We start from the raw sequence: 144,179 nt of genomic DNA, 5'->3' as shown, positions 1-144,179 counted from the left end.
GCTTTTCCCTTCCTGTAGATATTCACACAAACCTATATGGGTAGTAACAAAGTCTATTTAGAGGACATGAGTCTGAGAGTGGGTGGTTCAGATGCCAAGATTAAGCCTTTGAACCAAAGGGAAGGTAGAAATGTATTAAAGACTACCTCATTACCTCTAGTTCTGGGAGGTGTGTTACTAATTGCTGCAAGTTATGCTTGGATGAAGAAAAGCACCTTGTTCATGATTCCAAACATGGCACCACCAGCTAAAAGGCAGAAATGTCAGCTCTGTAGAATCCAACAGAAAAATTCCCATAGACTTGGGAGAAGCCAGGTCTTCCTCCCGAAACATCAGTTCCATCTCTGCCTTCCTGCACTGACATTTTCCTGCTCTAGTATCACTTTTTCCTCTTTTTTACATGCCATCCTCCTACCTTAATCCTTCCCCCATTTAAGATATATTTTATGAGGTCGATTCTCAGGGCACCACTTTGCCCCATCTGCTGCAGATCTTTATCTGCTTCTCTTTTGTTTCTCTTTTCCCTTTGCATCTTCTTTGGGGCAACTGAAAAAAATTTTAACCTTTACTGTGCAGTGTCTTCCCAGCCAAAGGAGGCAGCAGAAATAAAGGCCTACCTCCTTTTTCCCATCCAAGAGAGTTTTGGTCCTACGAGAGCTGTACTAACAGATCTGAAATTTGTTCAAATGTATTTTTTCCAGACTAGTCCTACTTTAGTGTTATTGGCTGTATATGGCTTCCAGTCCTGCCTGTCTAGTCCCCAAACAGCAACTGCAACATGTTTCTGGTTGAATGTCACAGGAGCTCTCCATCTCAGACTCCAATGGGTTTTAATAAACAGGAAAATATCCCTTTTGAAACACCTCATGGCTTTCAGGCTATTGAATGGATAAATGTAAATTGAATGCTGAAGATCAGATGACTTTAAAAAAATGTAATAGATGAACCAATCTCCAACCAGATACATTTTCTAATAAGACTTATATTTCCCTTCCTGTTTCAGTACTGCCAATATAGAGCTACATCTATTAGTATGGCACACAGGATGGATGGGTCAGAAGAGTTCAGTCTTAAATTTACAGAAAAAATGATGCTGTACATATTTTCCAGTTCTTGTCTGTGTTAAACTCTCCATCTTGAGATATGCAACTTACCAACTTACACATTTGACATTTCCCATTTTGACTGAATGTCCACTCTGCTCCTGTTTTGGACTATTTCAGAATCCGTTAACAAGGGAAAATAGAACTGGCCAGGAAAATAAATTACTTTTTAAAAAATATCACAGTAGTGCAGACATGTTTCTGAGTAATTGGATAGAAAAAGGGGACAATTGCAAACCATATACTTAAAAGTACCTAGACAGATTGACTTTGTATTACAAATTGGGCTTGTGTTATTCAAAGGCCTAAATTTGTCTTGTGTTAGTAGTTAATTCAAGTAGTAGTTGATAATATTCCATAACAGTTAATAGTTAATCTAATAACAAAATTAATAAATAATAAATATTAAATAGTATATGTGAATATTATTTCTAATTATTAATATGAATGTTAAATAATTAAATTCAATAATAGTTAATGGTTAATTCAAATCACCTGTTTAAAGGATCTGTGTAAAGAGAACTTGCTTTCAAGACTACAACATCAATGAGCTATTGCAACACCATGGTATTCCCAGGAAAGAATTTGTACCAGAACTAGAAAACTGCTCTCCCGAAATTCATTACAAAGACTCAAAACCCCTTCCAGCCCCAGGTTGTATCACACTATCCATTGATACACAACCCTTTCCATTAATATCAGTGAGGGTCTCTGTTTTACCATGCTCCTGAATTGCTCACTGCTAGAAATCACAAACCCACTGCTGGTGACACTGGAAGTTCTCCCAGACCAGCGTCATGACATAAATCTGAGCCCTGCAGTCCCTGTGGTTTGATGAGCACCTCCTATTAGCCAGCCCCTAATCTACACAGATGGCTCAGGCTTGTGACACCAAGCTCTCTATTTTAGAGGAGTGTTGGCCAGGTAATGCAGTCTTGACACATGTATTAGACCATCGTGCTGTGCTTTGTCAGACCTTTGGAAGAGAGAGAGACAAGACTTTCTCAGAAAACATCCCTGCAGACAATGGACAAGCCCTGTAGGAAGCAGCTGGGGCTGCACAGCTCTGCTGATGAAAGTTTCCACAATGCCTGGAAGTGGAAGATTTTTTTAGCTGCCCAAAGGGTGATTTTAAAAAGTTAAAACTAAATTTCTAACTTTACCCTGTTATCCAGAGGCAGCCCTCTATTGCCCACTGACTAACACAGCACTAAAATGATTTTAAGGTAACACTGAGCATTCATTCCTCTTGTCATTAGTAAAGGAAATGAGCTGGCCCATGCACAGCCTTTACAGCTGTTAGTGATGAGGCTGGTAGGGTAATTCAGATCAAGTCCTCTCTCCCCAAACCTCAGAGCAGTCTGGTGTATCTGTGCTTCAGAAACCCCTGCCCTAGCCTGCACTGACATGGGGCAGAGATGTCTTGGGTGATGGGTTACCCTTCCTCACCTTCTCTCCAAATTCCTGCTGGGTAAAACCCACCTCCATAGACTCCCTCCTTGCCCCAAGCACTAATCAGGTTCCTGTCTCTTGTACACAGCTCTGCAACAAACAAACAGAGAGAGACAGAAACCGGCTCTTGCCAAAGAAAAAATTGCAAGAAGGAAGAGATTAACGTGGAACAGCTGCGCTGCGGATTTTTCGAATAATTTGCTGAAAATAAACTTTAATGGCAAATTAAGAACAGAGATTAGCTCTGCAGTTCTGTGTTTTCAGAGGGTAACTCACTTGCACGAAAGTACACGCCAGAACTTGGCACCATGAGCAGCTCAACTGGCAGCCCCTGGGAGCAAGGCAGCAATGGGCTGCCAGGGCTGTGCCCGCCAGAGCACGGGCAGGCAGCTGGCAGGGAGTTGCTCTCCCACAATCTGCTTGGCTCTGGGCAGGCTTTTGCATTTGGGAGCTCTAATTGCAGTGAGTTCACTCAGGAATAAAAAGGAGGTGACGGCCAAGTATTTCAGCTTGGCTGCTCCTCTCCCCTCTGCGTGGCTCTCAACAGGTGAGACAGGAGGTTTTGGGCAGTGGTTAAAAACTGCTGCCCATGGCAGGGAAGTCACTGCCTCTGCCTGTTTCAGTCCTTGCTCTCCTGGAAGGATCTATTTTGCCATTGCATTCAGAGGGCATCGCCAGTATAGAGGCCTGGATGAACCAACACCAGTCCCATCAGGTCTCTCCACCAATTTTGGTTCCCACCCCAGGTGCTGTGGGGAGCTTACAGCCAGCAGCCAGTGTGCACCCTGCTGGCTTATTTGAGTGCATTTTCTGAGCTCGCAAAGAGCTCAAGCTCTTCAGTTTGCATCTCGCAAATCAGACACTCTTCCCCCTGCTTTCCACTCCTACACCAGGTCTTACCTCCTTTCCCAGCAGCAGGAAGGTGAGTTCAGTGGTGTGACAGCCCCTCCCTGTAAGCAATGGACACAAGGTAAGGTGTGCTCTGCCTGGCTCATGGCACATCTACTGCCTCCAGCAATGCCTATTTGTAGGACCACACCTGGTTCAGTTTGTCCAGAAAACACCTTCCGTTGGAGCACCCAGTTTTGAATACAGATCTGTCAATGCAGAACGTGTCACCTCCCCTCCTTCTACCCCATGCCCAGGGCATGAGCATGGGGGTAGTGCCTCTGCCAGGGGTGTTGGGGCTCAGGTCCCTGGCTGGGAAGCTCTCCCTGTGGGAGGGAGATTTCCCTGCTGCACTTCTGTGATCTGTGAATTAAATACCTTGGCTCCATCATCAGTTTCTCCCATAATGGCTGAGCACTGAGAGGGAGAGGGATGAAAACACCAAGCCATTTCTTCTCCTCTGAAAGGATAAAGGCCAATAAAAGATGGATGTTGGCAGGCTGGCATGAATTACCATGCAGGCTGATGTTCTGAAAAGTCGCAGCTTTGCCAACATGCCTGACTGCTTCATGGACATTGAATAACATGACCCCAAACACGACAGAAACTACTTGTGTCTGCAGAAATTATGGCAATCCATTCTGTGGTTGATCCAGCCAGCTCTGATCACTGCTTTTGCTTCAGTTGAGAAAAGGCATTAATCTGTCTAATTTTTCTCTCTGTGATTCAGATTAGACAATCCATTTAATAAATGTGATTGATAAATGAATTAATTGCACAACATTCATTCCTGACTCTATTTCAGAACACGCAAACTGAAAATAAGTCACTATGAAACTCTCTATATAGAAGATAAATCAGGGATTTTCCTGGATATTTTAGAGTTCAATACCAGGGGTGTATTGAAAGACTGTTTAACCTTGTCCACTCCAATCCTTCCTCATCTTGCATGCTCAGAAGCCATAAGAGATCACCAGCATTGCATGGCCAGACATGAAGGTCTGTTTGGATGGATATACTGCATCTGGCAGAATAATTCCCCCTGCATTGCTTCATGATTTTCTGAATTGTGCTCTTATTCCAACAAGCACAAGAAGCCCTTTTTTTGTGTGTGTTTTTGAAACAATAATATCCAGCCAGCAAGTAAAACAAAAGCATATTCAGGACTAAACATTTGTCAGTTTATATGTTTACTTGCTTGTTGAAAGAGAAAATTTGAAGAATTACACAGTATATGACAGAAGAGATCATGCCTTGCAAGAGGCAGGGGTGGAAGGTTCCCAGTACAGCCAGCAGCAGACCCAGGCTCACAAAAAAATGACACTTTCTCCTTTACCAACCCACACAGACACATGGGGCAGGTTGCAGCTGAAATACAGACTGATTAATGGAAAATTGTTTCTTAAAACCAATAAACCACTCACTCATCAGGAAAAAAAAAAGCACATCCAGTTCCTTCCAGACATGAGGACATTTACTAGCAGTTCCAAAAGCTTTATTACAGTATCTCCTACAAGTTTTATGCATGCAATCAAAGTGTCTACATCAAGTTCTGCACAGTTTAAATACCTTCATAAAACAGCATAATGACCTTCACAAAAAGAAAGTTAATAAAGGCCAATAATAATCAGGTTTTACATCAGTGAGGAACAAATATTAAGCATATGCAAATTGTACTGATAAATCTGGCAGGAGCATGTGGCATCCAGCACTTTTGACAGTCAGTGGAGATACTGGGACCAGAGACAGCTTCAGGCAAGAATCTGGTGGCCAATCCTTCCACAGAAGACATGGGGTAGACAGGTGTCTTGAGTGGGGAAACTAAATGCAAATGTGTTCACAGTCCCCTCTTTAGAAATGAAAGGGGTAAAGCAGTAATTCAAATGTCACCTAATTTTTACTACTTCAACAGTCAAATATAAGTGCCTTCCCAGGATTGGTTCAAACCCCTCCAACAGCACACAATTAAGAAAGGCATTTAATCAATCAGCACCACACCCTGGTGACTGGCACCTCTGTGCAGGTCCTTGCAAGCTGTCCTGCTGAGAGATGGAGCCGTGAGCGGTCAGGGGACACAGAAAGGACTGTCATGGTGAGGAGAGCACAGCTGCTCTCTGCAGGGCTGCCCCTGGCTTACTGCATGTTCCCTTCTCACTGCCAGCCCACGCCATCCATCACTGGAAAGCCTAGCAAAGTGCTCCTTTTTTTTCAACCCAGAGTGATCATATAAAGAGGTACAGGTAATCCCACAGCTCCTCCACAAAAAAAAGGTTTGATATATGACTGTACTTGCTGGCTGTCTGCCACTACCCAGCAAAGGACCTGTATGCTCATGTCTTCATGCATTTAATAAACTCTGCATCTAACAGTAATATGTTGGTTGTTTTTCTTTGCAATGCACTGCAAGCTCATCAACAGAGTAACAAGATCTACTTCTTTTGTGAATATTGAGAAAGAAAACTGAAAAAAAACACTGCCCTTGCTTTATCATTCCCTTCTTTGTCCCTGCTCCTTCTCCCATGCTCTGAGGATGCAGACACCCATTGTCCCTCCTTCCTATGCAGACCAAAGGCAACCACCCAACCCAACTCACCCCACAGTGAGGCAGTTTCTACCTCCATGCCTTTGACAGTATCAGCAGGTCTATACAGTTCAATGCTGACAGCCTCCACTCAGGTCGAGGGTTGCAGAGGCAACCCAGCAGCATCAAGGCTGGGTTTTAGATAAACAATTTCCCAGCCTGCCTCGAATTCCAGCCCTTGCTCCATTTAAAGCTGAGTGCGAGGTGACACTTTGGAATCACAGACTGGAGCACAGTGCTTCCAGAGTCTACAACTGATTTTCCTTAGGGGTTATCCATGCTGCAATTCCAGCCCTATAATTACATTTCAAAAAAAGTTACTTGTCAAGATGAAGTCTGCTTTCCTGATGATGCTTATTTTTCTTCTTTTCATATTACGCAATAAAACAAACAGAATGGGAGCATCTTTTTTTTTTCCCCACAGATTTTTTTTCCATCTAGGCTGTATAATTTTAACCTCCAAACTAGGTCAACTTGGAGAAGGAGCATTTAATCTGTTACAGTGATTAACAAAGCTGTTATATTGTTAAAGATAGCATGTGAAGAATTTACTAAAATATCAACCACTTTGTGTAAATGGTTGGTAGATAGTGCCAGGAAAAAGAGGAAGACTAAAGAAAAGAGCCTGACAGAAGCCCATCAACCTGAAGCTCTGACATTTGAGGCATCTTATCACTTCCTGGGATTTGAAAATATATTACCCACTCATTAAGAAATTCAGCACATTCCCCTACACACATAATCCTAATGCACAATATCAGTGATGGTTCAAGGGTGAGGAAAGCCTTATAGACTCCAGGATTAAATACAGCTGGTCTGTTACTAACTTATATCTTCTGTTGCTAACTTATATATTTTCAAAATTAATCAGGAAATGGAGCATGTAGCTCTTCAACATAAATAAAATGAGAAGCAAAACCCTCTTCTCCCTCCATCTCTTCCTAGCACTTGAGCTAGCTGAAGATACAACCCTCAGGGTGAGCAGTTTTGGGGGTGTTTGTGAACAAGTCCTGGCATCTTTATTTTGGCTATAGAGGAATAAGCAGGTTGGAGACATTTAAGGAGGCTTGAGGTCCTGGCCAAGGCAGGAGGCTTCCCACGAGAGGAGCCCCACTCCCCATTGTAATTTTGCTTTGGCATCACTTTGTTTGGTTTGGCAGCCCTTGATCTGTGGGCTTTTGTACTTCTTTTCTTACTCAAAAAAAACATTCCCTGTCCCATCTGTGCTCCTGAAGGGTCAGGTACAGCTACAGAGGGATGTCACCTCTGCTGCAGCCCTGCTCCCCACCAGGACCCTGAGGCCCCAGGGAGGCTGCCCTGCACCAGAGCACACACTTGTTGTCTGCATCCTTGATTGAGTTCTGATGATGGAGAAGCATTTTATAACCCTTTTATTATGTTCATTAAGAGTCTCAGCAAGGGAAATGAGCATTCCTATGAAAAGCTCCGCTATTGTGCACAAGTCGGGCAAACACTTGTAACAGACACCCATCTTGCAGCCTCTGGTCAGGTGCAGTATTTGCTGCCTTGTCTCATTTGCTCTTCTGGCTCTCCTCTTTGCCTCAGCATGCCTGAAATGCTGGAACAAGTGTGCTGAGAAGAGTCTGGAGCTCAGCCTAGCTTCCTGTGAAACACACACCTCCGTCAACTTCAACAGGAAAAAGGAGCTGACCTTTAAATCTCATGTTGCAATGGGCTTGGAATAACTCAGAGCTCTTTCTGTATAATGATTTTCAAGAATATTAGTTAAATACAGAAATTCGTGGAGGTTCTGTGCTATTTCACTGCTCCCTTATTTCCCCAAACCCCAGGCAAATTATCTCTCCCACACCTGGCAGTGTCTGGAGTACGGATGCTCTTCAGGTGCTGTCCTCATTTCTTGCCAGGGAGCTGGGGATGTTTTACACCTTGCAGTCAGGGATTTCTTACCTTTGCAGATATGTTCTGCAAACGCTTCAGCTCCTTTTAAGACTAAAATTAAGCCTTCTTCATTGTGTGTTTAATTAACTTTTATTTGCTTGACATTTCATTTTTATTATTCTTAAGCAGTCTGAGGTTCTTGGCATTAAAAGCACATGTAAACTAATTCAACTGATAGACTATCTTCACAAAGGATATTTTTTTATATCATTATACCCCTAGGAATATTTTTCTGAGGAAAGAAAGTGGCTGCAAAAATTCACCTGGATTACCTCAGTACAACTGGCACTTTGCAAGGCAATAACAGGAGGGGAGAAAGTACCTGCTGAGAACACATGGACACTAAGTCAGACACTTTGTGCTTCTGGTTGAGCTCCTCCAGGTACCAGTAAGGGAAAGGAGTGGCTGCAGAATATTTATTTATTTTATTGGAAAGAAAACATGTATTTCTTCAGTGGTTTACAGCCTGATTTTAACCTGGTTGCCTAAGGATTGAAGAAGAAAAAAAATCTCTACACTCCTCCACTTGGTTACTTCCGTGTTTCTGCTCCCTTCCTTCCCATTTTAGACACATTTTGGAAAGGATCTGATATCTCTGATATGTGAAGCCTCTTTTGCCTGAATGGCCATCAGTGACTGCACAGGAGCAGGAACAGGAGCCTGTCCTCACTATGGAAAGGGAGCAGGGAGCAGCTGGGCATTCACCCATCTCACCCTGGCCTTGTGCAAGAGGAAACCCTTCACTGAAGCAACACCCTCTCCACTGGTCCCATCAGCTTCTAGCCTGAGCATGGATGACCCAAATAAAACAAAACAAAAAGGAAATTAATCAGCACGAAGAGTAAGCCCGAGGGGAGCACAAAATTCACTGCTTTTGATAATAGTTTTATATATACGTATATATAAGCACAAACATACCTAAGAAGTAGATGAAGATTTTAGGAAAAATGTTGCTTATCATGAAAAGAATTGAATTAATTAATATACTGAGCATCATCAAGACACCAGCTTGCTGAAATGCCCTCATGAGAGTCAAGGAAAAAAATACTACTTTTGCATCTACAGATCATCTCAACCCACAACGTTCCCCCCATCCATTTCAAAGCTCTCATAGTTCAGCAAAGAGAGGAAACCTGGCACTTACTGCATATGAAATATGTTTGCAGTGGCACAGTTGGTATATTGATTACATTACTTCCTTTTAAATATTTTAACACAGTCTTTGGCTAATGGAGTATTTAATTAAAGAGAAATAAACATTAGTTTTCAATTTATGGGTAAGGAATGCCCTTACCAGTATGGGCTGCAGGATATGATCCTCACTGTCTTTGCAGATTTATCACTTGTATCAGACATGGAGGATATAAATAATATCAGCCTTAGACTGGTGGCTCCCAGTAAGTCTTCAACACTTCATAATATTCTCTGAAAAATCAGTGTTCTCTGAAACCCTAGTCCTGAATCACAGGCAACATCTTCTCAGAAGAAATTAAAAATTGCTGGGAGATATGCAATGGGGCTACAGTTGTCATTATTTAGCCTCACAGACAACAAAGTCTATTTGGTTGATAACGGTCAACATGCTGTTTTCTGAGAATAGAAAATAATGTTTTCTAAACATCAGGTTTGTAAATACCCACTTTATTCCTGCTTTTTAAATGATTTTTTTTCTTCCATTTCCTACAATCTGATGGATTCAAAGTGAATCTCTCCCAAGGCACCTTAAGCTTTGGGCATGCTGTTCAGCAGCGTCACTGTAACATTTTGAGGGCTGTCACCTGTTCCATGATTCACACTATGACATTTCTACTTATGCATTTTGAGACGTGGTTTTTCACCCAGCTGCTGGCAGCGTGGCCCAGGTGTCTGAAAGTAATCTGGAGCTCTGTGCCCTCAGTTCAAACTACTCTTCTTCTTGTGCAGCACCTTGCAATTGTCACTATTGATTTTCAAAGCCTGCAGTGCAGTGTTAAACCAGGAGTTGATCTTGCTAAGGGATTACTCCTGGCTATTTTTCTTTTCTTTCCCTTTATTTTTCTCCCCTCAGACGGATCTCTGGGAGAGAGTGCCTCAGCACAGAATTACTTTGTTTGGGTGCCAAATCCTGATCGCAGCGGGGCGTAGTCAGGAGGCTTGCATCCCTCTGCCAGAAGAATTCTGCTTTTCAGTAGCTCTCAACCCCCAGCATCCCTCTGGCAGCCAAAAGCAGGAAAGTGCAACCTTATTCCCACCCCAAAGCACTTATTTTTTTCTCCTTTCTCTGCAAGCTTCGTCTCCATCAGACACAACCCAGCTCAGAGGCATCACTCTGGTCCAGGTCTCTCCCTGGTGTCTTCACACAACTGGCTTCCAATTTGCCACTCTGGATCCAAATATAGCTTTTAAAACCCAGAGGAAAGCCAAGGCATGGAGGGAGAATGAGCAACCCACACCCCTCTCAGTGTGAGCAAGCCGTGCAGCACAGCCAGTCCTTGGCACTGTACCGGGGGACACGGCTCCCCCCATCCCTGCTGGCTCACTGCCCTGCTTTAGAGCAGATTAGGTATCCAGAAAAGAGGAGACTTTTTATTTGCTACTTCTCTGGAGAGCTCTTGAGTTGGTCTCTGAGCAGCTCCTATTTAAGAGCTGGCATGGCAGCCATTCTATTTCTTTTTAAGCAATCAGTGGGGGAAGCAATTTTAGAAAAAGAATGTAATTCTTGTAAGAACAACGTCTGCCTGGGCAAACACTGCTGTCAGCAGTGGCACAAAGAAAAATGGGAAAAGAAAATTTTGCCTCCTGAGAGAGATGGGAATAGCAAAGGCTGCACCAGTGCATTGTGCCCCACGGCTTGTGGTCTCCCAGGGACCACAGCTGTGCTCGCAGGCCAAGTGAGCTGCCCTGAACACAGAGGTGGCATCTCATCCAACAAACACCACTGAATGTCCCACAGGTCCTTCCTGTCACAGAAAGCAAGTAGATTATTTGCCTTTCTTTTCAGCCTTTCTTTCTTGACGCTTCTTGGCTGATTTTCCTTCCCCGGCAAGGAAGCAAAACCTTCCATTTTTTTTTCAGTGCATCAGGTTTTACCCCTTGCACCAGGGATCATTTTCAGTTATGCTGATTGTTCAGATGCCCCGAGGAATGGCTGGGTTGCAGAGCAGCCAGTGGCTCCCTTTGAAGCACTTTTCTTGGTAACAAGAATGGCACAGGGTTATCCAGCACCATTTCTGCTCTAGTAGCACTTACTTTCATGCCTTTGAGACAAACACAATCTTCTGTGTGTTTTCTTTCACACCCCTCTCACTTTCACACCCCTCTCATTCATTTGCCATGTGCTGCTGGTAGAGAGTCCAGCACAGCAGCTTGCTGGTGGATAAGGTCTGGATGCAGCAAACAAACAGGATTTTAGATTATTAAATTGTTGGGGGATTAAAAAGGAATATATAGAGAAAGCCACCCTTTGTACTCATTCTGTCTTCCTATTTTTAATGAATAACTATACAAATGTTGAAAGACAAGAAAAAGTACAGGAAAACAATTTAAAACGGCAGGAAAAGCTGGGTGTGGTATTCATGACACAAGAAGGGATCGTGCCATGAGATGTTGAGCAAAGAAGCAACACTAACAGTAGCATGAAGTCCAGCAAGCTCCTCCACTGGGATCCCATGATTTCTGCCCCCCCCCCACCCCAAACAGCCCAACAGCCACTGCTTGCAGAGCTGGAGCAGCACTGCAGCTTTCTGAGAGGTTTGAATCAAGCTGCTGCAGCTATTTTCTTCTAGAAACAATGCAAAGATAATTTTAATCCACCCATCCACCTGGGAAGGAACAGAGCAGGAAAGAAAAATTGCCCCTGAAAAATAAATATTAATGCCCCAAGGACCAGCCAGACCTTCCTGCACTTGCCAGAGACTCACTAAGTAACCTGGAGTAATTTTTCTTTGCTTTACCTTTTTTCTGCTTTCATGATAGAAAGAACAGAAGGTGAAGGGAGTTTGGCTCTGGTAGAACCCTGATGTGCAGTAGCCCAATCCTATTCCTTCCTCAAATTCATTCCTATCCCATCATCACTTGAGAGCTTCTAGCTATTACTAATTTCAGCAGGTAAAAGAGGGCAGACCCTCCCTTCCCAGTGTGGGCTATGGTAGAAGAGAGCTATGCCAATGGCAGTGTTTCTCCTAATAAAGTTTTGTACTGATGCATTTGCAGGAAAAATATATCAAGCCCCAGGAAAGCACTAAAACTGCTTAAGTCACAGAGACTCAACACCCACATTTACAAGGTTAATAGCTCTGAGAAACAGAGCGTGCTACACCACAGAGAGGACAAAAATGCCCCATTCATAAAGCCCAACAGTGAAAACCAGTATGCAGTTTCTCTTTCCAAAGGGATTTGGAGATCATATTTTGGAGAAAAGCTGAAAAAAACCCAAAACAAACAAACAAAAAACACCACAAAAAAACCCCACCAACTTAAGACCCCTTTTTTCCCCTTGAAATACATGCTTCTGGGGAATCTGATGGCACCTGGATCCATCCAGCAACAACAGGGGTGTGAACCCAATAGAGGCACAAGCCTGGCCCTACCTCCAGTGACCACTGGGCTCTGGACACTCTTTTGGCATGTTTTGCATGTGGAGATCTGCCCCTCATCCCCAGGCCTCAGCACTTAGCAGATATACTCCTAAAACCACACTGGACAATTGGAGTTTCCATAGGTTTTTCTCTCCCAGATGCCTCTGGGAACAAGGAGTCCTTTGGCAGGCAGTTTGAGAAGGGCTTTGCCTCCGCTTAGTGCCCTCATTAAGCTTATCAGTGAGTCCAGGAAAAATCTGGTGTTTGCTTCAATCCCTCCCTCAGCATGCCAGGGGCCACGGGGGTTGGCAACTCACACCAGATTTGCACCAGGCTGTGCCAAGCTCTACTAGTGGTGGAATTTAAAAAAAAACACAAATACACTTTCTTCTCTTTGCCACATTTCTCTGCTGGCAAAATACAGGGCAGAGATGCACAGCGCCAGCACAAATTGCATTTGCCAACTGAGCTTATTTTGCTCACTGAAACAGCTCTGAAACTGTGTTTGTGTTTTGCTATAGTCGCGAAATTTCTCAGCACAGAGAAAGCTGGATTCACAGCTCCCAGCTCTGCTGGGTTGCAGGATGGGGTCTGGCTCTGCAGACCCTGGGGCAGCCTGAGAGGCTCTCCCACTCCTGCCTCTTGCATGGCTCCTCCATTCCCTGGCTTCCCTACTCATGCCAGTGAGGAGAAGTGACCTCAGATGGGTCAGTTCAAGAGAAGATTTTCAACTTTAAATATTTCTGAATCTTGCAGTTTGTAGCAGTTAAATGTTGCCTTTCTTGGCATTTTTAAAACTAAAATATTACCCAGTAAAAAACAAGCGACTCTGCTAATACAATCTAAAATACATTATCTTTTCAAGGAAGGTTCCAAAGTGAAGATATATTTTAGTTATAGCTGCAAGGACAGGTTTAATCAGTGTTGAACAGTTGAGTTTCTCCTCTAACCCTTGATTAATGAGCACAAAATACCATCTTATATCTACTCCCAAATCAACTAGATATACTACTAGATATACCTTATATCTACTCCCAAATACCCAAGTATGTTAAACAGCCTTTTAATTCTCTCCAGTTCCTTGAGTGTGTGAAGCTTCAGCTGAATCCAATTTGTACCATCAGCAACTGGAGCTATTCTGCATTTGTCATTGGCATTACATTTGGCATTACATTTCTCTCAACTGTAATGAGGTGACACTGAATTATAGAACTCTTTATCCTGTGATAATACCGTGATCATTCAGGTGTTTTGAATCTGTTAGGACAGATAAGCTATACATCTGCCCAGACAAAAAGGCAGGATTGTTTCCAAGGAATTTTAACCAGGTAAATTTAATCACAATTTAAGCCAGAAGTCGCACTCCTGCACCTTCCCTGCAAGGTGTCTTCTGAGCAACTTCCTAAGACTTCTCAAATAAATCTCATTTGTCAGTGGGAGAAAGATAGGACTAGGGAAAACAGCTTTTGTACAGAGGCACTCAGATCTAGCAAAGCCATGCACTCCGAGGGTGGTTGAAGACCCTTCCCAGCAAATTTAGGATCCAGTAGCTTGCTGAAGGTGTAGAGTGAAGCCTTGCTAAACCCCACAGATGGATGACCTGACCACAGCAGCAATTGCATCCTCCCACACACCTCCTCTTTCACCCTTTGGGCTTGTAGCAGCCTCAGGGTGCTCATCCCTGCTCTGATCTTTAACCTGTGACACCCCCTGCCCCTTACCGTGGCACACATGAAACATCAGGCATTTGGCTTGGATCACACAGCCAAAACATCCCAACTGCCAAAACAAATGCAAGATTTCTCCAGTGTAATTGCAGCCTGGGCTAACCACGGTGTGCCCACAAAAGGGCTCTTAGCAAATATCTGTCCCCTCCTGTGCTGTCCTGGTGAGGCAGCAACATGCAGTACCCCGGGGCCAGGTGAGCAAAAAAAAAAAAAAATCAAGAAGACTGTATTTTGACAGTCAAGAGATGTAGACATGTTCCAGGGTAGAGACAGAATGAAATAGTGGACAGGCACGAACATCTGCATGAACCTCTGGCCACAAGCACAGCACATGCTGCACATTGACCATGCACGTGATGAATGGGGCCATTTTTAAACCTTGTGCCGAGAAGGAAATCTGTGCTGTCTTCTTACTGAGAGGAGAGTGCAAATATTCATGATAAAGCATGAACAGAAAGAACTACTAAATATTTCAATCAACTCAGTCATCACATGAAACAGAAGTAATTTTCCCCTCCCAGGGACTCATGGACGGGTGCACATTTGCTGCCTGATGTAGCAGCGATCATTTATTTAGGCTGCTTTAGCTTAACAGCTGAAATTCAGCTCTTTGACTTCCTGTGCTTAGGAAAGAAATTGATATACATTTTTTAAACCTTGAAATAGATAGAAACTAGTAATAGCCACAAAGGGGGGCAGGGGGGAAGGGGGAAGAGCATTCAGTGCAAATTGGCCTAGGGTAATCCAGAACAGGTTTAAGAGTGTTTCCTCTCATATTGCCCATTTCCTTCTGAACATTTTTTTGTGCACCTTTCACCCTGTGGGCTTTGTTTCTCCAGCATTGCCTTGCCTACAGGATTAAACATCAACTTCTTCCACACTCCTTGTCCCACAGCAACTCAGGTAATGCTGGTCCTTACCACCCCAGATATTTTCCTCTATAAATAAAAACATTGTAGCTGCTTCCCTAGCTTTTTTACCACTCTTGCCTTGCTTTCTTTAATCTGTACATGTATTTTCCAATAGTAACTGTGTGCGCACAGTGTCAGCTCTTCTTTTAAAAGCTTTAATCTTTCTCTTAATGTAACTTGAGTTTTTTTGTTCTCATCTGCCTTTCTACTCCCCATCCATTACCAAATAAAGGAAAAGAGTGAGCAGGAATCTGCCACCCACTAAATGATCTTGACAGCAGAGAGCCTGAAAACATTCAGTCCAAAAGCAGACTACAGGACATTTCATCTTCATCATCTTTCAGGCAAACCACATTTGATTCTTAATGGCAAATCTTTAATTTTAAATCCATGAAAGCAGTTAAGCAATAAATGAGTGAGGGAAAGCAGAGGCAACCGGGAAAAAAAATGTAATTTCAGGTGGGATTAAAAAAAGGACATAAAATATCCCATAAGTTCGGGCTGCTTTCAGAGGTACTGTGTACAGTGAAGCCATCTCAGCCCAGTTACTGCCCTGCTGCCCCTCCTAACTCTGGTGACACTCCATAACATTGCAGAAATAGTTGGCATCACTTTTCCCCAGTGCAGGGCACTGAATTGCATGTGTAACTGGCTGTTCGCCACCGGAAACGCCAACATGGAAAATGAGCTGCTTATCTAAGGAGAGGGTTTCCCTTTCATCTTAAAGACACATATCAGACTTCATATTTCACTTGGATGGCAAAAAATACCTCTGCAGAATCACAGCTGCCGACAGCTTGAGATGAGCTTAGACAGCCACGGGCAGTGAGCAATCATACATTCATTACCAGATTCATGACTTGTCATGTGACCTTTCATTAAAAATATTCTCTCTTTATTAGTGAATTCAAGTACAAATGAAAAATTGCAATTAAAAAAAATCCCACACCACAAATCAAAAAAGGCAAAACAAAACAAGAAAAAAAACCCACAAAAAAACCCCACCATCAGAAAATAAACCAAACACTGCAGGCTGCATTCAGAATAACCAGAAACTGGACTTTTAGACCTCCATATAGACAAGTACTCTGCACAAATATTTGTCTACAGAAAGTGCACACAAACTTCCATCATCTCACTTTGCTGAGAATAGGAAGAATGAGGATGTCATGGGATATGTTCCAATTACATTCACCCAGAACTCATGTATGTCAAATTTGTAGTATTATGATACATATTGTAACAATAACTTAGGTTGGAAGTTATTTCTGGAGTTCTCTAATCCAGCCCCTGCTCAAAGGAGGGCCAAAGTCAGAGCTGGACAAGGTTCCTGGGGTTGCGTGCTCAGACAGAACATTTCCATTGGAAACACTTTTGGAGCTGTATTCAGACAACCATTTACAAGTTTCATTTCTGGCAGATGCATTACCTGTCCAAACAGATTTTCCACCTCACTACTATGTTCTTAGCAAATTTCCATACAGGTTGAATAATAAAGCAGGGACAACAACATGACTGTCACCAACCGAGACTCTTTCTGCAGAGATGAGAAAAAAATGCACCTGAAAAGGGTCTTGCCTCAGAGACTGTGGAAACCAGTCCAAAGCAGACTGAGATACCAGCAGGGGCCAGACTTAATGCCCATCTCCATAAAGATAAGTGAACCTGAAGGTATAGGTAATTAACTTCCATGCAAATGAGGCATAGCAGCAGCAAATTTTGGCTCAGCCTGCCTACTCCTGAAAACAGTCAGTGTTTTGCCATTGGCTTCATTGGCAGCAGGACCTAGTTGTCAGCTCATGTGAAGCTTGTTTTAATTCCCCAAAGCCACTGTGCCACAGGCTGGGATCCCCGTAACAGCCCCACACACCTAGGGCAGGCTGAGGACAGTGCCACATGTAAACCCACATCACAGACCACTGTCCCTTTTTCCTGGTGCTCAACATCACCTGGACCAGATCAACCCCCTCTCATGGGGTCTCCTGGTTGACTTTCTGAGCCTTGGATGGAAACCACAGACTTCCTGCAACCCCCTGCCTGGGAACGCATAATTTTTGGTACCTGCATGGCAAATCCCCAAATGCACAAATAAAACCAAACCAAAGCAAAGCCCTTCATTCTTCAGATGGAAAAAACCCAAAATGCATCGTTTTTCCCTTATTTGTTTCCCATTTCCTTTGTACAAGTCTTCTTTGCCAATGTCTCCAAAGTCAGCTTTCCATCTGAGATTGTGCAGCATTCCCAGCGTCCGCCAGCAGCAACCAGACTGGCAGTCCATGAGGGACGTGGGACGCATCAAACAGAGCAAAAAGCACATTTAGGGCTGTGTCTAAAACTGGATGTTTCCCCGGCAACATGGAGAACTTGGAACATCTCATGACTTGCTGCATGCACAGATTTCCTCACTGCAGCACAAGCCCAGGGATCTGCAGGGAACTGGCTAGAAACTGTAATGCCTCCAGCTGCCAAGAGCATCCAAGCACCTCCAGCCCAGCAGAGGTCAAGGCTCACTGCCTTGACCTTGTTCCCCACTGAACAACATTTGGGAGGACATAGCCCCCAGCGATGGCTTGTGTCCTGCACAAGGGCAACACAAAAGCCATTATACTTGTAATGCTCTTTGTCTCAGCACACAGCAATGCCATAAAGCAAAGAAAACATAGCCCAAAGCACTACTTAAATTCATTTCCACGTGAAAAAAATTGTATATAGTTTTATTTCAAGGACTTTGAAACCACCAAGCAACTTGGCTTTTAGTAGAGCAAAGCCTGTGAGAAACAGAGTCCAAATCTTAAAACGATATAAATGAAAAACTCAGGCATATCCTCACTAGGAAATTTGTCCCAATTCCCATAGCACAGCTGGAAGTGTAACAAGAGCTCCTGATCCAAATTACAGAGACCACGACCTTTGCAATAAATCCTGGCTTCCCAAGCTATAGTGTCAGAGGCAGTGGTGGTAAATGTGTATTTGGAGTCAGTGTTTGGAGGGGAAAATGCATGAAGGACAACCAAATTAATCAAAAACATTAGAATTGACATGATGATACACAAGAAAGTAACAAGAAGGAATCCAAATTTATCTCCTTTGCTGCTTCTCACTGAAGATGTTTTAGCATATTGTTCTTCAATACAATTCAAATTATCAGCTGGTAGAACAATTACCTAACTAAAAGATTTAACCATGATTAAAGTCTAAACAAGCTGCTGAACAAACACCTACTCAGCCTTGCTTAAACTGAATTTCAATTCCCTGCACGTTGAGTGCTTTACCTACAGATTTTTCCACTGATCAGTCTGGCAGGGTTCTAGGCAGCATCTCCTACCCACTCACACACCATTTATAGTCCAACCCTCCTGCCAAGGGAGGGTGACCTAGAGCAGGTTACACAGGAACATGCCCTGTGTGGGTTTGGAATGTCTCCAGAGAGGGAGACTCCACAACCTCACTGGGCAGCCTGTTCCAGTGCTCTGCCACCCTCAGTGTAAAGCAGTTCTTCCTCATGTTGAGTAAACTTCTTGTGTTTTAGTTTATGGCCATTGCTCCTCGTCCTGTAGCTGGGCCACCAAAAAGAGTCTGGCACCATCCTCTTGGAACCCACCTTTGAGATATTTATATGCATTAATGAGATCTCCTTTCAGTCTCCTCTTCTCTAGACAAAGTCCTGTGTTAAGGGGCCGTCAGGATGGGGAGGTACTTTCCAGCAGCCCCACAAAAATCTGGAAAACTTCTTGAAGCTCCCATTATAAATGGGATATAAATTATAAATGGGATCTGAGATAGATCTAGATAGTCACTGGGCTCCCATAGAGCCCACATGCAGGTGTCCAGGTGTGCCACTATCAGTCCAGCATGAGGTATCAGACCTTAGAAATCATATTCCTATTATCAATTTAAAATCTTTCAAATGGTTAAGCTGAGCAGGACAACAGGACAGGTGAGTGCAGAGACATTTGGGCATCTATTTGGGCAAGTTGCAACTGGGAAGAGATCTTATACTCAGGTGAGTGCAGCATGGGAGTTTAAGCCAAGACTGGCTGTGCTACAAGTGTTTCTTCAAATGTCTTTTCACAGAGTCACCAGGAGTAATTTAAATGGAGACTTACTCAGAGAACAGCAGAACTTGAATCTGGCAATGCCAAAACAGCCACAAACCCCAGCAAAGCCATGGTGCCAGGAGCCACTCAGCACTGCCAGTGCCAGGCAGGGCACTCAGCTTGGTCATCACAGCTGAAATGATGCAAGGGTGTCACCTGCAGCCAAGGTGACATTTTTCTTCCCATGCAACATCCCCTCTGTCCCAGTTAATGCCCCCTCATGGCAACGGCTGCATTCCAGCACTCTGTTCTGGAGGTCAAGCAGAGCCCTGTGGATCCTTTTGGAAAGGACAGATGCCTTTTACAGATGATTTCTGCAGAAAGGGTCAGCCTGCCCAGCCGAGGCCCGAAGCAGAAGATAATGTTATAACCTTGTGTAATAAACAGCATCCTAATGAGTGATGGCAGAAGGAGGTGAGAGCCAGTGCTCTCCTCACCACATGTCAGACGTGCTGGACCGACCTTTCCGTGGACAACAGGCAATGGACCATCAATTTGTCTTCCATAAATGATAGAATGCATTAAACGAGGAGTTTTACAGCAGTGAAATGTCAATATGCCAATAGGCACTGGTGGTTTTCCATATCACTAAACAACACATTCACATCCAGAAAATGTCACTGTCTCCTGGCAGGAGCCAACAGATATTCAAAAGATGTTTATTTAGGGACCCTTCCAGCCACACATCGCCACACCCATCATTACCTGCCACCACATGGCTCGGCCTAGAAAGGCACCAGCGAAGAGCAGGGATCATCCACTCCTGAGGGCAATAAGAAATACAAACATAGCCTGGGCTTACTACAGCTGGGCTGACTTTGAAACATTTCAGAAAATGCTTAAGTGCTCATATCAACACAATATTATGCCATGGGTGCATCAGCTGAAAACAGAGAAGATTAAACTGACAGTCTGTATCCTGATTTATGGCACAAAAAATGGCAGGATCTTTACTCACTGGGCTTGAAAAATAGTTCTGCTGCTTGACTTTTTAATTAAATTGTGAAGACAATTTATTATATGACCATAAATCGTTTGTATAAATACTTATGGTTTTGAGGGATCTGAGAGCAAAGGCCAAATAAAATAAAAACTAATAAAAATATTTTTTTTTACCATAAAATCAATAGTAATTTAAATATGCCAGGGGTCATATTTCTACTTGAGATAGATTGATCATCTCACAGGAAGAATTTTTAAGCATTTGGCTGGTTCATTGCATTTTCCTAGAATCACCTTCTTTTGGAAAACTAACAGCAAAATGTTAAAACCTGTTGATTTTAAAATGCTGGGCTTTTGAAAATCATCCACATTTGTGTATATCAGGCAAGAGATGAGAAACAGGTATCTAAACAAAACTGCCTGCAAGCTTGCTAAGAAAAGTGAAACACACCACAATGACATACTACATGCTTCTGTGGCAATAAAAGTAATCTGTAATACCTATTTCCCCATATATGAATTCAATGACAGGTATTAAAAATTAATACATCATAGAAGAGGATCTACAGGCACGCTTTGTACCACTGTTATAAAAAAATCTGTTAACCTACAGTAATGTTAAGACATCTTCATGCCATTTGGATGACAGAAAACTGCAAGGAAAAACTACAGCTGAAGGAAGCTAATTATGGAAAATCCTATACAACATATTGCTGAACACAGAAGTGACTATAGCTTCCACTCTTTTCTGCATTGCAGATGTACAGATTTGTTTAGGTAGATGTCTCAGAACAGTAAAGAGAAATTTCAGTATAAAAATATTAAATTTTTGTAAAGAAAATAAGAAGCAGCAAGCTAACACTGGTTGGGAATGCTTCCCTTTCCTTTGGTGCATCTTCACACACATGCAGGGATCTTCCCCACAAGGACCAAGTCTTGACAGATACAACAGGTTCAATATAATTTCTTATTTATGTGCACAAGTAAATAGAAAGAGCTGGGGAAAACTTCACATCTTACAAAATATTAGATATGCAAGTCTAGGGAGTGAAGCTTACAGGGTCTCAGCTCATTTAGTCTCTGACAGGAACATTGGAATCATTACCCCACCTAATGCCCGGAAGCTGTTATTTATGGGCACTGTGTTTGAAAGCAAACCAGCTCAGAGCACTCACCTTTCCCTGGAACCCACTTCTGGAGTTTGTCTAATACTTTCTATTAGAAATTATGCCTGCCACCTATTCTTGAGAAGGTCTCACACCCCTGCCACTTGCTGTCAGACACTGAGATGCAGAGGGGAGAAAAGCCCTCAGCCAAACAAGCTCTTTTTCTTCAGTTCATTCTGTTTGCAGCTGCTCATGTTCCTTCTGCTTCTGGTGCCAACAGCAATATTTTTTTGTAGCCTGTCAAAACAGTGATTAAATCCAAGACTGCAATCTAAAGGCAGTCCTCAGCACCCCCAGAGAGCCCCAGCAGACGCAGACGGATCCTGCCTATGCCAAAGGTTTCAGCAGGCACCTTGCACAGGGAGGGATGGGAAGGATGTGAGGACGGAGCCCCGCAGCACATCCCGCCCCCTCGGTCGGACGATCGTGCTGCAGTAACAAACCCACTTGAAGGTTTCGCTTCTCCACGGGCATTGAAACAGCAACACTTTGCACCTCTGCCTCACCTCTGCTGCACTGCTTTTTATGGATTCCTGTCTGATCTATACTGCAACAGAGGAGTCCCAGCCGTGCACAAGCAGATTTCCCAGCTCACCCTCTGCGGGAAGATGTCTGAGATGTGAAGGGGGTGGCAGCAAAGGCAGCATCCCCTTAGGGGATGAGGGAAGGAATACATTTACCAGATAAACCTTTTTCAGATATGGAGAGGATGCTGCTGGTAGCTTGGGGAGGCCTGCACAGCAAGGCAGATGCCAGGCTAAAACTACTCAGAAGTATGTTGATATATCAGCAGGGAGAGGCAAAACCTGCTACTACAGAAGCAATGATTACCTCTGCATGAACAGGAGGGTCTGGAGCTTGTAAATGTCTAGAACACACCTCAGCAGCCTCTCAGGACATGCCATCCATGGCAAATTATTTGCCAAGAGTCCTGGTGAATGTTGCAGCCCTGCCCTGACTGGTGAGCACCCCCTGACCCCTTTGGGATTCTGCATCAGCTCTGCACCGCTGCTCTTGGGCACAGATATACACAAAAGCAAATCCACCTGGATCAGACACCCCTCCCAGGTCACAACACTCAAAAACCAAGACCTACTCACTATTTCTCCAAGATGTTATAGCATTAACAAAATATTGATTTGCTTTTGCAGAAAGTGAACAGTACCATATTGCAACACCAGAGTTCATGGACTTTTGCAGAGATGAAAGTGATTCTGTGGCTTCCTGAGCTTCTCTACTGTTTGTGATTCCTCTTGCAGAACCTGGTGAGAAAGGAAAGATTTTGCATTATGCAGGTCGTATTTTTCCACTAATACATCTCATTCAGAGGCAAATTGATGTACTTCTAAATATTTTGAAGCTATCTCTATGTCCACACTTGTATTATTGTGTATTTTTCTCCTCCTTACAAACTTAATGGTACCAATTAAATTTAAAAAGCTATGCAAGCTGGATTGGTGAGGCTTACAAATGTTTTAGCTGATTAGGCTTGGAAAGATGCCTTGCTTTGAAAATATTTTCCTTGTCCCTGTGCACAGAGCCAAAGGTGACTCCACTTTGCAGCATACTCCAGCTGAGCTCTGGAGAAGTAAGTGGGCTGATAGTACAACAGGAGCTTCTGGAGAAGATGCACATTCAGCTACCCCCTATCTTCCTTCTCTTCCAGCTCCCACTTTGCACTCCTTACACATGTTTGTGTATGCACAAAGTCCCACAGAGGGACTTTTCAGCATTGAGTTTTTAGAATTTGCCCTTCACCACCTCCTACAGATATCTAAAAGGATACATGCAAGCCAGGATTCCAAGGAAAGTGGGTGTAGAAACCCAGGACTCTCAGCATGACAACTGTCAAAGAAATAAGGAAGAACCATACATCTTGGCTAAAGTTCTGTGAAACATTTCATTTTCAATGAATCGGCATTTTCAAAGGAGAAAATGCATCATCAGAATATTTCTCTTCAGCTCCAATACGAAGATACACCACAATAGTTTAATTTGCAACAAATCCCTCTATAAAAAGTGCTGAGCTAGCAGGGCTGTCTGCCTGAGAGGTTATATGAAAGTAATCAAAGATGAAATGACATGTTAACTTCTGGATTATAACTAATCCCTCTGGAAATAATCATTTATTCAATCAACAAAATAAGATCAGTTACATTAACCTTGAAAGATCTACTAACAGCTACTCTCCATGTTTCAAAAACACGGATGATGAGGTTTAGCATTGACAGTTTCCAGTAGCTGATTTCTCACTCTATTTTCACCATAAAACAGTGAAAAATATCCTCAGGCCTTCTTGCTGTTTTTGCTTATAAGGAACGAAATAATATGGAAGCTAATTTTCTTCTCACATGCCCAGGTTTATCTCAGGCTTGATGTCAGCAAAGTTGCTGTACTTCATGCAAACACAACTGGGAAAGAACACAGATGTCATTTCTCTGTACAGGACTATGGAATGCTAGAAAACTTAAGTCAAAGTGGGCACTGGAGTTCGGCCCTGGGCTGAGATATATGTACAATATTTTCAGCTATTCAGGAGACCTTCCCAAACTTGAACACCACCAGGTATTTACAATCAGACAACCAACACAGATTTTTAACTCCTTAGGTCCCCCAAAACACCATGGATAAAGGACTCACAGTGTTTTCAGCATGTGCTGCTGAGCACCAGAGCAGACAGTCTGAAGGCTGGGAGAGGGACTTTTAAAATATTATTTTATTTTATTTTCTTCTCTCTATCATGCACAACTTAATGGCACCATCCAGCGTGGTGTATTTTTGTCTTGAGAATGTTTCTGACTGGAGACAGGTTCCTATGGAAAATGTCACACTGAGGTGTCCTTTGATCCCTGTTGTGCAGGCGATGCTGTGCTCCTGTGCAGGCAATGCTGTGCCTTCCCACACTGCACCAAGCACCTGCAAATGAGAGGCTTTTCAGCAATCCCAAGCTCAGCATGGCCATTTCTGGAGTGTAGCCATTCCTGGCACTGAAGCACTCCATGAGCCCTAAATGGATGAGCACTGAGATTTGGATATAACCCATCTTCATGCGAGCAGCACACACCACTCAGTGAGCCAGCCCTCAGCCATCTCCTGTTTCCAGGTCCTTGATTTTTACTCAGAAGGGAAATTCAAAACAAATGAAACAGAAGAGGTGATTCAGATCCCCTGGCAGGTAAAAACTACAGGAACATCAGAGCTTTTCGCAAAATCAGGTCTTTACACAGCTAGAGCTTCACGAGCCCTCCAGAGGAATAGACCGACAACAGAAGTTGCCAAAAAAGGATGGTTCTGGAAGAGTCAAGAACCAGCTGGAAGGCAGCACAGACCTGTGGTGTACTGCAGTCAGCCTTCAGCCACACTCTCAAAACTGCAGGAAGTCAGCTTTGCTCAGCATTCCTGTAAAGCAATGGCATTTAGCTATGGGCTATTAGGAGGCCCCAGGATGGCAATGTTTCCCAGGGAGCTGGAATTACCTGGGAAATGGCCACCAAAGTCCAGGTCCATAGAAGAGTTGGAGTACTGGACCACAATATAAGCATGTTACTGGGGGAGAGCAGGTTGCCACAGGATGGTTTCTGCAATGGCTTGTGATTACACACAGGAGCTGCCTGCAAGGATGTGGAAGAAAAGCAGACATCTCCTGTTGGCCACAGCATTCACATGTCCAGGTGCAAACTGTAAATATTGAAAAATGTTGTATCTCCAGCTTGGAAGTGTCCCTGGAGACAGGGAGCAGGTGAGCAGAGGGCTCGATGTCAGCACTGAAGTCCAAGGCCAAAGGCACAGCTCCTGGATCCACTCTGACTCAAGCCAAAAGAAAAGCCCACTCCAACACACTAAGAAGCAAACTTTACTGGTGTTTATATTTATAAATATATAAATAATATTTCTGAAAGATTCATTCTTGGAGCCCTGGAGAACAGCAACATCAGAAGAAAGCAGACATGAAAAGAGAAAGGAGAGGTTGAGTCAATAACAGAGCATTTTTATCATCCATATATTTAACAATTGCAGCTTTCTGTGCTGTTTTTAAAAGTCACCTGCATTTGCTATCTGTGCACTTGTGAAACACCTTTACTCTGCAATCCTGCAGGAAAATAATTACACTTAATAGAATCCACCCACGTTCTAAAGCTGAGAGGGAAAGTACTTATATTTAATAGAAACTACAGTTTCTAAGTGGTTATGGTATTTAATTTGCATTCTCTTTGCTATTTTAACTGCTGCACTGTTTATCTTTTACCACCATTGTCATGATAAGAAAAACATGGTAAGCAGATGAAAAACAGGGAAAATATAAAAAGACAGAGCATGAGCAGAGTAGGCTGAAAATGTGTGTTTCGGGAAAAAATATCTCAGATCTCTGCAAAGCACAAATCCCCATTCACCCTCCCTGCGAGCTTCCAGGAAGAGAAAAGAAGATGTAGGATGTTGCTGGCTCATTTCCATACCAATTAAACATCCTTTTGCTTTGGCAGAGAGTGGCAGACAGTCAGCAGGTGAAAACTTAGCCCTCCATCGAGCTGTGCCCATTGGCACTGGTGGAGGAGGCTGCTCACAGCCTGCCTGTTTCCTCCATCCTTAGATGGTGGGACCAGAAATTCCCTTTCCTTTTGCTGCTCTCTCCCTCTTAGGACCCACTAAGTTTTGTGGGTTGGACCTGGTGCCAGATGTCTGAGTTTCTCCAATTCAAATCCCTAACCAGAAGATGAGGCACGTCTGCACCAAGAGGATCGTCTCACATTTCTGTTAATGAAATCATCACAAAGATCAAAAGACAAGGTTGCAACGCTGGGCCCAGAGCACCCACAGAATTTGGCAGAGGTGAATCATGAATAGATGAGAAGGGAGGCAGCAGATGGGGTGGGTGAGCCAGGACCAGGTGGGTGCCCAGAGCCCCCTCACCCTCCTAAACCCACAGACCTGCTCCAGCCCCACCAGGCTCAGCCACAGGGGCTTTTAGGAGTCAGAGGATAAACTGCAGAGAGGGAAAGGTGAGCAGAAATGGCAAATTGATCACAGACCCCAGTAATCACTTTCTAAGCTGGAACCAAAAGGGTAGTCACCCCTGAGGAGGTAAATAATCATACAGGTGAAAATGAAGCTTTGAAACTGAGCTGCAGTCTCAGCATCTACGTGCCCCTTTGTTACCAGTTCAGAACCATTCCCCAGATGCATTTCAGAGCAGCCCTGCTGGCTCCCCAGCATGTTCCTCCTCCCTGCCTGAGTGCAGATGCAGCTCTGTCTGCTTCTGGCAGCGTAGCACCAGCCCTGTGCAATGCCTGTGGAGCTGCCAGGTGAGGAACATGGATCAATCAGGCCACTTGCCTAGAAATCAGCACAGTTCAGTGCTGTGGAAAGGGCCATCATCAGTCAGCATCCTCCAAGCCCTTGCCAGGCAGAAAGCAAGGAGTGGATTTTTAAGAGGGAAATCGGAAAGATTCCAGCACTCACCACAGCACAAGACACTGTGGGGAAACTCAGCCAGATCACCTCAATAACATTTACAGGTAATTTATGCAGCCAAAAGATGTTCCCTGTCCCAAACCCCAGTACAGGAAGCTGGTTAAAAAAGGAAGGAGAAGCACTCTGGAATTATTCAGCTGTTTGAATCTGAAGGAAATGTGATACTGGACATGGAAATAATCATATAGGAGCCTTATCTCTGCTGATTCTGCAAAATTAGTCATTAAATTCTCCTTTGACTTTGTTCATAGATGGGGATTTGCTTGGCTTTTGCTTTTGCTAACTGATTCTTTTGCTACTGCAGTCACAAGTTTAGGCAGATTCCCACCAAAAAGCAAACTTTGATCCAAAATAACACTCACCAAACATGGAGCAGAGCCAAGGAATCTGCAATTACAGGGCAGCAATATGCCTCTGTCCTGGGGTTCCTGCACTGCCCTACATACAAAACATTTCAGACAGTGTAATTCAGATAATATTTCAGATAGTATAACTAATAACAATTGTTTTAATTAACCCTTGTCAAACATCACAGAATAAAGCACTGTAACACCAAGACTGCTGTAGGTGTTTTAAAATTTGTTCAAGCAGGTTGAACCAACCACTCTGTCCTGGCAGGAAATTCAAAGAGGAGAGGATAACTAGAACATTTATGTAGAGACACGTGAGCTTGCAACTATTAAACACAAAGAGCTTCCTAGAAGGGGAAATGCAGGTTCAAACCAGAATTATTGCCAAGTGAGAACAGTTCTTCAATTGTTTCTCTGTGCCCACTGAATGTCTGTCTTCAGCCCTTCTCTAAATATATTCCATGTCACCTTGGGAGAAACACTAGAAAGGAAAAAAGATCTTCAGTACTTGTACTCTTTCTTGTGAAAGGGCTGCTACCACCTCCAGCCCCCTTCTTAGATCTGCTGCACAAAGTGGCTCTGCTGAGGAGGTTTGCATAGCAAAACTTCTTAAGATGATGATGCCAGAGCATGAGTGCAGCAGGCTCACCCCTGGCCTTTGCTTAGTAGCAAGAGAAAACAAGGTACCTTCGGCTTTTGAAGTCTTCTTTTAAGCAGGTTGGTTCATCTGATCAGAGGCAGGCTGGCTACTCAGGATTTTGTAGGTGATTAGAGGCAGAGAAATAAAATTTAAATACCCAATTTCAGTTTAATTAATTGACTTGCAATTATCCTGGGAAATTCATCCACAGCTCTGCCAGGATGGGACAGAGCCTGCATCGGCACACCAGAGACAGACACGTGGGACCTCAGGAGAGATTGAACTGGGATCCAGTCCTGCCAGAACACAAACCCTGGGGAAATGCAAAAGGGCTCAAACCCTCGGTGCAGCTCCTTCCCAGCTCACAGTCTGAACACTACAGGCCATTTACAAGGGCTGTGCATGGCAGATCAGGTCCTACAGCCCAGCTCTGACCTCTGGAAATGCACCAAATCACTCCACTGGAACAGACGAATGAGTCAAGTCAGGGGTTGCCATATGTGAAGATGATGTCTGGAAGGTCCCTTTGGTCCAGAAGACGTGTTACAATGCAAAAAGACCCCATTCCATTGGACACCATTGCCCCAGTTCCTCAGCAAGTCCTCGGATCAGCCTCCAGCTGTACTTTGCTCTTTTCCAGCAGTGGCTCAATACTTTATGTTCCCTTCAAGGTGAGCTCTTCCTTCCAGTTTAATTTGACCATGTCGGCATGTTTTTATGCTCACGCTGAAGTGAAGCTAATTTTACATGGCAACATGCCAGTTCAGGAAACCAATACGCAAATTCATAATTATTCATGCATAATTCAGAAATTATTTGCATACAGTAAACAGGCCATCATCCTGATGAAGTGTCAAATGATATAAAGTGCTAATGAAAGAAAAGAGAATAGACAAGAAGAGATCATGAGTTCAAGAGAGAGAGAAAGTGGGAGTGGAAATGTATCCTCTAATGAACTTTCAGAAGTCTCTCCAGACTATTGTGCATGACAGGAAACACCAAACAACCTTTAAGCACAGCCCCAGGAGCCATCTCCTCTCCTGCATTTCTGTCCAGGACAGTACAAAAAGTTCCCAGCAAGTAAAGATACATTTTCAGTCTGGCCCAGGGTTTATCTGGGTGTAAATCAGATCTTTCCAATCAAACCAGAAATTATTTCTTCCAAGACCTAGTAATTCAAAAGACCCATCATTGTCAGAGGTGCAGTGTTTCATTATTAAAGGGTTCCTTGGCTGTCTCAGGAGGGGACCTATACGCTTATTATGTACTATGTATGGGGAGATTATTTTAATCATTTCACTGCAAGAGCAAACATTTCTCAGCCTCATTCAAGTCTCTCTTTCGCTCTTATCTTGGGCTCTATGAGTGAGACAGAGTCCCCACCTCCACCAACTGCAAAAATATCCTATATTACTAAGCCTGCTTGTCAGCAACATGATGTTCGCTGAGGAAGAAAGGGAGAAATGGATTGACATGCTGATACTATGGCACTGGATTCATTCTCATAATTTTACAGTGAGTGTTACATCCACCAGAGAGATCCAGCTCTTACTGAAAGCAAGCTCTTCACAAGGAAAAACAATCAAAGGCTTTCGCTGATACTAAATTCTTCCTTTTTAAATATGCAGGTTTTATTATTATTATTGAGCTTTTAAATGTAAATATTTCAGAAAAGGGTTTTTAGCTTTCAAGATTCACAAGAAATGTGCCCCTGTTTTAATGTGTCATATGTAGATTTATATTTCTACCAAACTACAGGTCTAAGTAGTTTCTATATACATCTTCATAAAAACCTCAGAGAAAAATTATGAAAACTGTTGTGAGAATATGCTTTTTAAAGTTATTTTTCAATATTTGATTTTAAAAACTTCATTTTTTGATCCTAACTGCTAATGAAAAATTTGCAAGGAACAGTGCAAACACAAATAAGAAAGCACAGTTCCCATCCTGATTTACAGTATACTAACCTGTTGCTTTTTGCATATTATAGTTGGCATAAAATTAAATAGAAGCGATGATGTGTTACACCAGGTAGTAACTCCTGCTAGACTGAAGGAAGCCCAACCAAACTGTTTTAGGCTCATGGGGGCTATTGGAGTTTCTAGTACTTTTTGTGCATGTGTGTTATAGGGTGGTTTGCTATTGATTAGGTGTCATAAAAGCCCTGACTTTATTATCTGTTTCCACTGAAGTGGAAATCAGTGGGATCTATCCAGACTTGCTATAGATTTATTATACTTCCACTGAACTGCAAACACACCTATTGTTAATGGAGGGGCCGTCACACTGTCACTAAATACAGGTACCAAAACATTCATTATCTCTAACCTGATTATGCTGTGGTTTGCTCATTTCTGCCCTCACACCAAGAGCAGTAAGGCAGCATTCAGAGGACAAAAGGAGAGACAGGCTTTCTTTGTGTGCATTGCTGTTTGTTTGCTTCCTTCTTAAGCAGATAATACTGCCTCTCCACAAAACCCATTTACAATCAAGGGTTCAGTCTTGCTTTAGTCTTGGGGGTTTTGAGGGGGGGGGGTTGTGTTTTTTTCCCCATGAATGGACTGCCAGGGGGAGCTGAGATTGGGAGATAAATATATAAGCTGCAGTAACTCTTGAGCAGAGCTGAGGCTTGGCACGGCGCTCTCTTTCACGCTGTATGCATGATAAAAAGGATTTTTTTTTTGGTGAAGATGCTTTAGGAGAAAATGTTCTAAGCACGGTGCACAGTCGAGAGAGAAGGAGGGAGGCAAAGTCTGGAAAAGAAGGCAGGAGCACTTTTTGCCATAAGAAAAAAAATGTAAGCTTGCCAGAATGAAAGACAGGCATTTTCAAAGTGCATAATTTCCCGAGAATTACATGAGATGTGGGTGGCTTCAAGGCTACAGCTCCTGCTCTGCCACATATAGGTTTCAAGGTCAGAGTCTAATTTTATCCTGTGATATAACAGCCTGTGCTCAAAGCTGCTGAGGCCTGAACAACTGTTGCCTGAAATGATAGAGTCTTGGTTTCCTTGTTTCTCTGAAGCTGTGGAGGGCGAGAACGGGGCAATTTGGGATCACTCCGTGACTTCCACTCTGTGACTTCTCGCACATTGGTCTTGTGAAGTGCACAAGTCTTGTGAAGTGACATGGTGGGAGCCACAAACACTGCTCAGAGCAGCAGCACAGCCACCTCTGTCAGCTTTTCAGATGAGCTGAAGGTGCTGAAGGGGAAGGAATGAAAGCAGAAATTCCTGCGGTGGACACAAGCTATGGAAGATGCTGGTTTCTTTTTCCACTTATCCCACAGAAGCCTCAGCTTGAAAATTAACCACTTCTGTGCAGGAACTGGAAGTGCAAGGCAAGGACATAACATTGGCAGTGATTCTGTGCTCATGAATTCAGCAGTTAGTCTCAGATGATCTTGGCATCACCCTGGGAGAAGCACTGGGATAAAATCTGACTTCCAGCAAACAACCCAAAAAAAAGAAAAGCAAAGAAAAAGCAAATAAAATGCCAATGAGACAGACCTTGAGGAAGCTGACAAGGATAAACACTTTTTGATGCCTCTTTCTCATAAAGGAAAGGAGGGTTTGATAGGACCACAGGGCTGGATAGTTGTGACCTCTTGGAATTGGTCCATCAGAGTATCTGGAATGGGCTCCTGAGATGAGGGCAGGGAGAGATCTATGCCTAAGTGGTTCTACCTTGGAGCAAGTACAGGGCAAAAAAACTTCCTGCATTCACTGCCAGTCCTGTTATTCAATCATTTCTTAATATCCATGAATTCCCCCTAATGTGTCTATTGGCATCTGCAATGCATTCCAAAGAGACACAAGGAGCCCTGTGAAACAAAGGCTGGTAATGTTTTTTGGTGCTCAGAAGGCTTTGTCTGATTCTTTGGAGCATCTCATGAGATAAATCATTAGCATGGTTTCTAACAATGCACTGACAATTCCTTGGGAGATACTGGTCCTGTCAGCTCTCAGATTTAAAAAAAAAAATCAATAACAAAACAACCAAAAAACCAATAATAACAACAACAACAAGAAAGACAGAAAGACAGAAAGAAAAAAAGAAAAACTCCCTTTGTTACTTTTCTTGTAAATAACAGAGACCTGTGCCAAAAATGAACACAATTTTTGTGGGTTTGTTTTCTGTTTGGGTTTTTCTTTTTTTTTTTTTTTTTTTTTTTGGTTTTGGTTTTGGTTTTGGTTTTTTTTCCCCCAAAAAATATGTCTATGGATCATAGAAAATGCCAGAGAGCTGATCACATCCCTGCAGCCCAGGACCACTGCACTGCAATTATCAGACAGAAAATGTCAGGTTTTTCTGTCACCACAATGTTTCAGGGCCAGCTTGAAACATGAATAAAGAGAAAGGCAAATTCTGGAAAGTGGTCCCTTTCCAGTGAAGTGTAGCCCATCAGGAGGGCTCTGCTCTGAGCACCCACAGCTGCCTGCTCAGTCCTGTGCTTGGAGCCCACAGACTCACACAGGGTTTTTCACACAGTGCAAGCCCTTTCTCTCCTGTGAGCTCACCTGCAGCACTATTAAAGCTGTCTCCTAATGACAAGCACAGAGATGGATTTTTCCTTGCCTATGCAAGACCACTGCCAATTCCACCCACCAAAAGTATCTGAGACAGGGTGATGTGTGGAGCGGTGAGACCACAGGGAGCTGCAAATTGTAAAAGACAAATTAAGTCCCCACTGACAGTTCTGAGCACTAACACGAAGAGAGCTGTTCCTGCCAGCATAAGGCTTTGTAAGACTTTGCTAGATTGAAAAGCAAAACAACACATGGCAACAGTGACCTTTGGGCAAAGGAAGAGCCAAGGATGAAGTCGTTGTACCTGTAAAGGCCAGAGGAGATGGAGGATGATGCTGTGGGAGCACCAATGGTGCCAAGAGCTGTTCAGCCACCTCTCACTTCTGCAGCACAGATGACAAGGATCAGCTCAGTTTTTTGGCTCTAACTGAGCAGACACCAGGCCCCCAAGTTAGAGACCCAGGGCTGTTGCAAACACTAAAGCATCTGGCAACTGTAAACCACAAATTTTCGTCTGAAACACTGTTAAAGCAAAAAACTTCATTACCTTTCCTACACAGCCTAAATTTATTTTGCCTTGTACCTCACCTTGCGTTTAGCTGCATTAAAATCAGCTTATTCTACACCAGCCCAGTGCTGACTGTAAATTATACTGCTGATGATTATAAATTCTTCATGATCTTATTTTCAAAGTAGGAAAGATTCACAAGGTTGGAAGAATCTCTCCTACAATCCTTTTACCTTAATCAATCAAGCTTGTTATAAACTTGTTATGAAGAAAACAATCAGAAAACCGATATCAAATTTGTCTGACAAGGTTATCTTGCCCTTCTTTAATATTTTATTTGTTATGAAGCAGGATTTAAAATAAAGATGCCTTCAAGATACCTTCACCCCTAGCAGATGGCAGAAGTCACAAGGCAAGAGCTGTAATTATAAAATCAATAGCAGTCTCATCATTTATTGCCTCCTACATTACTGATGAAGAAGAGGGGTGTCTGTTTGCTAGTGCTGAGGGTACCCGTTTTCCAGTTTGAGGCTCCTTGGAGAGCCTCCATGGAGAATGGCCACGTCCCACTTGAGTTGTTTCGGAAATCTCCAAAGTGCTCAGTTGTTTCTAGGACCAGAGAAGGGGAAGATATGTCACTTTGCCTACTAATAAGTCCCCAATCGCTTTTCTTTAATGCCTTTGGAGCTGATTCATGAAGATTGGCAGGGGAAGGGCACTTAATGCTGGGATTGTGCTTTTTGCATCCCCCTGACAAGTGGCCAGGCTGAGACCAGAATTTCCCTAACACCAAGGGGAGTGTATGCAGAAAACCTGCACTCCAAGAAATCCTCCATGTGCATATGGGTCAAACCAATTTTAATTACACGATTCACACTATTTTTCTCCCCCAGATTCCCAGACTTAGGCACAACCAGCAAGACATGCTGCAGGGTTGGCTCACGATTCACACATCTAGAAGGAACTGTATGCATAAACCATAAGGATAAGGTCGGACCTGCATCCTCCAGGCCTGCTTCCTAAAGTATCCAATCCTTAGCAACATGGAAAGCTAAGGAAGGAGCAGCACCTTGCCAAGCTTTCCAGCGAGGGCTGAGACCAGCTGGCCTGGCTCAAAAAGGATGCAGAAGTGCCCAAAGCACCAGCTGTGCTTTGGCTGCAGCTGCCCCCAGCCACAGGCTCCGGCATCTCTTTTTCCAACCCAGTCCTACTCTCAGGCAGGACTCCAGTGCACTGCACAGGAGGCTGGAGGAGTGGGAAACCAGCCCAGAAAAAGGGAACCAGCTATCAAAGAGAGTATCCTGCAGAAAGTAACAAGGCAACTGGTGCAGGGGTACAGGCAGCATTCACTGAGGAGCAATTCTGGAAACATCCCACAGAGCAGATAACTGCCAGGGAAGAGCATTTTTCTTTAATGGTCCCTTCATTTCTCTTTTATTGCACCTGAAGTATACAGTAAAAGGAAAAATATTTGAAGCCATGAACAACCACAAAGAAACAGCCTGGCATCTCCTGAAATACTCTGCAGGATTAGACTCAGGCAATTTTAGGAGGGAGCAGGGTGGTGGCACAAAGGAACAGTATTGATGGGCCTATGCTGGGGAAAACCTCATCCTCCTCTGCAAATGAAAAGCCCACACTGTGCTCCTCATCACCTGTTCTGCTCCAGGAGACTTGACTGCAGACTCCATGGGCACCATTCCCCAAGGACTGAAATGCTCCCTGGGGAAGTGGAGCTGGTGGGTAGACACAGGGGTGCCTGCAGTGGGACAGTCCCACAGCAGCACCACATATTGCAAGTCCTAGAGAAGTGCCAAGAGGAGATGAGCCAAGACAAGTTTTGAGCCATTGCACTGCAGCATAAGGAATTGAACCAGCAGAATTCCACCCCATGAACAATAACAACGCAGTAATGTCAGAGCAACCCTAACCTCACTGGCAAAATCTTGGCCTTATATCTGAGATACCAAGGAAAACATTTGAGGGTTTTTTTAGGAACTAATAAGGTACCAACACCCCACAGTGTGCAGGATGCTACAGAGCCCATCTAGGGGGCTCAGACACCTGCTCCAAGTAGTACCTGAAGCAGAGCTGCAGGGTGGGAACACTCTGTACTGCTGATACTACATGACACCATCACTAAGGCTCCGTGGGACCAGCAAGCTCCAAAAGTGACAGGTTTCAGACGAGACTCTGAGTTTCAAGAAGAGTCCCTGCTGAGCTCACTAGCTACTTGCAAAACCTCATTTATACCAAAGACATGATAAGCAATTTCTCTGCCAACACACAATGAACACTGCTGCAGGTAAGGCGTACCTGTTCTCTCCAGCTCAAGCAGATGCACCTTCTGGACAGATCATACTCTTACAGAGTCATAAAAACCTTTTGATTTGGGGAAATTAAAGCCTGGCTCTGCTGCGCTAATGAGCAGTCATTATTTGAAGCATCAAAGTCAAAGGACAGAGATCCCGGAGCAGGGTGAAAACATGAAGAGGTGTTAGGGAGAAGAGCAATTGCTTTCCCTTGGGAAGCAGGGTACTCTCACGTTAAGGTTGCCACAGTATATCCTGTAAAGCAGCTAAAATGAAAGTTACCAGAGAAGGTATTGAGGAAGCAGATGAGCTGGAGATAGAGCAGCTACAACCTAGCATTTCCAATGCCCTGGCTCAGCTCTGCCTTGAGCATGGAAGATGCTTGCTGGCTCCAGGCAGTGGGGGAGGCTGCACCTGGCTTGACTGAGCACAGGGATTTGATCAGGGTGGTCCTGGTGCTATGAAATTTGATCTTCCCCCTTCCCTTGCAGCTGCACACTCTCCTCATCTAGTCTGTGTAGGCTTTTGCTGTTACATTTTCTCCTTCCAGAAGCACTTTAAACAACAGGCAAATACCTGATGCCCAAAAACTCCTTCTCCCTCCTACCTTTTACACCAGAGAACAGGGAAATCACAAGAACAACAACCTGAACCAAGGCAAAACAGAGCTGAAATGCCTGGTGAGGCAGGGAGGCTGTGCCAGGAGCTCAGGGAGGATAGCCTCCAACTGTTCTCCAAGCCATGCAGGCAGGGAAGGGAAGGCAGGAGCAGGAGAGCCCTGCCAGGCACATGGAGGCAGCAGGAGAGCATGGAGGGGACTCTGAGGAGGAGACAGGTACCTACACCAGGGGTGGCTGTGGAGAGAGCAGGTTACTCACAGGGGCTTTCTGAGAGAGCCCATCCACCTGCGTTATTCAAGCCTACTGATTTTTTAAAGAGCTTCATAAATCGAAGAAGGGAGCAAACAACATAATTAGCAAGCAAATTACACATTGCAACATGATGAAGAGTGAAAAGGAGAGAGGTAACTCGAGATTTATCTGCAAATAAGGCTCTCATTGGAACAGGCTACATAAACAACTTCTCAGAAACTTATTACATCTGCATGAGTCACAACTGGCTTGAAAGCAGAGAAAAAAAGGTAAAAGTTCAACGAATCCTAATTGGCCACAAACATTTGATCAACCTCAGAACTAGCATAACAACTACAGAGATATAAACAAATGCTGAGTTTCCTATAAACTGTGTAGAAAGATGTTAAATAATACCTACTGCTGTTTTTAATTTAGCTAGATGCCGTAAAAGAATGCTAAAGTAGGAAAAAACACAAAAAACAAAACAATCCAAAATAACAACTTCCAGTACCCAAGTGTCAGCAACCAAGGACATGAAAGAGTTTAATAATTACATTTAGTGTAGACATGCATTATGCTACTGGTTGTCCAGCCAGCAACACCTAGCTGAACTAAAATTATTCACTCTGCATATCTAATTAGAAGGTACAATCTCAAGGCTGTGATACAATCAGTCACTCGACATTAGGCTTTTATATGAGACACAGCTGATGACACTCAATTGAGCAGGGCACAGAGGCAATGCCAGTGCTGAAACTGCAGCCCTCATTTCCAGCAGATATTACTGTTTATGATGGCCCTGATCTTTTTGTCGTAAATTTACAGACCCTCCTGCTGTGCCCAGACATCACACACTAAATCTATCAGAAAACATTACCCAGTATAGCTCTTGGCAACACCAACTCCGCTGTGTCGACCAGCCAAAACAGGGCTGTAAATGAGAACAACTCGGATCATATGTTTTGCTAATTATGCATAAGAAGAAGATGTAAACAAGCTCCATTAAGATTATTACGCACGAGTTCGTGTTTTTGCACAATTCATAAATTACCTATAACTGCTCTTCTCAGATAAATAACGTTGCAACAATACAGTTGACATTTTGTGCCGAGGACTATGACTTCATTGCAGCTTTCAGAGAAATTACCCTTGGATTTACGGTCTTATTAACCCATGACCCTGATAATGTCTGATGAGCCTTGATTATCATCCTAGTCTGGTGGCTGAAAACAGTCCTCTTCTTGATCCAGATGACTCAGAGCAGAAGCAATATGATTCTGAACTGAATCCTTAACAAGGTGGTCTGAAAGAAACAGTCCCAACTGTGTATGAGCATGGATGTCCCTGTTTTGCCTTGGAGAAAAGCTGCATCAATAGGATGGACATAGAGGATATCTTTCCTTTTCTGATTATTGTCAATCTTATACAGACTGGGAATGTCAAAAAAGACAAAACTATTAGAAGGCATTGATACAGCAGGATCCCCAGATCACACCAAGCTCAGGATGATCCTGTAGAGCAATGCATGTAGAGTCTGCAGGGTCAGGACAACAAAACAGGTCTCGTGGAAGCAGCATCTCCACATCCTGGACAAACACAGTTCCAAATGCACAAAGCTGTGGCATCTCCCTAGGGCTTATATCACAACGAGCATGTTGCTTGGCAATATCATTCCCTTTTTAAAGCCCTCCATCCCCAGCACTTCTGGCTTCACTCCTAACTGTATGGGGTTTGCTGTTGAAAAATGTCAGGCAGTGACTGCACTCAATTTTTCAGTGCCTTTGTACTTTTTAACAGTGCATAATCAGATCAGGGCAGACTCGAGACTTTTTTAATTAACCATATCATATTTTGATACCATTCTCTTGTGCACTGTTAGATAACAGGAATGTCTTTCTAACCCTGTGTTACTCTGCTAATTGCTTTAATTGTACCTACTAAGCACTGTCATTGTCCAACACTAGAAAGAATAAATTTGATATGAAGAGATTGCCTGTTTTTCTGTAGTATCTCCTGACAGACATAGAAGAAAGAAAATACCTTCCTGAGATGAGAGCAATGCAGGACAAGTTCACTGCAGGTGGCTTTGTTGGAGAGCAGTGGTCAGAAGGCTTCTTCCCTTGACTGGGCTTGTACACACACAGGAAGTCTTAACTAATATTTCTTGATTTATAAATCCCTGAATGACCTTCATGTGTCTCTTTAAGATGATTTTGAAGCACTGCCAGGTTCACCAACCTTGCATCATTTCCAAAATGATACTGAGAGCCTTTCCTTAAATTGGAAGTGGGGTAAAAGCACCTTGTCCCAGCTGTTCTCTTCACACCTGAAGGGCTTTACAAAGGCAGTTTAAGGATTTCTGCAGAAATCTCATCCATCTTCCAAAACTGGCCATCACAAAGGACACAAATTCTGTAACACATAGTGCCCAGTGGACTGGAGGGCAGAGAAGTCCAGAGAAACCCGATGAGACCTGTGTGTTAACCAAAAACTAACCCACCCCTTCATGAGCTGCCAGTACCATCGAGCCAGAACAAGCATGTGCTTTCGCATGGACGTGTTCAAGCATTCAGCTTTCAAATTCAGCTTGCTCAGGGGCTCCTGCTCATGCAAAACTGCACCCAGACACGAACATAACATTTGCTAGCAGAATCCATGTTCTCCTTGACTATGACATTCGTAGCCTTTAACTACAGGTATTTTAGAATTATATTAATGTCTCCCATATTATGTAAGGCAGATTAGAGTTCTGTTCCACTTAATCTTGCTCATCCATCATTTATTTAACTTTGCATATTGTCATTCAAAGCAAGTATTTTGAAATCAAAGCTCCATTAAACCTATTCAATTATCTGTTGTTCTGGGTAACTGTTATCACTAGGTGCAAGAGCTTTTAATAACTGAAATAGAACACTATGAAAGTAAAAAAAAATATGATTGTTAACCTTGGAGCATCCCCAGGTCCTCATTTTAAAGCAGCTCAGGCATTAATCCTACAACTTATAAATAAATGATTATTTAAAAAAGACTAGGAAAAGTTGTAGAAACAGACAACTAAGCAATGTCTTCCATCATTGATTTTGCTTTTTAAAGCAGGTAGGATTTTTTTTTTCCATGCAGCACACAGAATGGCTTTGATGTTTTTGTAATGCTGTCACTCACTGAAAGGCAACTTGAAGTTCAGTATAAAATTCAGACTGCACAGAGAGCCTAACTTCACAGCTCTTGCACTGTGATTTGTGAAATTTTTTTATATTTAAGAGTATTTATGTTGCTTGAAAGCTATGTTCAGAAGAGACACATTGTGGTGACTCAGTCTTAATCACTTTGTAATTAGATGCGTGTTTAGTAACTTCAAAGTAAGGGGAAATATTGGTCTATTTCCCTGCTATTCTTACTCTATGTCATGCTTGTAAAAACTTCAAAGTATCTAAAAAACCAGTCTGATTTCATACATAATTAGTTATGGAACTGATACTTCCAAAAAGCTGCTTAAGACAATAGCGACCCACTTTCCAGCATTTGGCAAAAAACAAAACAAGACAGAGACAACAGGAAGAATTAGCTGATACCAGAAATCACCTCCTTGCTTTTCAGAGTGAGAAAGCTTGGGATCAGACAAACCACGTGGTCTGGTCTTCAGACTTCTCCTTTGTGCCAGGAATTTATCTAGGAAATCTTATGGACTGAAATACATGAAATTTCTAGATAGGTGGCGAGATCCAGAAACATGCTTGAAACAAGGAGGTGTAGAAAAGTAAAAGATTCTAAGGGAAGATGCCCAACTCTCTGGAAGCCAAAGACACCCGGTACAGCACCACACAAAGTAGCCAGTAACAAGGCCAAATTGCAAGACTGACTGTGAAATTTCATAATGCTTAGATACAGTTGTTAGCTTTATCCAAGGAGAAGTATTAATCCAGGCCTCCTTGTGATCCTTTTCCTATTGCTGACCAACACCACATCCCCCAAACAGCCCAAACTGCTCTTCATGGGGAGCAGTGCTTGCGCAGCACAGCCTGCCATCACCTCAGCAGTGCTCTGGTGCAAGAATCAATGCAAACTCCTAATAAGGCATATTTTTTTTCTGTTGTTCCTCCACCACAGTGCAGAGAACCAAAAAATACCCTTGAAAAGATGTACCTATGAGATTAGATGAATTACAGGCAACAGGAACAACAGACGTACGCGGGTATTGACTAATGTTCTTGCTCCAAGTGATTATTGCAGGCTACAGTGAGGAAGCTGCACTTCCCAAATACCTCCAGTCACATCTCATTGGCCTCCAGCCAGATCATCCCACAAGAATCTTTTCAGTCACACAATCCTATAAAAACCAATTTGGCTTCAGGATGGTGATGAATCTGCCCTCTGACTAACCTTATTATTTGCTTACTTGTTTTATGAAGACCCAGATCAGACAGATTCAGATTTATCCACACATTTTTGGTGTTTTGTTAATCACCCTGTTGCTTCATTGACATTCCCATATTGGACAATCCCCTTCATCTGAAGAACACTTGCTAATTGTCAATACTGGGGAGGTTGGACACCCGTGATAAACGTGATCAGGGGAACAGCATTTCTGTTGTTCTATCAGAATGTAATGATCAGCTATAAGTCAACAGGATAAAAACAAGTAAAAAACAGAATAAAATGCTATGTGTTTTCATCCATGGGAAATTATGCCTGACCACTTGCACATCATTCCTTATAAGAAAACTTCCTTGTTGGATTGGGGAAACATATTTGTCCTCATCTATCCAGAGCACAGCAGTCAGTGAAATCTCCCTGTGTGAGTTAATGCTTGAAGGTGGAGTTGGTGGGAATTACTAGCAAGGAACTGGGATTACCAGCAGGCTATGCTGAAAGGGGACTTCCAGAGCAAGGACATTATCAGTAATGACAATCCATGGTTGTCATTAAGGAAATGCCAGGCCCATTTTCAAGGCAAGAGCTGTCTTACAGAGGAAGACATAACATCAAACCTGTGTAAAACTCCACTGTGTTGCCAGGCTTTTCTTTTCCTTTTTCTAAAACCTCGAAATGGTCAGACTGAGAGTCAGAGAAAAGGTGGTGACATCAGAGGGACTGATACAGATAAAGAGCAGAATGTGATGCACAGAGACACAGCTCAGCTCTGCTCCACATTGGGTGGGTAATCCCTGACCCAGACCCTTGGGAAGGAAGCAATAAGAAATGTGCTTCAGTTCCTGAATAATCAAAATCTGGGGAGAAAAAGTAATCAGCAATGCAATTTGATTCTAATTCAGAAACTTTTGAGCTCTGCTGCTGTGAAATAGTTTGTAATGAAGCAATTTCTTCCAGCATGCTGAAGAGGAGAGACATACGGGCCAGGAACAAATCAAAAGCCTCTCCACCAGAACCATCCCTCTTGAAGAGCCATCAGAATTGCTGCTGAAGTGCCTTCAGCACATGTGACTTAGCATTCATTCATTGCCCAGGCTGATGCCACGCTAACCAGCCTCACACAGGTCTGTGTATTGCTGCTGGTGGTGCTGCACTGAGCCTGGGGACCCAGGTGACATTTGAGCTCCTCTGTGCAAGGAGTTGTGCGGGACAGGGAGCATGAGATGATCTCATTTACCTCCCAGAAAAGCTTCATGTCTAGATAATCGAGTAGGGGAGGAAAAAGGGGTTTTATAATGCCAGATGCTCCTATGTCTGCAAGAGCAGAGCTCAAGAGTCACAAAGGGCACACCAGCAAAGGCTCAGCTTGTGCAAAGGGTTTAGTCCATACAGGGATGACAGCAACTCCTGGACCAAACCAGAAGGCCCTGCAGTGACCTGCCCGTGAGTCACCAAACCTTTGGACGTTTGCAGGACTTCCTCATCTCAGCTGGGACCTGAGGGCACAGTAGCAAGCAGGAGCAGTGGCACAGCCAGCTGCCAGGACAGGCATCTGGGGCTAAGGCTGCCAGTCCTGCCCCAGCACCAGGAAGGCTTGGCTGGGGCAGCTTCTGGACCAGAGAATCGTGGTGAAGCAAGCTTAGCACTCGCCCTAACGAGCTGCCAGTTACATGAACTGCATGAATTGTAATGCTCTCCCTTTTATGGGGGAGTCATTATGCTTTTGTACTCCATTTACCTGACAGTGTCTGCTGAGACAAACAGCAGCTTATTCCTAAAGCAGCAACATCTCCACATGCCCCATGAGCCCCGGGCTGGGGGACCAAAGCTCAGACAGGAGCTCCCTGAGACCCAGGTGCAGTGTGGGGGTACAGGGCAGGGTGGGCACCCTGCTCACTGCCAGACTTCCCCAGGGCAGGAACAGTGCTTGGCTGAGGGGAGGTGATGTTTTTGCATCCAAAACCATCCCAATCTCTGCAACTTCAGGGGGGGCTGATGGACCAGAGAAGGATCCCAATCTGCAACATGCTGGGGTTGGGCTGGGCACAGAGGCAGTCCTGGGTTCTTCCATGGGCAGGCAAAGCCACCCAGCCTCTCTCATCTAGTAGAGAACGTCTGCTCATCAGAAATTGCAGTTTTCACAGCAAAAAAAGAAAAACAGGTGGCATTCTTCACTCTTTCCCATTGAATTTTTAAACTGAAAATACCATGATTTTCAAAGAAGGCCAAAAAGAACAAAAAATTACAAGATAGTGCATAAACAGAAATTAGAAGAAGTATTTCCACTGGATTTTTAAACATAAAAACCTCTTTATAAATATCTATGGAAAGATTACTGCTATTTTGGATCAGCTGTGGAGTCAGCATCGAGCAACAGATTTTGCTGAGCATCCGCTCCTCTGGAAACGTTTCCCAGGATAGAAAGCAAAATGCCCAGACTTCTCAGCACACTCAATTTGCTAATTTTGTCCAAGGAAATCTACCCTCCAAATGATTCCCTCGTGTTTCAGACAGAGCAGTCCCAAGGAAGAGCAGCAGCACTGCAGACACTTTGGTCACTGCTCAGCCCTTTCTCAGGCTGCACTGCAGTGTAGGTACAACAGGGTGTACATACAATACAGTGTGTGTACAGTAGAGTGCACACAGCCTGACCAGGCCTGCCAGAGCCTTTCCCTTGCCAAATACACATTTTTAGCCTTTTTAATGCTGATCCTCCCTGCAGTCCCTAAGCAGTAACGAGGGTCTGAAATACAAGCGAAGCATGGAGGCAGCAAAGTTGGGGAGCACTAAGACTCCCCGAGAGCCCTAGTGGGAGCTGAACTCCTTGGAACAACAAACAGGAGTCAAATAGACTGTGAGAAGTTTGGAGAACTTTCTCCTGCTGCCCAGGGTTGTTCAGCACTGCAGGCAGCTGCACTGAACTAGGGCTATCCTGAAAGAAAATCCAGCAGAGACCATGAAGTACAAGACCCTTGAGAGAAGGTGGAACAAACTGTGTGCTCGTGTCTGCTGGCTAATGAACAGAGGCTTATTATCTAACTAATGATGATCCAGTGTTAAAGCATGAGGCCTGTCCCATTCCACAAGCCAGTGGCAGCACTGTCTCTCTTCAGACCCTGCGGCATGCTGGGGCACATGAAAAGGTTTTTCTTCATGGGAATTACTAGCAAGAACAGCATCCTCTCCCATGCAACAGAATAATGATAAAAATAATGCTTTAAATAGTGGAACTAATGTGATTTGACCACAGGTTTGGGTTTTCCCTCCCCTGGATAAAGCCCTTATACTATAATTTATTTATTAACATAAGCCCTTATTGTAATTGGGATTAATCTCCTGCTTTGCACTGCTGGGAGCTGAACAGACACAGGGGACATGTGTGCAGCACAGGGGACCCATGCCCAAAGTCTTGGTTGGTTGGGTTTTAACAAAGGTATTGTCTGGGAGCTGATCAATTCACCACCTGGACTTTTAGCAGAGAACTGATGGATTTTTGGTCCAATCCTAAATCTGCTCAGGACAGAAGTACCATTTTTACTGACTTTGGAAGGTGTTGGTGAGGGCTTACCTCCCAGAGGCTGTGCTGGCCTAGGCACCAGGCTCAGGGAAGGGGATTTGGAGCTGGTCCACGCACCATCCTGAGTGAAAGTCAGCACCCACCAGTCCCAGCTCTCACTCTGCAGAGCAGGACCTCCACTTAAAAATTGTGAAAGTGAGTTTAAAAAAGGGGGAGTTTCAGATGAAAACTTTAAAGCCAGTTCACAAGCTAAATAATGCAAGGAACAAAATCATCATTAAAAATAAAGTTATCAGGCCTTTAATACTACATATATCAGACAAGCTAAATATACCAGCATTAGACTAAAGCATTGTCTTCAGCAGGTTTAAGTTTCAACAATTCATTTGCTCTTTAGCATTTACATGAAATCACTCAGCACCTTGATTTTTGGAAACAAAGACAAATAGTGAATTTTTATCTGTTTAAAGAAGCCCAAATCATGGTGGGCTGAACACAGAAAAGAGGAGCGATAACGGGGAATGATGTAAAACCTAATTAAAGACCTTTGGCTGCCGCAGAACTGAAAACCAATTAAAAACCTCTTTTTGCCTAGAAAAGTCCCAGAAGAAATTCCTAAATCTTAATTTGCTTCTGTCCTTATCTCTGCTGTGACAGGTCTCTGAAGCCTCCTCAGCCACGCCAGGCAGATAAGAGAGCAGCGGCAGCGGCGCGCAGGGTCTGCCTCCCCCTCCGCAGGCAGAGCCGCCGGGACCGCGATCTTTAATTACGGAGCACAATCGGATACTCCATTAGAGAACGGCCTTTTAAAGGCCTATTTAAAATTCGATACGCCAGCCTCGATACCTTGCTGCCAAGTACAGCCCTCGTGGACGATGAAGGATGATGCTCAGCCCAGGCCATGCCTTGAACCCACCTACTCCTGCCAGTTTCAGCTGCTCCCAGCTCGGGCTGTCTCCTGTCCTGCTGCATGGGGGTAGTGCCTTGCCACTTTGCCAGACACTTGATACCATTTTGTTTTATTGCTGCAGAGAATTATCAAGGAGAGAGGCTGGGAACACTCAGAAAGACTTTTTACAGGTTTATATTTAATTTAAGAATCTAATTTAAATCCTTAGTAGCCTTTCCTTTTTATTAAATTAACACTTAATTCCTTCCTTGCTATTTGAATGAATTAATATCTGTGGTCAGCCAGAGAAGATGTAATTGGAAATTACAATTTGAGGGTGTTATGCTGCATATGAGCAATGAGAATCATGGTTTTTTAACATGGATTTTGACATTGATTAATTTTCTTTAATACCACTTTTTGTTGTGTATGACAATCTCATTATGACCTGAGGTTTGAGATTCACAACCACGGCAAGTGCAGAGACCTGAGAGAACCAGAGGGCTCAGCTCTGCTCTCAGTTCCACCACAGCCTGCCCACTGTGTGCTTACAGTCATTGTCTTCCCAAGCATTGCCAACACACAGATCAGAAATCCCAAGCCATTAAGACTCTCCAAAACATAATCTGGGAGCTGGTCTCATGCCAGAGGGGGAGCATCCAAGGGCAGAGGGCATGGTGCCTGATTTGTTGGACACCTGATGTACTCCTGGAAAGATATAAAACAACCTTTTCTCCTGCACATCCTTCCCTGTTGTTGAATGCTCCCTTTTTCCTGTTATTGCTCTCTGTTTTCCTTCACTTTTTTAGCTCTCCAACATATTCTGTTTTTACCTTCCCACCAAGCCACTCTCAATCTTCTCTCCCCCTGCTGAGCCACACAGCCAGGTCAGCTCTCCCTGCCACGGGCAGCTGGTGACCTGCTCACACCATCCCTCTCACAAGCTCTGGTCTTCTCACCTGAGGGAGGGGAATTAAAATTATCTTAGTAAAACCCTACACAGTGATGGACGACTGACCACTGCACTTTCCCTCTGGACATTCCACAGGCATTGCTTGAGCTGGCAGCTTGCTTGTTTTTTTGTGTTTTAATGTGTGCCCATGAGCTTCCCAAAGAGCAGCCTGGGCAGTGCAGGTCCTTTCATTATTTTTCCTTCTGAAGCCCCAGGCTTCATCCAAGTCACCAGCTGCAGACACAAAAAAATATCACAGTGCTGGTATTTACCAGCAATTACGTAAAGCAAACTCTCACCTTGAGAACATATTGACATTATTTAAAACTTGTGCTCCCAGTGACTTTGCTCCCTTTGCTCATGCCCATCACAATGGAGGCTGCAGCGGATTGTTGCCTGGAGTCTGCCATGCCAGTGATCTCTCCTCACTCCCAGAACTGAGACTCTTGCTCCTCATGGACAGGTCTGGGTGCTCCCCCCTCCAACCTTTAGGTCTGCAGCTCCCAAAATGACTTCTGCATTTAGTCACTCAGCTCAAAAACCTCAAGAGCAGCTGCTGTCTCCCACATGGCACAACCTGCTGGGCCACACTGGGCACTGATCCCACTAGAAACACCTCCTTTGTCCAGATGCCTTCCCCACTGGTTTTGCAGAGCAGGAAGGAGCCATCAGAGACAGTTCCCACAAAAGCAATGCCTTCACAGCCCCAGTGTGGGTAAATGGCCCTCAGGCTTCCTGCCAGCTGCTGCCCCAAGATGGGAAATGCCTCCCCCCCGCCAGAGAGGTCGGCAGCTGTGACATGGGGCACAGGGGAAGATGAGCAGCCTGAAGACCACAGAGGCATGTATCCTATTTTGAGCAGCTAAAACTCTCTGCAGAGAACCAGATACTAGCCTGGGCTTTTCCCCTGCACATGAGGAGGGGGGTTTCTGCTCTCACATCGGTTCACAGTCCCTGCCATCATCAGGGACACACACACTGGGCTCACCATGCACGGAGACCTCGCTGCACATGCAAACTCAGCGACATGGTGCCACTGCTGGAGACATCCAGGTGTGGCTGTGCCCCTCCACACAGAACCCAGGTAGCTGCAAATGTCAGCTGGGCAGGTGCTGCTGTCTCACAGGCCAATTACTGAGCCAGAGGCAGCAGCACTGTGCTGGCCACCAGCAAATCTCCTGCTCACTCGTAGGTGTTATGCATCCAGATCAGTGATGAGAGCTGCAAAACCTACCTGTCTGGGCAGTCAGCTTTAATTGCAGGATCTTCCCCCAGGATGGGGCCTCAGAGGGCAAAGCTATTCCTCCTCAGGGACCAGCTGTGATCCTGAGGGCTCACTCTGGAATGCTGGGCTCTGGTGGTCCTTTTGCTTCTGGCTGATGCACTTGTCATCACCGAGCATTTGCAAACAGCCCTCAAGGATCATTTCCATGGACGAGGGCAGCTAGTCATCTGATCAGCTTGTGAGTTTTGCTGCTGCACTCTCCTTACATGAAAAAGGCAGTTTTAATTTGAGAAAGGCAGCTTTAATCCTGCTGGAGGAGAAAAGCCATCAGGAGTTCATTTAGTGTAGTTCAACGGCAGTGCTGCATGTCAGTTCTCACGCCATCAGATGCTTAGTGAGAAGCAACTCCAATTGGGAATTAAACCATTTTGCAGTTACTGCTAAACCTCTGGGTTTAATTATTTTTAAGAAAGTATTTTAATCCCCATTCTTGTTTCTTTCCCAGAGATCTCTTGGCCTTAAAGCAGGTTCATTTCTACAATGGCAACTTTAGAATCTTCTCTGAGGTAGGTTGGATCCAGAGCTCAAGAGGCCCCAGGCCATCAAACACATCCAAGTCTCCCAAGACCATCAGCCTCAAGGGCTCTTCTGTGCATAAAAATAGCCTTTTTTTTTTTCTTCCCCCTTCCCTCTGTTGGTACGGCTAGATTTTATTTTCCTTTATGCCAAGCCTTTATTCCTGAACAACAGCCTGCCCTGAGAGAAGGATGAAGAGGAACTGTCTGGAGGTTTGTGTATTGTAAGGTCACAGCAGGTTTTCCCTGACATAAGGCACTAATAGCATGGCTAGACACACTAAATGACATAAAAGTCAAGAGTGGACAATTAAATATAATTTCAAAGTGATAGTTATCCTACTTGGGAAGGCCACTGGATTTACCATGTCTAATCCTTTGCAAAATGCCTGTACATTAAACAGCAATATTTAATGTGACCACGTATCCTCTTGGTGACCTCATTAGTCTATCCCCTGGCTAAAAATACTGTTGGATTGTCTCTGGGAATACAGTGATTCTCATTAGCAAATCATGGTTGCTCTTATCTAATACAACAGCACAGACTAATATACATGAAGAATACATCAAAGAAACTAAACGATGGCTTTATGCCTTTCTGAGGGGTAAAAAGAGTGAAAGCAATCAGTTATTTTCTTGTGAGAATATAAAAAACCACCACACCACTACATGCAAAATCTAACAATAATCTTGTGCATGTATAAGTTACACGATGCCCTTCCCTGTGCTCAGACCATGCATTGTACCCACAGCCACACCCTTTCTTTCCCTTATGGCACCTCTTGGAGTTCCTTGACATGAGAAACACACCAACCTGGCAGGGTTGTGCCAGCTGGAAACACCACCTTACTGCAGAGCTCTACACCCATGTCAGGCTCAGTTTAGTTCCTTAAGTCACAGCTTTCCCATGTCTCTTCATTACAAGAAGTTGGCCCCAAATTACAGGCAGTTGCTTTTTGAATTTCACCAGGCTGTCACAGCATCCTGAGGGATGCAGCACAAGCCCTCTGTTGCCCTTTCACATAAAGGCCTAATTGCTAAAAAAAAACAAAACAGTTTAAAAGCAAACAACTGGGAATTCTTAAGACTATACAAAGCACCTCCCATAAGAGTGTGCTGGTCATGGGGCTGATCAGGATCTCCCTTTCTTCCTCTCTACCCGGTCAAGGTCAGTACTTTTATTTACCAACAAAAAAGGCTATTCTCATTAGTAAATCATGGTTACTCTAATTATTATTATACTCCTAGATTATTTAAACCCAAAAGGAAGCACCAATACCTTGCAAAATAGCATCAGGAAAGCAAAAACATTCACACTCACATGTTTGTTTTTATTATTGGAACAAGGATTACACATCAGTGATGAAATAAAATGATACTTTTTTAATAAGGGTAACTCTCTGAAGGGGAAAAAACCCCACAAAATACGAACCCCCAGACTTACAGATTTTTCCTGGCAGTAAGATCCTCCTGGGATCTGGTTAGACAGCAAATACCACTTTGCATTCAAGAGCTTGTTCACCTCCTCTGCTTCATTTAGCTTTTCTGTTGAGAAAATGAAGTGACCAAAGTAACACCTGTATCTCCTGAAGGCATCCAGTTTGGAGACCACCCACTCCAACAGCACAGCTGAGTGAGGAGCAGCTGGTAGCACCAGGGGCAGCCCAAAACTGCTGGGCAGGTGGGTGCTGAATCCAGCCCCTCTCACAGGAGGAAGCAGAGGCTGCAGGCAAGATGCTCCCTTGTCTGGAGGAAGCTGTGCCCCAGGAGGCTGATGAAGCTCTCAGGTACCAGCAGCCTTGCCAAAGAGCATGCACAAGGCATGGATGTTTCCCTGGCCTTCACACCTTTAAACAGCAAAACCTCAAGAACCTACCAAACAGGCTGAAAGGGAAGCAGTATTGTTCCTAAAATTCCTTTAAAAATCACTGTAGGTTTCATAAAACTCTCATTTTACCAGTAATTTTATCAAGGTAAAATAAGCTCGTTCCTTGGTGATAGTCACAAACAAAAACTCGCACCACCCCGTCCTATAGTATTGCTATAGGCTAATGCTCCAGATGTTTCTCTAAGCCTAAAATCACTTGGAATAACTTGAAAAATCTGATCTGTGACCCCCACACAGACATTTCAACTGGTTCCACATAATTCACGGGAGCTGGAAGGAAAATGGACCTTAATGAACATAAACCTCTGAGTATTTCACATTGCATCTTTTTCAACTGAGGGAAAACAGTTCCCGTTACACTTTTCCTGTTCACCACTTTATTCAGCTGGGAACACACAACTATTGGTGATAGAGACCCTAAGAAGTGACTAAAATTACTTCTAATTAGTGACCAAATGTAACTTTCACTGAATAAGTAAACTGCAAAGCTTTCTTTTGTGCCTACAGGACATGTTTTCTCTTATATTGTCTGTAATCATATTACCAGAGTCCTGATATTATGCAAACGTGGTACATCAAACACAGAAATATCAGGCAATCTGGAAGGTCTGAACAGGGTAAATGCTGCTGGCAATATGGCTGATGGGGCTGTACCACTCACAAGAAAAAGTTGCTACTGAACTACTGCAGCCCTTTCCAGCACCACAGTGATGAAAAGTAAAGATGTGAGCTTGTGGAGAAGTGGTAAAGAACTTGCTAGAGGCTCAGAGAAGGAGAAGGGCTGAAACTGTCATAAATTTGTCACTGGGGTGCACATCTTTACAACCAAATTTTCATTTATAAACCATCATCCATTAGCTGTGATGAGACAAGCACTAAAAATGAAAGAAAGAATGTTCAGCTGCTAATTACCTACTCACATTTTTTTATTTAGCCGTTCAAGGTGGTTTGATTTTTTGCCCCTTTTTTTTAAACAATTCATCCCACTCCACCTTGACATCTTGTTTACAATTTGTTTCTAGCCACAGAGAGCTGACAGATGTGATGTGATTAGCAAGACAAGGCAGCCTAAATACAGAGCAGACAGCACAGCAGACAACACGCAAGGGGACTGCGAGTCACTTTGCACGCTCCAACATACCTACCAGCCTTGGAAGTGTTCATCAGACAGCAGAGATGGGCATTAACCCCTGAAATCCCAGACAAGTTTCCATTTCAAAACTGGCTGCATTTAGGAGCAAACCCAGTTTTTGTTGAATTACAGAGGAAAAGTAGGTGGCTTTTCTGTGGCTCAGTTCCTTCAGACAGGAGAATTTCCAGCTCAGTTCCACTGTCATTAGCAGAGTTACTAAAATAGTTATTGCAGCTCAGCTTGTGCTGGTGACCTTCTCCTTGGTGCCACCTCTGCAGTGCTACAGTAAGAGGAGCCTGCCCGACAGGCACTGCAGAGCACCACACCTGCTCTGATCTGCACACAGAGGTGCCTGCAGGGGAAGCCTCCCCTCCAGTATTCAGAGCTGTCAGACACGAAGTCATCTGTGTATTTCCAAGCAAAGAGGTCATGACTGAGGGGAAGAAGAAAAAAACTGAGGAACTGTCTAACAGACCGAAACGAGCATCTCTGGTGTTAGCAAATTCAGATACCTGGGGCCTCCCTTGCCAGGGTCTTTACATCACAATGCTTTGGCTTCTCAAAAAACCCCCCAGCCAAGTAACAACGTCCAGAGAAGAAGCCGCTTTGCAGCCTTTTGATAGGGTCTTTACAAAATATTACTCCCCAGTTTTGACAGGCACATGAGGATATCTGATATCCACACCTCAGGACCATGCATTAGAGATCACGCTGTCCAGGATCTGCAGACAGGTCACAGGCCTGGGCAGGTGGCTTTACTTACTAGTTTGGTGGAGTGTTTTCACTGAAGGCTGTCAAATCACATGGATAAGTCCACAGTTAGAGAGTAGACACCAAAAATTGAGTGAGATGCACACCACCTTTGGCAAGAGCAGCACAAGTCAGTTCAGGGGATGATGGTTCACATCCCAGCAGCCACACACAGCATTTTGGCAGGGGCATTAACAAACAGGGATGAGTTCAGAGCCAGGAGGGGCAGCCTGTACCACAGCAGATATTTAATTTGTACCACACCAGACTTTCAATTGCTTACTCCTATGACAAGCCCAGTTACTTGCAGCAATTCAAGAACTGTTTTAATAAAATAACCAGTGGTCATGGGTTCTTGTATGCCTTCTGTGTGTGGCCAATACAGATACGTGACAGCACAGTCTTTGCTGTTGACAGCAAAAATGTCACCTGACCCAACATCTATCTTCAGGTGGATCACAAAATGTTAGGGCTTTTTCAGAAAAAAAAAAAAATAATATCATTAAACAGTTGGAGAAAACAAGCCCTTCAAACCTTACATGACAACCAGCATCAAAAGAGTGCCAGAAACTACTGGCTCCCATTTCATGCATAAGGGAACACAGGTTTTCCAGGTGGCTTAGAAAAGAAACAGGAAAGAAAAAGGCCTTCCTTCAGCAAACAGAATTAAGAAAATAAAGACATATCACACACTCTGACCAAGACCCACCCCCTGAACAGGCCAGGCCAAGGGTGCCCCTCCCAGACTCTGGCCCTGCTCTCCCGTGCTCCCCACCCAGATCCTGCTCACAGAACCTGGGCAAACAGCAGGGCTGGTTACAGTGAAACGGAGGAGCCGCAGTGCTGGAGATCACCTCTCACAGGAGGTTCATGATGCTCCTGCTCTCAGGGCACTGGTTTTGCCCACCAGTTACAGCGTTCAAGGCATCTTCCAGCTGGTCCCTCCCTCCACTCTCAGGAAACATTGTACCTTTAAGATTTAGCAATACAGAGGTTTCACTTGCCTATTAGCTTTCATATTTGCATCATACACGTCGAACATTCCTCTGCTTAACCCTAACCCATTTCCAGTGGCCAAGCAGTAACAATGAACACAGGGTCTAAAGGTTTGGTGCTGCAGTCAGATCTATGTCGGGCATGGGGAGAAAACTCAGAGCAGGGGCTTTTGTAAAAAGAAACTCCTTCAATTTTTCATTTGTTTGCTAATTGATAAGCTGATTTTATACTGCTCAAAAGAGAAACTGCTATTTCCTTCAGCCAGTGAACTGTTAATGAAGCTAAAATTTGTGCTAAAGACCATATGGCACACGTCATCTCTATCAAATTATCTAAATTCCAGAAAGTCCACATTTATAAGTGTACAAATATGGAAGAGGAAAATGAAAAGCGATTCCTTAAGAAGTGTATTTTCTGGAGTAACCCTGAGCTGCAAGCTGCAGCTCTTTATCAAATGGCATTGGTTTCTCCTTCCACATGGGTGTTTTAAAACTCCCAGTCTGATGCCTGGTCTAATCAAAATGTTAGTTTACAGTTAGGATAGGTTTTCTTTGGGGAGCAAGTAAAGAGGGGGAGAGCAAACAGGGTCACAGCTTTTTTTGATCAGCATTTCTAATTACAGGACATAAGCTTGGTGACTCAAGGTCTGTCACATCCCTAACTACTTAGCATCTGCACTCCCCAACCTGACTGGAATCAGACACACAAAATGTCTGAGAAATATTTAAGGACTTGGCAGAAAATTAAGGGGGGGAAAATCCTGACCCTCTCCAAAATCAGTGGCCTCTACATGCAATGATTGCAGCTCAAATTTGCCCTACACTTTGGAGAGCCAAGATTCAAATTATTCTGATGAACAATCAAGGATATAAAAAAAGATCCTTCCTCCATGTTGCTAGATGAAGGTATTTTCATGGCTCTGCACAGGAGCCCTGCTGTGAGCCTTGCTGGTCAGACAGGCAGAGCAGAACATGCCTTCCCAAACCCATGCTCCCTTCCCAACCTTCAGCTCCCCAGCACCAGAGGCTGGAGCCCAGCAGGGACAGGGGTGCCCTGTGATGGCCCCTGGCTCTGGGAGTGGACCTGTCCCCCAGGCAGGAGCAGAGATGGGATTTGAGGCTCAGTGCCTTTGTGCAGGTGAGTCTGCATTGTTATTCCACAGCATATGACAAAAGTCACAGACTGGGGAATAATGCAAAGATGTTTGCCAGCACTGTGTCACTGCAGGCCAAATGGAAACCCCCTGAGTTACTACACAAGATAAATTTGACAGGATTGTAAATCATAAAATTGTCCCAAATGGCAGAGCTGCTGACAGCATACACTACAGTCCTGTTGGCATCTGATGTTTCCTTTTCTTTGTTTCTTCTTGCCACCAGAAGAAACATCCCCTCCTTAAAACTGTGCAGTGAAAAGAAGGAGAAACAATTCCAAAAACATCTGAATGATGAAACAAAACCTGACATTCCATGTTTGCTGGGTTTAACTAGATGCAATAACGCTAAAATAGCTAGATACATAAAATAGCTTTAAAAAAGGGTTTGGAAAAAAACACAAAAGTATATCCTCTAATATTCTATATGAAAACATTATTCAGAACTGACTATATGGAAAACACTGACTCATGGGAACTAGGGCACAACTCAAGTGATATGAGCACTTGAGACATCCCAGATATACACAAAGTCAAATGTTAATAGTGTGGCATATCAACAGAAACAATCTTTCTCTGTTTCAGAGACAGACTTGGGGATTTATTTAATTGTCCTTATTTAGAGCAACAATCCTTTCCTTGCTAATACCCTCAATTCCTGACAAAACATGCCAAAGGGACAGCAGCCCTCCCTCCCAGAAAGACTCATTGAGAGTGATGTTCTCCCAGCTTCAGAGGAACAACCTTGTGTAACACAAGAACCTGCACCAGGGACAGGAGAAGTGAACTTGGATTGAAAATCAAAGCAGCTTCTGAATTGCAGTTAAAATACAGTCAATGACCAAGTCAAAGTCTTTCCCATCAGCAGGAGTTATATGGCTCTGTAATGACATTTATTGACAGCTGTCAAGCATTTGGGTAAAAATATGGAAAGATATACTGGCAGGCATTGAGTAAGAAACATGGGGAGGGGACTCAGGTGATCATTGGTGTGTTTATTTCGGTGCATAAAACATGTAAGGAAAATGATTTCCACATTTCTAAGAAAAGGTTACAAGCAATGAAAAACAAATGGAAAAGAAACCAAGCAATTCTTTTTACAGTAATGTTGAACAAGGAAGGTAAAGGCGAAGTTGTTAATTCAACAGAAGCCAAGTATTTTGGAACAATCCTGGTTATGACAAACACAGGTTAAAACAGACTAAATTTAAATTTTTCCTTTCCTAATTGATACTGTTCTGCGAGACAATGTTTAAAATATGAAATGTTCCTACAGCTCTTTTTCCTGCAGTGTTGTGCAGACAGATGAGAGTAAACAATCTTGCTCTCTACTGAGAGCTGGAAAGCATGACCAAACCCTGACCTTCCCTCCTGCAATCTCCATCTGGGCACAGAAGAAAGGCCAAGAAAATGAATGGTTAACCAAAGAGTTACTGCATCTGTCCCCTTCCAGAGGACTCAGCAGCTCAGGTACCCAAAACTCCTTAAAAAAGAGGATAAGGAAACTCTGGTGGTCTTTATATGCCAAGGTAACTAAAATTTTCAGCCTGAGAGATTTGCCTCTTGTACACAGATTGAGCTGGGTTTGGGAACATCTTGCAAAGCAGCAAGGGGCTGGTGGGGAATTAAATGTCAAAGCCATGGCCCTCATTCCGTGACTCCACATGATCTTTAGCTCCACAGGTACTTCAGATGCAAGAATCCAAGCTCAGATTTATTTTGGAACACAATCAACAGGCAGCATGGAAGACAGGAGATGCTCTTACACGAGGAAACAAATGCCAGACAGCACAGAATGCTGTGGTCTAAGGGAGAATACAGCAACAGGAGCCAAGAGTGTAAGCAGGTATGAACAACTGAGCTTTGCTTCACCTAAGCCAACTATAAATTATTTTAAAAAAGGAAAAAAAAAAAATCACTCTAAACAGTCTGTGGAAGCTCAGTGTCCAAACTAACCACTGAATAATGCCAACAAACTCTAAAAAAACCCCCAAAAACCAACCAACCAAAAAACTCTGGTTTTTCCTTCCAGTCCAAACACATTTTCATCTGAGATCTTTTCAGATTGCAAACTGATTTCTTCTAAATGCTCAGGAAACAGAGCTCCACATAGAAAATCTTTTAATAACTATGTGGATAGCCTGACAGCACACAGCTCTGAAAGAACCAGTTGAACCTTTCGCTCCCACTACAGACTCAGAGAGGCATTACCTGTTTCATTAATAAAAGTTAAAAACTCAAATAGCAGCAATAAATACTCCCAATGAAAGGGAAAAAACCCAGTCAAAATAATACACAGGAGACCATCCCTTCCAGAATGTCAACCACTCAGTTCCTACTGTAGCACCACTCCCAGGTTATCTGGGCTACATCTTCCATACAAATCACCTGGTCATTAAATAACTCTGGAGGACTCCTGTGTGTCACAGATGATAGAATTCCTGACAAAAACTAGCCATAATGTTTAACTGAGTAAGATAGGTTGTGAAACAAATCCCACCACATTCTCCCCAGAATGGGTAATCAGCAGGTACAACAGAGCTGGACATCAAAACATGGAGCCCACAGACAGAGAAAAGTTCACTTAATGACATGTAAAAGACTGGTGACAAGAACATGTGAACTGGTGACAGGCAGGAAAGCCATCCTAATTTCCTAGCTTGCTCTCAAAACTGCAATCACCCTTTCACAGCTGAATGGGTCCTGCAATACTCACAGGACCAAAAACGTTATCATTAAGCAAAGTATACATAACACTGCACTTTAAGACTTTTTTTTTCTGACCACATTTGTACACAAAGAACTATTATTCACAGGTAAACTAAAATACAAAAGAAAAAATACCTGATAAGCTACATATGGTGTGCAAGTAAAGAACACTTTCACAGAGCTTAGAGAGCATAAAGTGCTACATGAGAGTTTGACTCACCCTCCAGATCTCTGGGTAACCACAACCCAACACACCACGTAAGGTGCCAGGAGGAAATGAGGCACACATTACTCCTTCAACACACACAGACCTTTCACTAGGTTAAAGCTGCCTGTATATTTCTAAGTAAGCACAAGCTGAATTATGAATATATTTATCAGAAGTACCTTACATGCCAGCAGTGGGCTATTTTGTCCCCTGACATAAGGACTGTGCCACTAGAAAAGCTTCAGTTTTATTGATTCTGATTAGGAGCAGGGGAAGTAACAGAGATGTCAGCTACAAAATCAAGGGATTAAAAAACTAGTGACCAGCAGAGTCAGGCACCAATGTAAAGGTGAGGTAATTACCAGCTGGAGGGCAAACCAAGAAGGAACAACAATTCTAGTAGGTAGAGTGAACTTAAAAAAAAAAAAAAAGGTGCTATGATCTTTCCAGATCAGATAATCTCCAATTCTTTGGTTATAAACTTCTCCAGATGTTTGTACTGCACTTATTGCTGTGGCATCAAATTATTTTTTTATGTCCAACCAGCTCATCAGATTAAGACTGTAAGCTTTTGGGGAAAATTCTATTTATCTGTATGCAAACTGCCCTAATCCAAGATTTCCATTATTCCATTAAAGAACCAGGCTACTGGATTGAGCTTCTGACTGCTACTAAAATGCTACTCCCTGAAGATTCCACTCCTCAGAAACAGAATGGGCAATTTAAAAATAACACTGTTCATGAGCAAACAACTCACTGAGAACAGGTAAAGTGATTCTTCCACACAAGGGACTTTCAGAAAGGCCATCAGAGCTCATCCCTTCAGCACAGCTCCACTATCCCAAGAATGCCAAGACTGCAAATGCCCCAGGATAGGCTGGGTCCTGCCATGAATTGCTTTCCCTGGGCCAGGCTCTTGGACTTCACAACTTTCTAAGGGAAAGGGAACCCCTGAAAACTGGATATCTGCAGATGCTCCACTCTTTGATGTGACAGGGCAAAGAAACTTCACGTAACCTGGGTTTTCCCAGGTCTTCTTCCCCATTGCTCCTGTCCTATCTCAAAACACAGCACAAAGGAAATGTCACCTCAGATGTCTTAAGTACTTGAGTGTTATGTTTTACAGGGATGTCAGCAGGGCTTTTTGCTGAGTTGTATAAGGAAGTAAGCACTTTTGGCATTTGCTGCTAATTGGGCACCAAAAAAGCAAAGTCTGACTGAATTTTGTGATCACAGTGTGGGTCTGCCATCATCAGGAGAGGGCAGACAGCTCCTGTGGCTCTCCCAGCTGGCACACCATGTAGTCTTAATTTCATTCAAGTCAAATATCTACTAATTGCTTTTTATCCAGATGCTTTTCTTATTTAGGTACTACAACTGCAAAATGAAAGACTTTGAGATTTATGAAAAGAAGAGGCAGCTGGTCACCATGTGGACACTGCTGGCTCTAGTTACCAAGATAAGCTCACTCTTCATACAGGCAGCCTTACTGATAATGGAGATGGAATATTTGCTGTATCCATATGTACACCTACAGCTGTGGATTCAGAGATGGAAAGGGTTTCTTATGCTACGGTTAAGAAAGATGTAATAAATATTAAGTCATTTTACACTACATTACAGCAAAAAAACAGTTTGCAGTTTTTGGCAAATCTTTGATGTTTGCTTTTCAATCCTGGTGAGTAAATGTTAACTAATGTCATTATGAACACTTTAATCCAGAGGGAGATATTAAAAAAAAACCCTCAAGGATTAATTTGATTGAAGCACTACATTTAATCCACTATGTTGTGTCCAACACTGATGTCAAAATGACGTTCAAAAATAATTCTTCCACTTTACATGTAACAGATAATGAGTCATTTAAAAAAAAATAAATCTCTATATTGTGGCCACATACCAGCTCCTGGCTATTCAAGGTTCAGACACAAAACTGACATCCTGACTTCAGACCATCTCAGAATGGTTAGAACCCACCCTAACCTTCTTCCAGATAGAGAATGCCAGTGAAGATACCCACTTTTAAACAGTGTGTCTCCTCATCCCCAGCATACAAGTAGCAGGATATATTTACATTATCCAAAAGGAACTGCAACTCCTTCAAGTACTTTTCAGTTTAATTAATAAAGAGAAACTGAATATGGATTTCAGAGGATTTAAGCTCAAGCAGGGTCTAAAATCTGGTCTCTGAGATAGGAAAAACAATTAGTTGCATGTGACACTTAAATGACTGACATACTTAAACATACTTTAAATGGCATACTTAAACAACAGAGCAACATTTTCCTATCCAGTGCTTTGCACAGCATTAGAAGAGTATTCTTAGGGTGATGAGTCAATTTATCTTCGCTGGCTACTTTCCAAGAGTATCCACTGGTGTCACTATTCCACCTGTAACAACCTTGCACAGTCATGTAGAATTAAGATTTTATTACCTTAAAGAGGAAGAATTAATTTTGATTTTAATCAAAACAATCACAAAACCTAAAGTTTACATGTAGATTTTGGCAGTGATCATTACTAGTAAACTGCATAAAGAATAAATATCAGTACTTCCAAAACTGACACCATAGTAATGCTGCTGCTTGATGCATCAAGCAGGGACAAAATACAAATAGCAAACTCCCAACAAAAGTTTATTAAGCTTTACTTGGTTATTGTTAATAGGTAACACAATAAAATAAGCTAATTTAAACAGTTTTCCCCAGAGAATACCCCTGTGACTGTGCTCATTGGCAAAACCACTTGTAACATAAGATGGGAAGTTCAGAACAAGCAGGATGGTATAATCAGAGCTGCAATTTGTCAGCAGTGCACTGTATTTAGGAGCAGATAAAGATTTCTGTAGATTTAAAAGGCTGCATACATAAGCAATAGTTCTCCAAGTAATAGTTCTCATCAGTCCTTAACAATAAAATGAACACATCAGACCAAAATAGTTTCTTAAAAGTAGGTCAAAAATACCCATTCATGATCACTTCTGCATTGGTTTCCTGGCAAGTTCATCTACCCACACAGATATACGTAATGTGTATCCTGGAGACAGTGAGGCAGAGGAAGAAAACCAAATACATTAATGAGGTAGCTTAGACTGGGTAACTGCAGTTAAAAGTTTTATTGAACAAAAGAAGGTAAAACGTGGTAGTCCAAGTTCACTGAGCAAAAGCAGCTCTCTTGCTGAAGCTGCATTTTGTGCTAAATAACCTTATTAACTGAGACTATACAGAGGACACATTATGCAAGTTATCTCAACAGCAAAGGAGAAAAGGTAGATTAAACTTGATCTGATGGAACGATTTGGTCAAATTCAGTGGCTTAAGTTACTGTTTCTAGCCCTTAACTACCTATATTCAGTACAGGCATACAACAGAGTATACAACTGCACTGAATTCCCATTTGTTAATAGTGTGTGCTCCCAGGCAAGCGGAAGCCAATTCCTGAAAAAAAAAAAATAAAAAAATGTAAAGATATTTAAAATGTTTTATTTGAAGCATCATTCAACTGACTCAGGAAAAACACTCGATATATGTTATAAAAAAACTCCCGGCTCTACAAGGTCCGCTTCCTGTACAGTGCTAATATTTTAAAATTATTTTATTTCTCCCCTCTGCCTAAGAAACTTCATATGCTCTGAAAGCACCCACAAATTCAGGTGGGTAAACAGATATGTCAAAAATACTCTGTGAAAAGAGGGAGGTAGCTCAGGTCCCTTGGCAACCTTCGGACAGTTCACATTGTTGTGGTCTACCTCCCCTTGTCATCTGCAGTCAAAAATGAAAGGAAAAAGGATTTCAACTATGAAATTTAGTGAAAGAACGTGTTCAATACAAAAATCTTCAAATTTGACTCATTGGGCTCCCAAATGTAAGCTATAAGGTACCTCACATCCAATACACAACATTAATAACGTACCTAGTTCATACATTTTATAGACAATATCCTCTCATTTGTTAAACATTTGGCTCGGGCGAGTACATCTTTTTTGTTAACCACTTGACAAACATTCTAGGCCAAACAAACAGCACAAGTAATGTCAAAGTCTTTTTTTTTTTTTTTCCCAGTAATTGTACGAAATGCTGTAGGCTAAGCCTAACAGAAACTACTGAAGAAAAATAACAGACTCCATGATGCAGTGCAAAGGTGTTACTACAACATCATAAGTCAAGGGATGGTTCTAAGGTGCTGAAAGAGGAGATTCTCTAGACGGTGACCCTGAATTGTCCTCCGGTGGGAAAACAGTAAGAGTGCAGGCTCGAATGCCACCAAGGGATTCTGGGAGGTCAAATACTTTATGCCACTCATCTTTTTCTGGATCATATTTCTGAACTATTTCCACCATGCACCGATTATTCCAAGAATATCCTCCAACAACATAGATTTTATTTTCAAAGACAGCAACCCCAACATCACTTTGCCCACGTAACATGGCAGCAATTGGAGTCCACTGGTCTAGAGTTGGTGAGTAATATTCACAGCTTAGAACATCATCATAATCACTGGTTCCTCTAAAGTGATTTCCACCAATAACATACAGCTTGTCTCCTACAGTACACATGCAATGCAGACCTCTGACTGTCGTCATCGGAGCTTTCTGAGTCCATTTGTCTGTGTCAGGGTCAAAACACATAAGTTCCTTTTGGAAGGTATCATGGGTAATTCCCCCTAGAGGGACAAAACATATGTTAGAGTAGTGCTCACCCTAATAATAAGCATTAAATAACAGCTCCCCCCCCAAGAAACATTTTAGCGAAATAATTCCATCTTCCTTAAAACTTCTTCACTCTAGCTTAGATTACTATCACAGATGTACTCAATTTCAAATGACACTTGTTCCTTTAAACATGAACACAGGCAGAAGCCATGTCTCACACAACACTTTATTACACATGACTGTTACTGTTTATTACACATGATCACACTTCAGTTTGGCAAAATTACCTTTGCTTACATTCATTCAGTTTGCTAGTTTTGTTTCTCACCATCAAGAAAACAGCAATCCATTTCCCTTTCAAATTTTGGTACTATGCCATTGTGTTTTAAACAGTCCTATCACACAGCAGAATTTTATCAGAAAACCTTTTCCATCAACTTCAAGTGAATAGAAAGTGGACACAGATTTCAAATATTCTTCTCTTAACAGATGTCTATATTTCCCTCTACATTTCTGTCATTCCCATAGCTCTCTGCAAAAGCATGTGGATAAAAACTTCAGGGGAAGTCACAGGATGATTTCCTGTTAGTGGATGAAACATCCCACCTTTCCACAAGGTCACTAGGCAGGTCCCAAAGCAGTCACACCAATTTCAGGCACTGTAGGGGTATTAGATATGGTTTAAGACCATAATGCTACTATATTTGATGTCCAAAAAGTATGCAGAGAACACACTGCTAATGAACAATCTCTTTCTGGGCTAACCATTCCACATGGAATTATCACCAGACAGAGATGGCATGGTGTCTACAATACTTAATTCTTCAGCTGGACAGTAAGAACTAAATACAGAAAAAAATTGGACTATCCAGCCTTGGCCCTGAATGACACCTATAGCAGTGGTAGTGTGTGGGAGCTCATCAGAAAGAAAAGCATCTAATGACAAAGGAAGCAATCTTCACATTTTCAGTCCCAAAAATGTTTGGAGCAGACCAAAGGAAAAGAAAAATCTGGGGGAAATACACAGCATTTACATGAAAAAAACCACAGCAGAGAGCATATACACGTGCTACCTGCAGTAAAACATGCAAAATGGGCAAAAAAGTACTGATAACAGCACAGTAATTAGAAGCTTAATGGACATGCTCACAGAAAAATAAGCAGCTGTACCTTCTAGTAAATTTTAAAATAAATCCCTCCTAGTTTACTGGCACAAGGCCCCCTAATTCAAGATACCCCAAGGATCAAGCTGCTCCAGCACATTTCCCCACCAGTTCTTGTCAGCTAAGCAACCTTGTCCCACCTCTTGCCCTGAATTTCATCTTAGTTCTTAAGAGGACGTCCCTTAAAATTTCAGTAGTAGAATATACATAAGCCTATGATCTCTGTAGTGATCACTGACAGACAGATTGAATCTTCTTTAAAAATTGACAAGGTACCATATTATCAGACAACCTATTGCCCTACTTTGGAAAAAAATGGGATGAAACTATAACCTTGGTGACATACAGGACTGAGCATATTCCAAAAGAAAGACCAGTGAAAGTACAGACATCATTCACATACTGTGATTACCATGAAAACTTATTTTCCATTAGCTCAATGAAGGCAAATGTTCTTCTTTAAAGTAATAAAATTTTCAATGCTTTCCAAAGAGGATGTGTTCAATTATACTGCTATAGTATAATTTTATTATATAAAATATATATAATATTATATTTAATTATATTGCTATATAAATGTGTATCTGCCATTGCTACAAAAATTGTATTCTGATAAAGTGAATAACTGCTTTGGAATTCAGAACTGTCAATTACTATGAAAATGCATAATATTATCTAAAATAATTTTGTCAGAGCCTGCAGTATATATGTTATTTGACTGCCTTCATGTGAAATTGCATCAGTACTTATACTACAGCAAACCTACTGCAACCACAGATAAATTTTTATTGTCTCCCACTGAAATAGAAAAGGTTAGATAAGTAATTGTTTCATAGAGATAATGTCATAGGAATTATTTACCTGAAATATACATTAATCCCCCATACACGGTTCCAGCGTGACCATAGTGGGGTTCATTCATTTTTGCCACGTAGCTCCATTCATTCATTCTGGGATTGTAACATTCCACAGTGGCTGTTGGAAACAAATGGCAACATAAAAGTGTTGAAGCCATTGTGGCATTTTGGTGTTGAGTACAGTGCAGTGGCAGAAACTCATAAACAGAGGAAGTACCCACAAGAAACACCATTCAGCTGAGAAAGTGTCAAGGGAATTATTGAGCTTTATCACAGAATGGTTGGGGTTGGAAGGGTCCTCTGGAGAACATCTAGTCCAACCCCCCTGTTAAAGCAGGGCCACCCAGAGCAGGTTGCACAAGATTGTGCTCAGCTGGGTTTTGAATATTCCCAGAGAAGGAGACTCCACAACCTCCCTGGGCAGCCTGTTCCAGTGCTCTGTCACCCTTACAGTAAAGAATTTTCTCATCCTATTCAGATGGAACTTTCCAAATATAAATTTGTGCCCCTTGCCCCTTGCCCCTTGTCATGTCACTGGGCACCACTGAAGAGTCTGCTCCCATCCTCTTGAGATCTGTCCTTCAGATATTTGTGTGCATTGATAAAATCCCCTCTCAATCCTCTCTTCTCTGGGTTGAACCCAGCTCCCTCACGTTTCCTCATAAGACAGATGCTCCAGTCCACTCATCTTCCTAGCCCTCCACTGGACCCTCTCCAGTAGTTCCTTGTCTTCTTTGTACTGGAGAGCCCATAACTGGACACAGCAGTCCAGATGTGGCCTCACCAGGGCTGAGCAGAGGAGCAGAATCACCTCCCTCAACCTGATGCAAACTCATGCTCTTCCTATTGTACCCCAGGATACCCTTGCATTCTTGTCCCCCAGGGCACACTGCTGGCTCATAGACAGATTTTTGTCTACCAGGACTCTCAGGTCCTTCTCCTGTTTCCCAGCAGGTCAGCCCCCAGCCTGTGCTGGTGCCTGTGCTGAACTTCATTAGGTTCCTCTACAGTGTGTCCTGGTCTTGCTGAATGTCAGCAATCCTTTAAGTGTTCCAGTTCTCAGCAAACCTGCTGAGAGTACACTCTGTCCCTTGTTGACTAATTTTCTATTGTCTAGTGTTTTATTAAGTACTTGCACAGCAACATACAGCACAGCATATGGAAGTCACTAAACCAAACAGTTTAAAAAAGCCAGGCTTTAATAAAATACAAGATGAAACATCCCTGAATCTGGAAAGGAGAGGAGTGCCTGTGTCAATACACAGCTCCATTTGTGCAGTTTTCTTTGTGAACTGAAATGTTAAAATGATCAAAGGATTTATCAGATCAGAAATCACAGAGGATAGTACTAAGTTAAAAAGAAACCCAGCACCCAGGAGTCCTTGCAGAATGCGTTGCTGAGAAGGAATCCTCTCTCCCAAGTAAGATGGGAGAGATGCAGGCTGCAGGGAAAGGGCTATGCAGTAAATACAGAGAATACAAACAGAAAACAGTTTCAATAATGGCTATGTGCAGGCTGTAGGGATTGGCAGCTTGAATAATACGATGTGATCGGAGGGGGAGGAGATCCTCCAAAATCCTCTAATATACTGACCTTATGATGCACAGAGCAATTCTGAATAATTAAGTTATCTTAAAGACAAATTAAACCTCATTTAAAATAATTAAAATTGAGAATGAGATTCTAATGCCTGTTATACAATGCTTAATCTCTGAAGAGAGATGTTTATGAACGATTCACACAAAAAATGAATCTGTCTTCAGAAGTGGCATTTTACATGCTCTAGAAAATGTTTTTTATGGAATCAAGGGTAGAAAATCTGAGTCAGCTCCATGGAATCAGTGATGGTAACTTAACAGTCCAGGATTATGCATCTACTGAAAGAAACAACAACAACAAAAAAAATAGAATCTGAGAAACTTGCCATTTTAAAGGCAGAATGTAGTTAGTGTTAGTCTAAGCCTGCAGAATTAGCAGTACTGGCCAGGTCAGTAAAGAACACCAAACAGGAGCACTTATGCAGTGATTAACAGGCAACTCAACCTAACTGTTTAGCTGTCCTTAAAATATCCTTTGCCTGGATTATGGTAATGAACACATCAGAAGTTATACTATTAAATATATATAAATCTATGAGTTGTATTTCTCTGTACTGCAACTTGACACCACATGCAGTATTTGCCCAACCTCCAAATAAACCCACGCTCGCTCGGGTAAAAATGAATCCATCCATTGCAATATTCTTTTCTAAAAAGGAAAGCTCCTTTCTACTCTGCTCCATTTAGCAATCAGAAGCAAAGATGTGCGGAAATTTCAAAACCAGAAAAAAAAAGATTTGATGGGTAATTATAGCTGTCCCATTTCCACCCTGACAGGAGACCCTTCCGACCCGCTGCTCATCATTCTACTTGCTTTCACAAAAACAAAGGCATCCTCTTTCCCATGGTGCTTCCACTCTGCGCTGAGGTGAGGAACTTGTATTTCTAACACACTGGGACAGGAAGAGCAGAGTATGTGCAAAGCAATCACAAAGCCAGCAGCAAGCACCCACATGAACGTGACATTCAACACTGGACGGTTTTATCTCGCTCTGCACTATGTTTTTAAGAGAGAAGCTTAAGCTGCATTTAAGAGAGAAGGTGTAGCCAAAAAATCACTTCAGCAAGAGAAAACAGAACATGCAGAAATTGGTACACATTACTGCCACCACTATCACCAAGTTGTAAAGATATTAGTTATCTGAGAAGGGATGATGTTCAGTCCAAGATCCCTCACATCCTGATGTGTCTTTAAAATTCTCTCGAACATTCCCAGTAGGGCTAAAGTACTGTTTGATGGTATTTCAGGCAAACTATTCCAACTCAAATCTCACATTTACTGTGCTCCAGAACAAAGCTAATCACTTTCCAGCTGAAAAGCCCTACTCTTGTTTGATTGATCGGTGTAGTTGTTTCCCTGTTACCTTGCAAGGTCATTCAATTTCTCTGCACTGAAAAGAAAAAAATATTCAAAATGCCAGTTATTAAAGGTGCCCATCAATTTAAGGGAGGCATCAGGATGTTCTCTACAAAGTCTCCAGGCAGAGCACAGTTCACAAAACACTCAAAACCTGCTACTTTACTGAACCTAAGTATATATCCTATAAAGCATGAGACTGATGGATTTATTCTTTCAACAGCATGAATGATTCAAACCAGACTTTATTTATGTTTAACGGTAGAGCTTTTGATGTGTTCATTACCATAATCCAGGCAAGACAAGCCTCGTTTTAATAGAATTAAGCAATCTCAAAAAGACACAAAGCTTTGGCAGTCCCAAGGGATGCTCAGCTCGCACTCATTTTATGGTGCCATCTGTGATGCCATTTGAGGAGTATACAGATATTTAGCACTTCTCTGTCAGTAGCATCTACTGTGTCCTGAGGTTTATTACAGCAGCACTTAGCAACTGTGTGACGTTCTAAAACCCAGATTCTTAATTTTGTTACATAATTTCTATAATACAGCTGGTTTCTATACAACTCAAAGATGACTTGGTTAAAGAGTTCCTGATTAATTTTGTCCTAGAATAGAAAGGAGCCACTTCAAAATAAGCCCCCAAGCAAGAGATCCTCCAGTTCACATTTAATTTGATATTCACATTACTACTCACAGTAAACAGCCCAAATGGGTAATGATGCATATATCCTTAATCAAAAACATTTAAAATATATTTTTTTAGTACATAGTTATAATTAAAATATAGACTCACAGGAGAAGTTTTTACATAAACAAGGAGGGTTCAGCATCATAGAGGGCACCTGGAAAATAAATGCCTTCCAACTTGATGGGCACAGGGTCAGAAGAACAAGTCCTGCCTGGACTACAAGTCTTCTCTTTCCATCTTCATTGCAGCGTGGTGATCAAAGTATCAATGAATCTGTGGTTGAGTCACAACTCAACATCCCCTAAGGTGCTTAGGAAAAGCCCATATATAAAAATCTCAAACTCCTTTCAAGCCCATCAACAGCAAAGCCTGAAATATTCCAAAATACCTAAATGCACAAGTTTTCTAGTACTTACAGGCACAGCTTCTGCCATCAAGCATCACAACTGAACTCTTGAAATGAGCTACAAAAATCTGCTTGTCTGAGAAGAGGAAACAGTCTCCAATACTCTGCACAACAGCACAGCTGGAAATTACCAGTGTGCTCTGATTCATGAGTATCTCAGTGAGTCACACCTGGTTTTCCCTTTGCCTCCTTTTCCAAGAAGTCTTGTCTTTTGCACACCTGCCTTCTCCAGGCTGGGCTCCTCCTTGTGCCAAAGTGCTGTTCTCCCTGTCTTCTGTTCTGGGAATACCTTTAGCAGGTGCCAGCTTTGCCACTCTAAGAGAACCAACCAGAATTACGTACAACCCTTCCAGGAGCAGTGCATGTTTCTGCACAGCCCTAAGTTGTTTACACAGTTGAAAAATCTGAATTGTAATTCAGGACATTTCAAGTATATATTTACCACATGTAACCACACACCTGGAAATTCACTTGTCCTCACTAATGAACCAAACTTTTCTCAGTGGCATGCACTGATAAAACAGCAGCTGGTTATTGCACTAAGGCACATACTGCTGAGGTAGAAAGTGGCATTTACAAAGTTCTCCGAAGATGAAACATCTGAAAACTGTTTTGATAAGGCCTGATAGAAAGCCTCAAAAAAGTATACTTTCTTTTCCAGTGAATGTCAGGAGAAAAAAAAAAAATTCATTTTAGTAACTTTAATCTTTTGGCCCTTTTCCATAAGAGCTGATCTTCCAGAAAGCTGAATTCTGGTTTGGGGAATTTTTCCTCTCTAACAACAGATTGAAATTAGTTTGAACCCAAGGGCAACTTCTTTAATACCTGTCCAACACACGTTTGACCTTCTCTTCTATGAAATGCCTGAGAGTTTTTCTCATCTGAAGAGAATGGGAAGTTTAAGCTGGATTTCATCTCTTGGCTGCCAAGGTTTATGAAAGAAACATGAAAATGAAAAGTGACTTGCCTCACAATTAACAAGAAAAGAAACTGAAGCCCAAATCAAAGCATCAGACAGCTACAATATTTAGCATTTAGAGTGCTCTTCCCACAGAATGATCCAATGACATTTTTCAGGTCTGTGTGGAAATCGCTGCAGCATTTTAATGATATCTTTACAGAAGATTTTATATAGGTGATAAATTTTGTATTTTAATTAAAGCTGCAGAAGAGTTGAGGTCAGCAGAACGATACTGCTTGATCTAATTTAAGGGAACACTGCACTTAAAGCCTGCTGCACACACAGCTTGCACTGGCTCAGTGATGGCATTATTTCACATTGATTTGGTTAGACTTGCAACTTTTTCACTGACATTATTATAACCCTACTCTGCTGAGATGGTACAGTGCACAAGGTCAGCAATCTGATTATCCACTATTAATTCACACCATTAGAAAATAGCTCACTGAAGCTATTTTTCAGTTTTTCTGATACTCAAGAAAAATGTCAATACATGTTAGTTTGTACATTTGGCCTTTTACAGGCTATTAAGCTTGTTTAGAATGTATTTTCAGGTAAATAAAGTGACATGTAGGAAAAACTCTGAAAACCTCATGATCTGCATCAGAAAATGGCTGTCTAGGGAAAACAAATTATTGCAAAACAGTTTCCCATCTTTTTTGGAAACAGGAGGCATTTTTAAATGTCCCATTTTATCAAAGATTAGAACGGATTTTAAGCTTCTAGCAAACCCAGCCCAGTTTTGTGTGGTGGAAGCAATGTACTATATGTTTCCTAAGAAAGTTTGATCATGAAAAAAAGTGTGTATGTAAATAACTGAGATGCATTAATTAAAAAAATCACAGATGCTGCAGTAGAAATTACATTTAGTATTGTTTCAATTAAAAAGGTTTCTCATTGAACTTAAAGATATCTGTGCATGTCCAAAAAGCAAATCCTAGCAGCAAGAGATACTGCCAGAAAGACTTGACAAGACACAGTTGAGTACTGGACTGAAAGCAGCAAACAAAATAATGAAATGTTACATCTGGTTGAGATGCAATATTATGCTAAATTATTCCAAGCATAAACTCTGTAATATTTCAATTTTAAAGCACAGACAAATGTACAATTGAGTGCACTCCCCCAGACTTGACTAAATGCTAACCACTGTGGCTTTGCACAAAGCAGTGGATTAATACAGGTCATCCTCTGCAGACTTTTGCTAAATTAAAAGTTACCATGTATTTGTTCTTTGTTTCCAACCATCTTATTTCCCATAAATTGATTTTTTTTCTTTTTTTATATATCAAGTGAAATGAATTATCATTTGCAAGGGGGAAGAAAAACGGGAGGCACCAGGAGAGTCATACATACAAGTAAGTTAACTATGTACTCACAAAATATAACAAATTAAATAATTAAAAAACCCAGAATGTCAGAATAAATGAATCTCACTGATCTCTGAGTGAAAGAAATCACTGTCATTACTTCACTTAAAAAAGAAAAAAGCAGCAGCAAAAAACCCTTAGTATTTCAAATTACTAATCCAGAAAATTTGTGTCTTTTAAAATGTAACCTTCATTGAACAGCAAGTTTCAGTTAGTCATGTATCCCTTAAGAGTGGGTTTTGTTTCTCAACTAATGATTTTTTTTTTTTTTTTATAATTGCATTTATATATCACCACACTTGCACACATACATGCTTATTTCATGTTTGATGATAAGGGCAAAGACATTGGATGTCATGCATCACTACACAAGATAAACGCATTTGGACATTTTTTTTTTTTTGTAGAATCCCTTCTAAAATTAACTTCTAATGCTATCCAGACAAATTTCCCTCTGCATTTGCAGTATTTCCAGAAAGAAGGTGCACGCCAATGACTTCAACTTGTTTCCTCTCCACCCTTCAAGGCCTAAGACACGGGGCAAGAGGCCGGCACCAAGAGAACTCACCTAGTTCACCCGCTGCATTTCGGCCACCGACTGCATACAAATGTCCTTTGAGGGCACTTAGGTGGAAGAAGGTCCGCTTCTCATTTAAAGACGCGACTTGCATCCACTTGTTGTAGCGAGGGTCAAACCTGAAGACCGTGTCAACCGCCGTCTTTCCTTTCGTGTCGTAATTGCTCTGGCCCCCGACCACGTAAAGAAAGTTTCCGATCACGGCGATGCCGTGCTGGTACCTCGGTGCATCCATGGGAGCCAAGGATTTCCATTCGTGGGCCTTCTCGTCGTACATCCGTAACTCCTTGCTGACAACCAGCTGCTGCCTCAGCACTCCCCCCAACGTCACCAAGTGCGTGCTGTCCGACCGAATGGCCGTTCTCTCCGACTGCATCACCGGCTGCATGTATGGCATCATTTGGTAGTTGCTGGCTTCCAAAAGCAAGTTGACGCAGGTGTTGTCAGTTCTCATGAAGTCCACTGTTTGAACATAGTTAATAAGATCATTGGGTGTCATCAGAGGAAACCTGATGTTCTTCATTAGCTTCGCAGCGTACTCCATCCGAGGCTCCTCGTAGCGCAGCCAGCGACAAGCCGCCTTGAAGAGTTCAAGTTCAGTGCAGTGCTTAAGGCTATTACTTGAAAGCACAAAGGCAAGACGTTCAAAGGGGAGTTTCACAAATTCACCAGTACTTAATAATGCGGGGAAGTTCTTCAGGATGAAGTTATTAACATATTTATCCACTTCTGTGAGATTGTATGTGTTGGCAATTCGCCCAACCTCAACACAGTTTTCCAACGAAACCTATTAAGTAAACAGAAAAAGGAATCAAAACACTTTCTTAATTTGATGTTTAAATAGTAATGTAAAATTTAATGAATACTGTAGAATCAGCAATATTTCATCATTTCACAATGCTCAGGGTGATTTACACATGAGCATATAAATATTCAATGTGATGTATATATTCATGACTGCAAGGGGAGACCCAATTTATTTCTTATTTTGAAGAAAGAAATGAGAAAAGTAACAAGCAGATGGCATATATTGTGCCAAATAAATTATACAATGACTATGCATAGCAATCATACAGCACTTCGTCTTTGAAAAACTCTGAAAACATCTTTGTAAGAAAGACATGTGGAAAATACAGTTAAGGGAGAGGTGATCAGCCCAAGGTTACAGAGAGCAATGCAGAAATCTTACCATTAGACATTTAAACTTCTAACATTTAGACTTTTAAACATTATTAAAATTGTATTGGCATAATGAAACCAAAGAGAATGGCACAGCTACCCCTCCTATGCCACATATTTCGGACACTTTATTTACAGTGCTCAATCCTATGAATACGGTCCTTCAAAACAAACAAAAATGGATCTTTAATAAATCAAGGCTGTCCTCGTACAAACTATGTTCAAAATTAAATACATATCAAAAATAAGACAAAGGTAGTGACTTTATTTCATATATATATATATATATATATATATATATATATTTTTTAAGAATGAACCTAGTAGGATTTCCCCTAAGATTACCCACCGCATTAAATGCTATAGCAGTATGGATCACACCCTACTTTAATTCAATACTTGAGTGACCATATCTTGATAAACATCTATTTTACACTGTTCCTGCATCTACGTTTCTTATGTCTTTGGCTCCTAAATTTCTGAGGTCACTTGGGATCCAAGGCAGAGGGAGGAAGAAACGTGTCAGGCATGGGGCGTAACTTAAAGTGGGTTTCCAGAGAACCCAGTCAATTAATTTCATCAAGCTCCATGCTACATGTGCAAAGCAAGTCAATCAAATGCTTCTTGCTGAGAATTGCAGCTTTTTTTGCATTCAAACCTTATTGCAATTCAAGCTTCATTTACACATGCTTTCTAGTCTCTGTGCATGTCAGTCCTACTCAGTGTCAACCATTTCCACGACTTTGTGATTCTCATTATACTTGTAATGCCAAAAGAATTTAAGCTTCCGAATCTCATGGTTATTTTTAAAAAGATTATAAAGACTGAGGACTATGACCTGACTGCAACCTAAGATTTCAAAAACGTTCAATTGACCTTCTGGTCATGACAGAGATTACACGATTTTAATGCTGTATAACTCAATCTGATCATTGCCCTTTAATACCAGACAATTCAAATGTCTAATGAGTACAGGAATAGGAGATCATCTTAATTCACTAGAAACTGATCTAACTTGCCCAGGAGTTAAGATCTGTGGTTATCCAAAGTCTTCATTCACACATTTTGAAACGCCTTCATACACTCAAAGGTTCCAAACCTTATTCTTCATCTCCAGGAACAGTAACCCTGTAATCAGATCCTATCTGTAAGATGAAGGTGCAGTGGACTCTTAGGAGTTCTGTTATGAAACTATATGTGCAATGGATACCTGGAAATTATTTTTTTATTACAAGACAGACCACGTTGTTTATATAAAAATGTAATCACACCAACTAGTAGTGGCCTATAAAACATTCTCTGACTGTTTTTTAGAGTCAGTACCAAACAGGTTGTTCACAGAAGTTGTGGATTCTCCATCCCTGGAAGTGCTCGAGGCCAGGTTGGACGGGGCTCTGAGCAACCTGGTCTAGTAAAAGGTGTCCCTGCCTATGGCAGGGGGGTTGGAACTAGATCATCTTTAAGGTCCCTTCCAACCCAAGCCATTCTATGATTCTAATTTCTGTACATTTCCTAAGGATGAATCCTAAATTTTTAATTTACACAAATTAATTGCATAATGGAAGTAACACCACACCATAAATTAAGTAAATGAAACAGGACATTCTTACTTCTAAAATTTCTTTCCAATTGTATAATAAAAAAATATTAAGCAATGGAAAAATCACAAACAGCTTACTTGCAGCATAGCACAAATACATTTACTGGCATCAAAATACTGAGATGCAGCACTTCCTCCATGTGAAGGTAAGATATTGCCCACTGAAAAGGCATGCTTGAAGTTAAAAGATCAAAGCAAAACCCATACAGGTTCTGTACCATTGGTACATGGTGTTCAGGTTGCAGTGAAGTATTTGGAGTCATTGCAGACACTCTGACACTTACCAAGTGCCCAGCATGCATCAAGTTATGTATTAGCATAGTTATGTTACACTGTAAATCTATGCAATTTAATATATTCCTTGAATTCTTACATTTGAGAAATTTATTGACAAATTACACACTGTTAATGACTGATGAACATGACATGAGCAGTTTCCACTCACCCCAAAATTCTTGGAAAATTTACCTTACACTGCCTTTATTAATCCACTGGAACTGTACTGCACCCAGGTTTGGGATTTTTCATATATGATTGCAAGAACTTCCCATTATGCTTATGAAATTGTGCACTACGTTTGGCTCACTAACAAATTCCACCACTCACCTCAGATTAGGGTGCCAAAACAAATATTTTCTTAAAAGTTACTTTCCCTGGCAAAATTACTATTACCCTCTTTACCATGTTCTAAGATAATAATCAATCCACCAGGCTAAATTACATTGCAAAGATTTAACAGTCATAAAAATATATATATTCTATACATTCTTATATCCTGAGCCAAAAAAAAAAAAAAATCCTTCAATATAATGTACTGCAATAGCTACTTTTACTTAAATATTTCAAATTGGACAGAGAGTAAGTACAATAATGCTACTTAAACACTTAAGTACTTCATTAGTCAAGTGTTGGAAAAAAAAAAGGTCTGACATGCTATGCTACTTATGAGAGGCATGGAAATGGTTCTGTATGGAAGTCCATCAATCAGGAGCTCATCAACTGTAACTTCTGGAAATCCCACCAAAGTGAACAGGAGGAATGGAAATATCAGATGAAAACATAAGACTGGCTGTACAGTGTATCCAGTAACTAGTAAAAATACTCACACAGAAAGACTTAAAAGCCATAAACAGCTAAGTAGCTCCATAAGGAGTTGAAAATTTTATTTAAATAAATTCTATTTTATGTGGTCTTTGACTCCTGAGCAGAGACACTCATTCATATTACTCATTGCAATTGTTATTACGAAGCAGAAGTTGCACAAAATACTAAAAAGCTTTTCAAAAAAGAAAGGTCAAGCACAGCACTGTATTATTACAGCCTGAAAATCCCAATGCAAAAGCCAAAGTACTTTCTTGAGAATGTGGTTCACTTAATTCTTTGAAATTTTGAAGCAATCACTACCCAAGCTGTCATAAAAACTTAATGGACTATAAAATACTACAAAACTGGACACAGCAAAACGATTGCAAGCATATTTCTGAGAGAAACTCAGAAATAAGATGCACAGAAAGTCAAGCTCTGAAGCCCAGTACCACAAAACATTTGGGTGCCGAACTTTGTTTTGTTTCAATGACTGTTAGACATTGAAGCACTTAACACAGTGTTTCAAAGAGTGGAAGTTTAAAAGAGCTCACATACCCCTGAAACCCTCAATTTTTCTGTGGGCTCCCATACACAGAAGCCAAGAAAAAACAGCAAAGAAATTTGACCAGCTCAGAAAGTGGAATCAATCATACCCCTACATAACAAAAGGCAAATTTCTGGTGGCTGGCAGAGCTGGTCCCAGCATTAAATCCCACACTCCCAGAAAACAGATTATCTTGCTCCATCCTCAGATAACCAAGTTCTTTTGACAAGACAGGACTTCCAAGTATTAAGCCCTCAATATTTGACAATTTCCTAGTTGTTACAAAACCGTAAAGCACGGAATTATGGAAGGAATAAATTTTACTTAAGCAAGTACAGTCAAAACATTCATTTTCAATGTTTTGGAATGTTGTCTTTAATTACATTACAACACCCCCTTCCCCATTACCCTGTGATTTTCCTCTGAGTGCTGTAATTTACTTGGACAGGTTTCTCATCTTTCTCCATTTTGTACACTGCTTCTACTTTTGCAAAATCACTACTGTGTGCTCTCTAGCACTCACTACTCTGAAAACAGTTCCATGGCATTTTTATTAATTTTAATTACATTATGCCTCATTTAGATGTGAACATAGGAGTAGTCCTAGTCCATTGTACAGCTATAAATATTTAAAACTAATAGTACGAGTAAGACTGAAAACATCTTAGGAAGTATTCCAGTGTTCCTCAGAGTCTGTTTGGCTACAGAGGAAAGATTATCACAGCAATGGGCTACTTGACAGGAGAGGTGTACATGCAGAGCAAATAAAAGAACGCTTTCAAGTCAACTACAACAGATACAATTCTTTGAAGGTCTCACTATTTTTGTTACATGAATTAAGCTGTTACCTTAAGCTTCTGCTTTTCTTCCTAAATATTTCCAAAACCCTCTTATGAATTAACACAATTACATTATGCCTTACATAAACTGACTTCTATAATCTCTTTAATAATGGACTCCCTAGACAATTCAAAGACAAATAAGCATTTGTCTGGAAATGCTTACAGCAGGTCGTGGATGCTGCTCTCAAGTCAGATATCTTCAGTAGAAATCAGCTCAAGACTTGCTCAGAATACTCATTTAAATCACAGAAATGCTCCTTCAAAAATAGAGTGAAACTGGGGAATAGTCTTTGTAAAGCTAAGATATGATAATTAAAAAAGTGAAAAACCACAACCCAATTGTTCCAACAAAAGTAAGTTCATTCAAAATTTCTTTATACAAGGATGCTGAGAATACAACCAGGCCAACAGCACAACCTCAATTTTGTACTTCCTCTAGAGCTACACCATGAATGAAATTATGTCTCCTTAGACATTGGTGTAAATGAAAGCCTTCCAGAAAAAAAGAATCAATAAAATGAAGGGAATTAATAAAGTCTTCCTGATTCTTTGAAAATGTATTATCAAACAAAACATTTTTTACTTGAACAAGAACAGTGACTGAGTCAATATCATAAGTGAAGGCACCTTCAGAGAACAAGCATTTTAAACAATGAAAAAAATTATTCCAAATAACACTATTTAATATGAAAAAAACCCTTTCCCTCAGAAAGGAAAATAAACAAGCAGCTGCCCTATGCAGAAAGGGGAAAGGGCAACATGATGTCCCTGGGGCTCACCTCCCATCAATGGGAGGCCGCTCCAAATCCCTGATTTAGAACACCACTAAGACCTTTTCCCAAGTTGGTATTTATAATAATGTCAACCTTGGAAAGGCACACTGTGTTCATTTTGGAAGGTAAAAAACCACTGAGCAACATAAAATAGGTGGTGTAGGATTGAAGAGTATTAAGATTAATGAAACAGTAATGCAATAATCTCAGAGAATCAGCCAGTTAGAAAATATTCCCAAATTAAAAGCAAAACAGCGCATTATAGACCCTAGATGTCTCTAACACTTCCCTTATGAAACAAATTGCTGTTATTACCAGCTTGGAGTCCTCTTCTTTGCATAAATCCTGGTATATGTCAACTAGGGAGGTCACATTTCTAAGCCTGTACTCTGCAGAGCAATGGGAATACCTGGTTCTTTATTTCTCATTACAGGCTATCAGAAAGCTGAATTCCATATGAATTCACGTGGAACACAACAGTTTCCCTGTTACAGGTAAAATGAAATTTCTAGTAAGGTATATAATCAACTAACATTAACATTAGAAAACCTCCAGGAAACATTACAAATAACACCAAAGTGTCTCTCCAGGCAGAACTGCTTTGACGGCACAGCTCTTGCACTTATATCAAACTGACACTGTATGTAATACTCAGAAAAAAAAAAGATTTTCAAGAAAACTACATAGTAAACTTGTTCTCTGGGAATCCAAATTATGAATAATGGCAAGTTTTAGACTATTACATGGTCAATGTCATTATATAAAAAAAAAAAACACATACCAAGGCATTAATCACTGTAAACGGGAAACAAGTAGTCTTACCCCAGAGATAAGAAACACTTTACAGAAATCCAAAACAGGTAAAATCTGCAAAAAACTGGCAGCTTCCAGAGTGTCCTGAAGGTTGTCCATGTTAAGGGAAAGTTTTGCAGTATAGATGAAATCAATGATCTTCTTTAGGCCTATTTTGTTCACACCGTGAAGCTTAATGCACATTAAATCTTGTTCCTTCATTCCCCCTGAAAAACACACGCAGGTAAATTTACGTGATCATTTTGATGGGGTTGAAATAATTTCATAAACTTATACAAAATTAAAACATAATTTAAAATTTTAATTGAAAAACCCATATGCAAGAGTAGAGAGAGTTAATTAGCCCATAACGTCGTTTGCAGTCCTGATTCACACCCAGCACTGAACTTGTGTCTCAGTGTCCCAATGACAGCAGTTTGGAGACAGCAACTCTAACAAAAACCCCACCTGTGAACATGGCCTTGAAGTAATCACTGGCAGAAGCCATCATTGCTCTGTGAACAGGAAACACCTCGTCACCATCTCCAGGAACAAGCGTCACATCACAAAGCAAACCTTCCACTCGCAGCTGGTCAAAACCCTGCAGGAAAAGCACAGTGCAAAGCACCCAGTTGATTTGGGAGGACAGCAGAAATCTTTCATTTCCCTTATGTAAATACTTATTTACTTTTATGTACATATGTACTGTAGTACCAAAAAAGTGACAAAGAAATAATTTGTCATCTTAAAACCATTATCTCTAATATATTCTATTATTACTATTCATTGAAAACAAGCAGAATAATCATTATTTTCCAGATATGGCCAAAGAATGCAAAGTACACTGGACCTTAGAAAGTAGCTTTATTCAAATAATTAAGGTATTTTCAGGAAGATGTTTCTTTTGTAAGCGTTCACAATAGCAGTTGTTTCAGGTAGGGATTGATGTCTTTTTTTTGGACCTACCTTTTCTGCACATATGCATTCTAGATATAATTCTTTTCCACATTAGTTTAAGTGCTTTGCAGCCTAAGTGGCTGCCAAATTCTGCAGCCTGAAAGAAAAGCTGTCACCTGGTTCCATGATTATCAAATTATCAGTCAAATGACTTGCCTTGTATATCCTAGTTCCTACAAATTAGGCTACAAACAAAACTACCAGTTCACCAACTGCTCAAATTTGGAAGAAAGAAATTAATAAGGAGGAAATAAGCTCTCTTCTTAGTGTTCAAGCAAGGGAGAACTATGCCCAATCATGCAAGCCTTAGAAACTAAATAAAAAAAACCACTAGCTTCTGTGAACTAAAAATCAAATTTTTTCCCCAAACTGAGGCAGTCTATTTAGGCAGCAAGTAAAAAAAGTTAGTGGCAGTTTTCCAAGGAGTCATTACCATAGGAAAGTCATCTGTGCTACTGAGAAAGACCACACTGCAAAGCAGCAAAAGCTATGAAGCTGTTGGATTGACTCTATGGCATGTAAAAGCTCCAGCAGAAAGGAGAGGATAAAATGACTATACTCTTAAATTCTTAAAGCTTCAGGGAGGATCACATTTTTATCCGATAGAGGAATGTCCTAGAGCAGTGCCACAGAGTCAGGCCCACACAGAGTGTTATACCAAACCTGGCAGGGCTCTGCCAGCTTAGGGATGTAAAGATGGAACACAGAGCTCTCCTCGTCACATCCCTACAGCAGCTTTCACACAGGAGATGGTACAAGTGTTTGCCTAACATAATTACATGATTACATTTAAGTGAGCTTCTTTGACACTGCTGTCGTTTCATAATTTAAATTATATAACCTCTTAGAAACTGAGAGTGGACAAGGATATGACTCAAGGAAAAGGCCAGGCTTTTCTTTTCGTGCTGTTGCTAAAAGCTGCATTTTAACTCAGTGGAAATGAAGTCACAGGCTATGCTTGCTTGTGGGCATTGCCAGCACAGCACAATAACATGGGGGTTTTTGAGGCCTTTTTAGGAAGTACCAGACTGATAAAGGCTATTGAGAGGAGGCATTGTTTAGAGCAGCCAAAATTCTCAGCACAGATCAATACAGACATAAGAATATTTAATTACCTGTAATACCACAGAACTGTGAGTATTGCTGGTGAAAAATCTTGTGGTTCCTGTCTTCGAAGACTGTAGATGGGCAGAGACGCCCATATCGCTGCTACCAAGAGATACTTTCATATGAGGATCCTCCTCTTCCACCAGAGATCTACGAAAATCAGAACAGAGGAACCTTAAGACCAAACTCATTTTCACTCAGTGATCTTTTGTTCTTAAACCACAGTCTTCTGGGATGAAATGTAACAGCTCAGAGGCTATAGGAAAAAAAAATCTGCAGGCAACAGAATCAGTCCTTAGTGGTTCCCTTCAGCTAATTTAAGAAAGTGAAGCATTAAGTCTCAAAAAAAACATAACTTCAAAAACCTGTTTTGGCTAGTAAGTTTTTCTTTTTCCTTCCACTCCCAAGTCCCTGATTTAGATACTAGCACACTACATTATTTTTACATGTGCTTTCAATATTGTAGGATGCTTGCAGCGGTTTTATCTGGTTTCCAAAATCAAGTATCTTAGCTTTTCCTTGGCAAACTGGTGAAATATTAAAATTCTAAGTGTAATATTTAAGTAAGCATTTTCAGTCTTATGATTTGCATTATCTTGCTCATGTATGAACATCATAATAGAAAATACAGACCATGGAGTTTCAAGCTGTAACTTTAACATGCCTTTAGAAACTAGAGGCTAGAACTCCATTAGGACATGATGATCCAGTATTTTGCTACTGCAGGCAATCACTTCACAATTTTAAGATTTGATTTCCAGTAATTACTGTCCAAATCTAGATAGGAAGAGCTAATTTTAGGTAGAATTGTTAAAGAATTACTGCACTATTATTAGCCTCCTATTTTCATCTTGAGATGTAAATTAGGTTTACATAAAGAGATATACATATGAGAGTCTAACTACCCTAACCTGTAATTATTATACAATGTAAATTAATTTCATCTCCAGAAATATTAACAGTAACTAGCTTCTGTAATTTCCGTGATCTAATGTGCCACCTATGAGCATGCAGGGCAGTATAACTCATATATACACAATTTTAATTAGCAAACATAAGCTGTTAATCTACAGATGAGGGCATCTTCATTATTAATAAAGACTCCATGCCGCACAGAAGATTGTCAATTGACGTAATTGCTGCCAAACTCAGATAGGAAAAGTTTTCCAAACTTTAAATGTGCTGGTTGAAACACTGGCCTCCAAGCTAGTTTCAGAAATTACTTTAAATAAGTGACAAGAATGTGCTTAAATCCCCCTCCTCTTCCCCAGTTATGATTATGTTCACTATGTAAGGGCAGATTTGGAATTTGCGGAAGATAAATAATTTTCATAATTTCTTTCTATAAAAAAATATTTCCCCCACCTTCTTTGGGTACAAAGCCCATGCAGAGAAGTTTCTGAAACTCACACATTACCCTGATAGCACCAATGTGCCTTGTTCAAACCCATGAGTACAAAAGGTCAGCTACAAAAACATATTCAGAACAAATTCACCATTCAACAGCATACATGGGTTTGAAACAGTGAGATTTTATGCACACAGACATAACATTGTAGGAACAAGGGTACATCTAAATAGCTGTGACTTCTAATGTATTCAGACAGCTGAATAAACCCATAAATGTGGATGTACTGCAGCATGCAAAATTTGTGCAATTTTGGAACAGAATTATCTCTATTTTATAAAACAAACCCAGAATTATTTAAATAAAGTTTACAGGGTGTACTTCAGAAAAGTGCTCTCCAAGCTATCTTTGGCATACAACAAATACAACAATGTAACACAGCAGCAAAGCAATTTCTAGCTCATGACCCAAAATATTTTTGTTCACTTTGTTCACTGTGTTTTAGCTTTGGTGGTGTTTGTTTGTTTTAGTTTTAATACATTCACATCAAGGCAAGAGTCTAACATAATTTCAAAGGACACCCAGTCTCTAAATTTGTACATGTCTTTCTAAGAAGAAATATAAAATAACGTGGGGAGACTTGTAAGCGTGGGTGGGAAGGAACAACAGATTCAAGTAGCACGAATCTGACTATTTGCTCTTGAAGCATCTTCCCGAAATGTCAGATCAGATAGATGTTACATGAAGGAGCTTTTAAAATACTTTCTCTAAATTCAGAAGAAAATAGAAGATGTACACGTCAGTTAAAATCATTAGGAAAAGAAATACACAAGTAAGCCAACCTTCCTGGCTCTTTGGAGTGAGCTTTTTACCATGTTTGCCACAACACTACTTGATTTCCTGACAGCCAGCACAATTCATAAGTTTTGTAAATGAAGGCAAAGACCTTGACCATGTTCCATTTATTCCCAGAACGGCAGGGACCATGGAAACATTTTTCTGAACGGGCCACATTACACACAGCTTCCCAAGCTCTGCCCTAAGAGGCTGGTCTCTATAGCACACAATGCCTTGTTACAACTGCACAGCCAACAGAGAGGATATAAAAAATTTTACAGTAGTTGCAATACTTAAGAGTACACATTCAATGTGCCAGGTGTGACTATAAGCAGTTATTTCCCCTACCTGATTTGCAATAGATAACAAGCAGTTCTCTAATACCTGTACCACACACATCAGCTCAGCAGCTCACAACTTGGAGCTCTTCTGCAGAAGACATTTTCCCTATTTCTCTTCCACGTTGGCTGTTACATATGGACAGGAACTTGCACACGCGAATTAGACATTAAAAACCACAAATTTCACACTATAAAAATCCACCAGAATATAAGTGTTACAGTTCTAGTCTCAAGCCTTGACTTGGCTGTGTATGACTCCATGAGAAAAAGTATTAAAGATAAGCAGATTGTATTAATCCTATACTGTTTTTTTGCTTATATCTAAGCAACCATGACAAAAAAACCTGTGATGTGTTTGTCTGTGGGGCTTTGGGGATTTTTGTTTGTTCGTTTTGTAGTTGCTAAATAAAACACCTTTTTAACCTACTGCTTAACAGTTTAGGAGGGCCAAGTACCCTCTCCCTTTCTGCAGAAAGTGACATTGAGGAGCTGGGTTTGGCAGAAGTTCCAATGCAAGTCAGCAATAAGACCTGGCGACAGCGCCCTGATCCCCTGAATTCCCGCTCTGTGACATTCACTGGGAGGGAAAGAGCACTCCCAGAGCAACCAGAAATAATGCCTTTGTCACTGGCTCTGTGCAAGTTTCAGCATTTATCTTCACCCAACAAGAGGAACCTTTCTTTGCAAGACAAAGTGCAACTGCGACAGCTCTTACTCTCTGTGTTGACAGAAATATATGGAGAGCAGAACCCAAGCACTGTATCATACACAATAATTTAAAACTGCCCTGCAGAAAAATTTCAAAGTATTCAGAATATAACTTCTGCTGGGGGGGCTGTAAAGTGAATATTCAGAAATAACTCTGCCATTCACAGCCAGAACAGGCAGGAAATGCGCTTAACGTCCAACTGAATTCCCAACAAAACCATAGTAAGTACATCTGTCTTCTTTGGACACTTACCAAAGGCATTATTTACATTCATTAACATAGGTCTGCTAAGCACTATAATTAACTCAATAATAATGAATGTAAACATATTGATTTTTTTACTTTATTGTAAGTACAGTGTATCACAATTAAGCATATACCGAAGAAGAAAGTTAATTCACTTTCTAATTAATTCTATTGTTCTGATCAATAGAAATCATTAAACAAGAAGTGTAGCACAGCAGTACCATTTTTAACCAGAGTTTAAAAAAAAAAGAAAAAAAAGGTTAGAAAAAGTTAAAATTACAATAACATGTAGTGAGAATTCACAACAAGCTGCTCTGAATGTGGAAATCAACACCACCTTCAAGGCACACGCTTGGCCTGGAGGGGGTTGAACATTATAGTGGTAAGAAGAAGGGAATGTTGGAGTTGAATGTGAAATGAATATTAACGCTGCAATAGGAGGGCAGAGGAGCTGCAACCTCTGGGATGCAGTGGCTTGCAGTTCAGAGAAAGGTGCCGGAGGTTAATTAGTTGCCATCACAAAGTAACTTCAATCAGAATTTTCTTTCTAACCTTACACTGATTCTTACAAGTACAGCAGTTTTTCCCTTACAGCTATAACCAAATGTGACTCCAAGTTAATCCTCCAAGTACTTCCAACTGGTATTTTTGTAGCAATGAAATACGGAGTGTGCGTTATATGGATATTAATATGCTTTAGCTTTCCAGCAAATACTGACAAATTGAACTGGTTGGAGATACAACATGATTTACAGAGGCAAACTGCTTTCTAAAGCACTTAGCAAATATTAACCTGGTAAAACTGTTCAGAGGCATCCAGGTGACCCACGATAAGCAAAGATCTGTGGAAACTATGACAAATTTTATTCTCAACTAGAATATTCAAATTATGGAGTGGCCATTTTGTATAGAGCTCAGTGGCATAAATGAAATAAAACAATATTCTGTTATGTTTTCTTCAGAAGCAGCTGAGCTTACTCTGATGCAACAGAAACAAGGCAACTAAGAATATTAACGATTTGTTCATTTATATTAGTAAACCATTCATCTGTTGTGCAGAGTCTTTGAAAATAAAGGAGATCAGCCTACAGCTACAGATATTTTAGAGTGCGTGTTCTCCATTTATTTAAAACCCACAGTCTTTATGTAAGTCAGTAAAAGCTTGCCAAAGCCATACTGGCCGGACAGTGAATTCTTAATTTCTCAGTAGCTTGTTTTTGAAAGAACTACAACTTATTTTCTCTGTCAAATTACTGTTCAATGACCCATGACCAGAAGTGTTCTGGTCACTGGTAAATGGCATCTTCAACAATCACCCCTGGCATGTGTCAGGACTCTGGTATTTATCAGGTAACAAAGAACAAGATTTCAATTTCATATTAAGACATTCTTATTACAAGCCAAATTTTCCACAATTGTATGACTTATCAAAAAATCTGTTACATTACAGGGCTATCCTGTACATGCAGCTATGAATGTAATTTGCTAATGAACTTACTACTGAAAAGATCTGTAAAATACAACAAAACTTTCATTCACTATTAAATATACTTTGTATGTGTAATCTGCCAGAAAGAATTTTAGTAAGCTTGTTCTGCCAAAAAGTAAGTATTGACTCTGTTACTGTCTTCCTATTATGAACAGATGTTCCAACTTCATGAGTAATGACTTTAGGAATTTCCCAACAAATTAAATGCCCACCTTGGAGCTCAATAAGCACAACTGATATGGCAGCATTGTATAAAAGAAAATATCATAATATTTCTATTAAGAAATGCAAATATTAATATAATGTAGATGAACAAATTACACTACCATGGTATTTCACATTTCTTCCATTCCATATCTTCTACTCACAATTCCAGGAAATCCTTTATTCAGTCAAAGAAGTTACTTTTACACTTGTCCTCCCCTAAAATAACATCTCTTCCTTTTACTACTGTTTTTTAACAGGAGTTTCTAACTTAATTCTTCTATGGTATCAGCAACCAAGTAAAACTAACCAGTTTTGTCATTTGTTAATGATTTCTTATTACAAAAATACAGAAGCATCTGTAGGAAATGCAAGTTTGCATTTTAAAAGAGATACATGATTCCAGAAGACATAACAAAGATAAAAGTTCATTTTTGTTCTGATAGGTTGACATAGCAAGTTAACTCCTCTCAACAGTCCATCTAGTAAGTTCAGTTCTTGCTCTGGGGGCACAGGTACTGACCCAGGCTGCTGCTCGAGATCCGAATGCAGGATGAACACAGGAACAGCACTGGAAGGGGGGACCTAAATCGCTTTGCATGGATCACCTTTGTGACACACACAGAACATTAGGAGTGGGAATCTTGCCTTCTTTTTTCCTTTATTATTATGACCATTTATCCCATGCTATCAGCTTCAGATGTCAGTGTTTTTACTGGACAGTTTAAAGCCTATATTTTTAATAGATGAGCTAGGGGTTGCAAATGTAATTAAAAACATTTTGCATTTATCAGGTTACTGAATTTCTTAAAATCGCCATTTAATGCTGTTCGCTTGAAAGGGGTCATCACAACCAGAAGTTTACAAACCTTTTGCCTCAAGTCAGTGAACACTGCACTGTAACTACTGTGAATGCAATTTTCTAAAATAGCTACAGCAGCTAGTGCCGAATACTGCTCACCTTGGGCAATGCTCTGATCTTTATATTCAAATATCTCACTTCTTACACCTGACCTTGTTTATAGATTAGAAGGACAGCAGTAACAGCAGAACATTTAAACATTTATTTAGTAACTTCATTCTGAGCTCTTCTAAATCTCCACTCCAGAAGAAAGGTATATAAAGCTAAGCTTTCTGTATCTTAAATTGAAAAGCAAATAGATGTTCCGTTTTCCGCCCTTCCTCTAAACTAAGAGTGTTCTGTAAAAGGAGAACAGAAAACCAGGCTTTATATAATATAGCAAAGCAGTGAGAAGTGGCTTTTTACTTTTACAAGGCTCTGGCCAAGGGCAGCAGGAGATGAGGATATAGGACTTCCAGACCTCACAAAACCAGCACAGGACAAAGGTGGTTTCTGGGCACACGCTGGAGAGCAGAGGCAGGGAGTGCATCAACTTCACCTGCTGTTCAGACACAGTTATAGCATGAGATGCTCATTCCAGTGACCAGATGAAGAAGGTATCCGAAAGGGAAAGTCAGTACAGAAGCAGCTCTGCAAGCCTGATCACCCAAGGCAGCAAAGCCACAAGGGGAACAACAAACACAACCTCACTTGAAGGACAGGACACTGAACCGTGTTCAAATCAAGTCAGGCTCCAGGTAACCTACTTATGCTACTCTAGAAGCAAAGTTTTGGAGACTAGTACTTAAATGTCAAGCCTTAACCTTCCCTTTTTTTCCTTTTTTTTTTTTTTTTTTTTTAAATATAGTCAAGTCTTCCTGGATTTCAACATGCAATCACCATGTTGAGAAAAAGTTTCTGCCGGAGCACACAAGCCCAGGATGTCACCAGAAATGATGACAGCTACTAGAAACACTCAGATGATTGAAGATATGATCACTGTTTCCAACACCAATGGATATGGATGGACAACACAGAAATTATGATGCTCCCAACATCACTTGAACCTTTTTGTATCACTTCTTAGCAAGGCCGTACTGTGACCAAAGCCAGCACAAAATTAGTTCCCACAATACCAATAGAAGAGGACTGAGCAACATCATCCACTGATTTGGTACGATTTCCAAAGGATATGCACACAGAAAATATTATCTTCAAATTCCTTCTAAAACAACTAAATGATCACAGGTCTCAAGCTGTTTCCAGCATAATTACAGCCCGCTGGTTAATTCAAATTTGTTTTCCACAGAAACAAAGCAATATTTGGCTCAGTCAGTGCTATAAAGCTTTTGTTCCTAACAGCATTTAGTCTCTCTGGGAGCCTTAGTATCACATCCACATTTATCTATTTGACAAAGGGTTTACATTCATTGAGCCATTTGTAGTTTAAATTTGCAGACTCAGATTGTTTAATGATGCTAAATTAGAAACAGTTCTGTAATGACTTTTTGCCAAAGTTGGTGTTAGTCTATTGATTCCTAAGAAACAGAAAAAGCAAGGCAAATACACATACCTTGTAACTTTTCTACAGCAGCAAGAACTATTTTATTCTGTCACTGTTGAAAAAGCTAAAATTCAGCAGTCAGAAGTTTCAGTTTAGGCTGGACTAACACTTATTTTTTGCCCTTTATATTTGGTCTTAAGTGTTTAAAAGTTAAGTCATGATTTTGGTTAGGCAGCTTAAGACCTCCTGTGCACTACAAAGTACTTAAGAAAATCAGCAGATTACAGTTCTACCTGATCTGTCCTTAGTTTTCATACATAGAAATTGCTAAGTCTGCAGAATAAATGGTTCCTTGGAGACAAAACCCTATATATGACTAAGGTAGCACCTGCACATGCAAGATTTGGTCATAGAATATATATCCCACTGTATTCCTGTAACAGGTTCAAGAACAACTCCTTTCCAGAGTGTTGGGGTTTTTTTTTCCCTATATATTCTACAGAATAATTCTGATACCTTAAAAGCCAAAAAAAAAAAAAAAAAAAAAGATTCTGACATTAGGGTTTGGGTTCTGCTCTACCATTCCTCTTGCTCTGTCACTTCTCACAGTTGTCTTGGCATTCCTTTATTACAACCTCCTGGGGAGAATGCAGAGGAGCATTAATTATTTTATATCGTAAAATATTTTTTCCTCTACATGATAAAGAATTTAGATCTAAGCATGTCAGATAACAGGTGTGAGTGACTTGTTCATCCCATGAAAAAAACACATTTTTGCAATTTAGACACTGAAAAAATCTCAGTCATTGCTGGACAAAACATTACAGCAATAATATAGATGTGCACTTCCACTGAAGTGTTATAGCTATGTATGATTACTCTACAATTCCCACTATTAACATTTAGAACAAGCAACTATTATTTTAAAACCCAAATATTCACCACGTACTTTATGAAAATCCATAGGTATTCTCATCCAAACACCAGTAGAAAAGTCAGTCAGTAGAATGTGATTGGACAACAAGATTTTTCCACATTAACAAGGAAATAATGGCAAAAAATGACAAAGTGGCAGAACTGACATGCAGGCAGAACAGGCTGAGTAACATATTCTAGATAATTCAATAAAGATGCTTTAGTATGTCACAACACAATGTCAATATTGCCACAGCATGCTATATAAGGAGAAGCATGGAATTTTGAGGACCTGTAAGCCACAGCATCACCTCCAAAGGTCTCTCACCTCTAAAGGTCTCCCCAGAAAAAACCATTAGCCCTGGGAAACTTCAGGACAAACAGGTTGTGTTTTTTCCCCTCATTTTTACCAGTTTATTACTGCAATGAAATATCAAATTTCAAAAGAATAATCTGCTGAAATACCTATTATATAAAAAGCAAAAGGAAGATCAAAAGCCACAAATGAGAACTCTGTACACAAAATTTATGGGATTAAAAGCAGTCTTCTACTAGTAAGATACAAGCCCCTTCTATTCCTCATTCTTCCGATTTCATCCCTTTGCATGTATTGTCAGATTAGTTTAAAAAATATATGATGTGACCTGCACATTGACTTTAAACGTGTTGAAATTTGAAATATCTAGGAAGCAATGTCTTAAAATGGAAATGTTGCCAAAGACAGTTGAGTGTGTTTCTGTGTGAATATTGTGTGACCCATCAAATGCTCAGGAGCCCAACAAAAGGGTTCATTTACTAAAAATGACCGATGAAGGCAGCAGACACACACAGGGTGGTCTCACAAAGGAGAACTAATACAGGTGGTCTAATGAATTACACATACACAGCTTTTCCCATTTAAGTATATATCACTGTATAGCATAAATTCAAAAAGCTTATTGTAAAGCAAGTCAGATATTTGAAGATGACACAAAAGCATTAACCTATATAACCAATATAAGCAGCTAAAACCAGCGCTGCTTAGTCCAGAATATTAAGAATTTATTCTGCTTTTCCGCACAGTAATGGATTTCTACTGCTGTGAAGCATTTCCTATCAGACAAATTTCACAACCACATGACTCAGGATAGACCGACAGTGTTGCAAACCCTTTGATAGCAATATATTTGGAATACCACATTTAATTTATTTCTCCTAACATTAGTCAGTTACTTAAGAAAACACATGCAATGGACAGTTGCCATTTAAAATGTCAACATAGTATTCCATGTAAAAGGATAGAAGGCACTAAGATTACAAACGGATTATTCTTAAGAATTTTTTCATTTTTCTCATTTTTCAAAATGGCATGTAGGCGACTAAAAACACTTAAATGAACATTTTACTTTTCAGAAAACAGCTGAGAATATTCTCACATGACACAGCTGATAGAACAATCCTCTGTAATAATATGTTTCAATTAGTATTTTTGCATTTTTTTTGCATTATTGAATTCTTTATAGATGTCCATCATAGTTCTTTAATCTCCTGAGTTTCCACAAACATTTCTTCCGTTCGTATTAATGGAAGATGTGCACAACTTTGGAAAACAATATGACGTTGGTAGTGTGAATAAGAAGGAATTCTCTTGCATCTTTCATGTATGAGATGATGTGACCCATGCACAATAACTGGGATTTATGTTCCTTAGCACCTCAAAGCTGTTATATACAACCGAATGTGGAATCGTTCCTCACTCTGTCTGTAATAGTGCTTTAATTCTTAACCTCTACTTAGGTCAGTCTTTGGGGTTTTTTGTTTTTAACACATGGCAGTCATGTTAAATGACAGCTATGATGCCACAGAATGCCACTTTTTCAACTCTGTATTATTCACTTTGTCCTTTCCTCTGATTCACTTGCTGAAACTGCCCACATAATACATTAAGTCACCTAGGTCTCTGCCCACATAGTCAACACAACCACAAATATGAATATAATTTGAGTAGTGGTGCATAAACTTGCTGTAACAGCTTCCACACTGTTTGACAAAAGGAATCTATATTCTAAATCCCAGCAACATGAGCGCCATGAAAGAAAATGCAAAGCAGCCTGACAAAGGCATGTGCACGCACCCATAGCTGCACATTCCTCCCTCGCGCACTAAACCAGCTGTGCTACACCTACACATACTGGCACATGCCAGCACTCCAGTTTTAATAGTACCTGATTTTCCCTATGAAATGTATCTCTGTAACTTAAGGGAAAGTTCAAGCAATTCTGGACCAGTTCCACCAGAAGACAGCGAATGTCTGCATTCCCCATCAGAGCGACCCTTCATCCTTTGAATAACATCAAGAGTTACCTCTTGCAGTCAGGATGTCCTGAAAATATCCCTAATAAATAACTGGTGGTAAGCAAAGCTACCAGCCAAGAGGCAGCGAGTCACTGCTGCTCCTTCCCATTGCCAGGAAAGCAGTACCAGACCCAGCAAAACCAGCAGAATTCCCAGTAACAGAACCACCTCCTCGCCTACAAACTCACCAGCTCGTGTTCCACAGGTCCTTTATTTCATGTACTACCTGTCCACTACTTTCCCGCAGCACAGAACTCTCTGAGCTCCTCATACTCATTCCCCACCTCTGGAACTGCCACAAACTTTTCAGGCAGAGACTGAGCTAAGCCACCCCAGCAGCACAGTTTGCAGGACAGCCAACGTTTCACAGTGGTACTTTGTATGTAGATGCTGCTTCATCCAAGAACACACTTCATCCAAGAAGCCAAACATGCTCACAACCACCAGTCAGGGCATTTGGATACAGGGAAACTAAGGCAGAGTTCAGGTATCGGGTACCCAGACCAAGTGAGACTAATAAAATCTGTGTGTCCTGATCATCAGTTTAACCTCTAGATAAGTTACTTGTAAATCATAAGCAGCATGAAATTTTTTAAAGTTAAGGTCAACTTTACTAGAGGAACCTGGAAAATTGGAATTTCATTACAAATATAAAAAAAAAAAAAGAACAAACCAAAAAAACCCCCACACCTTTAGGACCTCCTTACTTTACATTTCAAACCCCACTAAAACCCCTGTTTTGTAAGATTAAGATGTCAAGTATTAAAGGGATTAAAAGCTCCATCACACCTTGGTATATCCTAGATCCAAAATACCAAGCATAAAAGTGTTCATCTGTGAATTCGAGAGTTTTATGGTCATTTATTTTACATCAATACATGTACTGTTTCACACACCACTTATTCCTCAATCTTTTACTCAAAACTTAAGCCCTTTGCCAGTGTGCAGAGTACTACTTATGACAGAAAACTTATAAATATGAATGTGAAAAAGACTGGATCACATAAAACAGTAGTAAATTTACTGTAATCTCTGCAATGAATATAATTAATTCTATCACCTATTTTACTGGTCAACCTATATTAGAAGGGGCTTTTTTAATCAGTTGATATATATTGCCAAATCAAATAGGTGCCATTTTGTAATGTTTCTCATTCTTTATAATAAAGTGTATGAATAATTTTAACACTAGATTTATGAGTCCTGCTAATGTCAGGTCTGCGTGCCACTAAAGAAATGCCTTCATAAACGCTGAGATACATTGACTCATTATAAGGAGATGATTAGGGCTGCTGATCACATATTTCTCATGCTCCAGATAAGCTCAGCATCGTATAGTTAAGCATGATGGCTAAACCTGTTCATGCTTTGAACACACCGAGATAATCAGCTACACCATCCCCAGCACAAAAGCTGGAGCACACACAGAGCTAAGATTAGTGATTTAAAGGCGACGCACAAAAGAAACACTCGGTTTCAGCAGCAGATAGATCAGACTGGGCTATTTCTGATTTTCTTGCATTTAAAAGTACTACAGTTTAAAAAACAAAAGCATAACATACAACGCTAAAGGCACTCTTTCCATGAAATAGGTTCAAATGCCTCACAGCTCTTCTAACACCATGACTGTCATTGTATTTAAACAGTATTTTTTAAAAACTCTGAATAGGTAGCAATTTATTGGAAATAGATTGTCTTCTGGTGGCCTTAAACATACTGGCTCCCAGTAAAAAGGCAGAAGCACTTCCATGAAAATTAATCTTAAACTGGAGTGTGCACAGCCCAGGTTCTGTACAGCCAGGTTATCTCCCTAAGCCTCAGCCTTTCTGACCGAGAACAATAGTGACCATGCACACGGCGCTGGATTGTTTCAGCCCCACTGTTATCAATGTAATTCTCAGGAACAACAAAAAAAAGGCATTGAGAGGACCTGTGTATCTCTTACAGCATGTCCCTACAGTAGCTGAAGCACAAGCTTATCTGCAAGCAGACAATACAGGCTTAAAAGTACTAATATTGTAGGTATTAGACTGGAATACTATTGGAAAGTACTAGCCTTTACAGTAATTTCCAGATAGGAAAGTCATCTACACAGTGAAATTTAAAGCAACTCTTCCTCATTTCGAAAGAGCTGCTTCCTTAAATAAAGGCAGAAGCAATTCAGTACCCTGTGCTTAGTATAGTTTTATTCCACAGAAGGAAAAAAAAGCCACCTGTATATGCTAACACAGAACTCGCAGCAACAAAAGGTGAACAAAAGCTGCATCAAGAGTTGGCAAGACAAAGGCATATTGTCACCATGTGTATTAAAATACTCATTTATATGAAGCTACTTTACATGGACAACCTGTATAAACTGTAAAAGGATTCAGATATGAACGATTTATATTTATGTTTTAAGCTTTTATTGGAACTTTCAATTTGTATTAAGGCTAAGACTTTAAAGAATAAAACAAGACCAAACAGGATGATTTCTACACAAGAACTCACACGAACAAAAGTGCAGTACAATACAGCAGGTGATTTCAAGCTCAATTTCCAAGTGCAAATGTCAGGAGGAAGAAATGTTAGCATATACACTATAAAGAAAGACTGCCAGCCTCAAAGCTTAACTTGTTAATTCAAGATCAGCTCTACAAATTAACAACAACACAAACTTTTCAAATGAACATATATAATATTATTATGAATATGGCTTAATCTGAACATTTTCTCTAGGTTTCAACAAGAAGGGAAAGACTCGACACAACATCCATCATGAAACATCCAGGATAAAATCTGGGGGGGTCTACACAGCAAACAAGAGAAAATTCTGAGTGCCAATGTCATTTAATATACAACAGGGTATTTTGCCACAGGGTAGTCTCACGAAAAAAATTCCCACCTTATTATCCTCATTTCTCTCACTTACATGTATGCTGGAGAAAGTGGCGATGACCTGGATGTTTTAAGCACAGGAACTGGGAATTTCCAGATAGCAGGAGAGCTCGTTTTCCATTTCAATGGCATGTTGTCACCACGGTACTACAATAACAGTAAACAGCGTTTCCATAACAGACTACCAACTAGGACTTCCATTCCACACACTACTGACACAGCAGTGGCTGCTGCTAAGAACAAGGAAATGATTCTGCCAATGCCCTTAAACCGATGCTTCCAATCTGTAAAACAGGGCTGCAAGGCATCTCCTTTTAAATCCTGCTGTCCCCTAAAGCAATATGATGATTCTATCCTTCTAACTCAACAATAGTGCCACCTCGTTAGGGAAGCACTGACTGCAGTATATGCTTTAAAAAAAAAGAAAGACTGCACTATGCACACCAGCACAATGCAGCTTTATTTAATAAAAGCAGCTAATTTTTAAAGAACTGTTTCTGATGCTATTGTTCTACCTTAACAGGAACACTGCAGCACTGTACTATATTCTCTTCCTATTAACCTCATTTCTGACCAATGGAAGCAGAAAAAAAAAATGGGTTTCATATGAAAATGAAACAACATACCTACTCAGAATACACTTGTCATCCTCTGAACATTCTTCTTTTGAGCTGCAACAATACAAATGGGATATAAATCTCAGCATAGCCTTAGGCCACGGCTAATAGAGATCAGTGACTAAATTCAGCAGCCTGTTTTCCTCCTGTGCAAGCTCTGACCAAACAATACAAGAATGCCATTATGGAAAAAGCCCATTGCAAAAATCAGTCCTTCTAATCCATAGCTAGGAAGACAAAATAAAGCACAAATCGCTGCAGGTTTCTGCATGTTCTTCTAATAGCTTCTGGTTCAGGATGCTCTCATTTTCCTATTCTCATTTCCAAGGAGGATGAGCAAAATCTCATGCATTTTACAACATGCTATGGGAACACAAATATCACTCTGTCTTCTGCAGTAGAGAAGCAGAGACTAGCAGGCTGTTAATAGCAGTCTTTGTAGGAACGCTATCAACAATCTAATTCTCAACGCCCCCCCAGCAGCTCACAAATTGCCTGAAGAACTGACGAAGCAGATGGTCACGCAGGTCCCCATCAGGGACCACTCTGCAACTCAGTGCTCTGCCTGGTGACCTCCCGGGGCTGATGACAGCAGGGAGCATAGGAGGTAAACTATTAAAAAGGGAATGGAGAATTTAATAGCATATTATGCATAAGCAGAGCAGGTTTCCAGGGAAAAGAAGGCAGAGCTTCAGCTCTATTGATTACCTTACAGGGAAAAAAAAAATAAATCACTTGTAATTTATTGCCACAGTCAACCAAATCAACAGTAAGATGTTTAATCTACAGATTTCGGAATAGTCTTTGTACAGCGTGACAATATTTCTGTTCATCAGGACAGCTTAATCCTGTCACCAAAAAGCCAACACCCTGTCATGCTACCCAGCAATGAAGAATCAAACCAGGAGCTATCGCTATAAATGTCTATAAATTTAATCATTCTAATAACATCTAATAAATGCTGATAGGTTTTTTGGTAGCCCTGAAACCTCCAACATTAATTCTGGGATGGAATCACCAGGGAATAATTGCTGCTTCTGATCACCAGTATTGAAAATTCTTGACCAAAACAGTTTTGGACGTTTGAAGCTGTTACCATAACCACAGGCAAGGAACTAAAACAACCCAGGATGACCAGAGTCAAGGACTCATTCAAAATCAGCTGCACCTCCTGGACAAACAATTGAGGAGCTCTCTCCCACTTCTTTGAAGAAGTTCTAAATTACACATGAGCACCATTAACCCCGGCAACAAATTTCACAGGAACTGCTATCTGAGATGCTGAACAGACATCACTGTGTAGGACAACAGTGTTTTATATGCTATTACTATTAAGAAACACTAGTCCTGCAGAGCATGCAGTATTAGCATAAAAAGTCATACTTTTAGCAAAATAATTCATGCATTTACATGCCAACAGGCACGCTTGGCTGCACACACGGTAAACACTGCGTGCAGTCTCATACCCACACATAACACCAGACTACCAAATCATGCCAGCTCTGCACTGAAGGCCTAGAAGTCAAGTTGAAAGATGTCAGGTAGCAGTTATTATCATCACAAAGAAAAAAAATCCCCATTTTGAATTCATACACTCAACTGTCTTAAAATACGATAAGCAAGTGCTGTAACTCCCATCCTCACACTGAGTGCAGCCAGTGCAATAAACTAGTAACTGCTTGTAATATCTCTATTTCCTTGCTCTGTTAACCCCAAGGAGATGATCATGTTTTATGTATTAGCAGTGGCATTACTAATACTAAAGAATGAGGCTAAAGACACTCAATGCACCACTTTTCCAAAAGTAACTCTTGAAATACCCTTTTAACCAGTAAAAGCCTACTCAGGCCACAAAGTCATTGCCAAGCATTCACTGGCATTTAAGTCAATCAAAGCACATCCAGAAATCAGACTTATTTTTCACTTTTGACCCCAAGAAGATCATTCAGCCTACAGGACAAAATGAGTCCTCAAAAACCTGCTCCCCCTTTGGGTGCTTCTGATCTCATTTATTTTTCCAGTAAATCTAAAAGCAACCTAAATAAAAACTTTACAGGAAAATCCAGTAGCAGTAAACATTTTTTTGAAAGCACACGAATCCCAAGCACTGCCCAACCAAATCTCCTCCCAATGTCCAGCACACACTATTCAAACTGCCCATGTACAAAATGCAGAATTGAAGAAAGTAGCAATACCAGGTACTCTAAAAATAGAGAAATGCTTTTCAATTGCTAAAGAACAACCATGTGAGAAATGAATCACCTCTCTGCACATAAGGAGAAAAAACAAATCAAATCCCATTTTCTTCCTGACAGTCACAGAGTGGTTGCATATTCACAGGGAAAATACTATTATAATGTATTTTACACTATACATTAACTATTCCTACGACAACAGAAAATCACAGTATATTATTCTGATATTTTAATTAAGACCTCAAAATAACAGTCTAGTTACACATGTAAAAATATGAGAAAAGAAATCTGATCTCCTGGTGTGCATTGCACCTACTGAATATACATTTTCTGTTCTCATATTACAGTGTTTTGCCACTCATCCCCAAATGAACTGGATCTGAGGGCCAAAAGCAGCAATACAACTCTGTGCAGAATTCTACTTGCTGGGAAAACAGTTATTTCCAGACAAGTGCTCTGAAAATACAACAAATTGACACACAAACCAGAGATCTGCTTTAAGTTTAAAACCCTTAAATGCTGAAGTCCCATGATAACTGCACAGATTACACAGCATCTTGGGACCATATAAGGAACTTGTTTTCTGTGGTTTTCTCACAAGCAAGTTCACACCCAAAATTAAAAACACTTATAGCTTGCCTAAAGTTACATTCTACTTATTATCTCAGTCTCTTACATATCCTTTACTCTGTGTACAAAAGATGAGAAAACCTCTGGGTTTTAAGCAACCATTTCTATGCTTGTGTTTCCAAAGCTGCACTGAGCAGATAGAAAGCAAGGAAGTGACAGTGTCAAGCACTTCTGCAAAAATTTCTCCATAAAGGAAAGGAAGAGGTGCATAAGAAGGAAAAAAAAAAGTAAATAAGGCCACCAAAAGCAAGATCCCAAGATGCCACTTTACAGACCTGAGATGTTAAGGAAGGCCAGAAGCTACTGACTGGGGCTGTACAGCAGTGAGGCTCTGATCCCACAGTGAGAAGGGACACTGAAGAGATGTTAAAAGAGCAAAGCATTTCTTAACTCTCTTCCTCCACCCCTGCACCCCAAATCCTGCTTCACTATTGACCAATGACCAAGATTTAGCCCCAAATGAGAGGAGCAGGCGCTCAACACCATACACAGCAAGCACATGATCAAGTCACACACAAAACCAACCACCCCCTGCCAAAGGGCTGATCTCAGCACCATTTCTTCTGCAAGCCCTCCCTGATCTTCAGGGCAGGAATGCAGCTAAACCCACGTCCCTTGTGACTCCTTTTCCTTAGGATATCCTCTTCCTTTTTTTGTGCAACTTGAACGCTAACTCACACTGCTTCGTACATACCCACTGTCAACATGTATGCCTTTGCTGCTTTTTACCTGTATTATGAAATAAATGCTGTCCTCTTACAGCCCACCACATTTACATTTCTGGAGCATGTATACTTCCAACAAAACTTTTAAAACTATCTCTGCATTTCCCATAAGACTTCCCTTCACAGCTGTTCAAAGAAAAAGGCACAGGCAGAAAGATGTATCGGAGCCCAGGCAACGTAAACCTATACTAGTGTGAAAATACTTATTCTTAGCCTCGGAATGCCACATGAATTTTTCTAGGAAAACTAAGCAGAATAAAAGTCAACTTCCAGAAATGCCGCTGGATTTTCCTCAGTTTGCACAGATCAAGTTTAACTTTCCTCAGTCCGTTAAAAAAAAAAACTGAAAAAAATATTTGCTCACTGAAGTGATTTGGTGCAGTTAAAAAAATTTGCTGTTCCACTCTAACAAGCTACTTACCTCTCTCCTTCTATTCATCTACTAAGTATCAGAGGAACTGAAAGCACTAGATGAAAACAGGGTTATGCTATATGGAAACTTTCTCAAGTCTTGCAAACTGTTTCTAGCATGACCTGAAAAGTCTTCTCACTTCCAGAACCTCAGGCTTCTTTTAGCTTTATAGAAAGAAAAACAGTCAAAGTTACAGAGATAGTGTGATTTACATCTCCTATTTTCATCTAGAAATTTAAACAGAAAGGTCTAAATATTTGTGTCACAAATATTATGTGTTTAATATTAGACTGTTTCCTGCTCATGAAGTGTTTGTATAACAAAAGACACCAGACTCAGATACACAGACAAACACTTTCAAATGGTGGTGGTAAGACCAGTAAACATCTTTAAACTTTTGAGATTCTTTTCCCCAAAACCCATGTTCTAAAAATTGAGACAAAGCCCTGCTTCCATTTTAAAACAGGTATTTGTTATTATATGACAAACCCCCTGATTTATTAGCACTAGCAAAGCTCACTCTTAACTGAAGGCAGAAAATCAGTTTCACATTGGGAGGAACTGCTCTGATCTTTTCCATATCTTCAAACTACCAGCCTGCTGAGCTGATGCATCCTACTACACAAGGCCCTTTTGATACAGAATGAAATAAAGCAGAACCTCCAAAATCCAATAAAGTATTCCCAAAGCAATGGAGCTCAAATGCAATAATAATTTCAATATCAAATCATTTCAGCAGTTTAAATATGGTTGTAAAGACAGAAGTCTGAAACTGAACAAATAAGGAGCAAATAAGGATGCAAAAAATTTCTCTTCAGGTTCCCTAAAAAACTGACCGTGTGATAGTTTAATAGGCTTCCTTATTCAGCTCTTTCCCCTTCACATGGGTGCTTCTCATGCCTCTACCTCTGGCTTTTCAGTCTATTAAACTGCAGCTGCTCCAAATAACTGAAAGAGAATAATTAAAAGATGGTGTTGACAGTATTGCCCTATATGTGAGTCAGTTAATTAATACAATTTCTTTGACTATATATTGTGAAAATATTCACACCAAAATTCATATGAAGGGAAAACAAATCTCTGTCTAAGAATCCAGCAGAAACCGGTCCTCTTGCAGTAATACTGTAACATTCCACAAATATTGAAATACAGAAAAAAATTGGCAATATTCACCTGGCAATGCTTTTACCGAAACTGCAACTATTCTAGAAACACCAAGGATCTATCTTGCTAAGAAACAGAGTTTCAGTTATTTTTTTTTAATTTCATTAAGAAATAAGCTTTAAAATAGCTCAAGACAGTTCTGACAATTACACATTTACTTTGACTTACTATCCACTATGCTGTCCCAGAGAATTTTTTTTAATAACTGGAGGTAAAAAAGCCCTCAGACACCAGATATAAGTTACAGCATCTTTTGGAAGCAGTTGTACTGTAGACATCAACATGCACATGGCCTCATAAATGGAGAAGAGACGCTTACAAAGTAGTTACTATCAAATACATTTAATTCTCTTAAATTGGTCTGACTGCTCAAGGAACAAGGAACAATCATAAAGCGTAAAGAAGTGAGATAAAATGGGTTTGCAGCCAACCCCTCCTGCTGTCAAAATGCTGTAAGTAGTGCAGGTTCCCATCTCTATAGCAATACGTGTAGGGCCATTTCTAAAACAGGGGAAAAAAAATCCCCAAATCTTTAAATATTAAGTTAAGCAGCCAGGGCATGTACCACGTGTTTAACAAGAAGTACTGCAGTTTTCCATCCACCCACTCAGCATTTTTTCCTATATAAATGAGGAAATTGCTGCAGTAACGTTTTAGGATGCATCATTTCAGTGAAAATTATTTTTATACATAAATATATATATGCATACTATATATATGGGATTGTGTATATAGCATGTATATAAATATACATACTATATATATATATATACACACATATATTATTTCTATATATAATTTGACAAATGTATATTACCCTGCATCTGACACAGTCACTTCCCCTTCCTTCCCAGACACTACAGTTAGGAAAGATTCAAATTCTCACATGATTTTGAGACTACCAAAACGTATGTTCTTCAACAAACAGGCAGCAACTGTCCAACTGAGCAGGAATCATTTTGAGAAATTAATTTCTTCATTTCATACATTCTTCAAAACCCCATTATCCTGGTCTTTGCATCATTCATTAATGAAAAAAAATGATATTCTGAGTATGAAACTTCTGAAATTATTCAGGAACAGCAAACAGTCAAACACCATTTCCTATCAGGCCACAAGCAGCTATTTTTAAAACAATTTAAATAAAATAACTTCAGTTAAACCTTAAGTCAGCTTCCAAAAAACTTTCAGGAAAAGGGGGGGAAACAAGAAATGTGCAAATTTAGTCCATGCAGTATTCACACTTTTAATATTTGGAAGTGTTAATTTATTAAAATATTAAATTCTGTTTCAGGTATATTTTGTAACTACTCATGGTCTCAAATATTTCAAATCTATTCCTAAGTGTGTGTTTCTGGCCATGAAAGTGGTTTTTATGTTATGCCACTTGTGGATGCCCTGCATTTTCTTGTGTGTATTCTTGAAGAGGGATTGTTCTAAAATTGAGGTAAGATTTCTAGCAAGAAATCACTTTCAAGAATCAAGATGCACTGTTAACTTAATTACAAGCTACAGGTTATAATATGCAAAAAAAAAAAAAACCAAAAAAACCAAACCAGCTTTGCTTGGGCAAATTACTCTTACATAAAAGGCATTAGGTAAAATAAGGTCTTAAAACACTTAATAGGAGGTAAAACCGAAGTGAGTTAATGAAGGTTTCCAATCTTTGATCTAAGCCAATGTACTCTGCTGACAACACACTGCTAAGAACAAATGCTTTTGAATTAACACCAATTTATTCAGAGAACTTTGCTCATCTTCCCCAGGTGATTATATTTAATAAATCAACACAGAAACCCGAATGCACAGTCACAGCAGCCAGACTGACCCTGCTGAAGATAATTGTCTGAAGCAACAGTTATTTTTATTAGATCAAACTGTGAACTACAAAGAATTTATTTCTAAACAGCTTCTCCACAGCTGTTATGGTCTGGTGGTTGCACAATTTATTTTAGTAAAGTATGCCTAAACACATTTACACATCTGACTCAAATGATGCAAATATATTAAACAATTTAGTAATTAAACAGAGGCTAGGATTGAGCACCAGCCACTAACAAGTTCAGTATTTCCTGCACCACAGACAGCAAAGTGCAAACTACTTGAGCCATGTGTTGGGTAAAGTTTTATGAAAATATTCTTAAAATTAAAGTTTGCAGGCTTTTTTCTTCCATTATTTACAAAGAATCTGTTAGTCATTTTGCATTCATAAGCCTTACTGTCTTTATCCACTGGAGTGAGTTTCTGTGGTCCTTCACACCTACACAAAGTGTCCCTGATGAAAAGAGCAGGCACGGGGAGGCAAGAATAAAGCCCACTGACACCTGCTCTTGTGTGCTTCTGTAATGACTCAACTTCATTAAAAGACAAAAATACAAACTCTTCCTGAGCACAGGAATTCCCACTGCACTGTCACCTCTGATGTCTACTAAGCCACAATCCCCAAATCTCCACTGTGGGCACCCTGGCATCTTTATCTGAAGGCCAGAGTCCCTCTGGAAGACTGACAGAGAATGAAATGGAAAAGGTTTTGAGAAAGATGCTGATGCTTCAAGTCCAGGTTGTCAGAAATTGCTGTGTGCCACCCAGGAGCCAAAAAACCAGCAGGAATGCATCTTCTCCGACAAGACTTGAAGCTGCTGCACCATGCTGCCCATGGCCCTGCACTGCAGCTGGCTGGATTCCTTTAAGGAATCACAAAAGAGACACTTACATAGATTCACTCAATTTAATTTTCTGCCATCAGCATGTTAGATACAAATTTTTGTGAAACAGCAACTTGACCTTAGAGTTCAGCTTGCTTTCACACACAGGGACATGTGAAAAAGGTTTACACAGCAAAGAGTTTGATTTCAAATTTATCACTAATGTTAATTGTTTATCACCAGTAAGAAAAAAAGTACAATTTCTCTACACTAGAAAAGGAGTTTCAAGTCCACAGAGTATTCCAACTAAATGCCATGAGAAGAAGTAGAAATAGTACCAAAGCTGGAACAGCTGAAGAGGCCATGTGAGAAAAAGGGAGTCTTGTACTAAACACCATACTTTAAATTTCTTTTTTTTCCTCCCCCTAGGAGCCAGAAACAATCAGGAATCAACTCCTACCAAGTGACAAAGGTAGGTGTTGTCCAAAGACTCCTTCCCAAAAGACAACATGGGGAAGTCCCTGGTTCATTTACCCAGGATCCTCCCTTCCTCAGCAACCAAGCCAGTGATAACCTCCACAGTACCTCCTCCCAAAAGGAAAGCAAAATCAAGTAACCAGGTCTGTTGTTTTGATGCACTTCCACACCCAATAGCAGCAGTGAGAACTGACAAAAATGGATAGTTTTCACAGGTTCTTTCACTTGGGAGGGGGCCAGGAGCAAAGACACTGAGGATGAGTGTTTGCAGTTCACTGATGATTTACACCCCATGGATACCTGTAACCACCATTGCAGCCCTAAGTGCACAGAGCAGCTTTAATTCCAAGATTTCTGCAGAGTTGGATACTACCTCTTCAGAAAATATCCAGTTATATTCTGTGGCAAAAAGAGGTGTCCTGCAAGTTCCCACTGGTGAGTGTTGTTATACAAAGGACCCAAGGCCACGGCCTTTCACATGGAGCTGAATGGAAGGTATAAAATCCATGAGTGTGTTCGTGCCACAGAATTAGCACAATCTTAGTTGCCATCAACATTGAAAATAACACATGAGACTTTAAAAATGCATACCTTGCTTACATTTAGATTCTTCCAGAACACACAAAAAAAAGCATGATCACAAAAAACAATTCTTCATATGAAACAGTTCCATTTCTCTGAAATACACCACTATATTATAATGTTAAATCATCAAATGTCCAAATTCCTGCATAACAGTTACAGAAATAAAATTACAAACTGCTTTCTTGTCTAGCAGCTATGAGAACATAAATTTAAAGAAAACTCTGTATTTCCTAGGCAAAGTTTCAAATGAGGTGAGTTATTTATTTCAAATTTGTTATGCTGGGCAAATGTACAAGCTATTAATTCACTTCCAAAAGCAGATTTAAAGTGACAGTTTTAAGATATTCACTTAGCAGATTGGAAGAACTCTGAAATTGCAATACCCCTATTTAGTGACAGTGTAACTATCTAGATAATTTAGGATCAAATCAGGACATGCTGCTTTGCATAAAATAATTGTACATAGCAAGAAAAGTCTAAGTACAAGCTGTTTTTAGAAAGGCCCACAGAAGAACAGCAATCTTATTTGCATTTTTAAAAGCTATGAAATACTTAAATAGTTTAAAGTCTCCTGATTACAAACTCTTATTTCATAACACTTCAAAGATCTGACTCTTGGAAACTGAAGTTCAGTGCTTTCTCCAGTGTCCACAGAGCAGCTACTAAAGGTCCCACCGCGGAGAAATTTAACCAGCACTCCACACACTCCAGGCAGTTTTCTACATCTTTATAGCATTGTACATGTGACCACATCCCCTCACCTGGCAAAACCACCCTTCAGTGACACAGAACTGACAATAAATCGGTGATGCTCAGAGGAGGAGAGGACTGCAGAGAGGTGGGTGGAAGGCTCAGCCCATGACAGCTGCAGCCACTGGAGCGGCACCACTTCCTTCCACCCACCTCTCAGAGGCTTGGTCAGCAAAATAAAGGGTTTAAATTCTGCAAAAACTCAAGGCTCCTGTGCAAAACAGTCATATCCTCCTCATCTGTGCTGCTCTAATGAACCACAGTAGGCTCAGGGTAGACCACGTAAGAGAGAAGGGGAAAAAAAAAGAAAAATCAGTAGATGTGGTGTAGAAGTCCTTGGGGTGAAACAGCATTGAACAGCCGTGGTGAGCAAAGAAGCAGTACAACAGTCAGCTAAACCAAGAAATATTGGTATTTCAGCACCTCCTACAGCTGCAGTAATGTACTTTTCTACAGCTGAAAATATCTTTTTGATGCACACATATAGAACATCAAGCAACTGTGATAACTTCAAGCTGGGACAAGCCTTTGTCTGAAACATTTGAAAGTAAAGCAGTTGTAATTCAGGTGTTTGTCTGCCAGGGGGAGCTGAAGGAAAGAGAAAAAATCCCATGTATCTCATTCTTTCAAAAGTTTCAGGGTTGTCCTGCACCAATTAATTTTACTATTCAAACTAAAAAGAGTTTTAATGCAAAATCAACCCTAGCAGTGTCTGGCACAGGGCAGTCACAGCCTCATCCCTCACAGGGCACCCCTGCACAGACACCTCCACTGCCAGAACCTTGCCAATTATGCCCAATGCACTCTCTCTATGAGTAAGTCCCTCTAGGTCTTTGAATGGAAACTATACCTATTTTTAAAGTATATTTAAGTACTTTTTGATCAACACCACAGTGAAGATGACAGCCCCAGAGACAGACTAATAAGGAAAGCATCACATGAAATGGGTACTAATAACATCAGCTTGTCATTAAATGCAGGGTAATGCTGCACAAAGACTGAGTTTCCTGTTTGTCAGAATGAAATTCAAATTATGCTGAAAACAGATCGTCATTTAAAGGCTTATTGGTCTTTTCTGCAAGCTTTTCACTTACCTCTTCTAACACAACATTGGCACACCTATAAATCTGCACGTGGTTAGAGCTGCTACAGCACAAAACTATAATTTATGAGCTACCACACTAATAATTTATTCTTTCATAGCACCAGATAACAAGAAGAGCTTAAAACATACAGGAATTGGTCTCTTTCTGCAAATGGGTAAAGCAAAATATCTAAACAATGTATTCATGGGAAACTGGGATTCTGTAAAACAGCTCAGGAAAGAATTGCACTTATAGACATGATAGAGGATCCCTTCCTTCCCCCAGCACTCTCAAGTAAACTACTTCCAACTTCAAAAACTTTAGCTATAAAAGCCAGAATGAATCTCACCAGAGGTTTCACATTTGGGAAAAAAAAAAAAGCAGAACGGGCACACCTTTAAATAACTCCCTTAAATGTTAAGGTCCAAACTGATCTAATTTCCCTTAGATCAAAATTTCAGCTTTAAAATAAGTGTAGTAGCATCCTGTGCATTTCTTGCAATCAAAACATTTTAGGAAAATCTGTTATGCCACCTTCTGGTATTCACAAGAACTACTCTACAAGACAGATATTTTAATACATTCCCATTTTAAACGAGAAAAACACCAATACAATCAGAAAACTCAGTTCATGTATGAAACTGATGCAAAACATGACTATTTGTAAGCTTTGTTTGATCTGTGCAACTTTATAGCTACGACCTGCAAGCTTGGACTAGCTTGTGTCCAGCCTAAAAGTTCCTAAGCCTGTACTGCCCAGAAGTTGGACTTGATGATCCTTTGGAGTCACTTCCAACTCCGGATATCCTGTGACACCTGCTGACAAATAGCACCATTCCCCCACATTACCTGATTTGAGATATGAGCTGTTCTGCTCCCTGCCCCATCTCACTAGCTACAGCAAAGGAACTAGGAAAGGCAGAGAGGGGAAAGGATGAGAAAACTTGTGCAATGGCTTCTGTACAGGAATCAACTTTTAACAAGCAAGAAGAAATACATTAAGAGTCTACAGTGCCACAAAAAGCACAGTAACGGTGGGGTAATTATTCACCAGCTCTCAAACACAGTAAAGAGAAAGCTTCACATGAAACTAGCAGATGTTTAGTGGAAAAGAAAAAAAACCCAAACAACCAAACAAACCACCAAAACCTGCATATTAAAAAAACCCACAGGAGCCTTAATCACATAACATGTTTCCGCTCTCCCACTATCAGCTTTCCAGTTACCATTTCTTTTTACGACACAGATTCACAGAAGCAACTGAGAAAAGCAGTTTAAAAAGAAGTGGTTTGTACAGAGAGGCTCCAGCAGTCACATACAAGGCCAGCAATCAAACTTCGCCACTTTACCTTCCACTACCAAAGTGTCCTTAATACTGTTGAGGGACACACATGTGGATATGTGAGAACAACTAGAAGCCCCCTTCCCTCTGTATTGTACTTGGATGTATGCAATATAATCTGTACTGCTAAGCACACACGGAAGGATGAATTTAAGCTATGACTTCAAGAAATTTTTCATCATTCCCAACCTAAGCCTTCAATATAAAACTGTTTCTAGATGTCAAATTTCCACCGACAATTTCTCAAGCAGAAAAAACTTCACTGAAGGAAGAAAGAAAACACCGAATTAGGTATGAAATAACATTAACAAATTATGTGGATAACTTACTCCAAAGTGCGTCAGTTCAGATGCTTCACTGTTCCTCCCAAGACAATCTAGTGATTCTCCAATCTTAGAGAATCTTTGATGCAGAAAGTAGATATTTCTGGTTATAATTTTCCACTGTAACTTTGAACTATAAAGTTGAACTATATGAATTTAAAATGGAATTAGGAAGTTTGGTGTAGGCATCGGACAAACCCAAGACCACGCTCAGGTATGTACAAGCACCAGAACCAACAAAAGACAAGTGACATGCAAGGACATCCATATGCATCCCCACTTGTTCATCACAGCTTCCCACAAGCCTCTGCATATTCTTTCAACTATGCATATTCAGCTCTCTGCAGTATATATTTATAATCATTTTCTGGATCTCTAAACAAAGCAAAACCTTTGTTAAACAAAGCTTTGCTCTAACGTGTTCTTACAATTAAGGTATATTTTACTCATTCTTAAGTTCAACAGTTTGTTCTCTGGAGATGCTGTAATTATGATTTTGCCCACACAAGGCAGGATGCTAATATGCAGGAGGGTATACACACATCATGAGAAATACAAAACATGACTTTCATCACAAGCAACATCATAAGTCATGCTGCAACATCTTATTTGCCTGAAAGATTTTCCAAGAACCTCAGAAATAAGTAATATAACAGCAAAGTTGAGCAATAATACTTCAGGAGAATTATGAAAGCAACTCAGACCAGGAAAAATGTGACTGCGACCACCTGAACAAAGTCTTGCTGCATATGGCACAAAGCATTGCCTGGAAAATGCAGTGCTATAATCCCACATAACCAACTGTTAAAATAATTTAAAAAAAGAGTCATGCACTGACATCAGTCATGCCTGAACTGCTCCTGCCTGCCCATGTATTTACAGACATTTAGAACTAGAACTGAATAGATTTCTGCAGTTTAGCAAAGTATTTCTTCACTCACTTGGAACACTGATTCTAAATTTCAAACCTAGACTGAAAGCAGTGTTGGTGTCCAGCAATTCAAAGGCAATCTCAAAGAAACTCAATACTTTCATGACACTAAAATCCTTGAAAGCTGAAGCTTTTGAGGCCTTTGAACAGCATATACTGGGAACATGAAAAGAAGACAAGATTAATTCTGGGGACACCTGGGAAATCTCTGCTGAGCCAGCCATATGCTATTCCAAAGCCAAAAGCACAGGATACAGTGGTCAGATTAGGAAGGGAGGAAGGCAGGGCAGTAAATCAGACGTTTATTCAATAGGGTCAGTACTGAACTCAAAGTAAGATGCAGTTGGTAGCTTGAGATAAGATGAATGTTTGCCACAAGAGTTTCTGTAAACACTGAAATAAAAACTGTCCAGTGAACAATAAACTTACAGGGAAACCAACAGGTACAGCAACTACTGGACCACAGGAGTTTTACATAAACTGTTAGAGAAGACTTTTCCTTCTTTAGCGCTTCTCATCAAATTTCTGCAAACTTATGTTCTGGCTCATATCCCAAATCAAGCAACAGCATGCACAAACACACTGCCTTCCTCTGTTTGATTCTTTCACTGAAGTCAAAACATAAGCAAACTACCAGCACCTTGCTGCACAAAAAGCAGTCTCCGAGGAGAAGTTTCTAAAATATGACAAAATTTTGCTGGATTCTGAAATTTGCATTCAGGAACTTTTTTTGGGGGGAGTGGGCAGATGGCAATAATCAATATAAACATCAAAGACTGATTCGATAAAAAGAAAATACCTATTTGAAGACTCCTAAGTATTTTAAATAATGACATTCAATAAACAGTTAAGAAATTGTTTGGGATTCTCAGACATTGCATCAAGGACCTCGATGTAAAATAACTAAATATAAGTATGTGTAGATAAGCAGCCTATTTATGATTCTTTTTAATCAACACCCCAGAACAACACACAAGGCACAGTGTGACTAAGCTTTTACTTCATTGCTCTAATCTGATGAAAGCATACAGAATCCAAAGGGCAAAAGTAAAATTAACTAAAATTATTATGCCTTGGTTTTCTGGTGTTGAATGCACAAATTCTTTTTAACAGCAAATTCCAGCAATGTGATTCCCTTCATTTACCCTCCTCCCTCCCTTAGCTCCCAAGTTCTGCGTTGGTCTTCTAACCCAGTACGTTAACTGTCCAGAGAACAAGGCCATTTCTGTTCTCCAACATCACTCCTCATTACTCCTGGAGCATGTACAGCAGAGAGGTGGCTGGTCCAACTGCACATCAAGCCAGCAGGCAACATGTAATTACTCCTCATCAGCCGAAGTCTTTGTCACCCCACTGAAGAGCAGCAATGAGAAGGATTTCCGGTTCCCAATGACAGACCAGTGATGTCCTGGCAAAGGCTCTGAGCAAAAGCCAAGACAGACAACCGTGTATTTTGCTATATGGGCCCAGCTCTAATTATCTGAAAACAGAAACGAACACAGTCACGTTGGTGCTCTAATTACTGGGGAGACAGAACAACAGAGGAGAAAACCTCACTATGAGAGCAAAGAAGTACCCAGACAACAGCCAAAAGACACTGCTCCAGCTAGAAGAGCTTTACAAAGCCTGAAAAGTCCTCTCCTTCAGTTCTCATGTTCTGCTTCACTCCCACATTGACTCATTCAAGTCACACCAATTCACGTTTAAGCACCTGCAAACACAGCTTTGCTCTCCTCATCCAGCTGGGCTTCTGAGGGACTTGCTGACTTGTTGATACATGACCTCTGTGCAATTTGGGACAACAGAAGCAAACTGGGACTGTCTGAAGATTTAACACATTCACTTCAAATTGATTTTCCTCCCAGATCTTTGGTTGATACACCTCCAGCTACCTGGCTGTCAGATGGGATTCAACTACCCTGTAGTGGGTGAGTTGGAGCAGAATAATGAAACTAGAAGTCTGGAATTTGGAACAGGGCCGTTTTGCATGCTGAAAGCGTTCGGAATCCAACGTGATGGAACTGGATGTGATAACACAGCTTGGGAAGATGGAAGGAGATTAGCAAGATGCTCAAGTTTCAGAAATGTCATAGGAAGGTCAAGCATAAATATACACACAATATTGTGTATTCTGACAAAGCAGAACAGTAGTAGCTGTAGCTCAGGGTTTTCTGTTACAGACTTCTACATTTTACAGTTATTAAATTTGCTATTATCTGCAGGAATCATACTGATGTCTGGATTTCAAGGTGCATCTATTTATGGGATTGGTAGTCACCAAGCTGCAGTACAAGATGCTGTTTGAAAAACTGAGCTGTTTTCCTGAACGGCATTTGCTGGTCCTGGAGGATACTTGTGTAACACCTCTGAAGATCACATGAAAACTTAATTGCTTCAACTTTCACTGTCCAGGGCAGGACACGAACGCGAAGACAACCCAACACCTCTCACCTTTACAAGATGTCCTTAACAACATTAGCAAGCTCAAACTGCAGCTCATTTTGTTTCAGATGCAAAACCTACTGATCACCCCATACAATGAACACCCAAGCGAGACTGAGTATCTTGGGGAAGTCAATAAAGGAATTTTTGGACTCCAACAGTATCTTCTTTTTCCAGCACAGGCTCCACCACTGTGCGATTACTTTCCAAGATATGTCTGATTTTGCATCCAAGTGAACTAAAACTGAATCAGACACATCCCAGATGTTCAACGACAGCAGAATAATCAGAAATGTATTGCCAAACTGCACATAGGAACATACACAGGCAGAACACCTCTAGCATTAAAAAAATGGAATATAGAAGTGGAGGGGGGAGGGGTTGATTGGTTGAATTTTATAAGACAAGTTTTTTTGGTGTTCAGGTGCAGGGGTTTTTCCTGTTCAAATAAGGCACAAATATATACATCCTTCAGTTGTTTTGGGGTAACGAAATCTTTTCCCTCTAAACAAACATTAACACTGTCATACACATCATACTGTGACCAGATGTGACCAGCACAAGTGTCCAGTAAATAAAGTAAGAAATTAGTCATTTCCTCAAAAAAATCCACTCTTTTTTCCACAGTTTTTTATCTTCCAATTTTAACTCTTAAATGAATATACTTAAAAAGCTTCAGATGACAATGTCGACATTCACATTTTGAATGGAAACATACTTCTAAAGTATTCAAGTGCACATGCCTGGCAATGAAGGACATAAATTCATGGACCTAATAAGAAGGAGAGAAAATACTTGTAACATCACTGCTATGGACAGAGAGATGCACAACTGCTAAACAAAATGAAATATAAAAGAATAACTAGAGGGAAATAGGACTGAGTAGGTACTGTTTGGGATTATTAGAGACTGGAAGCTTTTGGAGATGGAGAGAATACATACATGATAACTCTGCTCTAAGAAGGGTTTTCATAATTTTTTTCTTCCAAGTTTCATAGCACTATTCATTAAAGAGCCATTTTTCCTGCTAAGCAGAAACGTGACTGACCAGAACACTGCTAAGAGGTTGTGTGCACTCGGAGCGACAGCAGGACACAAGAATTCCACCCAGACACAAGTCTGAAAAGTGAAACTTGAGACTGAATATGCTCAAGTCACCATAAATGCATCCAGCAGACAAAAGGCACTTGTGTGCCTGTTTTGAAAAAAAAAAAAGAAGCTGAAAATCCGTTGCTTCTAATCCAAGATCAAACATGTAGGGAAAAATCCCCCCGGAAGCAGAGAGCAGCATACTGATGAGTTTGGTCATTCTTCAAGAATGATTTAGCTCCTGCCAAGACATAACTGCAATAATTTAAACTTTTGTTCCATGAATTATCTGTTAAGACTGAGACAAAAGTACACAACATCAGTCAATGAAACTACAGAAACTACTTCATTAGATTTCTTTAGTCTAAACTTGCTAAAAGAAGGTTGCTTAATGTCAATATAACCCTTGGAACAGAAATAATCGAGCATTTATTCTTAAGATGAATGCTCAAAACAGTTCTTTAAATATACTAGGCTAGTTCAATGAAAGATTTAAATGCCATTAGCAATGAATATGAAAATCGTGGAAGTCTTAAAAGGCACTAACAGAAAATCCTAGTCATGAATGATGCCATTTGATGCAGTAATATTTTCAACCACCTATAAAGGAAAATAAATCCTACCAACATACTGAAACACTCATAGTCAGGCTCCTATGTTTCATACAGTGGTGAAGAAAAGCATATGATTGATCCCAGTCACTTTCTCAGACAAACATCAAATCAAAACTATCACTGTTGGCAATCCTTTGTAAAGGACTGTTTTAAATAAGAACATTATTTCAAAAAAGGAAGACACTGAAATAAGGTTGCTGAAATTTCTTCTAGGTTAAGGTAATCAACTCTAGTCTTAAATCTGTTTTTTCTCTTTCTAAAAAAAGAGTAAGCCCAAAAATACTAAATAGCAGGCAAAGTAAAATTGAGACAGAACTGCTAATTTCAGTATATTTTAGGACACAAATCCCTTTTCAGCTGTATCAGAAGATAAGCAACTGTTGTTACCTCCTTGTTCTAAAATTGGCCTTTGGATACCTAAAAGGAGATGCAATGGCAGCTGGATCAACTAAAGCAGAAAAACACACAGCAATCTGGGATTAGAGAACTGTTAAAGACTAAGCCTGAGTGTTCTTTGTGTTTGATTTTAAAAATCACATAGTCCATTACGTGAGGAACAAATTAGCTCACTAACTGGGTCCTTTCATTTCTTAAGTCTCTTCTTCATTAGCTTGTCCAGGTTTTCTCAGTTTTCCAGATGGAAAAAAAAAAAAAAAGTTCCAGGCTGCCAACCGGAAAAAACCCCACTTAGATCTCTGCAGGAATTCAGGCACCTGCAACACACCTGTCATGCAGCACTGCTGCTACCTCCCCTCTGAGCACAGAATGATCCAGTGCCACCTGGCTTAGTAACTCCACTGCTCACCAAAGGAGGTAAAACATAATTTTAGATGACAGTGGCCACACTGAACTGTGCTCAGCAGGGCAGGACAAAGGAAGCTGCTTTAAATGACTGCTGAAGATCTGTGGAGTCTACCTTCTGTTTTCTGTAAGAAAATGAATCTTGTAGTTTAAAGGAAAAACTAAACCACAGAAAGCCACAAAGCAGACAAGACACATTCTAAAACGTATTCCAGCACCAGAGGATCTGCATGCTGTCCATCTCCCAACTGACTCTGGAGGTTTTTACAGAAATATGTCAACGCTGTTAACAGTGGCAGAAAGAAAATCGACTCAAGAATAAATCCCATCAACTCAAAAGTCTGAAGTCAAAAAAGAACAAAAAATGTGACATAATAAGAAGTGCCAATTTCAATGAAAAGCTTTTATCCCAATCTTCCCCACAGCTCGTGTACACAAACTCTTTCTGCATTAATTTCCTCCCTACTGCTCAGCTGTGTTGCCTGTTGCTGCTACTCCCTTGGCTACCATAAACTTCAATTAGTCTTCCTTCGGCTTGCAAAGGCAGGAGCTAAACCAGGATGCTAATTTCTAATTAACTTCTTGTATTGGGTTTGCATGGCAAGATTTTGGTAGCAGGGGGGCTTCTTCCATGTCCAGTGGAGCCAATGCCAGCTGGCTCCAAGATGGACTCACTGCTGGCCAACACCAAGCCCATCAGCAACAGCAGCAGCACCTCTGGGATAATGTATTTAAGAAGGATGGGGGGCAGAGGAGGGGGAGAAGAAACTTGCAGCCAAAGTGAGAAGTGAGAATATGTCAGAGAAACAACTCCACAGACACCAAGGTCAGTGCAGAAGGAGGGGCAGGAGGTGCTCCAGGCACCGGAGCAGAGATGCCCCCGCAGCCCGTGGTGCAGCCCATGGGGAGGGAGTTGTGCCCCTGCAGCCCACGGGAGCCGATTTATCCTCTGTCTAGAAGGAAATATAATAATAGTGTTTCGTTTCAATGCAAGACCCAAAGCCTCAGTGCACCAAAGCTCTGCTGCTTATCTGTTAAAAGACTGAACAGCAAAGAGAGCAGAACTGGGTCTAACTTGAAACACAAACAGTAAATGAAGTGAGAAAACTGAACTGTTCTCTTACCTAATTACTCTTTGTAGAAGAAAAGGTTCAGAAGGATCTACTCACAAGTTTCCAATTTCTAAAATGTAGATGTAGAGAAGATGGGAGTTGCTCCTTACACAAGGATACACTTTTATTCTTTTTCAATAAAAATCTCTCTTGAAAATGTGTTAAACTGAATTACTTTCCAATGAAAATCAATATTGTCACTTTTGTCACCACAAAACATTCCAGATAATCAAAATATTCTGTATTACAAAAAAAACCCAAACCAAAACAAACACGACACTGACCTTTACTAGTTGTTCTCTTTGACAACAAAGCATCAAGAATTAAAATGAAATTCAAAAGTTTAACTAGGTCCTGAGACATTTTAATATTATAAAGCCTTGGGTGAATGCGACAATATTTCTATCAACAATCTTTTCATTTTTTCTTTTCTACCCACATACTACATAGAGTTTTGGACAGATCTACATTTATGCTTTACATCTTGCCTGCAGCAGTACATCATTAGGGACGTGCAGTTTTGCCTGACTGGTAATTTGTTTGCCGGCTGGGGGGAGTAAAGAAAGAGTGTTTTGTTTGCAGGATCTTTTCACTTGGCAAGAGAGAAAAGACATAGGAAACGCAAAGGGTGCTGTTTCTCAAAAAAACTTACACGTTCAGACCAGCAAGAGCCTTAGAAAAAAGCAGTTACACTGCTAAATGGCTTTTATCAATTTATGTCATCAATTAGGATAAATTGGGAAAAAGCCATCTTCCACAAGTGTATGCTGCCTGTATAAAGAGTTACTGGCAAACAGGCAACACATTTTTCCAGAACTATTTCCACAACATCTTCAAAATGGAAGCTTTCCGCCCTCGTTATCTACTCGGGTAAAACCCATCTTTCACAAAATTAAATTATTCTGGCTTCAGACAAGCCCCACATTTCATAACCTCTGAAACTACTGAAATGTCTTCCTGCAGTGTCCCTCCAGCCACATTAATTACTACAGCGCATCCATCCAGTACTCCTGCTTTTCTCACCCCATCAAGCATGAAAAGCTGCTTTCTAATGCCCTTCAGGGTTCAGCTTTGCTGTTTTTGCACCATTTGTTCCCTTCAATCAGATCAACCTTTGGCAAACCACCCAACAGCCACCTCTGTGCTGACTTCCACGTGACCCCTTATGCACAAAACTGCCTTAAAAAGAAGCAGCGATAATTTCTCCAAAAAAACACCAAGTCAGCAATGGTCCCGGCACTTGGCAGTCAGAGTGATGATATATGGCAACTATGGCTTTTTAGGCACTCAGTTTGATTTTCCAGAGATCCCCAGACTATCCATGAGCTCTTACAGCAGGAACTAGGAGCTCAAGGCTGGCACAGCACAGGTTAAGCATTACCAGTGCAAGTGAGCTGCAGTAACACTGTGCCATTTGCAATCCCAGAACAAAAAGTTGGTTATCTCTGATCAAAAGCCACCAAAACTAACCATGGCAAGAGGTGCAAGGTGATTGCAGAGCACTCTGCAAGCACAGGAACAGCAGAGACTCAGGCCTTTCCACCAGAGGCTATTCAAACCAGCTGCCAACACCCACATGCAACATCTGTTAAGTCAGGGCTGCTCAGGAGCAAGGATTAAAGAGGGCATCAGACAACATTTAAAAAAAAAATATTCTCTATGGATTTTTCTCTTTAATTGAGAAGACTACAACAATGTTCAACACTGTTCCTTATTACTAAAAAAAAAAAAAAAAAAGAAAAATCAGCACCAAATATTCAGTTTGGCACCTTGAAGTAAAACTAATTGTTAAAAACATAAGTTGTGCGAAACCAGTCCAAAGACAAAATTTTAAGGCAGTTTTGTTAATAAAAAACCAACACACTTCATAGTGCACATAGGAGGTCATCAAAATTCAGCCATAGACACATGCTGGATCAGTTCAGACTTCCTGAAATGCCATTTACAAGCAGGGTAATTTCAGATAAGCCACATACACTAAAAAGGAAGTGAGACTTTAACAGAACAGGATCCACTACACTGAACTCCATGATACAAAACCATATTTTAAATCAGTGTAATTCTTGTTTTATGTAAACCATTCTACTGCAAAGCTAGCTTGTACAGCACACAGACTATTAAGGCAATGTAAACATCTGTCTTGTGAAAAATACATTCTAACACGCAGGATGCAACCTGGCCATGGACACATTACCAATATGCAGAACATAAAGCTTCAAAAGATCTATGGCTTTGCTCTCATCATGCTAAAACATCCCTAAAAGGGCCCAGAATGACGCCTGTACCGAACCAGAATACCAACAGCTTCACTACATAGCCACTGCAACCTTCAGTAAGACATTGTACAGCAGCAATATAAACCTCTTTTGCTGTTACATGTAGAAAGAAAAACCTTTATACAGTCTTAATGTAATCAAACTTGTAATCTCAAAACCATTCAGCAACTTCAACCTCTGCATAACATTTGCAGGAACACAATTGTGCTTTTGTGTTCCCAAGCTAAAATGGGATTATTTCACTGCCTAAGCACACCAGCATCTGTGCCCTAACAGATCTTGACTCTCAAGTCAATCCGTCTTCTGGCAGTTATGGGCTTCCTAAATTGAACTCCAAGAGTGACAAGTCTGACAATACCAGAGTCATTGTTAAATTTCAAAGCAACTGGAGTGTCATTGCACATAAAGATTTATGTAACTAAAGTTTAAAACCAGACCTGTATGGGAATACACTCGTTAAGGGAGATGTAGGACAATACACAGCTGGAGCACACTCTTTTACTGAAGCTCTAATCCACTCCTTTGTGTCTGCCACAAGCCATCAGAGGTCCCTCCTCTCTTTGTACATTATTTCTAAAGTTGATCTGTTCCAAATGAGCCTCTCTGTTCATACCAATGACCTTGAAGATGACACTGCCTCCAGCCTCTACCTTGTGTCTATACAGCTCAGTCTGCCTGGTGCAGTTTGTAGCCAACAGCCTCACCCGGAGCAGGGACAGAGAGCTCTTCCCCAGCAACACTTCACCTGCAGTCAATCCCACTGACGTGACTCTCCAGGCTTTAGGGTGCAAAGAAGCAGGCTAGTGAGTCCCATGCACCTCACGTGCCTCACAGCTGGCAGAAGAGTCCTCCCTTGCCCACTTCCCTTCTATTCTTCAATGGCCTTATTTTACTGCCAAAGTCAGCTTTTACCTAAATATTTCCAAGGATGAAAAAACTACCTTGTTGGACAGCATCACATCTTTCCTCAAATGGGGCAGGGACCCAAAATGCACCCATTTCCACATGCAGGTAGGTGCTCATGATCCCAGGTCAGGACACTGCACAAGTACAGCCTTAACCCACTGCACTGAACATAAAGTGGAAAAAAGCAAAATTTTTACTATGCTGAGGTGTGTGTACCAAAACATTGTTTTAAATAAAATATTCTTCTGAATTTTAAGTCAGATGATCAACTGTTTCATGTCTGAATTTGCATTTTAATGAACCAAACATAAACTCACGTATCTATGGTGAGATGAATCAAAATACCATGAAGCTTATTAGTTGGCACTAAAGGATCTAATCAATTTGATGCAGAATTGTTCTTAAAATGTTTGTGTCCTTATAGATTTACCATCTCTTCAGTGTTCTGTGAAGGACTTGCATTTCACCTGCATATTCCATCCCTCATAAAGCCTTTCTCCAATATAAGTCACCTGTGGCTACAACTTCAGTATATTAAAGCTCATTCATCACCACCTATACTTAATAAATCCACAGTGGCAAAATAGACTCTGCTGACACAAGGTTGATTATATAAGCATTCCATGTAAGAAAAAAGGCACACAGAAGCAAACCAGCCAATACAAGAAAAACCAGTGTTGTTTCACAAAGACAACAGGACTCGGACATTTGGATCCCACTTTCTCATCACTATTAAGAGAAAAAAAATCCTGATAAAAAACCAGCTGCTGACTGTCAGTTATTTTAAGAGCATAAAGCTTTATGTGGTTACTGAGACCAGGGAAGGCCAATGGAACATATTAGTCCATTCATGAGGAAACTGAAGAGCTTAGATACAGCACGTCCCTTCGGTGTCCAACTTGTCACATACACCCCTAATCTACTGACTACCAAGGGCAGAGCTCAAGTACCTATTACTATTGTACAAATCAGACTTACTCAGACATGGGCAGATGTCAAGTACAACAAGGCACCCTCATTCAGCCTGTCTGGAAAAAAAAACCCCAGCATTGGGAATGGGTGTGCATCTCTCTGTTTTGGTTGAATTTTAAGTTAAATATTATCCAGTATACTTAGGAATTAATATTTTATGAAGTTTATGAATGTAGGGGTCAATACTCCATGAAAATGAAAAGGCTTTTCTTGCACAACTGCTCTTTATTAGCAAAGCTATTTTTTAACTTATTAGACTAAGCTGCAGTGTATATTTCAAGCCCTTTAAAGCTCGCTGCTTGAGCATTCAAAAGGCGAAATGGTTTTCCATTTTTCACCAGAAATACTACACATGAAGTGCATAGTAATAACCACAAAAAGAACAGCAACAGGCAAATAGCAATTTCCTTTATACAGCCCACAAACTTTATAAATACCCCTCAAAGAGAAAGATACTACAGCACAGAGGTTAAAGTCAAGGTTATGATCAAGTAGAACTGGGAAAAGGAACCAGTTCCTGCACATCCACCCTCCAACAAGGACTAAACTTTATTCTATTCACAACTTCTTCCATTATATCTTACACACATTCACCCTTGCAATAATCCCATAAGAACTCATGGAACTGGCCAGATAGATAACTACCTGTTATTGCAGCTACTAATGCTGACAGAGAGGAGTATTAATGTAGGCAAATCCCAAAACAGTGTCCACAGTGGGTGTCATTGGCTGAGAGCCTTATCCGCTCTCTTAAGCATCAGAGCACAACCTGACCCAGCCATATGCTGAAGACTGAAAAAGCTGACTGCTATGCAACTAAAAGGTCCTTAACAGCAACCATCTGTACAAATTCATGCTAACCCCACAAAATAACTGCTGCCTATTTTACACAGAGCCTTTTCTGAAAATTACCACACTAAAATATAGTCAACAGCTGTAAATAAGCTCAAAGAAAAATGCATGTATTACCATAACTGTGGCATCACTATGAGAACATTTCACAGTATGTAGATTGATATTTGGAACATTTATACCTGAACTATACTTCTTGTTTAAAGCAAACAACAAAAAAAATCAATTTCCATTTTATTAAGCTGATAATTATATATAGATATCTTATTTAAAAAATAATGAAATAAATAATATTCCATATTATTGTTGCTACTCAGCCAACTGCAGCAAAGTCTTCATGGACTTTATCCACAAAAAAGTGATCTCAACATCATAGAGTAAATCAAATCAACACTATCTCCTGGGTAAGTCAGCTGGATCAGCCCAAGGATTTCTCCTGCTGCTTCATAAAGAATCCAGCAGCTGGCCAGGAGACTGTTAGAAAGAAATCCTCACGCAGCCTCCCTGAACTGGCAAGCAGGACCTGAAAGAAGCCAAGGGAAAGATGACTACAAGCCAGCATTATCTTGAAGCAGATTTTCTCTTGACTGAAAGCAACACAGACTTTCAAATCAGGCACTATTTGCAGACACTGAACAAGAATGAGGAAATTAAGCATCAATGACAATTTTTTTTAAAGTAGTTCCTAAACTAATCAAAAAACCATATCTAAGAAAATTTGCAAAGGGCTCCAGGATGAGGAAAGCCTAAAAATAATTTAAAAATCTTTTTCTTAGATAAAGGCTACAAAAAAAGGCAAATCCCAGGTAAAAACCCAAACTGTTTCCCTACCTAAAAGTTTAAGCAATTACTAGTCTATTATAATAAAAGGATTTTTTTTAATTTAAGAAAAAAAAATTCATTGTGTAGCTTTAATGCTACAAATGTAGAAAAACTCAGAAATCAAGGTGCCTGAGGTAAGAGCAGTTCTTCTAACTTGAGCTCTTCTGTGACAAGAAAAGCACTGAAGTTGTCCACAAAGGCACCATTCTCCTAAAACAATTATCATTAGAACAAAGCAGTAGCTCCAGAATATCAAAGCTTATGGTTTAAAAGAAAGCACTCAAGACCACATAACTCATATTTTACTTACATAAACAACAACAGCAAAAAAAAAAAAAAGGCACAAAGACTGTCATGGAAAATTGTAAAATAACATGCTGCTTTAATTCACAACTGTTACTGGAAATCTGGAAAAAGGAAACACTGGGATTAATTACCCCAAAGGAATGAGCTGACTGATGAGCCTACAGCACTAGAAACACAGCATATTTATGGAATCAATTTGAAAAGTAAGACATTGCATTACCTAATTGTGATCTCTAAAAATGACCTTGTTTCCACAAAAGCAAATCCTTTAAGTACTTATTTAGGTACAGTTCTATTCCGTCATAGAGGTTCTTCCTTTCCTGTAACATTTTAGGAGTGTAGTTTACATTTATGATCCCAGAATACTGTTGTGTTCCAGCCCACAAGAACTGAAAACTTTCAGGAAAGCTTCTATTCACTGCTACTATTCCCATCATCTTTATGGCAAATATATCAGACTTGCACTCAAAATTGGACAAGGACAATACAGTGTTAATAACCTGACATGTAGAGTAAGCTTCCATAAGTTCCAAACCAAGTTAACACTACTGAAGGTTCCCCATATACACAATATCGAGGGTTTTACTGCTATCTAGAACACTTTGAGCAGTCAACAGTAGAAGTCTTTGGTAGACTGATCACTACAGACAAGGTGGACATCATGGTTAATCATTCATGAAAAGAAATATTCTATTGCTCAGTCTTCCAGCTCCTCATTTCCACAATCAGCTTTGTCTATGGGTTCCATGAAGGGCTCCCTATTCACAGCTCTCCAGACCCCAATGAAACTGTTAGATAAATAGCACACTTATTCTAAGTTACAGAATTAAAAAAAAAATAAAATTAATTTCCACATTAGCATTTTGGGCTTTTTAGAAAACACATGTCAGTTACTCACAAAGTGTCTCTCCACATCATCTCTGATAAGCGGAAATACCTCCTCTGTTCTTCATGCACCTGTAGTCAAACAGAAAAGAACTGAAGCAGAGTCACAGACAGACATCCCCAAATAGCACCTGCCTCTCAGATCCCATGGGTTTTCACAAAACAAACCAAGATTTGTTCCAAACATTCACACACGATATATCTTTTTCCGAATTTCACTAACTGTCTCTGGTAAAAATACAGAGATAAAGGAGCACAAAAGCAAGAAAACTGCTTCTTGTTTACATGCCTTATGCTGCTCTTTGCTGTGGAAACAAGGATGAATTATGAAAACTAATCAAGTGAACAGAGCACATGCCCTAGATTTTTCAAATAATCTCTTGGTTTAACCCAGTTGTTCCTGAGCCTGCCTATCCCATGAACAATTTACTAAAATGGAAGCTGTGACTCATTAAAGCCACCTTTTAAGAGGGAGAAAAATAGCTCAAACTATTTATGTGCAAGATATAATGGCACGAATTTGCATGGAACAGGCCAAAATCTTAATGAGTTCCATTTTTAAGATCTAATAAAGTTGATAAACTCCTTGTTTATTTTTTTCTGTCTCAAGAGTATATCTTACAGTCTTTAACTAAAATGAAAGACTACAGATTATATTCTGGTTCCTGAACTTCTACTTCCACTTCAAAGGGCAGTGAAGAAGTTGTAGCATTTCCATTTACTGACACTATTTGTCAGCAGTATGAAAGACCCTTGAAAAGAGCCACACTTCAGATTTTTGGTCTTATATTTTACATTTATAAACATAAGTGAATGAACAAAATTTAGTAGCTGTATGAATTGGATATTTCTTTAAAGCAGTTTGCTATTAATTCACAGATCAAAGCAGAAATTCCTATTTCTTAGTCGATACCTTTAATACACAAAAGAAAGCTTGTATTTTTAGATGCAGTCACAAAAGAGTAAATCAATGTAACAGTTTTATATATAAAATGACCTGTTATTTCAACAGAAAAGAGAAGCTTCCGCAAATCATCCTCCCCCCTCCAGCTGCTTTTGTACCACGAACAATAAAATTCTGACTTCAGAGAATAAGACACAAGCACTCCTAATTTAAGAGCCTGTCTAAAATCTTATTTTGCTAAGGCAAATTTAGACATTTAGTGGAAAGAAATCACACATGGAATTTGTAAGCATAAATTATATATTCAATATTTGCCTTGCAATACTTTAAACATGCCACAACTGAGACAGCATAAAACAGAATTGTTTAGCAGCATCTAACTTGCCCACTCCCTCCCACTGATGCTACAGCAGCTGGTAGAATAAGGTGGTTCTTAACTCCTGGCATTGCTGCACCTCAGGACATCCTCATTTAAAATAAACTTCAGATTTTCCTCTGTTAAAGAAGTCTGCTGAGTAAATATAACATGTTTTATCTGTCCTCCATCATAAAACTGACATGTTTAAAAAGTACCATATACACATGAATCGCTTTCCTACCATCACTCAGTGATTTGTGAAGCCCTACGGGATGTGCAGTGTGGTTAAAGCAGTTAGGATGGATACTGCAGTCTCAGTCCTTAATTTACCATCCTGTGGGCATTGCAAAGGCTTCTTTAATGAGACCAATACATTACACAGCAGTATAAAGGGATCAAAAAAATTCCATGTTAAAATAGAATTTTTGATACTTAGAAAAGTTTTAGTTAACTTTCACCTTTATCAATAGAGCTTCTATCATCCTCACCACTGATTCTACATTCCCAGTATAGAAATATGAGAAATTCACACCTCCACTTACAACCCTACAGCTGCTCACTATGGCCACAGACAGGACAAATCTGATCACCAGCAGGAACTTGCATCCCCCTGCCAGGAGCTGGGGGCTGAATTTCACACTGCTGAGCAAGTTCCTCAGATTTGCTGCTGCTGTTACATTTTGCCATCATTCTTTTGGAAATTCAAAAAGAAGTATATATGTTTTTGAATAATGATTCATTTCCTATATAAACCATTACATTTGTTTTAACAATCTTCAGTCTGAATTCAGGAAGACAATTTAAATGGGGTGTGGTTAAAACCCATGTAAAATTGTCCAGCATCAAATTACTTCTAATTCCAACTTCACAAAATAAGTAAAAACACTACATCCATTGGTCATATGCCACTGAACACAACTCACATAGTGGAGTTCCATGCCCTGTGGAAACGTTTCATTTTTATGTCTATGCTTCCTCTGTCAGAAAGTTCCAGATTATTCAGGGTTGATAGTGCACACAGCTAATGTAGGTTACTTGTATCACTTGCAGTCAGCTCTTCAGAAACAACAGTAAATTAGTGACAAGACATGCCAAAGAGTGCAGAATAAAGCGTGCAGGGCACAGTCTAGGAAGACATTAAATGAACAAGTCCACGCATCCTCAGGGGCTAACATGAGCATACAGGGAACATGAGGAACACTCCTCAGACCTCAGCAAACACGTCATTCCTACAGCAGGGAAGTAGTTTCCACATGGTGCTCAGAAATCACAAAGCTGGCAGATGCTGGGATTGAGCCTGACCTACCATAGTAACACCATCCTTCCTCCAGCACAGCAGTCAACGTGAATCAAAAACATAACAAAACACAACTGCTGAAAAACAGACTGGTCACCAAATCCACAGGGAGCAAGAGGCTGAATTCTAGCCCGGGAACACCAATGAAGGACACAGTCCCATGTTACCTATCACATGTCTACCTTGTGCTGAACCCCACAAACCATCCAGCTGCACAGTCCAAGAGCACACAGCTGTCAGAGGGAAAGCAGAGCCCAGCACAGGCAGCACTGCCTCCCATCAGAGGAGCAAGGAGATCCCACTGTCCTGGCAGCGCCGCACGTCCCCGGCACCCGCTCAGCAAAGGGCAGAGGAGAGCAGCACTGACCCTTTCAGCAGCAGCTGCTCAATTCTGACAAACTATACCCTTAAAGAACTGCTTTAAGCTCTAAATATGTAACAATAAGAAAGTCTCCCTCTAAATACTAAGAAGTATGTGCCTAAAAAAGCATTATTATTAAAAGTCGGATGTAGACTAGCCTGATGCAGGCAGTTTTCAGTGTGAACTTTGTACACATTTCTGGAGGTCAGCACAGCCTCCCCGTTTTTATAACAGGCATCAGAGTTGCATTACCCAAGAGCAGCATTAACCTATATCAAATATCACCTGATAATCAATAATTAACAAGTAGAATCATGACTAATTCCACCCACAAGCTAGAAGTATATAAGTACTTAAACATTTTCAGTAAAAATCAAGTCCAGACACAAAAGAAACCCCATATTATAGACTACACAAAATACAACTTAAGCTACAATTTACTTCAGTCAGCCAAGGTACTGCATTTTGAAAAACTCAGTGTCATAAAGGAAGCCAACAAACTGTCAAAGTTATACTCTAGGTAGCAGAACAGATCTTATGCTAATAGAAATTTAGTAATTGTATGAAGTAAAGTTTTACACACAAAAAGCAGCGCTCATTAACTGCAATTATAGAATGGCCTTTGCTAATGTAATTAAAAATATGTTTGATAAAAGTTTTATTCAACCTGTTTTAGGAACACAAAACAAAAGCTCAGCATGCTCATACAAACTTAGAAGTCTTCAGGAATATTATGTATAAAAACCCAAGCTTCTTGGTATAGTATTTCACTCACACAGCAAGAGAAAACAATTCCCTGAAGCAGACTGAGCCATTAATACACTGCGTATAAATCACACCCAAGTAAAACACCTGCAGTTTAAAAGAGTACCATAGGCAAGAGGAAAATGCTACATTGGATAGCTGTGCTATCAATCCTAGACTGGATGCCCCTATATTACGCTCTCAACACTGGGAGCTTCAGCAGTTACAGTATAGCATAATCCAACCCCAAGGAACGAATGGACTTCTCTCCCATTTGATCCAGCAGGGACCAGTGTCCCAAAACACCAGAAAGCACAAGCAAGACAAGCCAGCTCCCTGCCAGAGCCACAAAGACCTGACAGGTCAGTAACTCTCCTGGGCTCACATCAGCTCTGTTCCTTGGACAGCAGCACAGACAGTCTCTTTTGCCCTTGGCTCAAACATCTGCACCATCTCATCATCCCCAGCTGCAACTCCAAGCATCACTCAGAGCTCTGTACAGCACCCAGATGGTCTGGCAGTGGCAGCTGCTGTTGTCCTCTTACTGCCACTCCTCCAGCCACAATCCAGAGCAGGTCTCCAGCAATGGCAACACCCATATTCCTGTTTGTCTGTGTCCAGAGATAAAGTATCTTTCCATGCCACTCCTCCACTAAAGGCAATGTGGGCTTCTGCCTCTGTGGTTATGACTGGAGGAAGGTTTTAAATCATTATCTCACAAAAGCGCTGAAAGTACAAAGTTATGACTCTTAGCCTAAATGGATTGCTTCCATTTGCCAGCAGCTCCATTCTGGGGAGTGTGTGCCACAGATCTAGAGGCATCAGCTACCTACTGTTCTAGAAGAGTTAGTGAAAAGGTCAGTTCACATCAGACTGAAAAGAAGTGATAAAAACAGGAAGTAAAATCCCATGAAGCTTCCTAGTAAAACAATGTACACTTCAGCAGACTGAAATCTTCCACTCTTCAGAAGTGACTCCTGGATAGCCAGCATACACTATCTAACAATAAAAGCAAAAAAGTCTAAAATGCTAAAGCCCACTTTCTCATTTTCTGCTGTAAAACCTTTTGATGCCCTCTCCAATATCACACACCATCAGGTGTGTGATATCAGAACCACCTGCGTCACTGAGAAACTGAATCCTTGTATTTCCTTATTGCTACCATTCAAGTATCCATGTGACAAACCACCTTGGAATCACTTTCCACTAAACTTCAAGCCTTCCCACCTGCTGTTACTTTCATCAAAAATGTCCTTTACCTGCAGGCATCACCTAAACCACAACCTTGGGAGATGAAAAATCTACATATGCAAATAAAGGCCTGGGAAAAATGCTCCTAGATCAAGTTAAGTCAGCAGGATTTCAAACTCCAATCACTCTCAGCAAGCTTACTAATTTTGGAGTGCTGTTACGGGTGAAGGTGGAAGCTAAGGGAACACCAGGCTGCGGTCAACTTAAAGGCATTACTTTTCCTTTATTTTCTAAAGTTATTTTGAGCAGATCTTAAAAAGACACAACCACTGGACTCTAGGTCAGAAATGTATCCAGAGCACAACACAGCTCACACCTCTCACTGCCTTATCAGAAGCCAAACAAATTACATGAGACATGAATAAGATGCAATTTACGTGCCAGTCATTTACCTTTAGTTAATAGCATGTAGATGTTTTCTAATATGACAGCTTTAATAGCAAAATGAGATTTGGTTTTCTGATGCTACTTGTCCTACAAGTGGACATTAAGTACCTCCCAAACACAAAGATCTTGAACACCAGTACAGCAACACTCCAGCTTTTTTGGCTCCAGTAACCACCTCAAAAGAAAAGCCAGAAAAGAAGCCACATAACTTTTAGATAAATGACTGGCAGGGAACAAAAAGCCCAAGATCATTCTGGATGTCCTAATTTGTACCGAGAATCATTTCCACCCTTAAAATTTGTTTCTTAATAATCCCTAATAAGTGATTATTCTCTGACATTACATAATTTGTTCTCAACTTCACAAGAAATGACAAGGTTTTGTCAGAGCAGATCTGTGGAAAGCAAAGTTCTTTCTCTTACCTTTCGAACAGTGAATTTGCTAAATTGAACATGAAGTTCAAAATGAAGGAATGTTTTACCTCCAGCAGCACAGCTTAAATCGTTAGCTCAGTCAATCCATGATCAGAAAAAGTAAACTGAAGCTTTAGCTACATTCTGGTAAGATTTCAACGCTATTTAATAATCTACAAATACACACATTTATCTTTTTCAAGTAAGCTGGACAAACTTCTCAAAAAGCCAAAAGCAATCAGTCCTACCAGAATCTCCTCGCGCTACATCACTACTTTGTACAAAGAACTAAATGGCTTTGTCAGCTGCTCTAATAACTGACATAAGGCTCTGTAATTTGATCTACAACAATTTAACAATTATTTTCATCAAAAGAGAGTTCTGAGATTTTCAAGTATATAAACCAGTTTTTGAAAGCCTTGGGAGAAATACTACTTCCATGGAAGAATTAAACATGACATGGTCAGAGTTCTAAAAAAGAAAATGAAGTATTTTTTCATTTGAATATTTGCATATTAAGTATTTAAACTGCTTGCTGTGAAGAGTTTAGCTACAAGAGTTTTCATGAGATGTACATTTCCAATCAACTATATCCAAATCATTATTTGTAACAATACAAAAGCCTTCTAATTTCTGTGCCAGTGAAGGCTGACAAATAGTGTAAATTTTCAGCAGACACTGTTGATGCTTTACAAACATGCTACTCACCCACACAGTCTCTCATAAGTCATCTATTTTGTACTGGGAAAATTAATCAGAATAATTTTCAATGCATCACTTTAAGGATGCCTACTGCAACATCTGGAAAAGGCTATTTAAAGAACACAGAGCATGTACATACATATTTATGTATCCTTCAAACTAGAAAGTCTCAGGCTACCAACAACACAAAAATATCTGAATATTTTGATCAACACTCAAGAATATCTTTAAAGCTGTCTGCTGTCTGTTAAATCAACATCTATTAAACATTAAGTTTCATATAAGAAAAACACCAAACAAAAGTCGGACACGAAAGCTCAGATCAAAGACCTAATGAGCCAAGCTCCCTGTCTAACAGCAGTCCATTCAAGAGCAGTGAGAGTGAAACCACACAGCTTCCCTCAGCCAGTGTTTTAGGGACTCCCTCCCTCAAACTGCATCTGGAATTCAGGCTTTAGTACTTCACAATTCACTTTTTTCTTCCACTAATTTGTCTAATCACACTTCAATCTAATTTGCATTCAAGATATCCCATGACAGTGGAGTCTCGATATAATTATACACAAGGTAACAATGGAGTCTCACAATATAATTACACATTACAGGAAAGCATCCTTCAGATACCACCTCAATAATTTCCTAATGCACCACCCACAGCAGCTTCCCACTTCCAGTGCCATAGCGACTGCAGCGACTTCCCTGTTATTGTTTCCCAAAGAATGCTCCCCTACTGATCCACCCCTCTGACCTACTGTACTGCCTCTTTACTGCATGAAAAGCTGGGAGCACCTCCACACTGAGCTACACAATGTCTTGCCAAGCTGTGTTAACTGAACAGGAACAGTTTCACTGGGATTTAGTCATTAAAAGAAAATTATTATTTGCATACACAAAGCATCTCAACTTTCTTACTGTTCATGGCAGGATCCCAGGGCTATGTTTCGCCATTCCCAAGTAGTCCAGGTAAATTTTGACATCTAGAACAAGGTTTGGGAAGAGAAAAAAAATTGTCACACACATTTGCACACTATTATTCACTGTAGATGTTATTTTAAAGAACTGCAGGATAGAGCATCTCCAACAGAGTTAACTATTGGCTTCTGAAGCTCTTTGAGCTCTATCTCCAGCATGAGCGGAAAAATTGGATAGCCTCACTTCTTGCCTGAAGAGAAAGTTCTCGTAACTCACTAAAAATCTGTGGCATCCTGCTCTTTTCCACATATATGGAGTATTTCATACAGAATTCTGCAAGATCACAGCTCCAAATAATAACTAATTTCAACAACCGTGCAGAAGAAAAAAAAGTCAGAGCTAATTTTTGCTTTGAAGCTACTCAGGCAGTCACCCTCTCAGAAGTACAGCCACCATTTTATGTAAATCACTAAATGCATACAAGTCACAGGAGATACAGAATTAATACCTTGCATCATGATCCTAAGCCAAGCATGCTTTTCATAAATTCCCTCCCAACAGGAAGCTCTGGCTGGACTTGCAAAGGGAGCACCAGTCACAGTGAAGTTGAAAGAGCACAAAGTTACAGTGAAAAGTCATCTTACCAGCCATGAACAATGGGACAGAGGGATTTAGGAGGGGACAATGCATTTCCTTTTAATGCTGAAAAGATGGTATGTCCAATTGCAAAGGAAAACAGCAAGCAGTTACCCCAAACCACAAGGAGTCATTTGCAATGGCAGTCGTTTTAATTCATTCTAACATAAAGCAGAGTAAGGAAATACTGGCAATGATGCTGCCAGCTTTTGTTTCCTCTGCATTTCCTCTCAGAAAAGAAAAAAACTGAAACATTACACTTGGCAACTCATATTCTCACATTCAGTTACTACCAATAAGTGACAGTCACTTCTCTAATTCAATGAACAAACAATATTTTTTCCATTAAAAGCCCTTGCCAATCTGAAGTTATTCATCCAGTTAAAACAATAAAACAATCCTAACAACAAAGTCACATAGGAAAGCACAGGTTAACCAAGATCAGAAGCACTATGAGACATTCAAACTTCTTAACCAAAACAAGGGGTTTACCTGAAGATGAGCAGCTATTGCAGTCTTATTTCATGAAGCTTTCTTCCTTTTGATACTCCTCCTTAAAATGTGTCAAATTATTTTACTTTTTATATATGCATATCTATGCATGGCAGTGATCAGAAAGACCCATATTTCGGAATTAAAACATTACTGTGTCAGGAATGACACACGCAATTTATCGGGAAGCCTCTTACACAGGTTGTTTTGGTGAAGAAAGCCAAAAAGACAAGTTAGAAAGTAGCTTCTGGTGGCAAGAAGCCCTCTAAAACTGGGAGTAGGATCCAGGCTTCCCACCATCCCCTGAAAGCATTTGCATAACCTGCATCTCGGCAGGGCCGTGTCAGGCTGCCCCAGTGACACACACGAGCCTTACAGTGGAGGGCCTTGTGAAAGGCCCTCAGTAATGAAAATCTCAAACAATGTCACACTTGTTAGACACATCTGGGATGGCACTGAAACAATAAAGCCAATACAAAGATAGCATTTTTTCCTCCAACCCACTCATTTTTTCCTCCTCCCTTTTCTTTTTCCACCATTATTTATTCTTGACTCCTTGTTCGGGACCGTAAAGCGTTGCCATGCAACCTCTTATCTTGCACATTTGCATTTTCTGGCCCAACTCCCTCCTACCATTAATTTTACTAATGAATAAACAGTCTGAACTAGTAGTGGGAGCTGGTTACAACCACAACACGGACTTTTCTGTGAGCACATGGGGAAGACAGGACAGTGCTGCAGAGCAGCACTACCCCACATGCCACAGTACCTGGCATCTCTGCCATCCCCTGCATCCCCATGAAACATGTCTAAATTTAACCACTTCTTTCACTCCACACCAGGAGATCACTATAGATTAACCAGAAAATACACTCATTCCCTAAGAGGATGATGAATTGAGATTTTCTTACTTCAGCTGTAATCACAGGGTTATTTGCAAGGAGAAGCCACATTCCCACCTGCCGAGCAGCTCATTAACTTGTGAACCTCTACCCTGGGTTTGGATCTCCTCCTCTGGGTACAGCTGTGCCAGGGAAGAGCTCAGCACCTTCATCTGCTTGTCCCTGCTCTCTGCCAGAAGGCTCCAGCTGAGCTGCTCTTAAGTACTTTCTAACCTATTTACTCAGGATCAAGCGATACAAAGAGTGATTATTTAGGCTGTTTAAACCACTCCAGCTTATTTTGGTTGGCATTCTGCACAAGAGCTCATATAAATGTCTGAGCTGACAGAGGTAAGGTTTACAACCCCCTTACTGAAATATTTTTTTCTTCTACAAACTGGGAACAATAGCCAACAGCAAAGAAAGCCAACAGCAGACAAGAAATCCCGGCCATCATCCCAAAAGAAACTAGGGCTGCTGGCACATTCATCTTCACCCAAGAAATCAATTTTAAGAGGAGGGCAAGTCTAGCTTACATCTGCTCAGCCCTTTCCAGGGAAGTAATTTCACCAGGCTCTCAGAGGACACATAACTCTGAGCTCCATGAGCAGGTACAGCCATGTGAGCACCTACAATAACACTGCACACAAGCCTCTGCCCTTGAAGGAAGGCTGGTAAAGGAAGGAAGATGCTGGTAGAGTCCATCGAGTTGCCTTAAGGCTACAAGTTTTGAAAGAGAAAAATGCTACCACCATAGGCTAGAGTTAGACTACATGCCTACTAAGATGTTACCAACAATGTTAACAGTTCTTTTATTCAGTTGTACCCATCCCACAAACCACAGAAAAAAAAACAGTGGAAGAAAGTCTACAGTAGCATAGCATGGTTTGGGAACAGAAACTGCCTTTTTGTTCAGCACTATCATACCAAGGTCTTGGTGCATCACTGTGGCTCCTAAATACAATCAGGTATACACATAAGCTAGAATATTAAGAAAAACAAAAATAAAGAATTGTGGTAGGAACAGAAAATGTGAGGGTCCCTATCGTCTTGCTAAAAAGAGATGCCAGAAAGTTCTACCATGGTCCATTCAGAGCCTCACTGCAAACTTCTCCAAACATTCAAATTTACATTAAGATAAGTTACTAAACCATTCCTAAAAAAAGATTAGCAAAGATACTGGCCAGGCTCTCTTGTATCAAGTGATACCACCAACATCATTGAGATAAATGATTGAGTTAATGGCAGTTCCACCAACTCCAAGACAGGTGATAACACGGTCATCTCATTTCTCTTATCCTTTAAATAAAAAAACTCCCCATCTGGACATTAAGGACAAGATTTTCAGACTCAGGGTTAAAATACGGATCACAAAACTCCCCCCACCGGTCCTTTTGCCACTAAAGATATCAGTGTTTGGTACTGTCCAAGCCTCATGAAGAACAGTGGCAGTGAATGTTTGCTCTTCCGCCCCCGTGACAAATGTGAGCGACCACAAGACCCAGGTCGGATTTGCACAGCCCCAAGGGAGAGGTGTAAGGCAGCTCAAGCAATTTAGTAAATCCAACATTGCTGAATTATCTAGATTTGTCCTTCAATTCTTTTGTCCTAATTTCCAGTTCGAATGTATAAGCTTGCAAACTCTTTCATTTATATGTCTCACAGGACATACACCCTGACGGAAGAACTTTAATTCCACTGTATAAAAACAAGCTTAGAACAGCAAACACAACAGCCCAGATTAAGTTTCTAGCTGTAAAAGCATTGCTATATTATAAATTCAACAGTAAAGAAAACAAAACTGGTAACACTCTGCTCCTGTTAAAAGCTTCCAACGTAAACAGGCGATGAAATATAGTTGTTAATAAGTGTCAGCAATACAACCTCACATGTATTTTGTAACTTGCAGTTGCTACTACTTAAAAAGTTACTAACACTGAGTTTATGATCAGGGACAGGAGTGGTAGGGATAAACTATTAACACAAGTTTCCTACAACTCTGGCACTGTGGTAGAGAATCAGCTTCTAAAAAAAAAAATATATATATATATACACACACAGAATACATTCCAGCGTCTGTAGGATTCTAGTGCCACTCATGGCTTTCTTTAAATAACGGATGTGCTACTCACTTCCTCTGTTCTATTCAAAATCTGTGGGCAGCCATAAATTTGCCCAGAACCACGTGTGTTTCATAACACTGAGGCTGCTTGAGACTCAGGCACTGACAAGTCAGAAGTTGACAAGGCAGAAGAGCAACCCCATTTCTCCCTCTCCCTTCAAGAGCCAGATAACACCCATGAGCAGGACGCAGGACCGTGTTTGAATTCTCCAGAGTAGAGACAAAAGTTTTCCCCCTACCTTGATGTAGTGCAGAATGCACACTTCATTGTAAACATTTACCTGAAAACATAAATTTATGCATTATGATAATTCAGCTCCTTCACAGATGGAAAACTAGCTAGAAAACAGCAATCCCAGGAATGGCTCTTTAAAGGCATCTGGAAACATGATTAGTTTGAAGTGGGAGCACTGACTGCCCTTGCTGAGGTGAAAGATGCTTCACCCCCAGCACGTGCTGGGAAAAGCTGTGCTGCTTTCCCTTCGTTCCTGCTTCTACCTGTGAGAGCAAGGTGTAGCCACAGGGTGAGTTAGCAAACTGATAACTACAGCACTGAGTGGGTAAGTTTCCCATGAGATAAGTGGCATGAAAGAAATCACCCTGCAATCACACAAGCATTAGCTCTGCCAACAGAGCTGCAGCAGATCGGGGGACAAGGCAGGACCACCCAGAGGTGCCTCTGATGAGGTACCTGCAGCACCAAACTGCCTCCAAAGCCTCCAGCATCAGACTCTGCCCTCCAAGTGTGAATCTTCTAGTTAATTTTCAATCCATAACAAGTTTATGAAGAAGGTAAAAATGTAAAAGAAACATTTCACATTTATTTCTTACAGAATTATTTAAATATGTAGAAAACATACTACAATCACGTATGATGGAAATGGAGCTTCAACTTTCAAGAGATGGGGTTTGTGCCAGTACAGTAAAAACCTGCTGGATATTTCAGATCATCATCTTAGCATACTGCTGGATATTTCACATTAGCATTATCAGATAAGGTCAGTTATTCCAAAGAATCAAAGTTCTCACAATGCTAAATTAAATGCATGTGGCACACATTCAACTTAAACTAGAACAGACCACTCACATGGAGATCCCAAAGAGCAATCAGGAAAAAGGAACTGGGTTGAAATGCACATGTTTATCCTTGCTTTCCCCGACCTATACGATTCTAATAGTTAGTCATTATTACTCACACACCTCAAAAATTCTGCCAAATTTTTTCATTACATGGCACCTCACTTTTCTCATAACAACAGTTTGCACTTGACCAGATAGAGGTGTTAATCAAGCTCATTTACCACAGAACATGGTTTTCATTTGCCATGATGCTAAGTCCTGGTCTGTGATTTCTGAGTAACAGACTGATAAAATCAGTTTATTTTCCTCACCAAGAATAAAGGAATTAAGTTTTTCCCTTGCTTCCCTGCAAAGATGGAAATTTACATTCATAACAGGACTAATATGATGAGAGGCTGAGCACTGCATTATTTGTTAAAACATGCACTTTTAAGTCCTCCGAGCAAAGACAGGCACTCAAGTCACCCCACCCCTGGTTTTAACCAGGAGACCCATGAAACACATTCCCATAAGCTTTGTGCCGACTGTTTTTCTTCTTGCCTGGTGGAACAGCTTAGACAGGACCTCTGTCCTAAAGCAGCTTACACCTCCCACCTTCAGGCAAATAAAGAGACTTCCAAGAGGCAAGACAAACAAGTAGGTACACCAGCAGGCAGGAGCCAAAGCAAGGTGCCTGACATTACAGGTAAATGGTCCTGCTGCTTTGCCTACTGACAACCAGTTCTGCTTCTGGTCCCATCCACACCTGCACAAAAGAACATCAGCAGTTTTGCCCTTTGATAGCCTTCCATGTGCATCACTGTCCAGGCACTCTCCAGAGCAGGGGCCCTTAAAAAGGGAGAGCAAAACGCACAACCTGACAGTCCAAGCAGGCACGGGGCACCTGCTAAGACTGATGCTCCTGAATATGGAAATGGGGAAGGTTTTAAGTTTTCCCCAAAATTTAAGCAACTAGAAGTCGGGGCAAAGGCTCTGAGAACTTCTTTGAAAGCAGAACTTCCGTTCACAATCTATTTTCATTTCTACTTTCACCTGTACATAAGCTTTCTCACATTTTAAAATATTTCACGGTAAAGAAACCAAGCAGAATAGCTTCAAAAATGGAGAGTGTGTTGGCCTTGCCAAACAAATCTCACATTTCACAACTACAGAACACACCACCAAGCAGCTGCATCAATCACAAAGAAGTTAAAACAAAAGCCCCAAGGAATCATATGACCATTGTCATTAGTATTAACAAAGCACCGTTTCCACAAAAGGAAACAAAATTACATATTTCCTACAGCAAGTTTAAAACAAAAACATTGATAACACAAATCAGTAGCTGGTCCATTCTTCAAAAAGTAGTACAGCCAACTCACTTTAACATAGCTTCTCAAAACAGGCATCAAAGACATCAAATTCATTACAGGATACTGAACATTGAAAATTACTAAAATTTTCTGACTGTTAGTCTTCTGAAACACACAGGCCAATTAAAGAAGTCAGGCTTAAATTTGCAAGCTCCTCTTAGGTTCGAACAGATCCCTTCCTACCCCATAATCCAAAAGATATCTTCAGGAAATAAACTTCTGAAACAGTCTTGTCACCAGTACCAAGTCACACATTCCAATTCCCTGTATCTCCCATCCCAACACACTTACGGCCTGGTTCCCTCGTCAGAACAGGATACAGGCTGTCCACACTACATGGCATAGGCACGCTTTTCCCACAAAACATCTACTACTGTGCAAAGCCCTCAGAGATAAAGCTTTATGAAAATAATTCAGATGAAACTGGAAAATTTATCAATGTCTCTGAATACCCACTGAAAGCATGCCTTTGTTTCCAGAGACTACAATCTAATATTGTTTAATTACTTCATAGTTTTTCAAAGACACTTTGCTTAGGGATAGGAAATACACTGAGGAAAGTTTCTTCCACAGTAGTGTTTTTAATTTACCCATAAAGCTCTAATATCCCAATTTTAATAAACCTGTTCCGTCACAAATAGTTAAAAAGAAAACAAAAAATTGTCAGTATTCTGACAATGCAATACATCTGTGAGAATTAAAACTGAGAGAACCTTGAAAGGCAAGCAGAACATATGTTGCCCCATCTATTTAAGCTTTTACCTCCCACTCACACTGACACCCATACACACTACACCAGATCTGTGATAAAGGCATCTATCCCTGTGAACCCAGCCCCAGGCTGCCAAAATCAACTTTGATAAGCCCTTAAGAGTAATTAGAAGAGTTTTGCACTATTGATACAGTGAAACAGCCAAACACCAAATATGTTCTGAGGCTGTTTCTTTTAAAACAAACGCTTTGTAATTGTTCAATTTCTGCCATAGTGCAGTTTCACAGAAAGTTTTGCCAGCACAGACACATCATCTAAAAGAGTAAAGAAAAAAAAAAACAAACCCAAAACATATACTAAGCATCACAGTTACTTCAGCAACATAACAACCATGAAAAAGCCAAGCATTTTTGACAGTTTTGCTTGTGGTATTTGTGGAGGTGAAAGAGTAGTGCTAGCAGAAACACTCCTAGCAGAACACATTGTGGATTCCTTTGGAGTCTCTACCAACACATTTCTTTGTAGTCTGGACTAATTATCCCTTTCCAACAGCTGGACCACACCAAGAACATATAGCCCTGGAGGTAAGATCATTTATCTCTCATTACAGGCAAGAGAGGTTACGCTTTTAGATCCAGACATCCTGGGCTTGATGACCACTGTCATAGAAACATTACAAGTATCATATTATACTGAGATACACTCAATATGAGATAGCTTTTTGATTTATTTTTTTTTTAAGAACTCCAAAATTTTTCTCAGCCTGTTGGAAGACGAAAGAAAAAACCCACACTTGTTACTAGAATTCATAGAACCACAGAAGGATTTGGGTTGGAAGGGACCTTAAAGATCACCTAGTTCCAATTCCCCTGCCATGAGCAGGGACACCTCCAAGCAAACCAGGCTGCTCAATGCCCCATCCAACCAGGCCTTGAATTCAGGGAGAAAAGGCAAGGCTTTACTTTTTTGCTCAATCCCACCCCGCTTCTGGACAGTTCACATGCCAGCACAGGAACCCCTCCTGGAGCAGCTACATCTCACTTCCCCCCTGAGCCTCACACACTGCCTGGGTAGTGATACCAGCTGAACGTACTCCCTTTCTTGGCCTCACCCTGCTCCTCACAGGCTCTTTGAGATGATCCCAGTGCTCTTCGCCACTCCACAGACAAGCTCTGCTCTAATTCGTGGGACTCCAGTGCAAACTAGATCAGGGAATCTGGGCATGACCTTTTTTTTCTGGCTGGGTACATCTGCTGATCTGCTTCATGCATCACCAGAAGTTGTGCCAATGATACCACAAATTGCAGAAGTCTCCAAGCCACTGTTACTGCTACAGATTAGGTACAGTTGAACTACGGCCTCAGATGACTTTCAGTTTAGTGAATCTTTTAGAGAAGAGCAGACAAAATTCTTTAAAGTAATAATAAAAAAAAAATGCTGGCTGGGGCAAAGTCACTTTAATTCATTTTTGACACCTAGTGTCAAGCCAAGGCTCACTAGAAGCAGTCTTGCTTCTTTGAAGCAGAGCAGCATGCTAATTTGTGCTGGCAGCTCACTACAATTTTTTGAACTTCAGAAGTGAAAGAAAATGTTTAGAAGCACAATTTTGAAAATCACAGAATCAAAGAGATCACAAGAAGTGCATTCAGGATAGCACTTAATCCTAGTTACTACCCAAACTTTTTTTTACTATCAACACTCTGCAGTATATTCCACTATTAAACAGGACTGCAGAACAGGCTTTACCATGAAATCAGAGAAGTGGGAAGAGTGCCCTGAAGGTTATTCATTAGCATTATCTCTGTGTGTAGCTCACTGGGGAAAGAATAAGGAAGACTCCTCCATGGCATTCTATTCAAATGTATGAGGCATATTTAAATGGGTAAGGGAGATATTTCTGATGCAGACTTCACAGAAGGTCCAAGTCAGCATCAGTTTCCTTAACACTCAGGCTGAAGAGCCCTTTGCCGTACAAAACTGAAAAAGATGTGCACCTTGCAGCTCCTGAATTATACAAAGCACCCGAGCCAAGACTCCGAGGGTTCTCAAGTTAACATCGCACTTTTCTTACGGAGGCGAAAAGTCCTGAACAGTACTTACTAAAAACAGAGCTTGGCCTAAATTTTACGCGAACAGGGAGAAGAGGGATCCAGCAAGTTCATTACAACCTACAGCTACATCCCCATTTCTAATGGTCGCATCTCAAAACTAACCCCCAAAACTCCTTCCCGCACCCAGACCTCATTCAGCCTATTTAAAGACCGAGGGAACAATAAACCCTGACGAGCAGAACGGGCCGGGGGAAGGAAGAAAGCGATTACAATGGCTGCACAACAAAGCCTGGAAAAGGGGAGTTCAAGACACTTTTCCCGAGCGGCACAAGCGGAGCAGCGCGGTCCGCACACACCGCCGGGGCACCCCCGCTCTGCTCCCGGCCATCCCGGAGCCCCGTCCTGCCGGACCCCAGTCCCTGCCCCGACAGCCTCCCCCTCCCCAACCACCCCGGGGCACGGGCACTCCCGCTCTCCTCCCGCGCCAGCGCAGCCCCTCGCAGGGCACCCCGACCGCAATGGGGGCACCCCCTCCTTCCCTCCCAACACGCCGGGTCTGCCCCACCGCAACACCCCTGGCACAGCGGTCACCCCCCCAAAGCGCAGCCGGGACACGCCGCTCCCGTCCCGCACGCAGGGAGCCCCCGCCGCCCGCCGCGCTGCCCCTCCACGCCCGGGGCAGCCCCCGCGGCGACACGCACCCACCCCGCACCGCTCACCGAGCGCGGCCCCGCTCCGCCCGCGGCCGCACAGAGGCCCCGCAGGACGCAGCCCCCCCGGGACCCCGAGCGGGGCAGAGCCCGGGGGGGTGTCCCCGCTGACCGCCCTCACCTGCGGGAGCGGCCGCGCGGCCCCGGCCCGGCCCCGGCGCGGGCCCCGCTCCGGAGCGTCCCCGAAGTGCCGCGCGCGGCCCCGCTCCCCGCGCCCGCCCCGCCCGGCCCCGCGTCACCGGCGCGGCGGGGCCCGCGCACTGCGCGTGCGCGCGCGGCGGGGGCGGGGCCGCGGGGGCGAGGGGGCGGGGCCGCGGGGGAGGGGGCGGGGCCTCCGTGAGGGAAGGTTGGAGGGGCCGGGGGGCAGCGGGACGGGGGTTGTGTCGGCGGAGTGTGGCTCCGGGAGGGCTGCTGCGGGAGCAGGGAGCACAGCGAGAGGCAGCAACAGTCACTGAGTCATAGAATCACAGAATGGTTTGGGTTGGAAGGGACCATAAAGATCATCTCGTTCCAATCCCCTGCCATGGGCAGGGACACCTTCCACCTCCCACTATCCCAGGTTGCTCAAAGCCCGGTCCAGCCTGGCCTTGGACATTTACAGGGACGTGGCAGCCACAGCGTCTCTGGGCAACCTGTGCCAGGGCCTCCCCACCCTCACAATAAAGAATTTTTTCTTAACATCCAACCTAAACCTACTCTATGTTTGAAGCCATTCCCCCTTGTCCTATCACTACAGTTCCTGATGAAGAGCCCCTCTCCAGCTTTCTTGTAGTCCCCCTTCAGACGCTGGAAAGCTGCTTGCTAAGTCCTTGGTGACTTAGAGAGTGCAAGTGATAGGCATAGATGTACAAAAACATAGATGTACAAAAACATCTCCTTGTGTTCTCCGGAGACTCCATTTGGGATCAGCAATATTGCTGAGCAAAAGGCCAACCCCAAGCTACTCTCCTGACCATAGTGTTTGCTGCTGGAAAGCTCAGAATTGCCTCACCTGCTCCCATAATGCTGCTGGATGGTAACCCTCAAGTTTCCTCACAGTTCTGTCTTTCATGTGGCGACAGCTTTGATTTGGGAACTGCTGTTCTTCTGCCATTCTGCCTGTATTGTTTCCTGTAAACACACCTTTAATTACTGAACCCCCAACATTCAGCAAATTTTTGGCTGCAGGTAATCTTAGGGCAAATAATGCCTTAGTTAAACCCAGTCAACCCTAATGAAGTTGTAGGAATTCCAGCAATGCAATTGAGGGCAGAACTTGATGCAAAACTAATTATGAAGCCATAGGTAGCCTTCCAGACAAGACTGCAACCAGCTCATCATCACAGCTCTGTAACTTCAGCTGATAAGTGTCCTTGGCTTGAACAATGTCACCTTGAACCCTAAAGGAAAGGTTGAACAACTTCTGAGACCACACCACACCATTAGAGAGTTGCTTGCTTTTAAAGCTCTTTTTTATCTGGATATTTTTTTACATTGGCTTATCAAAGTCAGTGCAGCATCTATCTCAGAGTGGAAGATATCCTGGTTGAGTAACTCTCTAACAGATTTTGCTATGGGCAGTTTCAGGTTCAATTCTATTCTCTTCACATCATTAGCAGCAACTGAAGCAAATTCAGGTTCAGGGAACCAACTCATCTCTACACTCAAGCTGACAAGAAAATCAGTATCTCGTTTGCAGAAGAAAGCATTTTTTTGTGTATATTTTTCCTACTTCTGTCCTTGAAAATGACCTCTTGCATAAGCCAATGCCAGTCTCGGCTTATCTTTACAAAACTTTGGGGCTTTACAAAACACACCTCCACTGAGAAGACATATTCACAAACATTTCCTTTTAAAGTATACTTACAGAATAGTTCCTTTCAAAACAGCGTTCTAAGTATTTACCCTGACAAATCTGACATTTGATAATTATCCTGAACATAATTTGGTGTGGCAATATTTCAGCATCTAAGAGCAGTATAAAGAATGAACAGTTACCAGTTCAGACAGAGCAGGTTTATATCCACTTCATAATCATTTTGCATTGATATTACAGATTAGAAAGAGAGAACAATATCCATTAAGCAACTGTATCTCCTATTCAGAAATTTTACAGCTTGGTTTTATCTCAAAAGAAAACACGTGCCCACCACCATCTGAGCTCAAAACAATTCGCTCTGAACATTTCTCATAAATTGTAACAGAATCTGTTACAAAGCAGAACACAGAACTTGGGTAGAGGAGGAACTAAGCTCCATTAAGTTTTAATTGCTTGTGACAATGTTGAGTCACTATTTGTAGTTCTGCAGATAGTTACTGGTGAACTTAAGTTGAGCATGTGAGAGCTGCAGTGCACATGTAGTGAGTACCCACACCGGTGTATTTAAGGCAGCATTTCTGCAGCTGCTTCAACCAGCATCGCCTGCCAAAGTGAACTGTAGCATCCATGACCCCTTCTCCAAGTGCAATGCTGCAGGCGGGGATGCATCTGTGTGCTTCCAGCTGTGAAGTGCAGTGAGCTCACCTGCTGCATCAACACTTTTTACTTCCTCTTACTTTCTGCATTCTGCAGTTTAGAAAAGTTACTTTCAGGATTTATACTTTTTCTATACTGAAAATGTTCTGTGTAGGATAGATCTGCATATTCATGCCACAATAACAGCCTCACAGAATTAAAATCATTCTAAAATGAGAGGCGAGGTGCATATTTGTCAAGCAGTAAATACTGAAAATGTTTTGAGGTAAAAAATCATTCATTTAAATATTTTTAAAGCCAACTTTCCCCCTCAAGACAGCTTGATACCAGCCACACACGGTGTATTTCCAAAGTTCACTGACTACTCTGGTCCTCGCTAATGCACAACAAATCCTACAGAGCTGGAGTAGAAAGTGACATCTGCTGAGTACAGGCAGTTCCTGAGTTGGTGGCTGTTCCTGCAGGCTGGCATCCCATTCCAAAGGCCAGGACGTGCAGATGGAAGCTGCTTGGCAGCTGACCATCTGGAGTGGCTTGTGAGTACTACTCCAGCCTCTGAGAGGGATAAAGGGATTTGAGCAGCAATAAGTCATGTTTGCCGAGGCTGATGAAGCCTCATAAAAAATCTTTTTCAGAGTGGAGCATACCTGCACCCTATTCTTGCTGTTTTCCCATGGTGTGAATTGGAAATTCCCCCAAGAAGGTTACCAAAATAAAAATCCCTAGAGGGTAGAACAGTGCTCTACCATGTTGCCCTACTCCATCTCCACTTCCAAAAGCACGCAGGAGCCACCAGCCACTTTCCAGGAACATCAGCAAGGAAAGCCTTCCCATTTCCAAGATATATCCTGAAAGGAAAGACAATCTGGCAGCCTCTCTCCCTGTCCAGAGATGCAAACACCAAGATACCTTTGGTGCCCAGCATGAAAAATGGAAATTCCAGCTTCCAGCCCCATGCTTTAGGGCAGATAAATGGATATTACCTTCCTCACCACAGTGCTGGTCTGTTCAGAGCCAGCTGAAGCTCACAGAGCCACGGCCATGCCTGCCTAGACAGCTGCAGCCAGCCCTCAAAAGCAAATTACACCAAAATATATATTAAAGCTTTGCGGAAAATATATTTGAAATGTCTATCTTTGCAGAGTCAGTGCCTTTGCATTACAAAAGTACCAGATATCAGAGTTGTTTCCAGTGCTTGGAAGAGGAAATAACTTCCTGTTATGCGCTGGCACACAAAAGCATTTTAAATTACAATTATAACACAGATAAACCTTGCATATGCAAGTCCTGTTTTTCAACCTTTTTTCACCTTCCACAGCCATTTTCACAAATGTAAAACTGAGGGTAAAACACCAACCTAAAGATTAATTTTTCTTGATGCCACTTCGAATGTCTCATCACTTTTTGCCCTCAATGCTTTGTCTCTTTTTGCCCTCCATACAGTCACCCGCCACAGAAATGGCTATTACTGGGGCAGCAAGGAATCACAGACAGTTTGGACAGCCTGCCCTCCTCTACTAGGTAAATCCAGAGCAGAACAGGGAAGAAATTAGCATAAACATCATTGCTACTCTCAGAGAAACATTTCCAATGTAAATGGAGCATCTCACTGGAGAGACATAGTTAAAATATTAAAATATGTAGGAAGGGGGAATTATTTTGGCCACTGAGCATTAAAATTCATCGAGGGGGAAAAGGCAGAAAACATTTAGGCTACAACTGATCCAAATCTTAGGAGTTCGGGAAGACAAATGAAATGTGAAAGGAGTGGAAGGAAAGATGGGGAAATCAGAGAAGATGACTGCAGGGAGTACAGTCCATAACTAGCATTCAGGCAGAAAGGAGGCCATCCAGAGCAAGTAGAGATTTAAATGCCTCAAGGATTTGGAGTGGTTCTAAAATTTAACCTAACAACTACAAAGACAGTATCTGACCTAAATACATCCTTACATTGTCCAGTGCAACAATAACCTCTATAGTTTGAGACCATGAAGGACTGATATAAAAGCAGCACTGACATTTTAATGCTATTTTTAAACCTCATACATTATAAGATTGCTGATTGAGTTATTCTTTTCAAGACATACCAGCAGATCTTAGATTCTGTATCATGCCAGCTTTGCATAAACAAGTGAAGTGAGGATCAGACAGTGATCCAGAGGTCCAGTGGATTCAGTGAGGATCCAGAGGTCCATCACTCAGGGTATAAGTTCTCATGGTGGACACACAAAATGTTTTACCCACTTTGTCTTGCAAAGTATGACTGCGACATTTATATTTGCAACAAGGACTCCTTCATCTTCAGTTGACTAAATTGTTTTGGAAGCCTTCCTTGGGAACATAAGCAGTGAAAAATAACAACCTTTACCAGCTGCAATCTGCCAGTCCCAGCCTCAAGTCTTCCCTCACCTCAAAGGATCTCACTCAAAGAAAATAAATAGCAGTGGAAATTGTCATTTCCTCTGAAGTAATTTTGGATTTTATCGTGTTTTTCCTCCAGCTAACATCAGTGGAGCAGAATTTTAGATTTGGAGGAATAGCTATTTTAAAAGTAGATTTCTTCATGCTATAAAATGTAACAATAAAGTATCACTTTATTGCTTTTCCTCAGTTGCAGTAGAAAGCCATTTGGGAGCTGGGGAAGGTGGCAGGTTGTACCTGAGAACTCGATGCAGGTTCTCAAGCCATTTCTTTGGTAATTCAGATATTCTCCCACAACAGCTCTCATTTTTAAGTAATACAGAAATTTTTCTGCAAGTCTTTCCTTGCTAGCTCTCTTTCAGATTTATATTTATAAAAAGGAGTGGGTCAACTTAGTATTTTAGTTGTACAATTTCTCTACTTCGCTTTTTCTTGATTTCTTATACACATTTTGAGACAGTCCAGAGAGGGGTGGGAATCTGAGTCATAGATTTTCAGAAAGTACAAAGTCTCAGTTATTTGTTTTTTAATGCCAGATTTGTATCTTCATTGTGTGTTTCCTAAAGTTTGGCTTTTTTCTAACTTTTACAATCTTGGGCAAAAATAGCCAGATATAATTCTTTTTCACTGTTGGTCAATAAGTGAAGTAGTGCAAGTCAGGAAATGCTTCCATCAAATGTCAGAGGAAAAAAGCAAAATACTATACTTGGTTTCAACTCTACACACTTCCAAAATGCACCACAATAAGGTTTTTAATATCATTCCTATCAATCTCTTTCCTTTTTTTTTTTTTTTAATGTCTGTACAGCAGAATGTACCAGCATTGAGCTTTGATGTGCCAGCATGGGGATGCTTTATGAATCATGAAATAATTATGTTCTCCTTTACCATATACAAGTTCCAACAGCCAACAGAAATGCTGGGTTAATCAATGTCTTCTGCAAGTTCTCACTGCTCTTCAAGCTTGGGCAATAACTGGAAAGACACATTTTGCACAGAATTACCAGTCACCACAGAACACTTCCACCACTGTCTCCAGGCTAAACAATTTGTCATTGCACGCTTATGCTTTTGTTCCCCACTGGCAAATGGTACAAACTCCTCTCATATGTCCCTAGGGCAGCTTTCAGAACATGACAGGAATTTTAAAAAACTAATAATAGTTCTCAACTTGAGTAAAATCACCTTACTTTTAGCTCCTAAAACTGGTGATACAGGTCTCTCTTATCACAAAGAGGAAACGAGGAGTTCAGCGCTGCCAGGAATGCATCAGGATAAAGAAGATCACTTTCATCTTCCTTCCCGTTCCCACAGGTGGGGATGAACAAGGATCAAGTGCCAGTGGAGGAAACTGTTTCAGCCAACACAGTTCAACCAGGATGCAGGAAAAGTGGCCAGTGCCAGATGGAGACCTTATCTATATAATTCCCCCTGGAGCAATAGGGAGACCAGTGGCTTCTGATGAGGCAAAATAACCTGGCAGTACAGCACTGCACTCCTCATTTGCTCACTGCATCTGGCTTGATACTTGGGAATTTCTTTCCCTAGAGAAGAAAGCAATGCATCTTTGTTTCCTTAAAATTAGCAGTAAGGATAGAAAATGCAGAGCTTGAACAACCTCTGTATGTCTTAATAAGTTAACATTTTTCACTATAGTATCAAAACAAGATATAAACTTGTGTCATTTATTATTTTTCCTATCACAAAAAAGAAAAAAAAAAAAAAAAAGGCCAGATTTTACCTGCATTTTGCAAAGACTCATGCTGATCTCTGGAGCACTGCTCATGTGAAAGTTGTAAGATGTGACCAAAGCTGGGTATGACACAACTTAGCCATGTCCTGGCCAAAAAGCTGCCTCTGACATCCGCAAACATCACAAAAGTGCAAGCAACTGTGTGTTCTCATTCTCCAGAATGTAAGCTGCTAAATGGGCTTTCTGCAGCAATCAATAGTTCTTAAGGCAATCAGTCTTTAAGTTCACTCCCAATTAAAGATCACAACGAATATAAAATAAATCATTGGTCACTGTCAGGAAATACATGAACAAATCCATCTCTGAGCAAGAGCAGTTCAATCGTTCCAAGTAGAGCAAATTTAGTAACTGTCAGTGATGTGGAATGACTCCATTCATCAGCTGAGCTTACCCAGTAGTAAAGCATCTTAGTACCCTCTGAGCTACTTATAAATATGGTCTAGAGAACAACATGGGATGACCCAGTGGCCATTTCCCAAAACAATGCTTCAAAAAGAAGTTTCACATTGCCACAGGGTAAAATGTAGTGCCTCATCATGATACTCCTGAAAGCAAGGGAATCTGCCCTGAGGCAGATTTAGGCACCTCTGCTAAGGCTAACCAGCACTGCAGGAGCAACAGTGAAGGGTTTATGTGCTAAGTTATTTCTGCAGAGATAAACAAATTGTTGTGAAATGTGCTTGCACCGCTGAGATGCTGCAG

At 41.0% G+C, this 144,179-nt stretch overlaps 1 protein-coding gene across 10 annotated transcripts; it reads right to left on the bottom strand.

Moving 5' to 3' along the window:
• Window positions 1-58,999: 58,999 nt before the first annotated feature.
• Window positions 59,000-137,056, bottom strand: KLHL13 (kelch like family member 13). Of its 10 annotated transcripts, none has more exons than XM_064669970.1 (9): window positions 136,970-137,045; window positions 126,813-126,877; window positions 119,497-119,555; window positions 78,889-79,030; window positions 77,285-77,417; window positions 76,847-77,043; window positions 69,992-70,787; window positions 63,045-63,158; window positions 59,000-61,031 (listed from the first exon to the last, which is right to left on the bottom strand). In XM_064669970.1, exons 3-9 carry the CDS (start codon window positions 119,514-119,516, stop codon window positions 60,544-60,546), a joined length of 1,890 nt encoding a protein of 629 aa, XP_064526040.1. In that variant the 5' UTR covers window positions 119,517-119,555; window positions 126,813-126,877; window positions 136,970-137,045; the 3' UTR covers window positions 59,000-60,543. The 10 variants fall into 10 exon arrangements, with proteins under 10 accessions (XP_064526040.1, XP_064526034.1, XP_064526035.1 ...); XM_064669964.1 differs by having other exon boundaries at window positions 126,790-126,877; window positions 136,970-137,028; XM_064669965.1 differs by lacking the exon at window positions 136,970-137,045 and adding an exon at window positions 127,941-128,173 and having other exon boundaries at window positions 126,790-126,877.
• Between the last annotated feature and the right edge of the window lie 7,123 nt (window positions 137,057-144,179).

Source organism: Pseudopipra pipra, chromosome 13, assembly GCF_036250125.1.
Source record: "Pseudopipra pipra isolate bDixPip1 chromosome 13, bDixPip1.hap1, whole genome shotgun sequence".
NCBI classification, from domain to species: domain Eukaryota; kingdom Metazoa; phylum Chordata; class Aves; order Passeriformes; family Pipridae; genus Pseudopipra; species Pseudopipra pipra.
This window is presented reverse-complemented; position numbering and strand designations above follow the sequence as displayed.

Coding starts and splice junctions, on each gene's coding strand:
- KLHL13 (XM_064669963.1), bottom strand. CDS start 92,657: ATGCCATTGAAATGGAAAACGAGCTCTCCTGCTATCTGGAAATTCCCA. Junction 77,044..77,284: donor CTTCAAGGCCATGTTCACAG/GTGGGGTTTTTG, acceptor TGTGTTTTTCAG/GGGGAATGAAGGAACAAGAT. Junction 63,159..69,991: donor AAATGCAGCGGGTGAACTAG/GTGAGTTCTCTT, acceptor TGTTTCCAACAG/CCACTGTGGAATGTTACAAT.